At 38.1% G+C, this 142928-nt stretch overlaps 9 protein-coding genes across 12 annotated transcripts; 3 read left to right on the top strand and 6 right to left on the bottom strand.

The window, feature by feature from the left end:
- Nucleotides 1-982: 982 nt before the first annotated feature.
- Nucleotides 983-5252, bottom strand: LOC148063366 (dehydrogenase/reductase SDR family member 12-like). The gene is made up of 10 exons (XM_087811216.1): nucleotides 5076-5252; nucleotides 4040-4173; nucleotides 3897-3979; nucleotides 3741-3836; nucleotides 3582-3663; nucleotides 2964-3025; nucleotides 2726-2830; nucleotides 2508-2598; nucleotides 1255-1392; nucleotides 983-1182 (listed from the first exon to the last, which is right to left on the bottom strand). Exons 1-10 carry the CDS (start codon nucleotides 5129-5131, stop codon nucleotides 1016-1018), a joined length of 1014 nt encoding a protein of 337 aa, XP_087667342.1. The 5' UTR covers nucleotides 5132-5252; the 3' UTR covers nucleotides 983-1015.
- A 155-nt stretch (nucleotides 5253-5407) lies between these two features.
- Nucleotides 5408-11979, top strand: LOC148063365 (AP-1 complex subunit sigma-3-like). 2 transcript variants are annotated; one of them, XM_087810610.1, is made up of 6 exons: nucleotides 5408-5553; nucleotides 7862-8040; nucleotides 9501-9609; nucleotides 9686-9823; nucleotides 11485-11546; nucleotides 11677-11979. In XM_087810610.1, the coding sequence occupies exons 1-5, from the start codon at nucleotides 5551-5553 to the stop codon at nucleotides 11524-11526; spliced, it is 471 nt and encodes a 156-aa protein (XP_087666736.1). In that variant the 5' UTR covers nucleotides 5408-5550; the 3' UTR covers nucleotides 11527-11546; nucleotides 11677-11979. The 2 variants fall into 2 exon arrangements, with proteins under 2 accessions (XP_087666736.1, XP_087666737.1); XM_087810611.1 differs by lacking the exon at nucleotides 11485-11546.
- Nucleotides 11980-12007: 28 nt separating this feature from the next.
- scg2b (secretogranin II b) lies at nucleotides 12008-14687 on the bottom strand. The gene is made up of 2 exons (XM_087810609.1): nucleotides 14545-14687; nucleotides 12008-14372 (listed from the first exon to the last, which is right to left on the bottom strand). The coding sequence occupies exon 2, from the start codon at nucleotides 14353-14355 to the stop codon at nucleotides 12658-12660; it is 1698 nt and encodes a 565-aa protein (XP_087666735.1). The 5' UTR covers nucleotides 14356-14372; nucleotides 14545-14687; the 3' UTR covers nucleotides 12008-12657.
- A 14147-nt stretch (nucleotides 14688-28834) lies between these two features.
- Nucleotides 28835-38245, bottom strand: LOC148063363 (fatty acid CoA ligase Acsl3-like). Its single transcript, XM_087811972.1, has 15 exons — nucleotides 38077-38245; nucleotides 35496-35960; nucleotides 34832-35009; nucleotides 34654-34763; nucleotides 34172-34310; nucleotides 33438-33588; nucleotides 33247-33370; nucleotides 31902-31973; nucleotides 31684-31823; nucleotides 31422-31594; nucleotides 31274-31348; nucleotides 31015-31206; nucleotides 30835-30949; nucleotides 29568-29725; nucleotides 28835-29014 (listed from the first exon to the last, which is right to left on the bottom strand). The coding sequence occupies exons 2-15, from the start codon at nucleotides 35844-35846 to the stop codon at nucleotides 28857-28859; spliced, it is 2136 nt and encodes a 711-aa protein (XP_087668098.1). The 5' UTR covers nucleotides 35847-35960; nucleotides 38077-38245; the 3' UTR covers nucleotides 28835-28856.
- A 276-nt stretch (nucleotides 38246-38521) lies between these two features.
- On the bottom strand, nucleotides 38522-45507 carry LOC148063362 (cullin-3-like). 3 transcript variants are annotated; one of them, XM_087811971.1, is made up of 14 exons: nucleotides 45442-45502; nucleotides 44691-44889; nucleotides 44470-44577; nucleotides 43137-43297; nucleotides 42921-43035; nucleotides 41731-41956; nucleotides 41519-41664; nucleotides 41128-41304; nucleotides 40884-41054; nucleotides 40716-40811; nucleotides 40513-40643; nucleotides 40337-40433; nucleotides 40145-40267; nucleotides 38522-40078 (listed from the first exon to the last, which is right to left on the bottom strand). In XM_087811971.1, exons 2-14 carry the CDS (start codon nucleotides 44880-44882, stop codon nucleotides 39866-39868), a joined length of 1956 nt encoding a protein of 651 aa, XP_087668097.1. In that variant the 5' UTR covers nucleotides 44883-44889; nucleotides 45442-45502; the 3' UTR covers nucleotides 38522-39865. The 3 variants fall into 3 exon arrangements, with proteins under 3 accessions (XP_087668097.1, XP_087668095.1, XP_087668094.1); XM_087811969.1 differs by having other exon boundaries at nucleotides 40145-40433; nucleotides 45459-45507; XM_087811968.1 differs by having other exon boundaries at nucleotides 40145-40433.
- A 1517-nt stretch (nucleotides 45508-47024) lies between these two features.
- LOC148063361 (cullin-3-like) lies at nucleotides 47025-53260 on the top strand. Its single transcript, XM_087811967.1, has 16 exons — nucleotides 47025-47142; nucleotides 47467-47660; nucleotides 47770-47883; nucleotides 47975-48135; nucleotides 48532-48646; nucleotides 49226-49454; nucleotides 49632-49777; nucleotides 49852-50028; nucleotides 50102-50272; nucleotides 50950-51057; nucleotides 51156-51280; nucleotides 51355-51451; nucleotides 51528-51662; nucleotides 51759-51942; nucleotides 52282-52427; nucleotides 52495-53260. The coding sequence occupies exons 2-16, from the start codon at nucleotides 47469-47471 to the stop codon at nucleotides 52624-52626; spliced, it is 2232 nt and encodes a 743-aa protein (XP_087668093.1). The 5' UTR covers nucleotides 47025-47142; nucleotides 47467-47468; the 3' UTR covers nucleotides 52627-53260.
- A 17117-nt stretch (nucleotides 53261-70377) lies between these two features.
- On the top strand, nucleotides 70378-85899 carry LOC148063360 (paired box protein Pax-3-like). Its single transcript, XM_087810552.1, has 9 exons — nucleotides 70378-70608; nucleotides 70793-71028; nucleotides 71162-71291; nucleotides 71389-71532; nucleotides 79889-80088; nucleotides 80629-80794; nucleotides 80900-81111; nucleotides 83688-83942; nucleotides 84998-85899. The coding sequence occupies exons 1-9, from the start codon at nucleotides 70524-70526 to the stop codon at nucleotides 85013-85015; spliced, it is 1446 nt and encodes a 481-aa protein (XP_087666678.1). The 5' UTR covers nucleotides 70378-70523; the 3' UTR covers nucleotides 85016-85899.
- A 13171-nt stretch (nucleotides 85900-99070) lies between these two features.
- LOC148063359 (zonadhesin-like) lies at nucleotides 99071-101597 on the bottom strand. The gene is made up of 3 exons (XM_087811690.1): nucleotides 101069-101597; nucleotides 100862-100991; nucleotides 99071-100470 (listed from the first exon to the last, which is right to left on the bottom strand). Exons 1-3 carry the CDS (start codon nucleotides 101153-101155, stop codon nucleotides 100298-100300), a joined length of 390 nt encoding a protein of 129 aa, XP_087667816.1. The 5' UTR covers nucleotides 101156-101597; the 3' UTR covers nucleotides 99071-100297.
- Nucleotides 101598-103407: 1810 nt separating this feature from the next.
- On the bottom strand, nucleotides 103408-105617 carry LOC148063358 (uncharacterized). Its single transcript, XM_087811754.1, has 5 exons — nucleotides 105584-105617; nucleotides 104971-105178; nucleotides 104760-104901; nucleotides 103639-104688; nucleotides 103408-103529 (listed from the first exon to the last, which is right to left on the bottom strand). The coding sequence occupies exons 2-5, from the start codon at nucleotides 105142-105144 to the stop codon at nucleotides 103408-103410; spliced, it is 1488 nt and encodes a 495-aa protein (XP_087667880.1). The 5' UTR covers nucleotides 105145-105178; nucleotides 105584-105617.
- Nucleotides 105618-142928: the final 37311 nt, after the last annotated feature.

Below are 142928 nucleotides of genomic sequence, written 5' to 3'. Positions count from 1 at the left end.
TCTCCTCGTACATCCCACACTTGGCCAAGGCTTTGGAGAACTTGTACGATCTGGGACGATAGGTCGACGGTGCAGTTTCCGCTGTCGAAGGAAGTCGACCGTACTCGTTGGAACTGGTCCTGTAGAGGATGTTCTGGGGGTTGGCCCATCTCTGTGCGATCTTCTCTTTGGACGGAGGGACAAACATGCAGGAAAAGATAGGGTTCCCAGGGTGGGGACATGTTTTTCCATCCTTTGGCTGCTGTCCTTTCTTGGTGTTCGACATCGTCCCAGCACCCCCAAATGTTGATCAGAGACTTTAACAAACCCTTGTTTATATTCCTTCGGTGTATTTGGTTAAAAGACTGCACGTCTTCATATACCCTCTGGTCAAACTTTGATGTTGCACAAGTAGCACTTTGATGTTCTGGTCGACATTTAACGCCTCTCATGTTCACTGGATTCCTTTGAAGAACCTCTAAGTCGAGTCTTTTTATCCTTTCAGAGACATTAATGCGTGTTAAAGCCTGCATGGGCATATTTGCTTATTTAACAAATGTTTTGTCAATTTCAATTAGGTTTATAAACAAATCATATTTTAATTATTTGACAATGATGTAGATAAGTATTTCAGAATAATAATAAAAAAGTTTCTTTCTCTACTTTTTAAGCAGCAATCCTTCGCCATAGTATGGTGGCAAAACACATTTAAACATTTCGTTTCAGTACTTTTTTTAAGTTTTGCACTCAATGAAATAAAATTTAATATTATATACATATAAAGTACTTGTACACGATTTTGAATGGGAAAATAGTAAAATCTAATATCTAAAAATGTTCAATGAACATTACTTTTGAATTCCAGCCACCTAGAATTTAAGAAAAAACACTTAAAACCTTGTAGATATAAAACTTCTCCCTGTGATCAAAAACAACTTCAAATGATGTCAAACACTTCACCAAAAAAAACATGACCATTGAGAATCAGAAATTCATCCTAATATTGAATTTATTGTGAATACTCAGGACTTCAGCTCTAGACCAGCTGTGGTTTGTAAGGACTCAGAGGACCACTAAGTTCTATCTCAGCGCGTGACTGGACCGCCTTAGCTAGATTTTCCACCTGAACCATGAAAACTTCTATCTCCTCTGCAGAACTGTGAGTCCAGGCCAGTGGTAGGTGAGTGGGAACAGGATTACGATCTGAAGAAATGCAGGATTGTTGTCAGAAATAGTCGAGGGAAGTGAAAACATAAAAAAAGGAATGGCGCTCACCTTGAAAGAATTGTCCGGTGCAGGTTCTGGAAGCAGACCTGGACAGAGCCAGCCAGACTACTGTGTCAGCGCCTTGCTCTACGGTACGCAGCCTCTCACCCATCATCTGGTGGAACTGAGGCATTGATGTTGAAACAGCTGGAAAAAAAAAAAAAACTTTATCCATCGTTTTTATATTAAAACCAGGATCAGGAGTGGGGAGTACGATTTCATAAGAGGCAACATAATATACTGTGATACTTGTTAGGGGCCGTCAAGCCAAAATAGAAAAAATAATGCATTGAGAAAGAAAAAAAAAGCTTAAACGATGCGAATTAGGACATTGTTATTATGCATTGACAATATAAAACAACGTTGTATTTGTATATAATACACAAATAAACTATGGAGTAACCAAGTAATTGAAGACAAATAAAGGCAAAAACTATTTACATTTACTTCCATTTAATGTTGGGAAACAAGATATTTCACAAAGAAAAGTGAAAATAAGGAAATATATTTTTCTGATTGACCTGGAGCCAGATGTGAGGCTCAGGATAATGTCTCGGACAATCTGACCCTCAACACTGTGTACTTTCCCCTTGGTTCTTCTCCCTGTACTGCTATTGCTTTTGATTGTTCAAGCACCCTTGTGACCCTGGTCTAGAAAGGCGCTTACAACTATTACTTACTTACTAACTACACCAACTGCTGCACATCCAGTCATCAATCCGTTTAACCAAAATAAAGTTTGCAGATGACACCACCCTCATTGGACTCAGCAAAAACCTGGAGCTGAACGCCCAGAAAACAGTGAAGATGATCGTCGACTTCAGGAAAGTCTTGCCCCACCATCACCCTTCACCCTGGCTGACTCCCCCACCCCCTAAAATCCCTTCATGATCCGTATGTCTCCAGGACCCGTTGTTGTCTGCGAACTTGACCAAATCATTTTAATAGTGCTCATAAGTGCCGCATAAATAATGAAAATAATATCAAAAGAAAAATACTTTCCTATTTTAGGATTTATTTTATCCCTCCTTTTGTCTCTGAGTCACCGTGACCCTGAGACAAAACAAGGGATACCACAAACACATTTGTTGTTCTCACCTTGACCCAGAGATTAAGGTAAGGTAAGGTAAAACTTTATTGATCATAGTGGTTAAAGAAAAATATTAATAAAAATAAAAAAATCGAGTAATTGCAGGAGCTTCAGTTGCAATAGAATATGGGACTAGTAAATATTTACAATATTATATATAAAGAGTCATCACCTGGAGTATCTGCCCAGCCTGGATGCATCACAGAGAAATGGATAAGAGGGTGAGATTTGGCCAAATGCTCTGTTAGCACCACCTGCTGTCTCTGTAAGAAACAACAAAGAGCTCAGATGATTCTTTTTTTATATTATATGTAAGAGTTTCTCTCTCATCTAACCATGACTGATATGATTGAATACGCACATGACCTCATTGCGTGAAACAGTTCCCACCTTGTTCTGGGCGTAGACCATCAGTCCGTCGAAGGGTCCCGTCTCCGACTGCAAGTCATCGACTCGGAGCTTCTGGACCAGCATGCCTCCTGAGGACACAGTGATCTAACATGCAGGAAAGAATGGAGGCCCAGTTCTCAATCAAACAGCCGCATCACAACTTACACAAGTGGCCTTGTGTCACGAAATCAACAAGGCGATTGTTGGTCTGTGTGTGTGTTTGTGTGTGACTTCATACCACTCGTGGATCCCGGCTCTTCTGCAGAAGTGGGATGAGGCCCTGGGTGAGGAGGTACATCCCTGTGGATGTCACAGAGATCCTTGTTTTTTCATCTTTGTGATTAGTTCTTCTTTTTTCAAACATACTTATTGTAAAATAAATCCATATACAACTCAAGTTTATAACAAAGCCATTTTGGGGTCACTGATAAAAAGTCTACACCATACACAATACGTTTTTTAAGTTCTATATTAATTTTACTACGATTAAATATTCAATATATTTTGTATTATTTGTATTTGATCAATAAATATTTAAAAAAAACACTATCCAATTGGCTAAAATATGTTTTATTATACAATTTATTTCTTCCTTAAATCATTTTTTTTATATAAACTTCAATCGAAATTCAAATGTGTTAGTAAGTAAGTAATATTTTTAGAGCGCTTTTCCAGACCAGTGTCCCAAAGCCCTTAAATAATACTCAATAAAATATATACTTAAAAGGTCAAGATAACACCCAGAACAACATATTTTCTGGAGTTCCAGAAAATCAAGGAAAAGCCTGAACAAATAAAAAACAGTCATAACATTAAATAAATACATTTATGTGTCTCTCTATACAATAGATCTCACCCATTGTATTAATGGCAAAGTTCTTCTCCAGCCCCTCCTCGTTGACCTGTCTCTCGTGAATCATACATCCAGCATTGTTTATCTGCCACACAATAAGGCAAATAATAAAACCCTTGTTTGATTTTATTATTAAAAAGATGAGTTAAATAGCAAACCTACCAGCACATGCAAAGATGGATACTGATTCTTAAAGGCCTCGGCAAACAAAAAAACGTTTCGGGTCTCTGACAGATCCAGAATATGGACGTAGACCTCCTGTAAAGAACAAGAACAAGGTTTAAAACAAACAAACAAAAGCATTGCTTGATTTCTCACGGTGTTCCCAGTCGACTCAACGATCTCTGCTTGGACCTCCTCGGCCTTCACTTTATTCCGACACACCATATGAACTCTCCCACCTGTAGATGAATACATGTGAAGATTCAAAATCACTTTAAAAATCACTTTTAATCGTTTACCTTTTTTGGCGATGGCCAAAGAAGTGGCTCTGCCAATCCCGCTGTTTGCTCCGGTGACCATGAACGACCGTCCCACCACAGACACGTCCAGGTCGCGAGGCTCAAAGTCCCTGGAGGCTTTTTCATAGCCTTTCCTGAAGATTAATAAACAAAAATGGAAATTTAAACAATTTATTGTTGCCTAAAAGCAGCTCTATTTCTTTCTCAATAAACTCTATATACATGTTTCTTATATTGTCGACAACAGGGTGGTCATTGAATTCCTCAATAAATTCTTCAGGTCTTGATTATGAGCTTTATTCATTTGGAAGGTAAGGCTGCAACAGTGGATAAAGTTTTGAATATACGAGCCAGTCAAAAATACAACCTACATAGACCTGTACACTCTTGTTTTAGTGTATCGTGGGTACCATCCACAGCAGCATCTAGTGAGTCATTCTTACGATGACAAAGCAAAAATGTACTTTCATAAGAAAAACTTAGTTATGCTTCGATTTCCCCAACGAATCTGTAGTTAGTTTCATGTTTTATTTAAAAGAAAGTGATAATATTTTATTCACTCCTTCCCACGATGCAACACTAATAGACTCAGGGACTCATTCATTCCTAGTGCTATTGGGCTGTTTAATTCTGAGTTTGGGGGCAGGAGTGGAGCGAAAAGATGATGAAATTCTACGTTAATCTTTGTATCCTTTGTCTTTGTCATTTTTGTTTGATCTATGTTCTTTATCTTTAGACTTAGATTGTATCATCTTGTTCTTTCTTTTTTTTACCGATATAAACTTTGTTCTTGTTATTGTTCCTTTATGATCTATCGTTTGTGTTGCTGTGTGCCTCCTCTAGAGGGATCAATAAAGTTTTTTTTTTAATCTTTATCAATATGAGAAAATAAGTAGGAAACTACTAAAAAAAAAACATGTTTCCTAATATTTACCGACAGATTTATTGCGGAAATTATACTTTCACTCCCATGACTTAAACGTCAAATTTGCGGACAGTTTCAGAAATAAAGTATTGAGAAAATATTTAGACTGACCTCGTATATTGATGGAGTCCATTCAAAAACCACAATGCGTTCCGATACATCGACATGTTTCCGCATCAAAATGAAGTTTATTCTTTTTGTTTATATATTCGCAGCCGCACAAACATCCACCGAGTCTCGGATGATTCTCACCAGATGAGGTCCGGGCGGGCGAGCGACCTCTGGCGACGAGACGAGCAACTACAACAAGAACCAGTCCGTCCAGCTCGACGAGTTCCATTCATTGAAAAAAATAGCGTCACGTGACAGTTTGAACCTTCCAGTCGTCCCTCCAGGTGCGCTGAGCAGTAAGCACCGCCCGCTGCAGGGGGGGCGGAGTTTAAACAACTTTCACCCGAACTGACGAGACTGGACGACGGGAGAGATGCGTTCGATTGGACTTAGTGACCCTTTGTAAGGGTTAAAGTGCATATTTTTTTAATCTATTTTCCAGATCTTGTTTACAGTTTCTCAGCGAAGCGTCAATATGGTAAGTTTTTATTGCGCATGACCGCGTTATTAATACGTCATTTTCTCAGGTCGAGTCTACCTGGTGCACCTGCTGTCGCAGACAGGCGGTGAAACCGTCCATTTTCACCGTGAAATACGTCACTTTCAGAGCGTTATAACCAGTAATGATCGCTTATTATTAAGTTGCGGTAGTTTAACGAATTGTCAACAGTCGTATTTTATAGTAAAGTAACTTAAAGCGACAGGCGGAAGTAAAAGGTGTAGCTCGACCTCTCCGGAAACGGGTTCAGTCACTTTTGATGCTCACACTTTGTGTTTGTTTTTGGTCCTTCTCATCCCTTTAGCCTGAATTAAATCCCTATTTTTTGGATGTTTTTCCGAATATTATCTTATAGAATTAAAGTACTTTTTAAAGTACACATTGTAGTGTATTGATACAAAGCTCCCCCTAGCGGTGAATCTCGATCCTACTTCTCAGTTGGTGTTCAGTGTGTAATGTAACAACAAAAAAAAGGGTTCTCATAAAACTTGTATTACAGGTAATAATCCAATCGAAATAGTCACTCTTGTTAGAGCAAGTTCCTTCATAAATAAGCCCAAATATTCAACACGTCTTCATAAAGACACATCTACACAACGACACATCTACTAGGTTCACGTTCACGTTAATGCTCGGTGAATCATTGAGCACGTTGAAGTCAGGCAGGTAATGTGCTGACAAGGACACAGTTTAAAGTGTAACAAGAAAGAAATCTTCATTAAAAAAACAAATTAATTAATGTGAGGAAATTTGAGAGAGAAATGCCAAGAATTGGTTTGAAAGAAGCTCTTCTTACTTAAAAGTAAATGTAGGTAAAACATTTTTTTTTCCAGTTTTAGAGACTCAATAAGACTAAGATATTTAATTGTTAATCTAATGCTTCCTTAGGTCTACCCACATCTGCATCTTGTTTGCATCTTTCCAACCGTTTTGGAATTTGGTTTGTTTTTGCCTGTTTTCTTCCTAATTACTTAACAAAAAACTTCTTGGTCCTGCTTGATATAAATGACCTTTTGTTTTTAAATTTTAAATACAATAGTAACTTTCCTATGTTTTGGAATTTTGTATGATTTAAATTAAAGCTTGAGTATTGATGTTTTGAAAATTAAAATCTAAGGCCAAGATCCATAAACATTTCTTAAACGACTCTTAGTGGAGTATTTAAGTTTTGTCATTAGATGTGAGGTAACGGTGTGAAGCAAAGCCAAAAGTGAAACTAGTATATTACCTATGAAGGGAAGAGAAAGACGCATCTTTGGTAAATAATAGTTAGGTAGTTACCTGTACCTGTACTCTTAAATTCAAGGTTAAACAAGTTAATGATCCAATTAAACAATGGTGAAACTGTAATTATTTTCAAAGGAACAGAAAGAACAAAGAAACCTTAACCTGTTCATGAACATAATAGGATTTTCTACATTAATTCATGGTTGGATGATCATGTTTCAGATTCATCCGTTTATTTTAAGAGGCATATTTACATGTAATAAACTAGTGTACATGTTTTTCAGCCTCACCTTTCAATGAGTTACTAAACAGGTTAATTGTTGACTTAAATGTAAAGCTTCAACAGAAACCAGAGTTTACTAGTCACCTGTTCAAACCTGTTTTGTGTAAGCTCATTTTGCTTAAAGTCTTTAACAGGTTAAACTTTTGGATTTTAATACTATTATTATTATTATTTTAGTAGGAGTGCAATCAAAGGGGTCACAACTTCCAAACTTAATGCATTATTAAAATATATCATTATTATGTTGTTTTCCTCGTTTATCAAGCCATTTATGGCTATGTAGGTTTTTTCGCTTTTGACATTCCATCTATTTAAAAAAAAGACATTCTTATTAAATTTATTAACCAAAAATCCACATCTAATAATCAATGATAATCAAGTTATACAATGACATCTAATCATAAAGGATATACTATAAATAGACAATCATAATAATCAGGTAAAAGTCTGGCATGGATTTACTTTGTCGTTTTCATTGACATTTTCTTTTAAAAGTTAATATTTTTCTGAAGAAATCCACACTTTTTGTTCTATTTAAAAATAATGTTTTATGTTCGGTGAGTAACCTGCCTTTTCCACATTTAATATTGAACTTATTGTCAAAAGATATTAACCTACATACCATTCACTTCCACATGTGGCCCATCCTAAATGAATCATCGCCCGTCATTACGTGCCTCGTCAGCAAAACTTAATAAAGCACTGTCACTATTTCCATGAGAAAACAAATCATACATGTACTTGGTCTGACGTGACGGCGTTTGTGTCTCTGGCCAGATGCGCTTCCTGCTGCTCTTCAGTCGCCAGGGGAAGCTACGTCTCCAGAAATGGTTCACGCCACTGCAGGAGCGTGAGAAGAAGAAAATCATCAGGGACATGACCACTATGGTGTTGGCACGGCAACCACGCTCCTGTAACTTCCTGCACTGGAAAGACCTAAAGATTATTTATAAGCGGTGGGTTTTGACCTTTTTTTTTTTGCACACATCCAGAAACAGCTAGTCCATGTTTAAAGTTGTGGTGAATGGAATGGATAAGGGGTAGTGTGTGGAAAATTATGTCTCCATTTGTTAGATTCAAGAATTATTTCTCAAAGATAACACAAGTAAACACAAAATGAAGTTTTGCGGGGTGTTTATGAGAACCTGGAATGAGTCTTGTTGAGGAATTTAGGCCCTCTTAACTTTGCAGAACTTTAATAATTCAGTCACATTTGAGTGTTTAGGGCCAATTCAATTTATCAATTATCCTGCAATACACAATGTTGATCCTGAGTTGGGCTTCCACGATTAAACAATCCTGATAATCTGCGATCATTTCATTTAAAATAGTGCAATCTTACAAAGTCTTGGTTTAACCAGTGGTCAGCCAACCACTAGGGGGCCACCACACGCTACATACTTTGTAAAACTGCTTGAAATAACAAGTGAAGAGCGGTAACTTCAAGCCATATTTACGCAAAATGAAATGAGACTTGATACTAAAATCCTGATAAATAGTAATGATTCAAATGGCAATAAAAACAATTTTTTTTTGGCCATATCATGCATGTTCTTTTTCTTATCGTCTAGTCAAAAACTCTTACCTTAACTGCAGGAACTGACGCCTGCACTTCTCTGGACATTGGTCATCAGTTCACTCCTGGAAAAGTTCACCACTGTTCTTCTCCTTTTGTGATCCTCACTTTGGTTTTCTGGGGAATAAAAACTTCATAAACGGCTTCATAACCTTCTTTGATAGATTTTTCATTTTTCTTGATTCTTTCTGGAGCTCAGAGTGTTTTTTTCTTTTAGTCTACAAGCCTTTGTCACTCAGTTCTATCCGAGTGATCCTTAATTCGGAACAGGTGTGACAGTGACAGTGGGCGTGGCTAGATGTTGGAATCTTTTCCCACGATATTATAAAAACGTTAAAAATGGCATTTTGTGTTCGGCTGTGTTATCTTTGTCTTGTAAATACATTTTTTAATATAATTTAAACACCACTTTATCCATCAACCGTTTCAAACTTGCATCAAGTGCATCGGCCAATCAGATTTGCTTTTGCTTCGTAGTATAAATATTAGGATTCGTGGATTTATATGGAGGTAGATTTGTTTCTTTATTATTCAATCAAACTGAAGTTGATTCAATACAAAACTATTTTAATTGTAAAAATACTTTCATATAAAAGAAAAACTTTTTTTTTAATTGTTTCATGTCCGTAAAAAAACACAAAACGTTTTCAATTTCACAAAAAAATCATTTACTTTTACCTTTTTTTGGAATTAATCAACTTTCTTTCTTGATTGAAGCAACGTTTCTGTTATTGACTAGTAAAGAACCGAATCTACCTTCATAGATCTTTAGTTGGGATTTCTTTAAGAATATTTATCTGTTTTGTGCAAACAAATGACCTCAACTTTCCTCTCGCACAGATACGCGAGTTTATACTTCTGCTTGGCTATAGAGAACGACGAGAACGAGCTGCTCGGCCTGGAAGTCATTCACCGATACGTGGAGCTGCTGGATAAATACTTTGGCAATGTATTCATGCACCGTCTCAAAAAATATATACACAAGATAAACTTTTGTTTTGACTGGGGCGACTGTGACCCCGCAGGTGTGCGAGCTGGACATCATCTTTAACTTCGAGAAGGCCTATTTTATACTGGATGAGTTCCTCATCGGCGGGGAGATACAGGAGACGTCCAAACAGGTGGTGAACCGATCCATCGAAGCCTCGGACATGCTGCAGGAGGTGAGGCCGCGAGCGAGCGTCGCACACTTGAGCCACTGAGCAGCAGCTTGTGAGGAGCTTGATGTGGTGTGTGTGCATGTGGTGTCTGTTGCAAGACAATCATGGAGGGGGTAGGGTTGTTGCTCTGGTAGTAGAGTGTGATTCGTTGTGTGGCATATTTAAAGGTCCCTCCCTGAGTTGATCATCTTGGTCAATCACCTGGTTTTCACTAGTGATGGTCCCGATGAAGCTTCATGAAGCAGTGTCACTATTTTCAGAGTCCACTAGATGGCGGTCTCTGCACTATTTATCATGTTTTGAACAACCGATTCAATGAAACATCACGTCATTTTCAAACTGATGGCGCCACCTACTGACCTCTCAACAACATGACACTGTTTCATGAAGCTTCATCAGACCATCACTAGTTTTCATTTCTTCTTGTGAATGGTTTAAATCTATGTTTCACAAGAACGAAGTTAAGTAACTACAGACTGTGTGTTTCACGTTTCATCCAGAAATGTAGAGTTTTAAAACCAAGCGGTTTGAGCATTGTTTGTTAGCCGATGCTAGCTAGCACCGGTTTATAACTAAAATAATCTTGTCTGGGAACTACTGATAGTCCGATGAAGCTTCAGGAAACAGTTAGAGGTCAGTAGGTGGCGCCATCAGTTTGAAAATGATGTGATGTTTCAATAGAACAGTTGTTCAAAACAAAGGTAAATAGTGCAGAGACCGCCATCTAGTGGACTCTGGAAATAATAACACTGTTTCATGAAGCTTCATCTGACCATCACTACTGGTTAATGACTTTATTATTTAACTTAAATCTAGAAATGATTCAAGATTCGAGTTTGGGGAAAATGGCTAGCTAGCTAGCTAGCATCAGCCAATAAATGCAAGGCTAGCTCAAACTGTTAGGTTCACATTTCTACGTGAAACGTAACACATGAGTTTAAATAATTTCTGGGATTTGATTTGATCTTTAGAAACCAGTATTTAACCCTTTTACTGTTGCCTCTGAACAGGACAAGTGTAAATAAATATATTTGTCCTTTTAAAACCCAGTGGGTTTAAGACTTTTAGATCAAGTGTCATTAGTTTCATCTACTTTTCAAAGTTTCATTTAAATTATAATAATGTTAAACGCAAATATGAATTCACAGGCAAAATAATGATCACTTTTTAGTCGTGTTATAGAGATGTGCGATAGAGGCGATTCTGTTTTACGTATGTAACATAAATACTTCTAAAGCAGTTTTAAACCCATCAAAAAGGCTTCCGTAATCCAGGTGGGACCTGTTAAATCTGATAGTTTGCTGTGAACTTGGCAGCAGGAAGTCAGCGTCACAATCATCCAATCAAGTTGTGTCGCTGAATCCCTGGTGTGCGTTTCTCTTGTAGCTACTAGTCAAGATTTGGGGTTTGCTGCTGTGTTTCCCTCACCTTTGTGTGTTTGAGTCTCTCTCTCTCTCTCTTTGGAAGGGAGTGAGAGACAGATTTGCTGGAAAGTAGTGTCGTGGCTGATCCCCTTCCTGCTCTATGGTTGTGTGGTTGATAACCCGGGGCTGTGTCGCTCTGTGCTTCTCAGTCGGGCCGACTAACACTTTGATGATGGGCTGGACTTTTGTATTTTGAGGAGTTGTAGTCTTCTTTATTCATTTTGACCATTATCGCTTCAGGATGGCAACAGTGAGTGGTTTGAGGTGGAGCTGTTTGGATGACCTTGAATATGGACAGAAAGGTTAGATGCTCACGCTTGTGTTAGTTTGTGTGTGTCGCTGTTTTTTTTTCACAGGTTATCTTAACATTTCTGACGTGATGCCGAGGGAGTCGATAGAGAAGCTAAAAAGCCTTTTCTTCTTCGTTTGCAGACGATGGAGGAGTACATGGCCAAACCTGCGTTTTAACGTCACAAGTGGAGGTCAATGACACACTGGGAGTCAAGTCCATGGTGTGAAATGTTTTTCAAGCAAAAAGTGGCCTTCTTCATGTTATTTATGAGCCTTTAAGATATTTGTTTATAGCTGTTTGAATTGTGTGAGTCGAAATAAGACATTAGGAAAATGTTAATAAAAAGGGATTGTTCATTTATTAGTATTTTAGGACAGGTAACCATGGCGACTTTGAGTGATGATTACAGTTTTGTAAATTTTTATTAAACTTGTATTTTGGTACATGTTGTTTTGTTTTTTTTCGGGGGTGAAAAAGGCAACAACTCAGCAAAGAAGAAAAATAGTACCGCTGATGCTTTATTCATCTGTGATTGGTCACACATTGTTGAACATGTACAAAATGGTTTTAAAAATGAGCGTCACATGACACAACCACTGGTAGGCCGACAACACAGAGCTCTGCAGTATGAAAGGGTTCGGAAGGCAAGCGACAGTCCAATATTCAGACTGAGTAATAAGTATCCGGAATAACAACATCGTCACTAACCCTGAATATATCACGAGTCACCACAACACTCGCTCTTGGCCCCGGCGTGTGGCCCTAACATTAAAAAAAATCTTATACAATCCACACTTTTAGTAAATTGACATTTCCTTTTTTTTTTTTTTGGCAAATTGACTGGCAGCAAAATATTATCATACTAAAAATACCTCAGAGCCTCACTGAGTATTTTAACTGTCAATTTACAATTCGCGTCATAACACTTTATTTTTCCATACATTCTATGACATCACCGTTGCAGCAGAGTTACTTTCACCAGGTTATATCGGTTATGGTTCATATTATAGAAACTGGCAAACTAGATCACACCAAACTTTATAATTAAATAAATATATTTAGGGTTTTTTCGTGCGCCTTTTGCGGGAAATGGGTCCTGGTGGGGGGGGGGAGGTTTCGATCTACATCCCAGCTGCGTTTTTTTCGCGGTGATCCGTCTCAACTCCTTCCATCATGGTCTGTGGGGCTGAAGTCTTCTCGGCCTCCTCCTTCTCCTGCGTGTCGGTGGGGTTGACCTCCTCCTCCTCCGTGGCATCCTCGGCCTCCCTCTTCGCCAGCGGTCTCTTATCCGAGTCCGACTGGCCCAGATACTCCTTCATGGCCCGCTCGTACAGGTCGTAGGGGAACTGCCCCTTCATCTGGGCCTGGGTGTCCCTCTTGGCGATGGTGTTGGGGTACTCGGTGAGGATCTTCGCGGCCAGGTAAGTGGTCACCTCGTCTTCCACGTCGTCTCCATCGTCCCCGTCGTCGTCGGATTGACGTTTGAAGGGCATCTTGTTGAGCTCCGATAAGAAGAGGTTCTCTCTGCGCCCGGATGGACTTGCTATTTTTGCCACCCCGGAATTCACCGCTGGGTTGGCCGCTGCCACGGGTGGTGAAGTCTTCATGGGCCTCTGGATCACCGGATATTCATTGCTGATGGTCTCCACCCCGATGATGTCCAAGAAGTCCTCCCGGTCCATATCCTCGGGGGCGGTGGTCTTGCTCTTCAGGGGCAGTCTCCGGCTGTAGTACCTGACCTTGGGCGCCGGGCCGGTCACGTACCGGGTCGAGGAGGCTTGAGGGTTGCGATGGAGCTTCCTGAGCTCCTCTGTGAGCAGCATGTCGATGAGATCCTGCGGTGGGACGTGGAGCTTCAGGGAGAGCTCCAGCAGCTCCTTCAAAGCCCGGGGGTCAACGATGGAGGGTCGAATGAGCCTCTTCCTTTGCTCCCCGGTCTTTTCCCTCTTCTGGGTCTGATCGCTCATCTCCAGGACCTTCAGCAGGTAGTAGTCGACCATCTTGGTGTCATCGTCGGCTTCCTCCTGGTTCTCCCGCCTCTGCATCTCCTCCTCCTCCTCCCCGAGCGCCCTCGCCACCTCTTCATGACTCCCGTTGACAACCTCCTCCGTCTCCTCCCTCTCTTCCACGGGGACCCACTCTTCATCCCCGCCATCCCCCTCCTCCTCCTCCGCGTTCCTCTTCTGCCCGGGACCGATGGGCATCCGCTCCAGCTCTTCGAAGATGGAGCGCAGGTTGGCGAGGCTCTGAGGGGTGTACTGCTCGTCCAGGTCCTCCGTCGCCCGCTTGGCCGCCTCCGCGTTCTCCTCGTCCTCGAACATCAGCGGGTACTTCTTGTGCGCCCTCGGGAAGTTACCGTAATCGCCCGCGGGAGTCTCCGGGTCTTTGGCGCGGTGGCGGTGAGTTCGGCGGTCGTTCCTGGGCGCGGACGCCGCCTCCCGGGCGGCGGGGTCCTGGAGGGACCTCAGCAGCGCCTGCATCAGCTGCTCGGCGGTGACGTCTGGCTTCGGACGCGCGCCCGGATCCTGGTCCTGCTGCTGCTGCTGGGAGGCCGCGAGCTGGAGCAACACCCGAAACTTGTCCACCTCGTCGTAATCCGCCTGCTCGGGTCGAGCCCTGTTGCGCTGCTTCAGGTTCTCGATGTACTCCAGGGCTTTGACCATGTCGGGGCTGGGCGGGTAGGCGGGCTCGCTCTCCCCGCCTCGGAGCCTGTAATGTCGGGGAAGGGACGCGGACTGCACCGCGCACGCATGGAGGAGGAGAAGCGCGAGCAGCGGCAGAGCCAACCCGGCGGGCAACTTGTGGTGAAAATGCAGCATTATAGGCTATGTATTACCTGGAAGAAAGATCAGAAATGTCAATAAAAAAAAACAACCTTTGTTTTGATTCGGTGATGCTCGCACCCGCGGATGAGTCACCCGCTTGTTGTTATGGGCAACAGCGGATTTAAAAAAACATCCTAATACTAAAAAACATAAACACTATTATATTAATAACAGATCTCTTACCTTTGGTAATAACGCTCAGACAGCAGTGGAGGTGTGTCGCATCTCTCGGAGAGGCTCTGGTGTTTTCAGCACCAGGACAGCTCCCCTCGCTATATGACTCGACACCTGACCAGCGCGTCATCGCTCCACGCACGCAGCCGCCGCTCCTCGTCCTCCACCTATAAATGATTCAGGTTTTTTAGCATGAAAAAAAAAAAGAGACTCTTTTAAAAATAGCTCGTCTGTTGCACTGCGCCCGCCCAGTTCTCCACTGCCGATCGATGGGTTTTTATTGAGTTTATTTCAGATATTATATCAACACGCATTTATTTATATATATATATTCCGAGGGACAGTCTTTTTTCTTCCGTTATCAACAGTTTTCGATCACAAAATAAATCATAGGATGGTTGGAGTGGGAAGAGTTAACCCTCAGGGATGACTCACAGGCTGAGATGCAGCAAAGACGAAGCCACATTCCTTTAAAAAGTCCCCAATTATTGTGTATATTACATTGTGTGAGTAGATTAACAATCGCTTCCCCCTGATTCAGACAATGATCCACTGTTTATAAAAATGAAAAGATGGGGTAAAAAAGAAGAAGAAGAAGGACTAAGATAAAGAATAAAAAATAATAAGAATAGTAAAAGGAAAATTACAAAGTCTACAAAAAGGTTGAACAGGAAGATGATGAATAAGAAGTGAGGAAGAATGAGTAGGAAAAGAGAGAGAAGAGTTGGAAGAAGAAAATAAAGAAGGGATAAGGGACATATAATAAGGAACGAGTTGTAGTGGAAAAGAAGAAGCGAGAAGAGGAGAATAAATATTGGGAGATTGAAATGAAGTTGAGGAAGGATAATGTGATGAAAGAAGATGAAGGGAAAAAAGGGAAGAGGAGAAGAAGAAGAAGCTGCTGTAGAGGAAGAAGACAAATAATATAAGGGCGGGGGGACAAAAAAAGAAAAAGAGCACGACTACAATAAATAAGAAGGAGTGGAGGATGAAAAATACGACGACTAATAAAAGGAAAATCCCAAAGACAAACAAAAGGTTGAACAGGTCGGAGAAGGAAGAAAAGGAAGAAAATGTAGTCAAACAGTACTTTGAAGGAGAAAATAAAGAATTAGGAACAATGGAAATAGGAAAAGAAAACAAGGAACAAGTAAAAGGGGGAAAAAAAGAAGGGAAAGAGAAGGAGATGTATAGAACCATTGTATAGAATATGATGGAAGAAGATTAGATGGGGGGGAAAATGAAGAAAAAAAGGAAAAAGGAGAAGAAAATCTAATAAAAGTAGAGGAAATAATAATTAAATAAAATCACAAAGACAAAAAAGGTTGAACAGGAAGGAGAAGAATAAGATGGAGAGGAAGAACGTGTGGGAAAAGAAAGTGAAGAAGAAAGAGAAGACAGAGTAGTTGGAAGAAAAAAATGAAAAAAGGGGACAAGATAATGTAGATGATGGGGAATAAGAAACAAAAAAATAGGAAAAAGAAAACAAGGAACAAGTAAAAGGGGGAAGAAGAATGCAGAAGACGAGAAGAAATAGAGGAAGATATAAAGAGAAGTAGATTGAAGAAGATAAAGAGTGTCTTCAACACTAAGGACACAAGAAAACATGAAGCAAGAGGAGGAAGCAGAAAATGTTAAGACAATAATGGGAAGTAGAGGAGAATACGAATGGAGAAATAGATAAAAAAGAACAAAAGGAAGAAGACAATAAAATAATAGTCTCTAATTACGCACTTTCTACTGTTACATAGCAACGGTAAAACAAAATGATATACAGTATGTCTATATATAGTTAAGGTTGATCAGGGTATGAACATGAATTCAGACTTTATTTACCATCTTGCAAAAAACAAGCTTGAAGAAAACTCTTGAGAGTCGGTGTAGGAAGTGTTGCGTAATCCTCCAGCGTCACTTCTCTGACATCACGGCTCATTCAGAAAACATTCTTATACTCGGAGGGACTGCAGCACTTCCAGAAGGTCGACTCCTCCCCAGCGCCGTCATCAATCATTCAAACGGCAACATTAAAACACATTAAGAACCAGGCATGATTCTCATCTGGAGTCAAACGGCGAGCAGGAGAAATATCAGATCAGGTTTTCGAGCTGAAGTGTTTTTTATTTGTGGGCGACTCTATTGTTTAAGGTGAAAGAGATTCTGATTGATCTCACGTGATTTCCTGACGTCAGTTGTTTCCTGGTTGCACCGCTTACTAAAAATAACCCGTAGCTTGTGACGTGTGAAGCTGCTCGTGCATCACAACAACAAAGGAGGAAAGTGGTCAGCATATTTCCTCAGCTGCGTCTTCAACTGGATCAGACTCTGTCGGGGTCCAGAGGCAAACAAATGCTTTTGTTTTAACTGGTGCAATCGGCCTCTGAGACTTGCTGACGGCTTAGAGTTTGATTTTCTCTCCTGAGACTGTAGCGCTGTCAGTGCGCGTCGTTCCATACAAACCATGTTTTTCTCGCCCACGAAAATGAGGATTTTGTCAACTTGAACAGATGCTTAAACTGCCAAAAATATGTCCCAAAAGATTTGCACTCCTCTCTCTTCAAAATGATAGAAAATCACTGACAGAGTGCATACCCCTGCCAAGGATCCAATCTGATTTTCTTTTTTAAAAACTCTGTATATATTTAAAATATAATAATTCAAAACGAACAACAAATCTATTTGCTTTCATCGTAAAAGTTTCTTAAGAGAGAATCCAACCCGAGTTGCTAACCTGTTATCAAGCTAACCTAGCGATAGCAAAATTTGGCTAATACAATTGCATGATTTCTTTGTTATATCAAGTTCTTTTTTAAGCTAGTTCTGAACGTAGCAAGCGCGTTAGCAGCAGCAGTGAGAGGCCATACGAGTGGGTGACGATCAATAAACAATACGTAATCCAGATGAAACTTTTCTAGCATCGTCCAATCAATAATATTTCATTCAAACGTTCACAACTTTATCAGCTATTTTTGCTTGTTTATCCGAGATTCATCCAGAACTACATTTTATTTTATCTACTGTTTTTAATGGATTTCTAGAAAACTTTTAACTAGGATTGTTTGGAATTAACAGGTGTTTTAATACGATGACTTAGTTTTTTCTTCTTCTTCAAATCATCCTTTGTCTTCACCACAAACACAAGCTCAACATGAATCACAAACAATCACAGCATGTTTTTTTACTCTGTAATGAAACACTGGGGACGCTTCAATCGTGGGAGTTTGTATTCAAACAGGCGGTTAGTAAAGAAACCTGAAGAGACGAGGCTCGATTAATTGGTGATGGAATAATTAACAGCGTCTCATCGTTGCCACGGCAACACATTCATCCGCGGGTGAGTCATCCGTGTGACGCTCCGGAGTTTGATCGTTGTCTGTAACACGCCTGAGCGTTTACTCACCTGAGCTCATTCATTGGAAAGCATTGATCCGATCCTGATTCAATATTTACAGAAATATTGGGCTTCAGGCTCGGGGGGTCAGGGGGGGTTAATTCTTAAAATGTAAACACGCCTCTTTTTGATTAGAAGGCTGTAGACTGGAGCAAAACAAACACACACAAAAAAGAATCACTCAGAAAACGTGATTCACAAAAAACAACAGCAAAAAAAAACATCCACAATCCTACAACAGACGCACACATGTTTATGCTGCACAAGTCATGAGGAAATGTTCACTGGCTAGGAAAAGAATATCCCTGAATATAAGTCCACATAAACAAATAATTAAGCTTGAATATTTTCACACAAATGTAACACTGAAACACACAAAGACAAATAATCAAGGATGATGCCACTAACACAACTGGTATAAACACAAACACGTGGTATACGAAGAAATACTATTAAGAAAAAACCCAAAGAATTTTAAAAGCACAGATGGGGAAAGTGGGGGGAAAAGGGGAAGAAAAAAAGAGGAAGAAGATATATAAGAGGTGGAGTAATAAGACAAAGAAAACATAGGACTTAGATAAATAAAAAGGAGGAGAAAGATAAATAAGAAAACTAATAAGAAGAAAATTACAAAGATGAACAAAAGGTCGATGAATATATGATGAAGGATATGAATAAGAAGACAGAGGAAGAAAGTGGAGTGGAAAAAGAAGTAGAAAGAGAAGTCAAATAAGAATGGAAAGAAGAAAATAGAGAAGGGGGAGAAGATGAGCTAGATGAAGAAAAAAAATAAACACATTTCATTGAATTATCTAAAGAATCATAAACTATTTCAGACTACACCTTAGACCAGGGGCCCCAAACTGCAGCCAATGAAAGTAAAGATACTTTATAGAGCTTTGATTATATAGTTAGAATGGAGCCAATTTATAAACTAACACGTACAACTATGACAAAAATGACCCAAATTCACACTGAAAACATAAAACATTAAACAAGGAAATGAATTCCGTTGAAAAAATGCTGAAAGCTCCCCCCAGAACCTTCTACTAACAGTATATATTAATTAAACTATACACACTGAACATTTTTGTATGTGCAAAATCCATCGTACACACAATAAATCTTTGAGTACAATCTTAGTCATAACTAAAGTCTCATTTTGGGAGTGGCAGTATTGCATTGGCCCTGGTACTTCCGATACTTTTATACCCGATAAAAAAACTAACTAGAGGCTAACACCTGGATGCTATCAATACAAAGCCTACTCAATTAAAGCAGAACCCAGGCTTCCTTCAAGCCTCAAGGAGAAAAAGAAAACCTTGAAGTCTTTCATGGATGAAAAGCCATTTACACGCTGCATCACCGTCTCCTGGACGCTGAATAGATGAAGTCGAGGCCATCCCTTTATTTTCCTCCCTCACTACTTCAACGCATCATAAGGCGGCACATCCGTTGTCATGGCTCACCTTTTTTTTCGACCATGGTCTCCATGGCGACGCAGCCTCGCGGCGTTCTCCTCCAGCGTTATACATTCAAGCCTCCTATAACCAGATTATTAGCGGCTTCTTCCCCATCTGCGCCGCAAACACTCCCCTCACACAGGAGGGATTCAGATGATTAAAGCGGCCATGTTTTTGTGGCGGCCATTAGAAGTGAGAGGCAGTAATGAGGAGCGCTCGATCCCGACAGGAGCTTGAAGGATAATAAGGTAATGAAGGTCCAGCTTTATGTTAAATGTCAGAGAGAAGCCGTGGGAGCCATCTTTTAATGACTTCACCTCCACTGCCCAAACATTTTTATTCTTTCTTTTAATAGTTTTGAGAAGCGACAGGCGATTTTTTTTCGCTCCGATTTGGTCCCAAAACTAACAAAGGACTGGTTTTGTGTGCAGAATAGCAAGTTTTCAACTGCACACATAAAGATCAACTCACACTTGTTGAGACGTAACAAAGGGTGTCGACACACAACACACATATTAAAACGACAACAAAAAAAACTTTTATCTACACACAGTACACACATTTACTCAGGACATTACCAGTAAACAGAAGACAACACTTACGGCACAAAACAAACAAAATGCACTAAAAGTAATTAAACACAAGCAGTTACACATGCACACAAACTACAGAAAACGAACAAAATAGCAGAAAGTTTCAAAACCAGTACACAACAATAAAATACCAAAAGAGACAATTCAAAAACACCCAATTCTTGGGTCACAAACACAACGTAGAATACAATTTAAAATCCTTCTCCTAACCTATAAAGCCTTACATGGTCTAGCACCAACATACATTAAAGATTTAATCCAAACTTACCAACCCTCTAGGACCTTACGATCCTTAAACTCAGATCTTTAGTTATACCACAAATCTCTAAATGTAGATTTGGAGCCAGGGCCTTCAGTTTTCATGCCTCTCTGCTGTGGAACCAACTACCGGCTTCAGTCCGGAGGGCAGACACCCTCTCTATGTTTAAAAACAATCTTAAAACCTAACTTTTCTATAAAGCCTATAATAAGCCTTTCTGTTTATCTTAGCTGCTATAGGCTGAGAATGCTGCTGGACACCAAGCTCTGTGTATCCTTCTTTTCTGCATTACATTCATCACGTCATCAGATCCTGAGTTCTCTCCAGCACCTCCATGGACTCTCCTACACTCTCCTCTTTTCTCTCACTGCATCCTCCCTCACTTTTCTCCATATCCATCCGTCTACCCCCACATCCTTCCTCCCAGCCGGTCAAAGCAGGAGGCCGTCAACAATGAGTCAGGTTCCGCTCGAGGTTTCTGCCTTCTAAAAGGAAGTTTTTCCTCGCTATAGCTCACAGCACAGTGTTTTGAGTTGCTGGATCTGATTTTCCTTTCTCCACTATAGTCTTAATTCAACTGTAAAGTGTCTTGAGATAACTTTGTTATGATAAGACTTTAAATAAAATTGAATAGAAATAATAACGGTCTGTATAAGCTTCATGAAGCCGTATCATTATTTTCAGAGTCCACTAGATGGCGGTCTCTGCACTATTTTCCTTTGTTTTGAACAATTGTTCTAAAGAAACATCACATCATTCTTAAACTGATGGTGCCACCTACTGACCTCTTAACAACATGACACTGATCCATGAAGCTTCATCACTAGTTGGAAATGCTCTCATCCATATAATAGAAGCTGTCAAGTCGAAAATTGTCATATCATGAACTATTTTACACTTATTGTCAGTATTATGTTAGAGTAGAGTGTTTTTGTGAAATACAGTATATAATGGAATCATAGATATAAATAGAATTAGATACAAAGTGACTCGTACATTAAAGTTGTCATATAAAAATGAAAAAATATGAACCAAAATATGAACTAGTTCATCAACTATCATTCCATAAACTCATTCAGGGGACCTTTACAGTCCAGTGCTGTCTCTACAGCACTGGTACCCAGTTGTAGTTAACTTCATTTTTGTTTTTAAACTAATGAGACTAATTCAACTAAAATCACATCAAAGAATCCCCCACTTTGACGTCGGTATTATATTCTTTAGTCGAGGTTAAAACTTTAAAGTTTACAGGTTTTGTGAGTAAACTCGACTCAAATAAACGCTTTGACGTGTAAAGAATCAAATGTTACTTCGGAGAAAATATAACCTTTTTTTCAAAATAAAACATTGTGAGACAGTATTGGCTTGAAAGACCATATATTATATAACTCTCTTACTGTGTGGCCCTGAAACAAATGCAGCATGGGCAGGTAAAGGTCCCCTGACCATGGGTTTGGGACCACTGATATACGGAATATGAATCGAAAATGTGAAATCGAAGACTATTCTCCATCCAGCCCCTGGGGTCCAGGTCTAACAAGATCCGTTATGGATCCTCACCTGTGGATCCCACTCAGTATGATGGAAGTCTGACGCCCCTGAGCTTGGAACCATCGGCTGTGACTCACCTCTGTGAGTGGAAGGCCGAGCGTACATGTCAGCGTCTGCAGAGAGTCATTGACGTCAGCAGACGAGGGAGGATGTGGAGGATACAGAGCACCAGGACAACGTTCATCACCGAGGTGTGTTCACTGAACAGGAGTCTCATTCTGGAGGAGGAGGAATAATTGTTGTCATTCACTCCCCGGCATCATCTTTTGAAACCCTTTCGCTTGTCTCGCTAATTCGTCTTTTCCCCTCACGCCAATTAAGCTTCCACTCTCCACCATTTGTCTCATCTCAGCGGCGTCTGTCTCTCCCTCCACCACTCCCAGTTGACGGAGAGACGATAACATCCTGGCTTCCTCCCAAGCCGCTCGCTCCCTGAGCCCCCCGCCCTCCATCAGACCCCTCCCTTGGTGCTATAAATACCCCAGCATCGGTGAGTCATCGGCCAGACATATCACTTCTCCCTCCCTCACATCAACAGTTACCAGTTACATTCTTCCATCGCACAGGGTTTAGTCTACAGACGACCCCCTGAATATTTTTGAATAATTGTGGAGATTAATAAAAAGTTTTTCCAATACGACGCTCAAAACTATGGAGTATATAACGGTATTATTGTATTAGTATATTAAATGGTTGAATTTAACATTTTTATATTAAAATGTTTTTTTTTACAAGCATCTTAATGTTTTTTTAATTAAATAAATAGCTTTTATATCGATAAGTTGCATTTATTTTTCTTAATAATTAAAATAATATGTTAGTTTTTTTGCACAAAGAGTTGGATATACAGTAATTGAAATCTAAATTCAATATTACTTTTTAACTCAGAGCCTTTTAAATTAAATATAAAGATTATACCAACAATAGGCTGACACTAAAAAAAAAAAAATCATTTAGAATTATTATTTTTTAAATAAAAGGAATAGGAATATGAAACTATTTGTAAACAAATCCACTCATTTTGAAACATTTAATAAAAATGTTTCAAAATGTTTATTATACCAACAAAAGGCTTACAATTAAAAAAACTATTGAATTTAAAAAAATATTTAAAATAATTTATGGAATAGGGTTATTAGCCTATAAAAAGGTTGCCACTATTATAGCAACTTTATAATGTTACATTTAAAGGCTATGAAAACATATTTAATTCAGAACATTTACTTAAATATATCAAACTCAATGCATAGAAAATGCCTTCATTTTCTAAATATTCGATTTATTATTTCAATTATTAGAAATGCTTAAATATAAAATAAATTAAATTCAATATATAAATTAATAAATTCAATTATTTAACAAAATAATAATAAAAAAACATTTCATTAAAAAGATTCAACATTTTAACATTTGAAATGTTAAATTTAAACATTCAATAAACTGATATAATACAAAACAATACAACAATTGTGACGAAACGCTTTGAAGTGGTAAAGATGATTAAATCTGTTGTTTAAATATAATTTATAAATAAAATGAATTTGCTGGTCAAATAACTCTTATATTATGTGAATGTTAAAGAGAAAAGCTTTCATCCCCTTTTTAAATATCCTGTTCCGAGTGTGTTTCTCATGGGCCTCACCCTGTCTAGCTGGGACAGGCCACACAGCCCTAGTAAAAGGTGTCGACACCAACATCAGCCTGATAGAGATGCTAATGATACAAATTTGATCTGATTGTTTCCACGCGTCTCAGCTTCAGCACCAACATTCCTCCACTCATCGCTGGGTAAACTCCTGGCTCTCGGAGGAGTGAAGCACAAACACAGATAAGTTTTTTTGCGCACTTCTGACTCATAGAGACAGAAGGAGGACGCTGGCACAGCGAGCGAGGGAGGGAGAGAAAAGTTCTGAGGAAGAGCCGAAGAACGAGAGAAGCCATACGAGAACATGTCCTTGGCTATTCTCTGGCGACCGTGCATTCATAAAGCGCCAGTGACTCACTCAGGCGTCCGAGGCGGTGGCGAGGATGGAAGTGACAGCTCTTCACCGTCGTCCTTGTCCTTCTTAATTAACGGAGAGAAGGAGGCCAGTGGAAGAATCGTGTCGCTCACATCATCGAGCTCCTGATTATCGAGTTTGTCTTCAGACATTCAAAGGGAATTCAGATCAGAAGGCTGAGGATGATACGACACACCCATAAGAGGTAGTATGTTCAGCTACAATTCAAATCTGAAATAACATTATGACCACCCAAAGGAAAGAGTTAAGGGTAGATTTATGAAAGAAAAAGACAATATGAACGCTAGAATGTATATTCATTTGTGGCTCCATCTAAAAGGAAGAGGAGTCTCGTTACAAATGTGTCGTGAAAACTAAAGCGTCGCCGACTCCACCACCAGGATAAAGGTGCAATTTTTTAACTTTGCCCGGAAGCTTAAAAAACCTAGTATATTTCAGACTTAACTACAGCCTTATTTCATCTCTGGCCCAAAAAAAAAAATTTGTTTGTCATATCCTTTGTGTTGTTTTTGGGTCAAGTTCAACGACCTACATATGCAGTGTTGGAGGTTTTTTACCTTGACCTGGGGACAACACAAAGGATACCACAAACACATTTGTTTCCAGCCAGTAGGTTACTTTGACCCAGAGACAAGATGAATAGAAATATAATTTCTCCATAGACAGACCATTCCTGTCCATTAGCCACAGGCTATTCAACATGGAATATCAATGGAGAAATTGTGTTTTTTCCCCATATTTTTGCAATATCCCATTAATAACAGGGTTATTAGCGCAGTGCTAGCTACCTCTAAAAATAACTAGCCTACCAAAACAGTCATGTTGAACCTACAGTCTTCTGCTTAAATTTTCTCTGAAAGCTTTTGTCATCTTTTTAGTCAGTGTCAAGTCAGGTCAGTGGTTTTACGCTGCCGTCTCTAATGTCTCTGATGACCTATAACTTAAAAGCTACATCTAGCGCTTTTCAACGTGTTTTTTTATATTGAGGGTGTGAGAATGACGCATAAATTAGCTGTTAAAAACTAAATAACAACACTACCTTTTGTTTTGAAAATATCCTCTTCTTCTGCTCAATATCTCATCTTCCTGTCACGTAAGCACTTCCTTGTAGAGCCCCACCTGGAGGCTGGAGACCTGCAAAATCCCAAAATTTGCCCCATCTCTGTAGAAGTAAAGTTTTATATTTAAGTGTTGTTGCCCTCAGTACTTGAGCCATGATGTAAATGAATAAAACTACCGTCTCCGACAAACTACTGTTAAACAATTTATTAATCACGTCGTTATGGGGCTACGTCACCAAGTAAAGGTTGCAAAGCGAGAACGTTCAAGAAACAAACAGAGTTGTGTTGTTTTAATTCAAAATGGAACTAATTGTTTTTGAAAGAAAATACGATAATGAAAATCTTACCTGGTGTGGCTTTAATATAGTTCTATATGCAACTTACATTATGGAAGTTACTTACCGTATGGCTTGTTCTTGATGGCTTTAAATAAAGGAGTAAAAAAGTGGAAATCGCATGTGAATGACCGGCCTCAGATTTTCAATTGTTTCGATTTTTGTAATTTATCAAAGATTATGACGGCTTGAATAAATAAAATAAACAAAAACCATATGAAGTAAACACAGAGTAATTCAGGATGAATTACAAGTACATCATAATTATATCATATCATATCATGTCATAAAAGACCGGATATGAATCATGGCCAAGTAAAAAAAAACGACGAGGGCCAAATAACAAAATGTTCCACGAGCATTAATGCAAACACACACCTCCCTTCTTTCACTCACACACACACACACAAGGGGTTCTTCGTTGCCATAGCAACTGTGGTTTGAGGATGATTCTGATTAAACCACAGATAAGCCTCTGTCACAAGTCGCGAGCAGGTTCCGGAAAAGAGAAGCACAAGTCATGTTGTTCGACACAAACTGAATTTTTATTACATAAGTTTCAAGGCCAAATCACAAATAAATAAGGAAGGAAACACTTGCAGAGAGATGACCTCCCTCGACTCTAAGCTAAAATGAACAAAAAAAAATGCAGTAACAATATGTAAACACCTGTACAATAATGGTATATCTCATGAGCTTTGATCACTTATTTTCACTTGGTTATTTAGAGCCATGACTGATCTCTGTCTTGTGTATGTTAGGAGTGCGACAGCATCAACAAAAACACAGGGAGTGCTTGATCTTCTTCGGACCCCCCGGGGACCGCTCACTCTGTTGGAAGGCAACTAGCCGCCTAGAGTCAGGCAGAGGAAAAGCAGCAAGCAGCAAAGTAAGCTACTGAGTAATTTCACTGAAATGTTCGGAGGCTTACGTGTTGGTAGAAAAGAGGTCTTCGGGGCTTCTAAAGGTAGATCAGAGAAGACCTAAACAGGACCGCCGTGGGTTCTTCACGTCCAGCAAACCTTTTTCTTCACTCAAATAATCGATCGTGGACGTGGAATGTGATTGGTAGACTTGGCCAAAAGATTAGGACCACTGTTTCTAAATGATCCAATCACTGCTGAGCTAGGGATGTACGCTGAAATGATAATATACTCCTTATAAAGTCTTGTATATATATATATATATATATATATTTAAAAGAAGAGCAAGATAACTAAGAGCCGATTATGACACAAACATTTGCTGTTGTTTAAGCAACTACTTCAAAAATTTCACAGATTTGGGTTCAGAAATTATACATCCTAGTCTGAATGCATCTTAATACCAGCATCTTTAACTCTATCATGTTTTATAGTCATAATATAGTGTTCATTCTTTTTACCAACAGTAGAGATTTAAAAAAGATATTTTTTTGATTTTCACGAGGATGTTTACGCCTATTTAGTGTGTATATAAAGTATATGTATATGTACCTTAAATATGTATTATGGTAGTGAAGCATGATAATGAAACGGAGTGACGGTGCAAAGTCCTACTGTATAATTTCTACACATCAGAAATATTTCTTTTAAAATTTGACAGTGGACAAAACAACAACAAAACGGGGGTAATGGAGTGTGAAAAAATAACGATACAACAATATAATTGCAACATTTATCTAAAATAAAATATTGATATTTCATCTAGATTTCATCTTTTCTGTATAGAAACAAAATTTCACATGTTACCCTGAGTTAGAATTAACATGATTTCTGGCACTAACAATGTTTTGTTTTTTAAATAAAGATTTTTTTTTATCAAATCAAGTCAAGTAATAATTTATTTTTAGATAACTATGTAGAATATTGCAATCAATCGTTACACTTGTATCGTACCGTGAGGTTCTCCCTCTGTACCATGTTCGTTTTTAATGGCTCAAAAACCTTTGGCCAAGATGATGATAATGAGAATAGATCATGTCTAACAAGTCGAATGAATTGAAATATTTAGTTTCTATTTAATACTAGGTACTTACTCTACTATAAATGTGATGATTGATTAAAGTAAAACATTAGTGTTTTTGTCTAAAAGCCTTCTTTGACAGCAACTGACATATTTGCCACTTTAAATATTCAAGTGTTTTGACATGCAGCTTCAATCCGTAAATGTCAATGTACAGCCAGAAATGTTGACTTCAACCGCGGGTCAGAACGGGCTACATCTAGGTATCTTCAGTGTCTCTCTACCGCTTCGTGTGGTTTTCCTATGTTCATGTTATACTGAAAAGAATCCTCCACAGTTGACTGCTGCGCATTTTCCTTACTCCATACTTCACTTTTAAATGTGTGTAAATATTGCACATTCGTTTGTAGATCATTTAAACAAGTAAAAAAAAAGGGCAAAATATTCACCAGACGGCGTTATAAAACAGAAGTGTGCACGAATAAAAGAATATTGAGCTATTATGTAAACAGAGAACCAGAGGATACAGTGGCATGCAAAAGTGTTTTCTTGTATAATATGACCACTGGAATAACATCAAACTAACAAACTCGAAAAGACATCGTCTGTCAGTCAAAAGGAATCACTTAAACAGTATTGATTTGATTTCACCCCCAATTAATTGTGATAAATTAATAAATAATTAATTTAATTGCAAAAAGGCCAAGTTATTGCAAATTGCATTTTAGTTAAAATATTTTTAGGTGTGAAACTTCTTCTGCTTGAGTCGCTGAAGCGGAATAATGGATTAATTCGAAAATAATAATAAAAATAATCATCATTATATTTTCAGAAAAACACTTTTGCACGGCACTGTAAGCATCAGGATGTCACGTAAAACAAAAGCCCTGCAGGCTTTAAAATCTCCTCAGATATGGAAAGACAATACATTCGGTATAAAGAAGAAAAAACAAAAAATGTCACACAAAAAAACAGTTAATGTTGGGGGCACAGGAAGCTCAGCAGAGACAGTAAAAGCATGCGTATCCACATGCTTAAACTTCCCCTTAAAACTTACGAACGGAGGAGTTAAAAACAACAATTTCAAAAGCAAAACCGTTATGATTTCATTGGCCTAAATTGATGCTTACAATGACATCAAAATACACCAATACTTTGTTACATTAAACTCCTCTGTAGAGCGTTTCACTTTTTTAGTTATCCTTGTGTTTCATTCATAAATAAGAGAACCATCAGATTTCAAACACTCTTTGGATCCCACATATTTGGACACTTTACAGTTCAAGTAACGAACAACCCTTTTTCTTTTTTTAACGTAACAATGAGTTGCTTATAGGTTTCAAAAATGGTACTTAATAACGGATTTAAGTAACACGTTGTTCAGCTGGTGCATCGGAGACACCGGGTTGTTGATTTGAGTCCAGAGTCGGAGAGAGTGACGGTCAGCAGCAGCGGAAATAGATGAAAGAACATGTGTCAGTGGAGTTGATGTCCTTCCAAAACCTGTGCAGGCACGAGCAAAACATGCACACTTGATTCCCCGTCGGCCCGGCTCACCTTCAGGCTACAACCTGGAACTTTTATCTTTGAACCGAGTCTGTGTAGTGTGAGAAAGTCCTCGAAGTGGCTTCTGAGATCCTTTGAATATGTCGAATTTTGGCAATGCATGTTGTTGTTTAGTGTGTGTGTATGTGTGTGTGCGTGTGTTATTTCCCACCATACATCCTCTCAATGTCTTCTTGGTAGTGCGACTTCAGCTCCCGCCGTTTCAATTTAAAAGCATCGGTGACCAGGCCCGTCTCTGGAGTCCAGGCTTCAGCGCTTAGCCGGATCTTCTTTGGGATCTCAAATCGTTCCAGTTTTGCTAAAACAGAAAGAATATTTAAAGTTAACTAACTTGGTGATTCATAAGATTTAGGACACTTTTTTTTTCAACTTTTCAAGTTCATTTCAAACCACTGTTAATCCTCAAAGGGTTATCGTAGAAAAACCATCCTAGAGCAGATAACTGGGACTTTCGGTTCATATAACAAGACAGCACCTCGGAGTTAACAGTGAAAATCTACTTTTGAGTTTAGTTCACTAAGAGGGAGTGAGACAGCCAGAGATTTGCAGCGCAAGTTAAACAGTGTTCAAATAAAAAAAAAAATCAGCTAAAAAAAAAACAAAGGTTTGCTTTTGTATAGTTAGTACTTTCTATTTATCTTCACATGGTACATTGTCACATAATTTTAGATTTTGTATAATTTTATAAGGTTGAAAGACCCCAACCCAGTTGTTTCTTTTATCTTCTTTCCCTTTATTTTAAAACACTCATGAAACACATGCTTTAACATTTCCTCAGACACACTTTTTTATTTTGCAGCACCATGTGATAAATTCTGAACTTTGGAAAGGATCGATTGTGGATAACGTACCTGCCACAGCCGCTTCAGTGATGATGCGAAGGACCTCTTTCTCGATTTGTGGATGGTTGCACAGCTCCTCCCACGAGGTCTTTATCTTCATCTGCTGTGCAAGCGCCGTCAGCTGCTTCTGATTCGGTACCACAAAGCTGATGACGTAGGACTGGTCACTGCGAGAAGATTGAAAAATGATTAGGAGAATGGAAAAAAAAAAGGTATTATTTCTCAAATGTACAGCAGAGCCCGACATTCTCCCCACGCCATCAAATTTTGACTAAAAGATACTTTTATTCAACCACTAAGTTATTTTGACTGAGACAGTCATCTTTTGTTCAGAACGATTAATACCCTTCTCAATAATCAATATAATAATCCTTTCATTTCCCAGATTAGCTCCAACTCTTTCAGGTTGGAGGGTCTCCTGCCCATCACCCTGATCTTCAGCTCCCACCACAGATACTCCATTGGGTTAAAGTCAGAACTCTGTTTGGGCCACTACAAAACGTTAATGTTTTTATCGGCTAACCATTAATCCTCCATTTTTACAGTGTGCTTTCGGTCGTTGTTGTGCTGAAATGTCCAGCCTGATGTTGTTTTTGAGAATCTTGATGTACTGCTCTATTTTCGAGGTGCCCTTTACCATGTCTTCTTTAGTCTGCGTCTACAGAACTCAGCAGTGTTCAAGGTCCGTAGGGCTGTCTGCCTTGAGATCTTACCACCTGCAGAGTCCTAATTCTCCAGGATGGCCTTGGTGGTGATCCTTGGATTCTTTTTCAAGCTCTCACAATCCTCCTGGCCAGCACAGGTGTCACTTTTGGCTTCAGGCTCCCTCTGATATTTTCCACCGCTTGGAACTTGTTTTATTTTTTTATTATTATTACTATGCTCTGTAGCTACTGGAACTTCAAAAGATTGCAATATGGCCTTATGTCCCTTCCCTGGCTTGTGAGGAGCCATAATATGCAACCACAGGTCCTCCGAGAGCTTCTCTGTTTTTAGCCATGGTTCTCTCCAAACCAACCGCAGAGAGCTGCTGTTTTTCACCTTTAGAGTTAAAACAGCTGTTCCCAATGGATCTGGGTCATTAGGAAGCTTAAGAAAAGCTTGGACTGTTTGGGATGGTATTGAACTTTGAACTTTGGATTTTCTAATACAAAAAAAGGCTGAGAAATGTATTTTTTTCCATAAAGATGCCTCTTGCACAGAGATAAATGGCTGAATAAAAATCACTCTTAAAATAAGCTGTATGAATAATTGGGAAATGTCATCAATAGCTTACCTGTTGGCGTAGGCACAGATGTTGTCTATGAGTGGACAGTTTTTCAAAACGGCCTCCACTTTTCCGAGAGAGACGTATTCTCCCGCCTGCAGTTTCACCAGGTCTTTCTTACGATCTTTTGGAAGAGACATGGGTTTATACCTCTGCTCACGTTCGGTCCAGCCAAACCTCCAGTCTTACCGATGATCTTCAGGCAGCCGTCTGGATGGATCTCTCCAATGTCCCCCGTGCAGAACCACCTTTGGCCCTTTTCATCGACAAAGAAGTCTTCTCTGTTCTTGGTCTCATTCTTGTAGTAGCCCATGGCTACATTGGGCCCACCGAGTAAGATCTCCCCTCGTGGGTTGGGTTTATCTGTGCTATAGTAACCGCCTGAAGGACGCACGAAGACAGGTCAAGTTCAATCCAGCGCATGCTAAACTTAAACCATCAAAATTACCTTCTTCCCAGTTTTTAAGGGAGATTTCGGAGCATATTAACGGAGCACCGACTCGCCCTGTGCTGTAGTCCCACACTGGAGAAGAAAAAAAGAGCTATTAATATTTGTGCTGATCATTCATTTCTGAAGTTAAAACAACTCCACTTGCTTTCACTGATGGTGCCAGCCCCGCAGGTCTCGGTCAGACCGTAGCCTTGACCCACCGGGCAGCACATGCAGATGTTCATGAACCGCTGCGTGGCTGCAGAGAGAGGCGCGCCGCCCGACAGCAGTACCCGTGTTTCTCCACCCAGCAGAGCACGGACCCGTCTGAACACTAAGCTGAGAATCAGGACGAGACAAGAGGGCATGTTGAAAAACAACCATGCTGAGGCACCGACTGAGTCACCGAGACAGAAATGATGAGGCACCTGTCACAGAGCGGCGTGCTGTAACCCTTGGAGATTTGCTCCATCTTGTAGTTGTACGCCAGCACGAACAACGTCTTCTGGAATTTGCTCATCCCCTCCACTTTGGTCATCACGTTCTTATAGATACGATCCATAATTTCCTGGACACCAGACGCACAGTCCAGTGGTTAGTTAATCTCATCACATTAGCAAATTTATCAAAGCCGAGGAGATCTTACCGGTACAGCCGCCATTAGAGTAGGTTTGAGAACACTGGTGTCGCCTTTGCTGCCTTTTTTGATCTTGGTGGACTGAAACAAGCAGACAAAACTACCAGTTAGATCAAATATGAGCAGTGACAGTGAAGTGTTACGCAGAACTTCGATATAATAGTTTCAAACTTAAGGCCCGGGGGCCAAATCGAGCCCTCCAAGTCATTTGACGAGGCCTGCCGGATGGTTGTCTCAAAATCAAAAGTAGATTAATATTCATGTTGATTTGCATCTTCATAGGTCACGTACCTATGAAGATGCAAGTGTTTAAGATACATTAAGGGACAGAGATTATGAATGTCAAAAACACTGGAGGACAACTGGAATTTGTTTGACGCAGGTGAATAAAAAAAGATAATAAATATAAATTGAGCCTCAGACAATAAGAAACACTTTGCTAATGAGTTTGACACCCCCAGTCTATACGTTCATCCAATTCAACACAAAATTCAAATTCAAAGATAATGATTTTAATATATATTTAGGGACTCTAGAGACTTATCAGCCTGGTCTTGCCTTAAAAAGCTTATATGAAATCTAACCTGTTGCTAGGACTGTATGCCGCATAAAAATAAAATCAAGCAAAGGGCCACCAATGGCACCCTGGGGCCTGACTTTGGACATTTCTAATTCAGAGTTAGCAAAGTGCCGTTGGACGACAGTAAAAATATTTTAAACTCCACATTCGTCAGATATAACAATCATAATACTTCACAAATTGCAGCGAAAACACAAGGCAAATATAAAAAAACTAAATTTCCCCGATAAGTAATTCATCCAATTGACTTCGGACCCCCCCGTTGTGCGACATGCTAATCAAACACTCCCTTGGTGCCCTCGATGACTCTGACCTACGTCACCATCGGGATACTGCTTTTAATTTAGATGCAAGTCACACCACATAAAAATGAATACACACTGCCAAGATCAGGGGGTATGAACAAGTAGTAGTAGAACAATAGACAGTGATAATTAATTTACTTACAAAAAACAAATAAGCCTATACATCAAATATTGAATACTTCAAGCTCTTTCTCATAGCCACATAAAACAAAGATTTCAATGCAAAAAACGGGAACATAAAACACGATCAATTGGAATTAAAAACAGAAATCTGAGCCTTACTTGAAGGACTGTCAGTTTATATTGTAGAATAACTTAACTCCTTAATTACATCAAAGTTTCACAGGAAAACAGGCTATAAAAACCTTTCCAAAGTTTTGAAAGTATATGAAATACACAAGCCTGGGGTTGGACAAAAACGACATTGTAGGGAGAACATTGAAATAGTGTCAAACATGTATGGACTAACCTGGTCAGCTAGGGTGTGAGGGGAGGAGTAGCCGATGCGACAGCCATTGGAGACGCAAACCAGTTCAGCACTGAGCTCCAGAACATGAGCCAGAGGCAGGTAGCCGATGTAGGTGTCCGTTTCACTGCGAGGATAGAATAATGATAATAAGGATTTCTGTTCAGTTGTTGTCAAAATGTTTGTTGCCATACCTAATATTTGGAATTCTCTCTGCCATTCCAGTGATACCAGCCACGATGTTGCCGTGTGAGATCATGACACCTTTAGGATTCCCTGTGGAGCCGCTGGTGTACATGATGACGGCGATGTCCGAGGACTTAGGCTGACTGCGCCCGCGTGCTACTGCAGAGATAGATTAAACGCTGATTCATAAAAGAGGCAATAGGTAAAATAACAAATAACATTGTTTTTGTTTTTAATAAAGGGAGCATTTGGAAGAGCTGCCGTGTTTCATGGTCACCATCATTCATGACACCTCACCCTAGAGTGTTGGATTTTCACTAAGCTGCCATCAGTGAACTTTAATTTCCTGGGCGGAATTAGAAACCTTTTTAATCACATTGCCCTGGAGGGGTTTAGATAACAGTTTGATCCAACCAACCATGAGAAACAAAATTAGATAATATAACAGCATCAAACATCCGATACAGATGTAATAATGATTGTATTCACATTCAAGTAAGTTCTTGGATAACAATAAGTCACTGCATCCACACATCAATGGGTTCATTTTGAATATAAATGTATATAACTTGTTGACGCTAATCCTTCCATTGACCTACACTTGCACCATCACATCAATATTTATCGATTTTGCTGATTGAAGCAGATAATTCTTCTCAGTTACGTAACACAAATAAACCAGTTCCTTCCTGCAAAAGTGACTGAAGGATGTTGACATGAAGGGCAAAGGCAAGTCACTCACAGTTGTCCGACTGACACCCCATGTCCTTCACATTGTCCATGGTGTAGACAGTGATGCCTCTGGGAATGTCTGGCCAGCTTGAAGGCTTCCGATCGACTAATATGACATACTGCAGCCTCGGAATGTCACAAAGTATGGCCTTCGAGCAAAAGAGAGAAGCGTCTGATTGACGAAAACATTTTAACTAAAGTCTTACAGTTTAATACAGAATTACATACATTTAATATAGGATTTAAAGTCTCCTTCTAAATAAACAGATGTTTAATGCAACAGTTTGTACCAATTGATTTTTTTTATATAATTCAAATAAAACAAATCAAGTAATTCAACACAGTGCAGTAACAACAGAGTTTACAGTTATTTTAGGATGTTGTCAATCCATAATAATTGAATTTGAGGTTTCCAGCTAATAAACCCAAAGTATATGCAATCAGCGCTGTTTCAAAAATGTCATGAAAAGAAAATCAATGGAATATATTTACCTTCAGGCGGCTCTGAAGTAAGTCTTTGCTTGTGATGATGTGCGTGACCTCCGTCTCATTCAGTCCATGAGCTATTGCTTTTGGTCCAAGGGTGGAGTATAGTGTAACAACTAAAGTGGGGGGAACGTCATTAATAAAAAGGTATTTTTATTCATATTTTGAATTATCAGTTACTCACCGGGAAAATTGTACATAAAGCAGGCCTGTGCTGCCAATATCCACTCAGCTCTGGTTTCGCAGAAGAGGGCGATGTTACACTGCGGCTTCTGCCCGAGAGCAGCCAGCCCGCTACCAAAACATTTGGCTGCTTTGAACGTCTCATCGAATGAGAGCCAGTTGTAGTTCCCCAGAATCACCTTGAAAAGTAACACAAACCAGATTTGTGAGTTCAACGTGCAGAAACCTGTCAGAAACCTTCAAGGATCTCTGCCGGAACACAGTTATACACAGGTGTGCAGTACATATAGCCCTCCTCGGACGTGTGTAACTGATTTAACTGACATTATTAAATATGTTCAGATAAAATGCTTCAGCTTGAGATCTTTAATGAAGTCAATGAGCGCCATCTAAAGGGCATTTGAAGAACTGAAGAGAAAAATAAAAGGCTCAAAAAACTAATATTTTTTATCAACCAGGGAATTATTAATTTGTTATAATAATTGGACATTTTATATATTTTTGGGTAACTACTTCACTCATTGATGTATCAAAATATCAAACATTTGGACTGCATGTTCAAGAATTGAGCTAAATATACTTTAAACTCCTTCACAGTGATCACATATAGCAAAAGACAATGGTTGAATTTTTGTCTCGACAGAGAAAAAGTAAATGTCTTTCACCTTCTTAAAGACTTTGCCATTGGGTTGGATTTCATCCTCTTCACTGAGAACTTCTCGGGTGCCCAGACAGTCCCTTTTCGGAAACCTCTTGACAGCATACTCGAACACTTTATCCAGCGTATCCACGCCAGGGCGGAACCACGCCACCAGACTCTCTTGACTGTTGACAGCCCTGTAAGGCCCTGAAGGGTGTCCGCTCACCGAGAGCGCCTTGATGCGACTTGCACGCTCCTGGTTGGTGCCGGCTCCAGAGAGGAAGTACCATGGTATGTAGGTGATGACCGAGTAGACCCAGGCCACAGAGCGAAAAACCTGCAGCAGCAGAGGGTTTATATCCTCCTTTAACTTCATCTTGTGGGAAGAACTCGTGCTGGAGGTAAATCAGAGCACGGAGGCTTAAGACACGTGTCTTTGTTGGAGTTCTGCTTTTCCCTTACAGGCAGCGGCACTAAGAATCACCCGGACCTGCGAAACAGAACATGAAACTCAAGTAACGTGGCTTTATGTAACCCTGACTCAGCACACACAGAGGAATCAATCAGAACAAATCAAATCTGATCCAGCCTGGTTTGTAATCATATACTTGTACCAAAAGCGCACCCACTATTCTGGACAACCGCTGAGTCAGCGTTGTTTTTCTAATTAGTGGAACCGAGACAACCCCCTTCCCCCTCCTTCAAATGTCCTTTAGTCTCGTGCAGCTGGATATGCAACAGCATGAATCTGAGAGTGTAAACATGCTTCGATGCTCATCAGATGTGACCTTTATTTACTCTATTATTATATTATTTCTTCTGTACATCAATGTATTATTCTTCATGGAAGCTTAGTTTATCCTGCAAGTGAGAAGACTTGGTAGCTTTAAGGGATATAATACCATATAATATATATATAACTCCTGTTGTGTCATCAGTTTTATCTTGCCCTTTAAACTATATACTTTATTGAGTATTGTTTTGATTGTTTAAGAGCTTTGTGACCCTCTTCTGGAAAAGCGCTATACAAATAAAAATTACTTACTTACTATATATGAATGAAAGGGCTGAGCAAAACAAAGCCGAGGCTTCATTTAAAATATTAAATATTATTTTTTAAATTGTGTATAGTTTTTTTTTTTTTTTATCTTTATCAAAGGATCCGGATTGTAAACTATCACAGTTCAGTGCCCAGGTGTACATTTAATCATATTTTCTATGAGGTGTTAATAGAAGAAAATCAATAAAGGCATTTAAAAGATTTAATTATATTTAATGCATTTACATCTTAACTAGTCCATCTGATCTGGGAAAAGTGTTTTTAATAAAAGTGAGAAAAAAAAAACATTACCTTATTTGCATGAGGGAAAGATTTCCTTAACACTCAAAAAACACTACTAGCTCTTTCTGAAAAAATAAAAGTTGTTGTCACACCCAATTGTAAACATAGCTTTGATTCACAACCGCTGGTGAATTACCACACACGTGCCATCATAACAGAAATATGTAACAACCTTATGTGCACATTGCATAATTACATGTAGCTACAGAATTGTGTTGACAGCTAGGGACAAGTTTTATTTTTACAAAAAAACACTTACTATAATAACCTATGAATAAAACATGCAAAATATAACAGAAATGTTGTAAATCTTATCTAGTATTTTACTAAATATATAAATGAAACCTAAATAGCAACATGTATATAAAAGGTAAATATAAGTAAGTAAGTAATTTTTATTTGTATAACGCTTTTCCAGACGAGCGCTTAAAAAATCAAAACAATATTCAATAGTATATACTTTAAAGGGCAAGACAAAACTGATAACACAACAGGAGGAAATGTCCCATTAATATGTACGAAACCATTTGAGTTCAGAGTCAATTAGCCATGGGAATGAAAATGTTTTTGAACCAGAATCAAAAAATGTGGGATGAGCGTTATATTTCAAATGCCTCTGGTTCTTTTCTATTTAGCATTTCTATGCAAGGATATCAAAAACATAATTTATAATTGTCTGTTATTGTGGATGAGCCTGGTGGTAAATGTTAAACATGAAATAAACATGTCTTAAAATATGTCAATCAATTGGATATTTGTAAAACAAATATTGAAATAGCTAAGAAACCTGTAAATTGATGCCAACCATCCATGAATGTTCTGCATCAACAAACATCATCAGGAGTAAGTGGCAGATTAAAATGGTGAAATTGATGGATATCAAGTAGCTTCAAATAATGGATATTATAAAAAAAGATTTTTAGAATCGTTTAGGGTAAAAAAAAAAAGAAAGGATTTTGCTGCTGAACATGCACTGGGATGACACCATTACCAGATGAAGAGGATGTCTAGCTATGGACTGATGGAAAATACTGCGGTTTAAATCTCCACATGGAAATGAATGAGGTTTATGAAACATCCTCAAAAGGGACTATTGTATAGTTTAAGGTTTACGTTAAATCTAGCGCTACTGGAACGACGCGTTTAAAAAACATTTAAGAAGCTTTAACAAGAAGCTAATGTAGCTAGCATCCTAGGTTAGGCTAACAAGCCAGTTGCTAACAATCGCATCCTCACAGCAACATCTGCAACAATATACTCTCACCTTCCCCCCTCAGCCGCTCCGGCTCCCAGGCCGAGTCTGTACGCCAGACATGAACTCACGGAGCCCCGACACGTCGTCCGTTAGAAGACAGAACACTTTTGTAACACCATTTAATTGAAAGGTTGTATTTGAATAAAACAAATTGTGCCGTCACCCGGCCAACGCTAGCGAGCCCGGAAGTGCCCTCGCGTCGTCGCTAGCAACTCGGCCTCTGATTGGTCCATCGGAGGTGGCCTGCGGTGACGTCTGCTAGGGTTACTATCGGTCATATGTGCAGACATCCTTCTGTGAGAGTCGCTGCTGGAAGACGATTGCAAAACGTCCACCGGTTCAAAGTTCAAGAGATCTCTGGACTTCAAAAATAATAATAATAAGTGGAAAAATTCAGACGGAGTGGTAGAGAAAAAATGCTTACAGTTGGTATTATTTTAATACACATCTCACTTTATACAAAAACAAACAAGTTACAAATAAATAAAAACAACACTTTCATTCATAAATTCATTTAAAACAAATAATGTGTATTTTACAGTGAATCAAAAGTGCAAGTGATTTTAACACTTGTTTAAATATTTGTCAGTAAGTAAGTAATATTAGTAGAGCGCTTTTCTAGACCAAGATAAAATATGTGCTTAAAAGGTCAAGACACCACCGAGACAAACACAGGAGTCTCAGAGAATCAGGGAAAAGCCTGAACAAATAAAAATGATGTTTCTTGAAGGAGTCAGTAGATCCATCAAACACAGAGAGAGAGGAAGATCATTCCAAAGCTTAGGAGCAACAGCCTGGAAGGATTTCACTCTTCTGGTGTAAACAGCAATTGCAGTGACATTATTATTAACATAACATGTCAATCAATAACAGTGTCAGGTGAATGTGTTTAGCAGAACTGAACAAAAAAAGGTAACACTTGGACTTTGTTTTTATTTGGCTCTCGTGAGGTCAAAGATCATGTAGAAACTAACAATTTCACTTTGCATTTATTTGTATTTTTAATTACATAGTCTGACTCTATGGTTTTTGTTTTAGGACATAATTTGCTTCTTGTAAATTTACTATATTTTTATTTAATATATTAAGAGTTTATAATGCCTCTCAAATGCTAAGGAGAAAAAGTAAAACATATTAAATACAATAGAACAATAACTTTAGCATATTTAGCTTGACTTTATTGCTTGATTTATACTTTTGGCTCCTCGATCTTGTTTTATGGCTGTTCAGCCAATGTATAAAATTTGGCCTTGTGTTTTCAAAAGTTCATAACGTAATTTCAAATAGGAAGGATTAAAATAACAGACATTTTCAAAGGTTTCGAGATTCCTGGGGGAACTGCCTATGAGCATTACTATCGGAATCATTGGTAATAATAAAATGTATTAGAGGTTTTTATGACTCTACTTTATGTGGAGTAAGAGCACCTTCTAGTGGAGAATGATCGCCTACGCAACCGTTAAAGTGAAGGCAGTCTGATCAATGAAGTCTGGAACTCTATTCAGATTAGATTAGATAGACTTTATTAATCTCTCTGGAGATCCGGTGGGAAATTGAAGGTTTCTGCAATATTTTGAGAGTTTGTGAATTCAGTCAAGATAAATTCATCTTTTTGTCGGTCAGAAGACGATAAAATAGTCTAAAATCTAATGGTCTCTCGTTTAAAAATAAACAAGATTTATAACCAACCTTATTTGAAACACTGTTTACATAAGAAGCATGTGTTGGTCTCTCTAATGATGAATTTTCAAGATGATCTTTTTAGGAAGTGTAAATAAAATAATTGCCTCCCAGACATTTAGGGAAGCATTGGTAAAGCTCGGGCGTTAAAAAATGTGACTCTATCTCGCTTGGATCTAAACTGATCGTTCACAACAAACACATGGTTTTCCTGAATCTCCTTGGATTGAGGCTCTTTGCAGAGGACGTTGTGCATCTGCTTCCTGTTGGCCAGAGACTGCAGTGCCGAGACCAGCTGTGCCCTTGTAAAGGTCACCTTTTGCTCGATCTCCTGAGAGAGAATTTGAGCGCGGTCGGGTAAGGCGGTAAACATTAAATGAATCTCTCTGTCACCTACCTCAAATGTCCACCTTTCTTTTTCGTTAAAGAGCAAGAGGACGATCATCTGGAGGGTGGACAGTTGTAAAGTGTATGTACGAGTGCCATTGCTTGCTACTGCATCACCCTGCGAAGAATCTTGCTGTTGATCAACACAAAGAACCACATTTAGAATCAATACATCAGCTTTTCTAAAGTTCTTTTTTTTTACTTTGTCGTCAAAGCTTTGGAATGACGCGGTAACATCAGCCGTTCCTAATAGGGGTTGTAACATAAGCCTCCTGTCGTGGTACTTGCTACGATAAAAACTGTGGGAGGAATAGAACAAAAAAAAACAAATCAATGTAGGCCTTAAATTTCTTTAAAAATGTATTCTTTCAGCCTTACATCTTGAAAGTGTCAAAGATGTAGCTTAACGTGAACGGAATGATATATTTTTTTAAATCCAGAATCACCGGCCAGTTACCATTGGTGAGGATCTGGACTTTGAACTCAACAACCTCCTTAAAGCTCAGCTCCTTAAAGAAGAACTCATTTTTAATAAACTTGTTTAAACCATTACATGCAGTCTTTAATTGTATTGTTTTTACCGATAAAGGGGCTTGATTAAACTCTTCCATTGTGTAGACAGAGTCGCGGATATCTTCCAACATTTCTTCAAGACTTGAGGCAAAGTCAGAACCATCCTGAAGCCAAAAAAAAAAAGCCCAAAGAAATGAAAAAAATGTGGGGTTTCTTTAAATAGATGACTGGCTTACCAGTATCTTGGATGCAACGTCCTTCTCATACTCTTCTGAGAAGCGTTGGTTAAAGAGCAGTCTGTTGGCAAAGTGCTGCCTATAGTGACGTTTAAATGCTACTTTGTCCCGGGTTAACTTGAAGAGCACGGCGAAATTCACGAGGCAGGATTCCACTTCCTTTTCTGGCAGCTGGTAGATACAGACCAGAGAAGCTCATGACGCGGCGTGGTTTCGCTGCTATCTAAAACTGAAAGCCACTCACCCCACTGAACTCGCGCCTGAGCTGGTTGTCGATAAAGAGTGACAGATACTCGGGTGTTCGAGGATTAAGGCTGAGCAGATACTCAAAGTCTCTTTCGACGGTTTGTTTCAACTCTTTGTCGTTGTTGAATGATTTAAGAAGGAAATAGTCCAATCTTGATTTCTGATCCAACAACGCCTACGAGGATACAAAAAAAGGGGAGTCTTATTTACAGTGTTTGGGGTAAGGAAAGGAAACAAATGTGTTTCTGGTATCCCTTCTGTTCCCTTCTGGTCAAGGTGAAAAACCTCTACCACTGCATATGCCTTTCTAGAAGTCAGGGACGGGTCACCTTGACCCAGAAACCACACAAGGGTTAGACTAAAAGCATAATATAACTAGCTTGTTTTACCTGAATGATGGTGACCGAGTTCGTGCCTTTTATTTTTTTCGTCATAAGGAGGGTTCCCTGTTCTCTCAAGATTGTGCTCAAACATTCACACATCGTTTCTAAACCAGCCTGTGTGCGACTGAACAGTGTGTACATGCTTGCCAGCTCTAAAATAACGAAAAAAGGTCAATGTAAGTATTAGATCAGTCTTAGAAGTCAGCGTAGTTCTTTACCTTCCGTTTTGTCCTTCTGCAGCGAGTTGGTGTTTCCAAAGCTCTTCATTGTAACAATGTCCTCCATGTGTTTGTAAATAAAATCCTTTTCCATCAAATCGACGAAAGGCACTTCCCTCGGCTTTTCCGGAGAAGACTTGGCTCGTTCGGTCTGCTCTATAATTCTGGCCTTCTCTTCCACAGAGGAATTTGAGACTCTTTTCTTGAGTCTTTTTTCTTTTTCCCTCTAAATGATCAACAAAATGAAAAGTCTTACATTATAAACCTACATGTACTTTAAAGGACGGTTAGATATTTGTCTATTGCACAAGTAAATCGTTATTTGTGATTCACATTTCTATTACTTACCTCTCAATTCTTAAATATTGTATATCATAGTGGTTACTAGGGGGTGTTAGAAATAATGATATAGCGATATATCGAGATATTATTTTCCACGATACTGTATTTATATTCGAGAGCACTATTGCTTTTTAAAAATAATGATATATATATTCATTTTCTTAATTTTTGCCTCCCAAATCATATTTATGTGTTACAGTCATTTTTACGGTTGATGTTTAATGTGTGACTGCAGCAGTCATTACATCCACTGCGGCTAAATGAACATTCAAATACCGCGAGATCTCTGCGATATCTGAGGATGAGAGGATATAGTTGACTCCAGCAGCTTTTAAAGCTAATGTTTGAACTAGGCACTAGATCTGCCACTGATTAGAAATAAATCTGTAATTCCGTACCCCTGGTGGGGTGTGTAGGTATTGCGAGTGGACAGCCAATCATGGGATTTATGTATTTGTGTACATATAAAATCCTTTTAAACAACATAATGTATACTATAAACAAGTATACTTATTTAAATATTCTTCAATATGTCATTGTTTTTTAAGAATTTAAGAATAAGAATTTGAAGATGGATTGAAGGCAAGTAACAGGAGGAGTTAAAAGGAAAGATGAATACTATTAGGACAGTTATAGACGCTAAAGAGTAATAGCTGTTCCACACGTGTTTACATTGTCAATTGTAAATATGTAAACTGTGTCATCAACTCGTGACATAAAGAAAAAACAAGACGCTCAGGGAATATGAAAGTAAAAAGAAGGTAATCAATTGTATTTGCTGTATTTGTATTGGAATCTACATCGGTAGACACACGAAAAAAAAAAAAAATCAAAGACACTTGACATACCTGAAATAATAGGAGCGACTTGGTCAGAAAGGCTTCTTCACAGTTTTCTTCGTAAAGTAATTTGTTGTCCAGTTCGAGGGCCATCATCAGCTTGCAGATGTTTTTAAGGGGAATCCTTAAACAATTGAATCATGATTAATGTTGGATCTGACTTCCCCCTCTAACAGAATGTGATGACAGCGGCTCATTGATAATGTACTGCTTTGTCTCGCTGACCTGTCCACCACTTGTCCCTGCTTCTCAAGTGCAATCGTGTCCATCAGTGACTGGTGAAGGCGCTCTTGAATGATGGTGTGGTCCAAGATGCACTCTTTGAAGAGAGTGAGGCCGAGGTTGTACACACTTGGCAAATTATTGGGTAGAACATAGACTCTATCCTGGAGATATGAAGTAGATTAGAATCATGTTAGAAACAGCTTCAACAGCCTCATTTGGATTATCCAAGATTCAAATATTTATATCAACCATTTTCATCATATTGACCAGAAGGAGATTTTGAAAGTACATTTTTAACCCTTAACTTTAAGTGGATAAAAGCCACTATGCCCTCCATAGACTTTTGCATTGAAGAGCCGTCTGTACAGCACGATATTGATGATTTGTCACCCTCCTGGGTTTTTCTGAGCTGTGACTTTTCACTCACTTGGAGTTGCTGACCTGTATTTTTTACCTACTTCACTCATTTTGTTTGATCTGTAAATTATTTCTTTTTCAAATCATCTATATACACAATGAATTTGTATATAAGTTTCAGTGTTGTAGTTGCAGTTACAGTGGCACCAACTTTCTTTTTTTAATGTCACATACATTACATGGTAGTATTTGCCAAAAGGTAAGACCCATTCTATCTTATCATAACAAGCTTCCTTTTCACAAATATTGTGCTGAGTGGTTCATTCTTGTGGACTGAAAAAATGTCAATACTTGAATATGTCAAAACAAGAACGTTAAACGTACATTTACAAATACAACAAGCAGACTTCCCTGGGGATTCATGCAATCCACTTTTTTAAAAACCTTCTTTTTGGTCAGAGATTTCCAAAAGTACTGCTTCCAATGAACTTGTTTAAAGTTTTTTTTATGGATGAATGGCCAAATCATACGAAGATGTATTCGTTTTAAGCAGATACCTGGCTATGAGTAGACAAAGCAATAGGATCACTGATCATATGATAAAGTAAGTAAGTAAGTAATTTATATTTGTAGAGCGATTTTCCAGGCAAGGATCGTTGAAATGCAAGTGTGACCTGGTGCCTCGTTCACGTATGGACATCTGTTTGGTTATGGACTAGCTGTGACGAAGTCCAGTAATTAATGACTATTCTAGTTTAGATAAAATGGTTGTTTGTTCTTGGATTTCTTCTCACTTGTCTATCCAAATAGTCCAGTAGTCCCTCTGGAAAGTGTACTCAGAACTAATGAGTTGCGTTTGCACTAGGTGGGACCTTTTCACCCAACCATAAGACAGAGGGCAACTTTTCACCAACTGGGTGTTTACCCCAACAAAGTTATGAGCACATTTTCTTTCAAGACAACCACTTTTCCTTACCAAGTAAACAAGGATATCCTTGATCAACACCATGACACTCTGGTGATCAGTCCAGGCTTTTTCAAATGTTGTAAGAAATTCCCCAGCATACAGAACCTCTCCCAAAACCTGGCAGACAGAAGTTATTAATACGACCTTTGCCTACTACAAGAAATAAGACACGAAATAGTGCACAATCTACATTGATACAATGGCTGCAAAAAAAGGGGGAATTGATATACTTTGCTGATGAGGTGTTCTGTGATGATGTCCAATACACCTTTGTAGAGCTTCCCGCCATAATTGTGGAGCACCATGGCGTAAGCATTCCTGTACAGGTCCTCATAGCACAAGTCCTCCCTGTCATTCAACAGTATTTTCTGGAAGGCGTTTTTCATGATGATCCATAGGCTGTTTACATATATCATATCCATTGTCACCCTAAAAGAGACGATAAAAGATAAATGCCTTGTCTCAAATCACATACTTCTTTTAGTAAACTAGAAGTTAGTATGCATCAGGATGGTGTACGTACTAACTAGTACACAAATTCTCTACAGATAGAATGTCTCAAATCAAACACTGCTGCTATGCACTAACAGGAAATGACGCGACAGCTCCTTCTTCTACTACTTTTTAACGATCGTTGCAAACTGCTGTTGGAACGCTATCGGCGACACCTGCTGGCAACTCGTTTTGCAAGTTTGAAAGAAGAAATAAAGAAAAAATATGAGACACTAAATATTCGCAAGATATTTAGCACCAAAAACGTGTCATCCTCCTAATGTTGGCTGAAAATGCACCTATAAGTATATAAATATATATGCATATATATATATATGACATTACTTCAATTTACAACGTCACTAAGATGGAACTGTTTAAGGTAGATGGTGTTCCTCAAATCATACTCAGTTTTGTGGCGTTTTAGTATGCCGATTTAGTGTGTATGGCGCACTAAATTTCGCATACTAAGAATTGAGAAGCACTTACGCTTTAAAAATACTAACTTTGAGTATGCAAGTATGCGATTTTAGACACAGGAAAAGATGAAGTTACTTTTTTGCCCTGGTTATAGCACCACAAAATACACATTTTCTGGGCCAGTGGTTTGTTTATATAATACTGCATCCAAGCACTTCAGGAGATTCTAGCCATTCAAGTTACAAGACTTTGATACTTTCATTGAATCCTTAGATCAAAGCAGCTTCGACAGACAGCGGCATCATCATAGCATCTTTAAAAGTGCATCATTACTTGCTCAAAACATTCATTTGAGTAAAATACAGAATTAAAAATGTTCAAGACCAGCGTAGAAACAGTCACTCCAGTGTGTCCTGGGTGTTCCCTGTGGTCTACTATCGGTGAGACCTGCCCTGAAAACCTATTCAGCGAGGCGGTCAGTAGGCATTCTTATCAACTGACAACTCTCAACGAGGAGTGGCTCAACTCCGAGCCTCTCCGAGATGACTGTGCTTCTCACCTCTAATTTCGACGGCTTGTATCCATCATCTTGTTTTCTACTTCGCTACCCACCATTCAGGACCATAGGCGAGGGAACAGATGTAGATGAACTGTTATACCGAGACATTTGCCTTTTGGATTAGCTCTCTTTTTTGTCACTCGTAAACAAGACCCAAAGATACTTGGACTCCTCGACTTGGGGCAGGATCTTATCCCCAACTCGACCGAGGGATCTACAACTTAATTTCGACTAAGAACCACAGACTCTAATTGGACCCCTCAAGCAAAAGCTGAAGGTCACAATGCGATGAAGCCAACAGGTTCACGTCTTGTGCAAATAGCAGTGACCTAATCCTAAAACCAACAAAATGGAGCCCCTCGACGCCTTGGTTGCATCAAGAAATTCTGTCCATAGACGTAATGGACAGAATCGGTTGCGAAGAGCAAACCTCGCTCGGAAAAAGTCCTACTTATTCCCGGATCTGCGGACCAGGCTCAGAGATGGGTCTGTCCATTCCATTATGAAAACGGTTTTGTATGCAACCAAAAGGGATTTTATTCAGTAAAACATGAAATTCTTGACATTAAAACATGATATTCCAAGATAAATACTTCTCAGTGTCATTGTTCTTAACTTGGAAATAGAATGAATGAATACAAATTTCAAATCAATACTTGGAGATTAGGATGTTAATTAAGTAATCAAAGTCAAAAACGACAATTCAAAAGACGTAAAAAGAAACCTTTGATGATCAAAGGATTCATATTCAATCTCGATCTTACCACTATATATATAGTAGTTATAGAACAATTCTAACCCCCAAAAAATAAGAGGTAGGCATCCTTCAAACTTGTTCAGATATTTTCAAGTGCAGAAATATCATGGCCAGAATTATGGGTCTGCAGTTTTTCCAGACTGCTCAAAGGCTATTATTCTACTACTACATTTAAAATTTAAAAATTGCCAAACTTATAGTTATATATTTCAATAAATGACTGACAATCATATTTGCATTATAATTTGTTTTAAATTACTTTCAATCACCTCAGTAGTCACTCAAAACATTCATTGCCTGTTTATTTGCTTAATGTTACAGTCACAGGTGCTGGACCTTATCCAAGCAACTTGGGACGAGAGGTGGGTTCACACTCACACCAACACACAAGAGTCATCGACTTGTGTATGGTTTGGGACTGTGGTCGATCGACACCTTGGCTATATTGAACAAGGTCAGAGTAATACTTTAAAACTAATCATGTTGAAATGTCACTCACAGTGGCTCTTTATTTTTGATTACATTTAGAATATAACTTGTTAAGTTGTTCGAGGAAATAATAATCAATGACGTGATTTTATATCAAGTACACAGACTTATCACGTATATTAAATCATTGTATTGTATACAAGACTCTGTATAGTTGATCCCTTTATTAAACTCTTAAATGTCTTTATTAAACTCTTAAATGTGATAACGTTGTCATTATTAAAACAAGTTTAGTAAAACCTAGGTGGATTAAGATGTGCTTAAATTGAAGATTTTTTTTTTTTACCAGCTATGGATGAGAAGTTTGTGAATGCGTGGGACATTCTCAGGACTGCCATCCAGGAGATACAAACCCAGAAGAACAACAATGGGCTTGTTTTTGATGATTTGTACTGGAACACTTACACAATTGTCCGCTACAAACAAGGCGAAAAGCTCTTTATGGGGTTGGAGGAGGTGGTGGCGGAGCATCTCATTAACAAGGTAGCACAACATTTTACTTCTCTAGGCATGAATAAAAGAACACATAATGTTGTATTCAGACCTTATGTGAATTTGTGAGAGACCCTAACATCGCCTTCTATGGCTGCAGGTTCGGGAAGAAGTCCTCAACTCTATAAACAACAATTTTCTTCACACACTGATTCAAACATGGAATGATCATACAACTGCGATGATCCTCATCAAAGACATCCTCATGTACATGGTAAGAAAAACATCTCTTTTCACTTTGAAATTGGACCTCAAAAAACCCCCATCTTCGATGTTTTCTTCACCTTATTGTTTTAACTAAACAGGACAGAGTCTCTATGGAGCGAGGTAACAATAAAAATGCGTACAGCCTCGGCCTAACTATCTTCAAAGACCAGGTGGTCAACTACAGCATTATACAAGAACATTTAAAGGGGACGCTTCTCGACATGATCTTGAGAGAAAGAAGGGGAGAAATGGTGGACAGGTAGGCAACATCCAACTTTCACTGGAAGGTTTTAAGGTGGAAGTTGCAGCAATAGTAAACCTAAAACAAAACAGCAGGATTGCAATACACCAAGCAATGATAATACAATCTTGGCTTTCACAATATTTAGAAAAGCATTCAGAGAAAGCAGACCATTGCCAAGCAGCTCAATTATTGTTTTTATCTATAGTCAGATACCTTTTTAAAGCATTTGAAATATTGTTGATATCGTTAATAGCCAATTTAATAATGTAAGAAAAGAAACTCATGCAGAGATTGAACATCAGATTTTAACTATTGTGTTCAATACACAATAGTTAAAATCTGACGTTCATTGAAGGTGCTTGGAAATCAGTTAGAACTGAATTAATGTTTTTACTGAATACTTGTTTTCAGGGCATCGATCAGAAGCATCTGTCAGATGCTGAAGGATCTCGGCCTAGATAGCAGATCTGTTTATAAAGATTGTTTTGAGACACCCTTCTTAGAAAAATCGGAGGAATTCTATCAGGTAAGTTTCATTTTGTAGTTTTATCAATAAAAGTAGGTATGTGTGTATTTGCTGCTTCCTGCATAAAAATATAACGTAAATGTATTGTTCCGTTGCTGTATACTTAAACAACTTACAACGCGTTTGTTCAATCTGGGCTACGAATTCAATTTTTCTCTGCATATTTAAGGATAATTTTCCCGATTTAACGTTAATTAAAAGTTAATTTCATCGATTGATCAAAAAAGAATAACATTATTATTATTTTTGATTCTTTGTTGGACTTTTACCAATCCTTTTAAAATTGGGTAAATATTAAGCAAGTACTGACATTTTGAAAGTCGTATTTAACAAAAATGTCATAAAATATGGAACCCAATTGAATTCGTATTCGAGGTTGACCAGAAATTGGTTCATTTTCAATGGTTATAATAATCCACAACTTTCCTAATATTTATCACAGGAAAATTATACTTTTATCACTGGAATCATTTTGTCGAGACTTGTCAGATAATACTGGTATTCATTTAATCTTTTGAATTTCACACATACCGAGTTAGAGGTCCTTGTCAACATGATTTTCCCCCCTCCCCCATTTAGTTGGAAAGCCAATATCTTCTGCCAGAAAGCAGCGCCATCGTTTACATAAAGAAAGTAGAACTCAGGATCCAAGAGGAGATGGACAGAGTAAGGCACTGTTTGGATAAGATGACCGAGGAACCCATTGTTAAGGTCGTGGAGAACGAGATGATTAATAAGCATATGAACACCATCGTTGCAATGGAGGACTCGGGACTCATCCACATGATGAAGAATGGACTAGTGGATGGTAAGGATTTATAACGAACAAGGCAATTGCTTATGCTTATAAATCGCTTATTGCTTCATTTTTAATCACTAACTTTACTGTTTGCAAGTTGTCCTTTTTCGTGAGAGCTTTTGGGTGGAATTAAAAAACAAATTATTAGATCAATTTAGAGTTTTAAAGTTGTTGGTTCATTTTCAGAAATGCAAGACATGTTCAATATGTTCAGTCGTGTTCCCGGCGGCCGGAAAACCATGTGTGAATTTCTGAGTCCGTACCTGAGGGAGCTAGGGAAGGTCATAATGTCGGATGAGGGCAAGAGCAAGAATCCCGTGGATCTAATTCAGGTCTATTCATTTTTATTCATTTCTTAATTGCGAATATCAACATATTCTCACTTATATTTTCCTGTTTCTTCCAGGGATTGCTAGAACTGAAGTCCAAATTTGACGGTTTCCTTTCAGAGTCTTTCAACAACGATAAACTTTTTAAACAAACCATCGTTGGTGACTTTGAGTATTTCCTTAACCTCAACTCACGCTCCCCGGAGTACCTTTCTCTTTTCATCGATGATAAGCTCAAAAAGGGGGTCAAGGCGGTTTGTGAAAATCCATATATTCTACATTCATGACTTGATGATTTAATTTAAAAAAAAATATTTTTTTGTGCAGGCTGGAGAACAGGATCTGGAGTCTATTTTTGACAAGTCAGTGATGTTGTTCAGGTTCCTGCAGGAGAAGGACATGTTTGAACGATGCTATCGTCAGCATCTGGCCCGCAGACTCCTCAGCAACAAGAGTGTATCAGATGAACCTGAGAAAAGCATGTTGTTCCGACTCAAGGTAAAACATCAGAGAGCTCAGACTTCTGCCAAGCAGCTTCCCCTTGACCATGTTTACATTTTTACCCAGTTATTATCCAACATTTATCGTCATAACTAGATTCTCTTGAAGTATAAATAATAACAAGTCATTAAGCTATCATATGTCAATAACATCAACTAAACAGCAGGGGGCAGTAGTGTTCTTGCAAATCCTAATAGAAACCCCTGATAGAAAGTATGGATTAAAATACCAGTAGAACAGTTTGGAGTTTTATTTAGATAAATAACAAACTAATAAAAATCGTCATTCATCTATTAAAAAATAAATACAGACACGCACACATTTGCCTTACAGGCAAAGTATGCTATGTAGAACCTGAAGTTCACGTCCTTGGTTTCATCTGGGTCCAAAAATGCTTAAAAACATCCAAATACCTCCATACTGCTGGTCTGTAAAGTCCTTCCTGTAATGAAGCCTCGACATGAGGAATTGTTAAGCCTATACAAACAAAAAAAAAAAAAAATAGATAGATATTTTAAGTGTGTTTGTAGTGGAGTATCCCAGTCTTTTCAGCTCTTTTTTATTATGACCCTTGATAGTGTCGGTACAAATACAAAATAGATGCCTACTTGTGCAAACGAGTTTCTAATACCTCTTTTAACAATCTAAACTGCCGTATACAAACTTCTCTGCAGACAGAATGTGGCTGTCAGTTTACCTCCAAACTGGAGGGGATGTTTCGAGACATGTGTGTCTCTGCGACGACCATGGACGAGTTCAGGCAACACATTCAGGCCACCTCCGTAAGTCGAACACAAGAACAAATGGTGACATTTTCACATTGTCACATAGGTCGATTCAAAAGTCTAACCTAACAAAAAAAAAAAAACGTATTTCACAGACGTCTCTCAGTGGCGTGGACCTCACCGTCAGAGTTCTCACCACAGGATACTGGCCCATCAATTTGACGCCGCCGCAGTGCAACATCCACTCTTCTCCCAGACACGCGTTTGAAGTCTTCAGAATGTAAGCCCTGTTAAACAAAAGTTTTTACATTAAAAGAAGGGATCATTGCGATCATATTATGTTATCCCTTGCAGGTTTTATCTCTCGAAACACAGTGGTCGGCGGCTAACCCTGCAGCATCACATGGGTAGCGCAGATCTGAACGCGACGTTCTACGGAACTATTAAGAAGGTGTGAGGTGGTTCCTGACCAGTAGGAGGGCTTCTTAACCAATCTCTTCAACCATTTAATATGTCTTTGTCTAAAGGAGGACGGCTCTGATCCGGGTTTGGGCGGCGCCCAGGTAATAGGCAACAACATCCGCAAGCACATACTGCAGGTGTCCACGTTCCACATGACCATCCTCATGCTCTTCAACAACAGAGAAAAATGGACGTTTGAGGTGCACATGTCTTCATTTTAAGAATCAACAATCAAGAGTGGCCCATTCACCTCTTTTAAGTCAATCAGCTTGGTTTTCCAAATCTTATGTCTGCAGGAGATCAAGATGGAGACGGACATCCCCGAGCGGGAGTTGGTCCGATCCCTTCAGTCTTTGGCCTGTGGGAAGACACAGAGAGTCCTGTCCAAGGAGCCAAGGTCCAAGGAGGTCGAGAAGGATCACGAGTTCACGGTCAACGACCAGTTCGCCTCTAAACTGCACAGGGTCAAGATACTCACAGGTTTGTCAATGACAAAATAAGAATGATTCCGAAATTAATCTTGAAGATTCAGTTGCCAGTGAGCAATGCAATGGTAGGGGGTTGTCCATACCAAGGGGCAACATCTGCTATAAAACAGTGAAGACGATACAGAGGCGCAAAAAGCCGCAGTTTATAGTGTCTACTTAAAACTGGCTGCAAAAAACGAAACAAAAGGTTTATGAGTCATACCTCTCCGTGCCTTTTTATAACAAATTGCCAAAGAAAAACAAGGAAATAATCTTCCATCACATTAGAACAAAGGTAAAATGAGGTTGAAAAACCTGGCTTTTATTTTTTTTTCTCCATCCTTTGTCCCAGTCGCCTCTAAACAAGGAGACACCGACATGGAATTTAGAGAGACTCGTCATAGAGTGGACGACGATAGGAAAAACGAGATCGAGGCTGCGATCGTGCGAATAATGAAGTCGAGGAAGACGTTGCATCACAGTCTCCTGGTAACCGAGGTGAGGAAGCGACGGGGAAAAAAAAAAGTTGTGTTCGCGAAACTCACCGAGTTGTGTTTGTCTATAGATCACTCAGCAGCTGAAGCCACGTTTCATACCCAGTCCTGTCCTTATCAAATCACGAATTGAAGGGCTGATAGAAAGGGACTACATGATGAGGACTGCTGAGGATAATAAAGTATACAATTATGTATGTTAAGGGCGGGCAGAGGAAAAGGACGGCAACTCAGCTTTTTTTCCTGGTATGGTGAACCAGCCATTTTTGTCTTGCACGCAACAACAAAGAAACATGAAAAGCCATCATTTTTAAGATGAGGCAGCATAAGCCGTTTTTGAGGTGACCACACAGATTCTGCATGGGTTTCCTCCGGGTACTCCGGTTTTCCCCCGCCCAGACCAAAAACATGCAGGTCAACCAGAGACTGTGAAGTACACACAAGTGTCTGTCCTACTTCAACCGATCCTGTCTATTGCAGGGAAGGACGATGCCAGACTTTTTTTTAACTCTTCAACTCTTCACACACTCTTTTGCTGGTAAAAACTGAAGAAAACAGAAGAAGATACCAGAACATACACAAATAAACTTTGGGGGAACATAATCCATGTACAATTCTGGGTTTAACTGGTGGAGGTGGGCTTTATTTTTTAACATAAAGAAGGATCTTGGCCAGTGGGTTTTCTCCGGGATCTCCGGTTTTTCCTCTCCCACAGATAAGGAAACCAACCAGCAAGTAAATATGTGGTTTGACTCCCGGTGCTTGGAGTGAACCCCCAACTGCTGTTTCAATTTTGCCCATGAATTTTACCATGCTCTAATAAAGTGTGCTAAACTGTGTTGTTAGCCTTCCTGTTGAGATACAAATGTATGACGTTGGGCGATGACCAATGGTCTGGTGGTAAGTCTGATTGTTATTGGTTAGTGAGTTATTTTGGGAAAATGTATCTCTTATTGAAGATGATTTCTAGTTAGTCAAAAGCTTATTTGCTCTCCAATGAAAAATGTGGCCATTCGGAAGAAAAGAAAAGAAATTCGTATAGGAAATTTAAAAAAAAATGTGTGTAGGTGTAGTAATAGAAGTAGTAGTAGAACTCGTAGTCGGCGATAGTAGTACAATTTTCAGCAGAAGTTGTAGTAGAAGTACAGGCAGCAGTAGAAGGAGTAGAATTAGTTGTAATAGAATTACAACTAGTCGTAGCAGTTTATATGTTAACTATGTCGTTTTAATTCATAGATAATTTGCTGCATTCTTCTCTCTGATAAACAGAGGGCGCTAGTACAACAGCCGCCTCAAACGATTTAAAATGCCAACAACATGTATTATTCGCAATGTTTTGGAAGTAGAAGTAGTATTAGAAGTAATAATATTAACAGTAGTAAAAGTAGAAGTGATAGTAGTTGTAGAATAAGTAGTAGTAACAGTAGAAGTATTAGTAGAGATGGAAGAACGTGTATTAGTAGTTGAAGTAGTACTAGTAGAAGTTGTAGTATAAGTAGTAGCTTAAGTGGAAATATAGTAATAATATAGGCAGAAGTAGTAGATGTAGTAGTAGTAGAAGTAGTAGTATTAGTGGAAGTTGTAGTAGAAGTATTAGAAGTTCTAGTAGTAGTAGTAGTAGTTGAAGTAGAAGTTTAAGTAGAAGTAAACGTAGCACTAATAGTAGAAGTAGTAGTTGTAGAAGTAGAAGTGTTAGAAGTAGTAGTATCAGAAGTGGAAATAAGTAGTAATATAAGTATAAGTAGCAGTAGTAGAAGAAGTAGAAAAATAAGTAGAAGTAGGCGAAGTAGAAGCATTCACTCAATTAAACAATCACACTTCCATGTCGTTTTAGATGATTTGCTGCATTCTTCTCTCTGATAGACAGAGGGCGCTAGTACAACACAGCCGCCTCATTAAACTCCTTCAAATAAACACGCAGATGCCATGAATTATTCGCAATATTACTTAAAAGTTTGATCATATATTCATCAGTTATCATAGTTATCACAGTATATCATATAAGATATTCATTTGGCAATTACTAGGTAAGGTACTAACCAAACTGATCATTTGAACTGTTTGGCTGCATGTGCACTTCACACACAATTCACATTTTAAATAATTTAAATACAGTTAATCTAATACACTTCAAGTTATTGTTCGCTGTCCTGAATGTCTCTCTGGAGATCAATATGGTTTGTCCTTGTGCTTAATAGCCAGATATCCTGAGAGGTAAATCCATAATTGTAATGACAATAATACACATTAATAATATTAGTTTCTTTATGTAGTGTTACCTGCTCATGTATTCCATTGTGACTCCAGCTGTCACTCACGTGTGGATGTAATATACAGGTCACCTATCATGGCAATAACATGTCACACAAATGAACACGTATCAGCTCCTGCCCGACACACACAATCACATGACATTCCAGGGTGTCCGTCCAGATAATCGCTTTCCCCGGGCGACGAGTTGGAGGTCGTCGCGATGGGACAGATGTTGCGAGCGAGAGGAACACTTTCATCTGCCCCGTCAAATATGTGTGTCCAATCTGATAATGACTCAGAGACACACTTTGCACACACTCGGGCGACAAACGTAAGAACCGAAACAGGAAGAGAGGAAATGTATCCCTGCAACTGTCTGTCTCCCTGTGACCCCGCTCTTCCTGGACGGTGAGCTTAATAGCCAAAGGTTGTTCTCAAGGAAAACACCTCTGCTGACCTTTGACCCGGCGCACATGATTTCCTGGCTTCACACTTATTTCAATTATCTCGCACTTATTGTGTATTACCTTATTGAGCTGTCTTTTTTTTTGATGATAATGAAATTATGATGAATTAATAATTCACTTTTTGTGTGAGTTATAAAGTTGATTTATTCAGTCTATTAGTTTAAGCTTTTATTGAATTATGTATTATTATTTATCTTAATAAAATACTATTTAATGGTAATGAAAAATATTATAACATTTGTCTCTAATGGAACGATATAAGTAACACTATTGTTGGTTAATATTTTAATTATAATTTTATTTAAAAAAAAGGGGTGTGTAACCACCAAAACTACTTCACAGCAGTGAGTCTTAAGCTTGTTTTTAGAAGAAGATACCAGGCCATCGGCGTAAATGCAATAAAATGAACAAACATTTTTACCTATAACTCTAAATAGAAATAGTTTACTCGGATAATAATCCCAACCCTTAGTCAACAAGAGGGTGAGTAGAATGATAAATTATCGAAGAAAAATTATAACTTTTGGTGAAATTTAACTTTAAGAGACTTTTTCTCGTCGTGTCATGAGGTGTCTGGCAACAGCGCAACGAAACTTCCACGACATTGCAGTGTACATTTCTCTGACGCTCAATGAACGATATATTCCAATTGTATCAATTGTATCACTTCTTTACTAACTTTGAGCAAGTGATGACTCCTCAATGCCTGTGCGAACATATAATTGGAACATGCCATAAACGTACAAGTTCTGATGTAATAGTAAGATAATAAGAAGGCTGGTGGTTAATATATTTCTATAAGTGGGGAGAATGCGCTATTTGAAAGCTAAGAAAAACATACGAAATCCAACAGGAATTATCCATAGAAAAATGACTACAAACCAGTGCAGGATAATCTCTGATGTGACACACAGGTCTGGACTCAGGAAGGTGTGTTGATAGTGGATGAGGTTCAGATGTGCGCCATCAGTAGACTGGGGGGAAAGGAGACAACAGGAAGTGAGAGAACACAATAAATAAAATAAAAGTAAAAAAATGCAATACTTTCGGTATTGTTTTTAGTTTGACAATTACTACAACTATTACTAGTTCTACTATTGATTTTAGTTTGAAAATTACTATAACTATCGCTACTTCTACTATTGTTTTTACTTTGATAATTACTAAAACCATCTTTACTTCTACGATCGTTTTTACTTTGACAATTACTATAACTATTTCTTCTTCTACTATTGTTTTTACGTTGACAATTACTACAACTATCGCTACTTCTACTATGGTTTTTACTTTGACAATTACTATAACTATTTCTTCTTCTACTATTGTTTTAACTTTGACAATCACTACAACTATTACTAGTTCTATTGATTTTAGTTTGACAATTACTACAACCATCGTTTCTTCTACTATTGTTTTTACCTTGATGATTACTACATCCATCGCTACTTCTACTATAGTTATTACTTTGACAATTACTACAACTATCGCTGCTTCTACTAATGTTTTTACTTTGACAATTACTACAACTATCGCAACTTCTACAATTGTTTTTACCTTGATGAGGACTATATCTATAGCTACTTCTACTATTGTTTTTACTTTTATAATTACTACAACTATCACTACTTCTACAATTGTTTTTACCTTGATGAGGACTATATCTATAGCTACTTCTACTATTGTTTTTACTTTTATAATTACTACAACTATCACTACTTCTACAATTGTTTTTACCTTGATGAGGACTATATCTATAGCTACTTCTACTATTGTTTTTACTTTTATAATTACTACAACTATCGCAACTTCTACAATTGTTTTTACCTTGATGAGGACTATATCTATCGCTACTTCTACTATTGTTTTTACTTTTATAATTACTACAACTATCACTACTTCTACCAAAACCATTTCTGCCATTACTACTTCAGCAATGAATATACCGTTACTGGTACTAAAATCATCAATACTAACATGACTATTACTGCATAGGCTAATGCTTTATCTAAAAACGTATATTTTTGTTTGGATAAATAATAAAATGTTAAGTTTACAGTTATTTGTAAAATTTTTTAATTAGTTTAGCCGTCCTACAATCCTTATCCCTTAATATCTATAATTTATTATATTTATTGGCCATTTGATTCTTGACACCTACTTTACCAATTACTTTTAAATTGTTATTTGTGTATTTTAATAAAAATACTTACTTTAATAAGTGAATAAAAATTCACGAGCCTGGAGCATAAACTACTACTAACTAAACAGGTAAACTAATAACTGTTGAGCTGCTGACCGATAATGAAGCGCCTCGACGTCCACTTGGATTTGGGACGGGAGGAGGAGGAGGAGGGTGGATGCTTGTGCTGGGATTAGAGAACAAAAGGATCTTTCTCTGTCATCAAAGAGGATCTAGTCCCGACTCATCCCCTGCTCTTTGGCAACATCTTTTTATTTCTCTGGGAGCAGGAGTGACGGCTGCAGGGAGAGCCCAAGTTTGGTGGAGGGGAAGCACATTTCAAAGTAATCTTCGGCTCTAAGCCTCACACTCCCTCTGAAATGAAGCTCCTCGGTCCAGACTGGGTGTTTGCCTGTGGCTCCCAGTGGAAGTCCGCGCCCCCCCTTCCCCTCCCACCCCCTCCAGCTTTTGTCACGGTGGTACATGAGTGGCATTACTCACTGACTGGATGACCCAGTGAAAGAGCTCCTTTGAGAGACTAGAAAGAGATGGATTTTGACTCGGGAGACAAGTGTCGCCTCTTAAAACAACACTAAGTCCAGATAAATGCCTGCTGGGCTTTTTCCTCTTATAAAAAAAGTCACTATGTTATCAAAGGTGAAGCCCTTTTGGTCACATTAAGACAAAAATGTCTGCCTTCAATACTAGTGCCACTATAGAAGTTATGGATTTAAAATGTAAAAGGCTCTATATTTTTTTTGGCTCTATAACTTGGTGTTAATATATAAACACATATATTTATGTGTCAGGACACTGGTGTTACAGATGTAAACGTTGTAATAAAATAAATGTTTTGCATTTAAACACAAAGTAAAAATATATGCTAGTCACATTAAACGTTTTGTAAGGCCTGCAGGAAACAGTAGGGAAAAGTAGAAACTGAAGTCTGCAAACGTAAGAGAATTTAAAAAAGAACAAAAAGAGAACCACAGCTGGTGCTTGAGGGAGATCCCATTTTTAAAGGTCAACTAATGTGTTGATTCAATTGTCTCTAAATAGATGTTGGACCTCTGTTGTACTCATCAGTATGTGTCTGTTTGTTCAAAACTCTCTTTTTATTTAAATATTTACATTAGAAACTATGTTTAAGCCAACGTTTGTCACCGAGCGATATCAATCCCGGAAGGGTTCACGTTCAAGGGACTTGTTGTATAAACAAAGTGGGGCGTGATTAGGATCGAGGGAAGCCATTAATACGGCATAATGGACTCTGCTCTCGTAACCTCTCCTTTGCTGAGATTTCAGTCGGGCGAGAACTTTATAAAGTAATAACTTCAAAACATTATCATCATGAGGGACTTACTGCATCTTAAAGAGGAAGACTTCCAGATTTGAAACATGGTCAGGAAATTTGGGTTTTCACATTAGATGCCCTATAAAGAAGAGCCAGATTGTTCAAATCCTACTATCTTAACACAATAATAAACATTCTTTTTTTTTTTTTAAAAAAGGCTTTTTTCACTTTTCTTACTTTTTTTCTTTAAATGGGTATTGTTTTTGGATTTACATGGCATAATATCACTTTTTTTTGCATTTGATGTATATTATTTTAAATTGTAAATAATGAAATATGCAATGGTGAAAAAATGTAAGACTAAAGCTCATTTAGAATATTTTTTATTTATTTAATAATTTCTCAGCTTTGTCATTGTATTAAACTATTTATTTGTCCCTTGCTTATTATGGTTTGACTACCCCTGAGTCAATTTAATTGCCCAACACTGCTCTCAACTCAACTCAACTTTACTAGCACTTTAAAAACAACAACCGTCGTTACAAAGTGCTGTACAGTGACATGAAAGTGCTAAGAAAGCACATTTAAAACACACAGAGATAAAACAATATCAAATAAAACAAGTAAAAAGCACTAAAGACAGGTCTGAGTCCCACGCTGTGTTAAAAGCCAGAGAATAAAAGTGTGTTTTAAGTCCCTGCTTGCTCTATGTAGCACTAGCTTTATTCCCGTATAGCATGAAAAAACACGGAACAAGAAACCAAAAAACGAGAATCAGTTATTCAGACAAAAATGAATTGATCTGAGCAGGAAAGAGTTTAACCAATCAGAGGAAACATTCTGGGATTTGTCTGACAAACCTAAACACTGGCATTATTTGTATACTGTAAGTTAAATAATGTTAAAATAAAATCACATGCCTCCAAAAAAGTTCCTTTTTGGTATTTTACACATTCAAAAGCGATAAAAAAAATATGCAACACAAATTAAAACATTGGTCATCATCCTCACCTCTCCGACCAACATTGTGTTAATTCGTTCAAGCCCTTATCTCACGAGTTTTCACAATTTTAAGGCTTAAATGACAGAAAAACAAGTGTATCTCATGTTTTAACACTGCCACAGGTGATCTGCTGCTCCATTGTCTCGTTGCTTATTTAAACCCCCTGCTCTATAGTTATTTCTCTCATCTAGTCAAGGGTCCTGTTCCCTTGGGGGTTCCGGTGTGGGGTCCCCTGCTGGTCAGAGCCACCATGGGGGAGTTCAGGTAATTACAACAGAGGCGGATGTGACGTTGGCAGGTGCTGTCATCGGTACCTTTTATGGCCGCTGTATGAATGAGGTCATAAATCAAATTGACAAGAAGCCAGCATAGATGGGTAAACCCATTAAACCCACGCAGGGAGAATTCTCTGATCTTATATTTACGACGGCGGCTATGTCAGGATTAGACCAATATTCTCTTCAAATATTCCTCCCTTTTCTATGATAATATTAAATATATTTTAAAATATATGTATTTGAATAAAAGTCGACTGTAACATTTTAATAATAATGAGGAAATCACGATTTATTATAAGTAATAATGTCTAAAAACATACAGATAAAGTACCATGAAACAACAAGTAAAAAAAATACAAATTTAATAGAATGTATGTTTGGGTAATACATTAAATAAATTAAATGAAATCATGTGATTTACTGAAGTGAATCTAAACAAACTGGAGGACAGTATTAGGCTCACACTTCTAGTGGTTGATCTACATGGTTAAGACAGGAGTCCAACTCTTGCTGAAGATTCTCAAGACACGTGTCGAACTCAAGGTCCTGCCGAGTCTATTTATGTGGCCCTCTGGATTAATGGCTCAAGAACAAAGTAGATAAATGTGAATAATAATATAGTGACCCTTTGAGATGCCAGTGATTAAGATCAATTAAGAAATGGAATTATCAAGAACTGTACGGAGACTCTCAATATCAGTTAGATGAATGGAAAGGACATTGATGGGAATACGATACTGTTAAAAATGATAATTCACCAAAAATTCACTCATTTTCTACTCACTCTCATGGTGACCAAGGGTTGGGATTATTTTCAGAGTAATCTGTTCCTTTTTATTGTTAAAGGGAAAAATGTATGTTCATTTTAATGTAGCTTTATTTAAAAAAACATTTAAATTTCATCTTGTTGCTCTAATGTCATTAAATTGTTATTAAATCAATAAAAACCATTTGTTTTCCAAATTTTACATATGTATTTTCTCTGTATTTTTTTTAATTTTATTTTGAGCCAAAATGAGAGAAACATTTAATTCAAATAATATGATGATAATAATGGTGAGAAACTCGTCGACTTTGGAACATGAGCCACAAATATATATTTTTAATTTCTTTAAGGTGCTACCATTGGCTTTTCACAGTGAGAAAGATAACATTGTTGAATCAGAAAGACAAATTGCTACATGCTGAAGTAGCGCGCTACTCAGAGAACTTGTAGAAAAAAAATGACTCCACACATAAATAACAATGAGTGCCTGGGGCTCAAGTCCTGTGAACCGGAAACCATCCAGATCTCAGCAGACTCGCGTTAGCAGAGCCCGACAACATTCACACATCTAAATCTTCCTCTTTCTGGTCTTGTTTCAAATTGATTTTCACATTTGGTCCCTGTCACCTGGTGGTGTGGGTCATGTGTAAATGCTGGATTTGATAAGCTCATGTAAGCGTGTAATCGGGATTTAGCGCCCGCGGCCACAGTGGGGAGCTCTGTGTCTGGACGCACTGTTGATTTCAGCACCACTAAAGTGGACAGCAACTGGTGTCATCATCCGTGTGTGAGAGAATATTCACTTAAGTGTTCGTTATTTTAACTGGTGGAATATTATAGATACATTATCATAACAGATTTGTTTATAGTTTGTATGGTTTTGTTTCTCAAAAGTCCCAAAGTGGACATGAAAACCTCAGATTGACGTCTCGAATAATTAATTCACAGAAAATAATCTGCAGAAAAAGGATTTTTTTCACACGTCAAATTAACCATTAAACCCAAGTTTAAGTTCAATGTTTGTCTACACGTGAATGCTTATCTTGGAAAGATGTGATGCGGTCGTCTGGATTGAGAGAATGACAACAAATGAATAATCTGGAGACGTCACCACTCATCCTACAAATGACCTGAAGAGAATGCATGTGGTTATACGGGGGCAGATTTTCTAAAAATAAAGATGGAAAGTCATTGATTATAAATGTTCGAGTCTTTAAAGCTTTAATTTTGAAATGTATGCATAGTGGGAAAGAAGATTCTGATCTTGGCTTAGTAGGGCAGCGGGTTGCAGTTTGGAACGTGTGCATTTCTGTCTCTAGTTGAGAACAATTTAGCACAGTGACAAATGTTAAATTGAAGATGGATGTCTGATGACCAGTTTCTTGAATCAGAATCAGAAAACTTCTATTGCTATTGTTTTTAACACAACACAGGATTTTTTTTGTGGTGGCAACCTAATATTACATATACAATATATATAATATATATATCATATGATCTACCCTAGCGTCCTTGATCTGTACGTACAACAATTCTAGTGATAGTCAAATGTTGAAGTCTTCCTCTTCAAGATGTTTGTTCCTCAACATGACTATTTTGAAGTTATTACTTTATAAAGTTCTCCCCCGTCTGAAATCTCAGCGAACGAGAGTGGACTCCATTATGATGTAATAATGGCTTCACTCCTCCTCCAGCCAGCTGTAATCATGCCCCGCTTTGATTATAAAACGAGTCCCTTGAAGGTGGAGACCTCTAGGATTTCGCGCAGTGACACACATTGATGCTTGACCAATCACAGCAGAGTGGATGTGTTATGGTAAACAAGATTCCATCTCCAGAAAAACTGGAAAAAGTGTTTTCAGTGGTTTAAGTACATTTTCTAGTGTAAATATTTCAATGAAAAGAGAGTTTTTTACAAACAGACACATGCTGATGAGTACAATAGAGGTCCAACATCTATTTAAGACAAAACATATTAGCCGTCCTTTCAACTCGCCATCTACAACATTTAAACACAACAACAAAAAGTATATTTTTTCAGATGCTGAGTGAGGTTTTAGTGAAACTGTTACAAGCTGGGCTTCATTTAATATAAATCCACTTGTGGCTTAATGACAGAGGAACGTATTTTTTTTACTAACATTTCCCACAAATATAATTATCAATTTTGACAAGTGAAATTATTGTGTTCTCAGATCTTAAAATTTCTGGAGAAAACAGTTCTGATCGCAATCCTACCAACCATCAAAAAATATATGAAAAAAGTTGTGGAAGAGAAGTCGAGAGTAAGTAGACTTAAGTGGAGTCTTTAAGCAAATATTATAAGCATCACAGGCTCTTTAAACTATGTGAGATGGTTAAGAAATAAAGATCATCAAATCTAATATCATACATATAGCGTTATTACAAAGTTAAGAGGAGAAAAAAAAAACATAAATCCACTGCATAACCACACAGATTTTGAAAAAGATAAACCCACTTAAACTATTCCAGGAGTCAATAAAATACAGCTATTTCCCACTGGACGTGTGTGTTGAAGTCATCAGGGCTCGTAGAGACGACCACTTCCACTCATGAGTTTGTCAAAACAGATCTAAAGGAAATAATGCTTTGTAATTGTCTTTCATCTAAATGCCTTGAGTTCCTGCGAGGGAGAGGGTCAGTGTTGTGGCAACACCCGATAACACAAGTGATAACACGCACACACACACACACACACACACACACACACACACACACACACACACACACTCGGGTCATGTTCCATCACCTGAGGTAAAGGCACATTAGAAGATAAAGATCTGGAGGAAACTTGGCCTCATGGGACTCTCGAGGAGCACAGAACACACGAACTCTTCACCTTAAATTCCAATCATTCACAAAAAATGTTTGATATCATATTTGGATCAATTGATCTGGTGTCAAACTTAATCAATATGCAGATGATGATCCGTTCTATATTTAGAATTGAGAATAACAACATTGACAATAACAACATCATGTGAATCAGTGACACCATTAAGAGTGTGACAAATGATAAAGGGCTCGTACAGTCCGTCTCAAAGGGTCACTCAGAAAAACGGGACTTTCCTAGCAGCACATGAACACACCATTATGGTGCCGTTACTTAACGTCTGTTTATATATACATTTAGAAAGTGAGAAAAATAAATCAGGATCATAATCATCTTTATTAATTGACTTCATTTCAGCTGTGATTCTAACAAACGCTCCACTTGTTTTTCTCTCTCCACCTTATCTTACCTGAGCTAACTGTGGGGCTTTTTGTTATTTCAAGTCTTTTGTGGGTCACGTGAGGGAGATAACATCATACGCATCGGAACTTAGTAGCGGTCAGAGCGAGGATGTCCTTTTTTTGTAGATCTTATCTGTGGTCAACTTACAGGTGGAAGGTTGAAGTCTGGGGGGCGGAGCTTCTGCTCTGGACCACTTCTGTCTTCGCTTCTTAGCTTTGCATCTTGTTAGCTATTACTGGTGACTCTATGTTTATTTTTTGAGCATAAAATGAAGATTAAAACATATATATTGTCATGCTATTGATCAAACCAACCTGAAGGTTTCAAATTGTTTTTTTTTGTACATTCGAGTGAGATTTTTCTTGTAGATCAGAACAAAAATATAACTTAAATTAATAATAATACTAATAATTCATTTGATTTCTAAGGCCACTTTCAAGACACACGTGGACATCATGCAAACAGATTATAAAAAAGACAGTGGAAAAGAAAACAGTAATGTTATCAAAGATACAAGTTACAACTTTTTTTTAAGGGAAACATATATGTTTGAATACTTATCATTTAAAAAATAAACACTATAGAATAATATCAATTATAAAAAGCAATAACAAACCCTATTGGCTCCTATAAGGGAATTTGCTGTAGAAAATGAATGAATTATAATAATATTAAGCTATTTGTTATTTAATAATATAGTTTATCCATCCACCCATCTATCCCAATGTGTCAATCATATTTGCTAAATTGTTTTAAATTGTATTAATTATTTTTTTAACTGGATTTTTGGCTGGAAATTCAGTTTAGTTGCATTTAATTTAATTTTTATTTTTTGCTTCTGAAAGATTGTATTTAATTTTGAAGAAAAAAAAAATCCTAAACTAAACATAATATGGACATCAAACCATACAATTTCAATTTTAAAATATCCAGCTTGATCCGTACAATTTTCTTGACTTTTCAACCCTTAACACTCACAGTTGACTGACAGTTGTGTTGAACCCAGTGAAATAAAAACATATCAGCAACATTGGTGGAAGTAATTGAGCTTGATTTCAAAGCTCCATGAGTTCAACAGATATTGAAATCCTCTCACAGCAGGTATTTTGTTCCTTCCTAAACACATGCTGGCTTTATAGCTCAATGTTGTTCCAACACTCAATGAATTGAATAAATAATGCAAATCACTGCTATTTTGACTTTTGGCTTTTTGATGTCTCAGATACTCTTTGTTTTATAGTTAGTTAAGTTAACTGTTTCATGATTAATATAGAGCCTCAAAACAAACTGTTTTTTTTTCAATCATTCAAAAACAATCAGCATGTTTTCTCTGTTTTTGGATCTTAACATTTTCTATGTAAACAACTGAGAGACGATTACAAAAGGAAGTCGCAGTCTCAGTGGAAAATGTAGGTCTTATTTAACTAGCACCAATTTTGTCACATAAAATATGAGAATAAAATGTATAAAAGTATTTATTAAAAATGTATAAAATAGTTTCTTAAAATAATAAAAAATAAAAATAAAAAACGAATTTACATTTTAATTCCTAAAAAGCCAACTTGAATTTTTATCTCTCCATTACCACCAAACTCAACCTAATAACATGACCATTTTTTTTTTCCCATTTTTTTTTTCCCATTTTTTTTCTCCCATTTCCATTATTGTAATTTAAATTTTAAAACACCAACAGCTGTATTGGTCAAACAAAATAAAAAATAAATCCACCTTCGCTGAGGAGTTTTATTTTGTATTTATTTGAGCATTTTCTTTCCTTTAGTGTCAAAATAAAAAAAAAAACTCAACATTATTTTTAACATCATCATCAAAGTAATAAAAACCTTTAATCACTTTTCATGTGTCACTTGTGGTGTGATTCTAACAAACGCTCCACTTGTTTTTCTCTCTCCACCTTATCTTACCTGAGCTAACTGTGGGGCTCTTTGTTATTTTAAGTCTGTTGTGGGTCACGTGAGGGAGATAACATCATACGCATCCCAAAAACAGGGAAGAACTTTGTAGCATGCAAAGACTGACAGGCAGAGCGAGGATGTCCTTATTTTGTAGATCTTATCTGTGGTCAACTTACAGGTGAAAAGGGTCAAGTTTGTGGGCGGGGCTTCTGCTCTGGTTCACTTCTGTCCGGGAGCTGGTGACTCCATGTTTGATTGTTCTGCATAAACAGAGGAATAGAAATTACATATTTATTAAACCAGCCTAAATATTACAGTTTATACGCTGATAATTAAAATTGTAATATACCATAGAACAAGAAAATATTTAACAACAATAATTAAAAATATATATATTTTATAAATATTTTTTTTTCAATAAATGACCTCTTAAGGTTGTCGCCTGCCTCTCGCCCTAAGTAGCTGGGATCGGTTCCAACAGAAGAAACAACAATAATATAAAAGAGAATAAATAGAATAAAAGTATTCAAAACAAAATACAGATAAAAAACTGACAATATAAAAGGAATGGCACTAAAACAATTGAACAAAAATACAAAAAATAGAGAAAAAAAATACAGGCCAAGTGTTTTAAAGAATTAAATATTATTAACATTTAAAAAATGAATGTATTATAAATTCTAGCTGTATCTAGAATGCCGCTTTAAAAAAACAAAACATTATTATACTTCATAATTTGATCCTTTTTAATGGCAATTTAGTTGCATTCATTTTTTTCAATTTCATTTTAAAATTTAAAAATAAAAAAACAAAAAAAAAACAGAGTTAGCCTCAAACATATATTTTTTTATATTCCAATTCCCTCCCACTCACAGTTGTGACAGTTGAACCCAGTGAAATAAAAACATATCAGCAACATTGGTGGAAGTAATTGAGCTTGATTTCAAAGCTCCATGAGTTCAACAGATATTGAAATCCTCTCACAGCAGGACTTTTGTTCCTTCCTAAACACATGCTGACTTTATAGCTCAATGTTGTTCCAACACTCAATGAATTGAATAAATAATGCAAATCACTGCTATTTTGGCTTTTGGCTTTTTGATGTCTCAGATACTACTTGTTTTTTAACTAATAAATAACTATTTTACGATTCCTTCTAAGTGTCAATTCTTTTTATGAAAATATTTATTTCATATACCCCTCCATCGTTCGTTTTGACCCAGTGAGTTCACTCTTCAGTTTTCAACCACTCTATTTCTTTTCGGAGACGTTTTCTTCTTATTTCTGATGCATTTTTCCTGCCAGCTCAGCACATTTCGGACTCAGCTTACCTCTCCAATTGATTTGACACGCTGGATCAAATGTCCTTTTCATGATCGTCAAACTTTAGTAGGACTTTTATGGTCGTATAAAGTTTCTGCATGTTCGGTGCACACCGAATCAGTTCCTACATGAACGTCTCACTAAATGATAAAAAAAAATATTAGGCCATGCTTTGTTACAGTGTAACGACGGCTGATCTCCAGTTTCACTAATGCACCTTTGACAACATAATTTAAAACATATTTCTTCTTTTTTTTTGGCGTGTGTTTGTTGTTGGGTTTGACCATTTTCGAAAAGCATTCCGTCATCTTTAAGGATCTTCTAGGATTACTCGTGCGATTAAGAAGAAACAATTGAAAGAAAAGTTAGCTAGGTAAGCTAGTTAGCTTTAGCTAGTTAGCTTAAGTTATGCTAAGAGAGAAACTTCTCATTTACTACTAGATATGATAAAAGCGAAACGTGTTTAGATTTGAGCAAATCAAAACTCAAATTTATGCTGCTGTGAACAAAATCATATCTAAATAAAAGTAGCATTACATTAATATCGAATTCTTAGACAATTATTATCACCGATATCTACTGAAATTTATATTAATTTAGTAATATTTTGTATAAATGTAATGTGTTCTAACTTTTTTAGTTTTTTTGCAAAATATGGCAAATAAATATAATATAATAATTAATGATTTAAGGATGAATGTAACAGAAATCTTTAAAATATTTTTTTTAATTAAAAAGTGTTTAACTTTATTATTTACTATAGTTGTTTTCTGTAAATGTTATTCATTTTTTCATAAATCTGGTTTATAGAATTCATATGATTAAAAAGCAAAAAAGGAAACAAAAAAAACACAAAATATTCTTAAAATAGAATCTTAAAAAAATAATATATATATATAAATAACACTGATTTCATAAAAAAATATATATGTATAAAATGTTTACCTTCTTTTTCTATACTAGTCGATATTTTCCCCATTTTTATTTTTATGTCACAGAGAGAAACTTAATCGCACAAGCTTAAACTTGTAGGTCGAATAAATACAAATATTTTTGTTACATTAAATATAAGAATAAAATGAAATATCCATTATATATACAATTTAAGTTAAATTTCCTTCACCACCAAACCTCATTAAATCGCTGTTATTTAATGACCTAGTAATTTTATTATGGTTTTCTTTATGGAAAGTTGTTGACATTTATGGGTCACTATCTTGTGGGCAAGTTTGACTCATACTTTACAGGGTCAGTGGCCTCTGTGTAGCTTCTCTGGGCAGGGGGTGGGGGGACACTCTGGAAAGGTAGTGAAGTCATAACAATGATTCACTCACATGAACTGTGTATGTGTTTTTTTTTTGTGCAAAATACGTTAAATATTCACAACATTTCAGACGTTTGTTCAACACGAGTCAGTTTAGTAAACACGTGTCACGGAGGATGTCTGCTCTTGGCAGTATTTGACAAACACATTTTAAAAACGTGCACAGAGAAGAGTTGTGAGGAAAAACGTCCCGGTGGGTGACGCGGAGCAGTGCGTGGGTCTATTAAACACGCCCAATTATCATCATTATCACAACTCTACACGAACGCACTGGAGTCAAATGATCCCTCATGTGCTTCTTTGGATCTATAATCGTCCATTTGCACGGATGTGTTACACCGAGGCACGGGGGCCGCGCTGCCTCTTTGTTCCGCAGGCGCAACAGTTTTGCACAAACTTGCTGCTTGCATGGACCCAGAGGAAGCAGAAGAAAAAAAAAACCTGCGCAGAGAGTCTGACTTATGGTCAATTTAAGCGGGTTATTTTATTTTAATTCGATTATTAAGGAACACAAACGTCATCAATATGACTTATGGCTTTTTGGGTGAATATGATGATAAATAGCATCCAAATGGAATGAAACAAGATAACGCAAAAAATAAGCAATATAAAAATAAGAATCAAGTATTTAGGCAGCCATTAATGGCAAAGAAAAATTTTTAAATACATATCAACCCAACGCGAGAAGATGATACAATGTAATCTTTTGTGAACTTTACAATTAATAAAAATATTATATATGTCAAGATGAGGTTAGTGTCCCTGCAGTACTACTGAAAAAAAAACTGATGTTATGATATATATATATATGTATACATCATTGCAGTGTTGCTATGTTTTGTTAAGATATTTATTTATATTTATTTGTTCTTATAATATATATAGATATAGATATAACTTTATTGATCCCTCAGGAGGTCCTCTTTCGGGAAATTGTTTTATTGTTAGTTATTTTTATTAAATGTGTTATACATCATAACATCAGTCATACCATATCGTTTTATTATTAGCTTAAAGTATCTCAATCAGTGTTGTTAAAGTTACGGTTTAAAATAAGTTGTTATGAGTCTTTGTTATTATTAAACATAATTTAAACTGATGAGTTATGAGTTAATAAAACTGTCTTAGTTTTCCCCGACATAAAGATTTGTTCGCTCATCATTCACGGAAAAAAGTTCAACATTATTTACTATTGCGTTTTATAAAGTGCACAAATACATTTAACTCAGATGCATCCGAGGGGTTAAATTAATTTTAAGAACGATGACAACGTTGTTTTGTCATCCAAACTCACACGAATATATCAGTGTAGCAACAACGAGGCCCTAACAAAAGCGACATTTTAAAATAGCTCACTAATTCACCATTATTATAATTTATTAATGATGATAATAACATTTATACAATATAAAACGTCGTGATTTAATTTTAAAAATTGTTTTAGGTAATTTAAAATAAAATACATGAATAATACTAGTTTTTATAATTGATTAAATAGGGTTAAACACTTATAAAAAGTTTTATCAAATGCGGCTACAATCGAGTGTGTATCTGGATCATGTGACGTGATCATGTCATCAGGTCAGCAGCTCACCTGTCGATTGTTTTAGAGAACAGATAGCGATCAACTCCTTTTAATTGTTGCTTCTTTTTTTTTTAAAGCTGTGAAACGTTTCATGTGTTGCTTGTGACACAACAGGTTGACCCCCGTGAGGTCAGGGCCGACCCGCTGCCCGGCCAATCAGGAGTCCCCGTGGCCCGCCGGCTCGACCAATCAGAGAGCGCGGCACGGAGTCAGCGGGGACAGCGAGCGCAGATAAAATGTTTGACTCTCATCCATCCTCTCAGACATCCTCTCAATCCTCGTAGGAACTAAAACGCATCGCAAATTGTTTTTTTTTCGCCTACACCTGGGAGGACTGATCCGAGAACTCGGCGATCGATTAAGATTTAGACGCCGAAGGAAAAGGAGCAGACAAAAAAGAAGCAAAAAAAAAAGTGTTTGGCGGATTAAACCCTCGACTTCTTTGAGAGGTCAGGAGTTATGACGGCGATCGCTGGAGGTTTTACCAGAATGATGAGACCCACTCCACACCAGAACTACCCCAGAGGAGGATACTCTTTGGAAGGTATGGAAAACTTCGTTAAAAGTTGTCAAAGTTGACGTTAAACGATGATTAAATTTCAGTTAAAAGTTAGTGTGAAAATACTGTATATTTTAATTATATTTAATTTATATATTGCAAAGATTTTAACTTTAAATGTAAATATTTTAAAAGTTATTTAACTTTTGTTTTTTTTCTTCTCTTGCAGTGTCCACCCCGTTGGGACAAGGCCGTGTCAACCAGCTCGGTGGGGTCTTCATAAACGGAAGACCTCTCCCGAACCACATCAGACATAAGATCGTGGAAATGGCTCACCACGGTGTACGTCCGTGTGTCATCTCCCGGCAGCTCAGAGTCTCCCACGGGTGCGTGTCGAAAATCCTGTGCAGGTACCAGGAGACCGGGTCCATAAGGCCCGGAGCCATCGGAGGCAGCAAACCAAAAGTAGGTCCTTGCACTTTAAAAACGTTAAAAATACACTTTTAAAATAGTAAAAAATACATTTTTTAAAACGGGATATTTTTTTATAAAAATGTAAAATATTATAGTAAAATGTATTTTCTTAACTCTATTGAAGCAAAACGCATCTCCCGAGTTGGACAAGAAAATCGAGGAGTACAAACGAGAACACCCGGGAATGTTCAGCTGGGAGATCCGAGACAAGCTGCTGAAGGATGGAGTTTGCGACAGGAACACCGTCCCCTCAGGTAAACAAACAAAAACAAGGATTTAGTCACACGACTCTTGAATACAGTCGATTAATTTTTGCGCCTTTTCTCCTTCCCTTTTTCTTCGGATGTCAAGTGAGCGCCATCAGTCGTATTTTGCGGTTCAAGTTCGGAGGAGTTGGAGATGATGACGAGGATGATGATGAAGTGGTGAAAAGAGAGATGGAGGAAAACGAGTCCCGGACAAAACACAGCATCGACGGAATCCTAGGAGACAGATGTGAGTCTTGCTTTTCTATTTTTTTTTTGTGACATCTAACGTGGCAAAGATGAAATGTTATGTGGAGTAAACAGAGGGAAAGAACTGTGGTACTTTCACGTATTCAATGCTTTTATTTAACTGTTACATCAATACAAACGTTTTAACGTTTATTTGCGTTTAATACTTATGTACAGTCCTTTAATCGACTATTATAATTGTTAATATAGTTATTTTAAAGCCTCCTTTGTGTCAGCCAACGTTTTCTTTTTCCACTGAATAAACTATTGACTTCATTATTAATAACAAAATTCCACTATCTAAAAATAAATATAACTTTAATTTTTGTGTCATGTTATTATAATTATCGATTTGCCAGTTTTATATTAAACTGTAAAATTGATGCCATTACCTCTAATTTGTAAACAATATACACTGCCAATATATTATTATATTATGATGCAATTGTTGCATTTTATTTATAAATCAAATATTAGTTAAGATGCTAAATTAATGTAAAACATGCTTGTGAGACTGTATTACACACACTTTTTGCCTTGCATATTAAATATTATATTTCCAGCTATATTTATTATAATTTCTCAGAAATATAAATCTAGATTTCTTTTTGGTAAATTGCAAAAAACGTTAATTATTTTTTATTAACCATAGTAATTTGAATTGCATGGATTTTTTCAAACAACTTTAACAACTAGTATACAACAATTTAGTTTTTTATTTAAAGAAAAAATCTGTTACTTCAAGTAAAATGTTTACCACATGATAACAAGATTATTGCTGTATTAAATATAATTACAACTTTTATTGATCACCTAAACTTTATTAGTATAACAACTCCCATTTGTCTGCAAGTCTAATGATTATATAAAACAACACATTATTATGTATTATTACGCAAACTTATGGTCCATGTCGTGAGAGGATTAAAAACAATTCACCTAAGTGATAATTCAAATATTTGCCTAACTCTGAAGTCTCAGAATTAGTCTTTTTTTCTTCCTTCAAAAAATCCAATTGGACACTTGAGGATGAACTTCAGGGACAAAGCGCGGAGAGTCCATTGAAACTCACACCTCAGTTTGAGGCGCACAAAAGCCAAAGTGCAGTGAGCGGCTCAGTGGTGTACAAAAAGACGCCAGTGCCTTTCAGAGCAGGGGGAAGAAAAGAGAGAGAGAAAGCTGGGCTGACAAAAGATTGCTATAGAAGACATTATGAACTGGCAATGAGCGATGAATTATTCAGGGAACACACGGCCAAACTTTCTTTTACCGTTTATGAACCGGAATACCTGTTGATCTAGATGAGTTAGACGATGAACAAACTGATTAAGCAGCTTTTTTTTTTTTTATTTAAAAAAAAGTTTTTGTTGTTGCTTCTGTCGCACTGGTGAGTGTAACACACTGTGAGCTCAGGGAAACCCTTCTCGCCACTAGATTAAATCCAAACCTATTATTCCTTTCCACTTTCATCTCTGACAAAGTCCGCCCCTTTCCTTTCCGCCTTGGGGCGCACACATTCAGAGCAGATCTATGGCCACTTAGCTGTGTCTTCAGGCCCAAAACACTGACCACGAAGTTGTTGACTCTGATTCTTTGACCGCTCCGACTTAAGCATGTTCTTATTATTTCAGCCTAAACTCACCAAGTATGTTAGTTTGAATGTAAATACTTGTTATATTATCTCCGTCCGCCACAGTCAGCTACTATCCTCTATTCATATACACAGCGGCAGTATTTCTTTATTGCATGTCTTTGTGGAAGTGGTTGTTGTTTTTCCCTTTTATGGCGCCTCATTAGAATGTGAAAAGGGAGGTTTTGGGTACCAAGAGAGTGTCTTCTGGCCAAATATTGATTAAGTAGGTGTTTGTTGAGGCTATTGTTGTGCTGGAGAGAGGCCTGTTGCTCTCTGCCCCTTTCTCCTCTGACGCCATTGTCAGCTTTCCATAAGTGCTGAGATCAAAGCTGGCTCATTTAGATTTATTTGTCTGGGAAACGTGGAGTTTTTTTGGCGGAGTTTGGCGTAAACTGGGCAAGTCTTGGGTTTGCATAGCATTAGGGAGTCCTTGCTTTTTTTTTTTGGAGTAGACAGTTGATGAGAAATATCTAAATATCTTAATTAAAATTTGGAATTAGGTAAAAAAAGGAATACCATTTGGAGCAAAAGTATCACAATTATAGAAAGTTTGGAAGCATATATACATTTAATGTCTACATAAACATGATGATTTTATAAAAACTGAATAACAAATGAAAATGCCAAAATTTCAAGTACAAAGTTCTGCAACACACCTTAAATATCCCCAGGGGCCACATTATACACTGTGGCCGTTGTGAGGGGTCGTCATGGCTGAAAGAATAAAGACGTACAAGAAGAAAAAAAAAAGTGTTATTATATTATTATAAAATAAAGCCAAATAAGCTAAAAACTTTATAATAATTAATTAAATTTTCATTTGGAAATTTGCTAAAAAAAGAAAGAAAAGATAAACACTAAATACTTCAAAGAAGTAAAAATGTTTAAATTAATTTGATAAAAATGTATATACATATCAAATAAAAAATAAATAAAAAGTAAGCCGACAAAAACATTTCGACGAGAGCTTCAAAATACAGTCAAAGGGCCACAACTTTGACCGGGTCTACATTTGAAAGTCATCTAACCATCTAGGAATCAGCATTTTTACGACTGAAAATGTTTGTCCTCTTGACCCTTCCATTGAAATTATTACTGTTATTTGACTAATGAAATTCATAAAAGGCGAGTTAGCCACTCTTGCGTTAGCCGTTTATGGCAGCGGGGGTGAAAGGCAAAGGGAAAGAAGCAAGGGGGAAGAAAGCTCAGAAATGCAAACAGTCAAAGGGATAACTTTTCTTTAAAGGGGATCCTGCGGTGCCAAATTGAATGAAGCCAGTTCTTTCAAATGTGCCATGGTGAACGCAGTCAACATGTAATAATTGGTTTCATTGAGGTGCATTCCAACAATCTGCTGCCATTCTCCGGCTTCCTTTGTGCCGCGGCAGGCAAATAGCCCGGGGGACAGGAGGAATCAAGTGCTGACAAAACATGAAAGATTTAGCTGCTTTTGTCGCCGGGGCTGAGTAGGACTTTGTTTGTGTAAATAAACTGAGCTAGTGGCTCCCTGTGACTTTGGGTTTTTGAGGGTGACACAGTTGCAAGGTGTATTCCCAATGTGCGTACCCACTAAACTAATCCAATTTTTGTTGACTTTAAGGGGGGAAATTAAACAGTTGAGTGAAGGGGGTGGGGGACACGCCACGATACAAAGAGACTAATCAAAAACATATCCAAAGCTCACTTTCCATTTCCCTGATTGTGATTTTAATGATAACTTAAGTGGGCATGTATCTGTTTCTAATTCCCGGACTCATTCAGTCGACTCTCTACTTCAAAAAGTAAATTGAAAGTCCACACATGCTGATCTGCAACTGAATGCCGAGTCTATGCTTCATTAAAGCCTCTTTCTCCACTGGGGCTCGCATTGTGATCCCACCAATATCAATTCAAAGGACAATTAATGAATTCAGACCAACTTTGAAGTAATGAGCCGGGGTCCTGCCCCGAGCCGGCCCCTCGACGCTGATGTACTCTCCGCATTCTCCCCACTAACCCCATAGATACTGCCGAGTGACTACAAGAGGACGAGGAGCAATAGAAGGTCAAGGGGAGCAGCCCCGTTGGAAAAAAAGAGTTTTCTTCTCCTTTGCGAGTATTAGCTGAGCTAAACTCTGTGATGGGGAGGATAAAGGCGAGGGAAGAAAAAAAGAGTCAGGGGCGATGGACTCTGTAAAGACGAGCACAATAGGACAGATAATTGAGTAAAGCCAGACAGTGTTGTCAATCACTTAACTTTGTTTAGCCTCCGTTTTATGGAGCCCTTCCCTTATAGCATGGTAATTCTCAAACTTCCCGAGCAAAGCACCTTATGAAAATTTGTTTTTTAAAAAACATACATCACTATTTACAAAACAATAATATGCATCTCTCCATGGGAACTACTGTGAGAAGCTAAAGTGACTGTATCCTATTAATACGCTCACATCAGGGAATAGTAAGACAGACAATCGATTTTCTTCCCCAATCACCACCGACTGGTTCTGTTTCATATAAACAAGCTTTTTTTTTTATTTCCTCAATGATCTGAGAGCAGTCATGTCTTATAAAGCCTGATCTAGCTGCAGAACCACAAGAAATAACAAACATCTTGAGCTGCCTTGAAAAAGATCCGTCCTTTTTTTCTTTTTTTTGTACCGGTTCCCAAGTTTCAGAATCAAGTGTTTATGGAAATATTTAGACTTAAAAATTCCAAATATTATTGTTCAACTATATGACTGTCCATCACTGCGAGAACATACCAAGGTAATCCTAAAACAATGTGTGAAAGCCTCTTCAGGCGCGCAAAGGTTGTGAATTCTGTCTAAAACGACCCAAGACACTTGTGGTAAAGGTGCACAGATGAGGGGGGTAGAAGGAATGTAATGATTTCTTTCCTCTCTGTGGACCGCCTGTGAAGTTTGGTCAGTAGGGTCAGCGGTGAGGTTGTGTTAGCAGCATAGCGGTGTAAAAGTTGCGAGAAGGTCAGGGGCCAACCTCGGGTCACTTGACTGTTAAAACTATCAGGCCCCGTGAAGGAGGTTACGATAATGTTTGGCCTCCTAAATCCCCGAGCTCGCTTGGAGCGCATCTTCCGTCGCTAGCATAGCAAGGTAGTCCGGTGTTTCGCTAGCTTGTTTGGTTACACTTTTGCCGCTAAGTGTCCATTTGAGTGGAACGTGTGGCAGACTGGCGTGTTGCTGCCGCCCCGCGAGGGTCCCATACAGATGCTTTGTGTCTGCCCCGAGGGTGGAAATGCCACCGTGAAACTGTCACCTAACTGAACCACGGTGGAACTAAATAATAACCACCTCATGCTGGGCCTGCATAATGGCCACACAGAGCTGTTTGCGGCCTTTTGTCTTACATCACCAGCATAATCGAGGGATACATCGTTCAACGTCATATCACCCGTTATTTCTTTGTGCCGACCTCCTCTGGTTATTGACATCATTTTTTTTCCCTTCACATCATCATCTTCCCTCTTATTTCCCAGGCAGCTGCAGGTTCCCGGGGGCTCTTTAGCAAGTCAAGTGAGCGGCCCACTCACCGCCATTCTAACTATTAACCCCAGCTGAGTCCATAAGCTGTCAGTTAACCATTCTTTTCCTCCATCTGCTCTGGCCCTACAAGGCCCGCCAATATTTTATTCAGTGGCCTCCTCTCACTATGAGCTCTCGGCTGAAAAGGTCTGATCTACTTCCCTGGTCAAATAACTAGTTCATTTGTCTTTTCTGCTCTTTGTTTTGGGTTGAGAACACATGTCACCAGCTCAATTACCTTCTCTATTAACAACCCTTGGAGGAAGGGCTCGTCAGTTCCTACCAGACACTACCATAACTCTTGCCTTTTGCCCTGGCTCTCTTGAACGCAACTGCTTAATCATCCCCTTTTCACTTTCCAACGTTATTTTATTTGTTCGATATCTTCACGTTTCCTTGCCAAAGCCTGTCAAAGAGAAGATACATAATGATCACAAACAAAAAAGCCAAAAGATAAAAGACTTTTGTCCCTCATAAAAGGACACATTTTTTTGCCTTTCAACGGCATAAGAGTATGTTTTAACTTTAAGCACATTTAGGGAGAGAACGTTTTTGTGATCTCACAACATTAAGCAATGGCAGAGAGAGGTAACTAAAGCAGCTGCTAAAAATCTAACTGAAAACCAGATGTACAAAAGTCTAGTTTTATATGACATCAAAATATAATTTGAGTATCTATTGATGAAGATAAAACTAGTCGTATTAGTAGTAACAAAACAAATGTTGATACGAAAAGATAAATTCTTGACTTAAAAAAAATCCTTTTAAGTTATGCCTACTAGCTTCTTATCGCAAACAATAGAGAGATAAAAAAAACCACACCAGACAAAAGCTTATGTCTCAAGGTATTCATCCAGAACCTGTTGAGCCCACTTGTTGAACACTGCAGCAGAAATACATCTTATAAACAATCTAAATTATGTTACCGTTTTCTAATCTGAATATTATTATACCATTTCTTAATTACTGTTTACTCGTGTCTCCGCTTTGAAATGTCGGTTTGAGGGATAATACCGCAGCCCTAATCTCCGCTTCAGGGATGATAATATATCTTTCAATTAAGATTCTTGTCCGAGCTGCAGCTAGACTGTGAGCGACTGTGGAGTAATTTCAGCTCCAGCGCGGCTTTAGCTCCAGCGTAAAATTTGATTTGGGTGTTTAAGTAAGAAGGTCGAGGCCTCCTTTTGTGCGTTTTGGTATCCTCCTTTGGTGCTTGTTGTGGGGAAAAAGTGTGGGAACGGCCTGCTCCGAGAGGGATGTGTCCAAAGTTGTCGAGGGAGCGAGTGTCCACTTTTCAGGATGACCTTCAGTCAGACTCCTTTTGCCTGGCACTCACGACAGCATCCTCTTCAGGTGCCCCCGGCCTCGCATCCCCTTCTTCATGTCAACTCCTCAACTGACCCATCCCCCTACTCAATGTCCCTCAGGCTGTTGAGGGAGGGGATGAAGGAGTGCACCCCTGCTGTGCCCCTCCAAAGCCCCCAGTGGCCCTTCTCTGGACCCCATTGTGCCCTCCCTTCTTTCCACCCATCATTCCCCCACTCAGTCTCTTGGCCCTACAGCCCCCCATCTCATCCTACCACCCCCTCCCCTGCTGGGCAGGTGACAAGCTCCTGAATGCCGGCTCTGGCGTCCCTGATGGCTCCTACAGATGGAGCGTGGTAATCGGACCAATAGAGGCCTGCCACAGGCTTTCCCCACTATGATACAAAGACTTGGCCACATCACTTCCATAAAAAAAGACAGAGAGAGTGAGAGAGGAAGAGTGCAGAGGAGAAAACTCAAGGCAAAGGATGACAAAAGCAACTCTGTCATGTGCCATTAAGGGAGAGTCTGTGACTGTGAGTGTTTTCTCTCTCCTTACTAAATATACAGTGGAGGATAGAAAAGGAGGGACGGACAGAGATCCACCCCGATCACAACATGAGGGGCCAATGGAACGCAAATTATCTTTTGAATTTATCCTTTTGAATCTCCGGAGATTTGGTAGAGAAAACATTTGTTAACGGCGTTCAATAAACCCCGCTTTCCTTTAGATGGTATAAACTTTGCTGGCTGGTGCCGGGCTCACGCCAGCATGGCGCCCTGACATAATGAAGAGCTGAAGAGACTGGCAGTCTGAGGGCACTACCAGCATTCCTCAAGACCAAATCCGTGTGAAATGCCTGGTCAGACTGGCCACCAGCATTTCCGGATAGGCTCTAGGCTGGGATAGATTCCTCCCACCCCCCCCAGTTAGTCTGACTTTGCGCTTTTTAATTAAAGCTTTAAATCTGGATGGCGACGTGGGCTGTGTGCAAGATTCTGGCTGAAATCGTATTGTAGCTCGTCTCCGTTTCGAGATATTCCTTTTCAACATAAGCAAAGGCGCTTTTTTTTTTCTAAAAAGGTGCAGTGAACCCTCCTCGCGGGCAACTTGTGGATTTGTGACTAGAATCTTTCACTAAGGAGCCCATCTGCGTTCCCCACATTGATAAAGAGCAGACGTAACAGATGCATGTTTGTGAGTCGTTGTTTGACGGAGAAAGAAATGGGGGGGATCGCAGACATGAAATTGGGGACAATGAGTGGCTGTCACGGTAGTTTGTGATGCCTAATCATTATTTAATAGACGAGTCACCTCCCCCCTGGATGAAGCAATAGTCCTTCAGTCTCAACTCTCAGGCCTTTATTGATTTCGGCCTTCTGCTGAATTAGTCTCCAAAAGTGGTCTCCAAGTTACGCACTCGCTCTCTCCTACCATCAACTGAACAAATAGATTAAGAACCACCTGCAAAGGGGCTGTCTGTCTTTTACCATTGAGCCCCATTGGAAGTGCACAGCAAAGCAAAGAATCGGGGAGACACAGTGCCCCCAGGCGATAGATGCCCTGGAGGGATCTGGTACTCTTTAATCCATGTTCAAGCAACCTCTAGCTTTTGATCCCTTCAGGAACGTCTAAGGATTTATACTCTACCAGTGGAGGTCTAAAGTGCTACGTGTTGCATTCCCTTCGGTTCCTGATCTTTCATTAGTATCACAGCTACATTAAGTTTAAAGATATGACACTATCTCTGGCAGCTAACAATGGTTTGGGTTTTTTCTTCAAAAAACTGAATTATAAAAGGGATTACCAACATTTTGTGTACATTTTAAAGAAAAATAAGCTGATGTTCACATCCTGGGTTATATATTAATGTTTTTTCTTGTTTTTTTTTTTCCAGCAAGTCACTCGGACGAAGGTTCAGACGTAGACTCGGAGCCTGGTCTGCCCCTGAAGAGGAAGCAGCGACGCAGTCGTACCACGTTCACCGCCGAGCAGCTGGAGGAGCTGGAGCGAGCCTTCGAGCGCACACACTACCCCGATATCTACACACGAGAGGAGCTGGCTCAGAGGGCCAAACTAACAGAGGCTCGGGTGCAGGTCAGTAACTTAACAGGGGAGCCTTCAAAACTATCTGTGACCTTACATATACGTGTCATGTGGGTGTTAAATTGCCATGAGATGTTGCCACGCATTCCATACATCGATTAGACACATTAGACCCCCTCTTCCCGACGTCCCTCGACCTCATGTCAGACACTCTTCTACACGTCCAGACAAACACCGCTCTACACACTGAGCCCACTGTGTACGGGCACACTCTTATTTTTGTAAGGGCTATCTGTTTAGGAGGGTTTGTAAAGATCCTCAAATACACGCCTCTTTCACATAATGTGCTAATGTGGGCTATAATAACTGTAACGGCCCTCTGGCGTTATCTGAACCCAGTGACATGTCGTATCAACAAAGATGTGATGTCTGCAGTTTGACTTTCACGTGATAAGATCCATATCAGTTCTTCTGTGTGAGGCACTGGGGCCTCACACACATAAGCACACATAAGCATAAGTGCAGGGGGAAGGAGTTGTTCCCTTTGTGATCTAGGAATAAAAAGAGTAACCTTGTTTTCTCTCCTTTCAGGTCTGGTTTAGCAACAGGCGAGCTCGCTGGAGAAAACAAGCAGGAGCCAATCAGCTCATGGCTTTCAACCACCTCATTCCTGGTGGTTTCCCTCCATCTACAATGTCAGGCCTTCAACCGTATCAGCTGTCGGAGAGCCCCTACCCTCCCACTTCCATATCCCAAGGTAGGAAAACGTCGCTGCTTAGCCATAGTTCTGAAAACTCAAGTAATGTTTGACGTGTTCAAATGACGCTCAACGATATTCTCACTTCTTTGTTATGATTTGCAGCATCGGAGCCAGGAACAGTTCATCGACCGCAGCCTCTGCCCCCCACCTCCGTTCACCAGACCGGACTGAGTTCGCCTCCGAGTTCCCAGGACTCCGCTTACTGCTTGTCTTCGGGACGCCACAGCTTCTCTGGATATTCAGACAGCTTCGTCACATCGACAGGACACAACAACACTGTAAACCCGGCCATCAGCAACGGCCTCTCGCCACAGGTACGTGATCGGATTCTCTCTTAGCATCAGAATATGCCTTGCATTGTAGCCTTAGATATCGGTAGCTTTCTCTGGTACTTATGTAGACGAAACATGAGTATCATTGAAACTAAGGTGCTTCGGGTATTCAGTTAAATAAGCCAAATATTTTCCACGATAGATTATTGTGCTACACAAGTAAATTATAATGTTGTACCTTGTATTTTGTTAGCATGCAGAAAGCCAAGACAAAGACATTTAGTTGTTTACGAACACCATATGAACTGATAATGAAAATACACAAACACAAAACCTCGTCTCTGACCCTCGACGGTCTCGACAAAGAACTTGTTAGCCCGAAACATCTTGGCCGGTCATATTTGTTTAGCCTGATTGGTAACTTGATGATTTCAAGAGGTTCTCAATGTCAATCTCGGCGTCTCTGCGGAGGCAGACGGCCGTGGACATCACTGATGAGATATGAACGTCAGACGATGACACAGATCAGAAGTGAAAAGACAATTATGGCCGATTACACACTCATCACCGTCCATCAGCGGCTCCCGACCAGCGCTGAAGATGGACTAACAGGCGGAAAACGAGCTTTTAACAGCCACAAAGGGTGGCTAGCTCGCACGCAATGCATGCTGGGTATTAATTCCCATGAGAGGGCATATCAGACTTCTGTCAAGCACTGATAAAAAAAAGTCCTCGGGCAGTCGTGTTTGTCTGAATGTCAAAGTGTGTGGCGGCAATCGGCTAAGAACTTGAAGAGCAAGTTTTATACGCATCTAAGAGATGCTCACTTTATAACAGCGGGGCATGTGTCGGCCAAAGGTGCCGCGGCCGCACGTATGTTTTCAACATTAACCTCCGTGTGAAGCCGAGACGGACAGCTCATCTTGCACTGGCTGGAATGTTGTGTCGGTCTGGAATTCCAATCACCAAGTGTTTAGAGCCGTTAATTGATTGGAATGAAGAAATATGTCCGCTTGTAATATACTGTGTAATTTATGCAGATGACTCACTGTTGGCTAATTTATTTTAATTTGTGCGTTCAGTGCAGCTGTTTGACTGGAGATTGTGAGTTGGTTTTAATAGCTCCGGCGGAGATGTAATTATTTTAAGTTAATCACGAGGGGAAAGTGAGGTATATACATGTTTTAATAGCATCAAGACAAAGGTACTAAATATTGTATTTATTCTAAAAAGCAAGTTTAGTGGTTTTAAGGTGCCTACTAGCAAATGGGTTAGTATGTTTTGCATCTTTCACCTGCAAATTCAGCATCACATCCATTGACAGTACCGTAGTTTCATATTTTTATTGGCTAAAAAATATTATTAGAGGAGTTGGATGTTGATTTAGTGTTTCCCCTGTGGTTCGGGGTCCAGGCTCCTCGGAGCTGATCTGGTCGCATACCTAAAGAATCCTTTCTCACCAAGGAAGCGAGCGGCTGGGATTTGCACCCCCCTGAGACCTAATCTGCGGAACAACCTCAAAACAGACACACGGCTGCTGTTTCATTTGAGGAGACAAACATAGGAAAAAAAAAAAAAGTTGAACATGAGTTTTTAGTAATGGTGTTGCAAAATAAGGGCCTTAAGTAGAAGTCATAGCTTCACTTACTACCTAGTTAAAGTGTTTGTCATCAAGTTGTTTTTCTCATTTCTCTTGTTTTTCCTTGCCTTAAAAAGTTCATTTTATGTCACTATCAAGCAAGCAAAAAAACGGAAAAGGAGAAAAAAAAAGTTGAAAGATTTCTTTCCCTTCACTTTAACACTCTATAGTTAAACAGGTTAATTTTCAACTTAAGGTCACAGGCCGTAACTCTTTCACCGAGACTCTCTCAAATCGTATATTTTAAATATATTTTCATGACTCTCTTTCTCACGCAAACCTGCTGCAGCTGTTCACGATGTATCACTGATACCCTGCACCCCTGACATCAGAGCGAAAAAAAAAAGAAGCTTACTACACATGTGCCTGCGTCTACACACTCTTGTGCGCAAGGGAGAGACACGGACTGTTGTGAACACCGATCCAGAGACAAAGCTCCCACTCACACTCCCACACCTATTGTTCCCACATACCCTTTGGCCTCTTTACCCCTGGCCTCAAAGGACACAGTGGTTTTAAGACATCAGGAGAAAGTGAGGGACCTCATTTTTATTGCTTTCACACACACACACACACACACACAAACACAGTCACAGTCACACACGCACACACATCCACACAAATATTTAGTTTTCTATAGTGAATACATTTGATTTGTTATTAACTTTGATTTATTTAATGCGTCATCATTTTGGGAAAGCAGCCAAGCAATGAATCAGCATGAGGAGATCTTAAGTTGTTGTCCATCAGGGGTGTGGCTGGATGGTGCATTCGAGGAAGTGGTATCTGTGTGTTCTGGGAAAGAAAGAGCTGAGCCAAAGGGCAAATCTTTTAGCTTATTTTTCTAGCCAAGTTACTACACTTTTTGGAAGGTGCGGGAAAGTTTACTAGGGAGTAAATGCTCGTCCTTGATCTGGATGAGGGTCTCTCGATACAGATATTGTGGACTAACAATCTTCATCTCTATTCCTGCCTACAGGTGATGGGCCTCTTGAACCCAGGCGGCGTACCACATCAGCCCCAAACTGACTTTGCCTTGTCCCCGCTGACCGGAGCACTGGAACCCAACGCCAGCATGGCCGCCAGCTGTCAGCGACTGGAGGCCTTACCGGGCCTGACCAGCATGCCCACGCTTCCCAGCACCCAGTCTTACTGCCCTCCCTCCTACGCCTCGCCAGCCTACGCGGTGGACCACCACCCGTCGTACCAGTACGGCCAGTACAGTCAGAGCAAGGTAAGCTTCGTAATCGCCGCAATTTAAAACCAAAATATATATATAAGTAGCAGTGGAATATAGAAACTAAGGGTCCTGATCAAGCGGTTTATTTGTCGTAACTTAAACTCCACCAACCTAAAAGAAACCCCTTCTGATGAGCAAGAGTCTCAAATCACCCTCACTCCGCCTCCACGCTCTTGAGGTTTCTTCTGTTTACCGAACCATCCACTTAACCTGACGGAGGCTCTTAAACCAACACACACATATATTTTGCGCTCTCCTTCCATGACCCCGTGGTGATGAGCTCGCCCACTTGGCCCAGCCATGTGATGAAACCCCCCCCCCCCCCCCCGTGTAACAAAGATAGCGACCTAAATGTAAGGAGCCACTTCCTAAAGCGTGTTTGACAGCGGGGAGGGGTCTGCGTGGGTCAGAGCTGTGTTTTGTTAGCGCTGATCTGAGGTACACTACTGCATTTTGACTCTCCCATCAGTGGCAACATCTTGATGTCATTAATTTGGACCGTCCTGGGAGAGAGAGAGACCACTTGTAGCTTTTTTTTTTTTTTTGATTTGCCAAATGTGTGTATATTAAAGCTCAAGAGTGTATGTGTGTGTGTGTGAGGCTCTTTAGCAGGGGGCTAGTATGGCCCTCGGCAGGCTGAGATTAGAACCATGTGTCCCACTGGAGGTCAGATCCAAAGTTGTTATTGATCAGTGGAGCAGAACCAGGATCAGGCTTGGCACTAGCCTTTTCAGATTTGGTCAAGTTGTTATTTGGGTTGTAATGAAAATCTTTATCTGAAAGAGGGAGATTTCCACGTGTATTTTAAGATTAAATAAGTGTTTTGCAGCATCTGAACTTGCATGGTAAAGCCCCTCACTCACACAAAAATACGGCCCAAAATGATAGCTTTAGAACTGAAACCTCCCTGTTTGGGTTCAACAAGATTTGAAAATAACAAAAAAAATATCTTCATTGACTCGCCTCAAATCCATCCCTGTTGTGCCCTTATACAGTATGTCTCCTAACAATATTCCGCACCCGTCTAATCCAATTTTGTTCTTCCTCAGGTGCCTTTCATCATTTAACTCTCGGAACACAACAAACTTTCCCACCAGCATCCTTAAGAAGATAAAGTCAAGAAGCTGATCGTTCGAGCGGTCCGAGCTGTTCCCCACACGACCGGCACAGACGGACACATCGTTCTTGTGATGAGAACAACCGGAACGTTTGATACATCTTGTTAAAACGACGGGACGTCGCTTTAAAAAAAAGGAAACAAAAACAAAAGAAAGGATGTTTCTGTACTTCGTAAGCTGGATCAGACTTTTTAAACAAGGTTGTTTAAGTTCCACTCCTGTTGAGGGTACGACACGTCCTCGTGAAGATTAAACTGGATTAGAAATAATTGCTCCTTATTACATTCATTTGGTATCGACGTGGAAGAAATTGAAATATCATGGCGTGAAATAACCACAATAACCCAAAGAAGTGCAATACATTCATACCTCAGTAGATGGAACAAAGGATCAAATGACTGCGATCTTTCGTTTATATTTTTTGGTTGTACGCACTGACCAATCAGGGGAAATGGTTGACTTGTATTCTGGATGTTAATAAGCCAAAAAGGAAAAGAAAAACTCTGCCAGTTACACGATCTTCTATTCTTTTTTTCTTGTCTTAAATTGCCTTCCATGAGAAACTTCTCGATTCTTATTTATTTAGTCTTGTTTGTATCTTTTTGTTTATTTTTTTTATTATTATAATGGATACTCTTAAGAGCCTCAACATGTCTTATTCATTTGTCATGATTCATATTTTCCTTTTTGTTTCTTTCTATTATTTTTCATTCTTCATAAAATGATTTTGTTGTAAATGTTCTGTGTATGATACAGCACTATTGACTATTTATAATAAACTATATGAAAACTTACACACAGGTGATTTTTGCAGTGTTTTTCTTTCATAGAAAAGTGGTCAACAGAGCACATTTTTACATCCTCATTCACTGAGAAGACAAGGCAAGGACGGAATAAGGCCAAAGAAGTTGTATGTTTCTGCTGTAATATTAAGGTAAAGCAGTGGCAGGATAATACATTTTCAGTATTTTTTTTAAACCGTATTTAAAGTCATGTTAATTACTCAACAAAACAATTCAAAATATAGAAACTTAAGTTGCATGTTTCAATGTTTAAATGCATTAGATACATTCTATCTATAAAATTGACGTTAACTGCTAGGACCACATTACTAGTACCTTTGTACACTTTTATTGAATAAAAAAAAAGAAAGGTTTTGCCATTTCTTTAAGCAAGATATATATATATATATATATATCTACTATCTTTTAATGTTAATACAAGAATTAGATGAGAAAATATGACTTTACATAGCATTAAATATACAAGTATTATACATAGTTTTAACTTTAACAGACAATATTTGATAAACATTAACATCAGCTGTTATCATGATGTGTGATCTGTATGTTTAACAACCTTTCTATTACATTAAAATGAAATCAGACTATTGATGTATAATAACACTCGTCTCTTTATAGCTTAACATGTTTTCAGTACATTTAAAAAAACACCAATTAATACCACAGCCAAGTCCCCTAGGAAAATACACTTTTCACAACAGATAGTAGACTATATTTAGATAGATTTAAAACTTGCTGGGAACTTTTATAGATGTATTCGCCATTGATTAATAACACAATTTTCTCAACAAAACATCTAAGCGTAACATTCAGCCCTTCCCGACTACATATACATAGATTTAACTTGTTAAATACTTTTTACAATCGTTAATTTAATTTAACCTTTTTGGGAGTATTTCTGGTTCCTCAAAATAATTGGATAAAACTACTGAATTATATCTCATTACATTATCAAACTGGATATTTTATTTCACTGTATTTACTATTCTAATTTAAATTAATTATTTTTTTTACTTTTCTACTTTAATAAAACTTATTTTCTTCATCTCATCTTTCGGCCTTGCCAGCCCCTTATAGCCGTCACAGAGAATAGTGTGGCCCCTGTACTGAAAAGTCAATTAAAGTGAATATGTTTCGGATATGGAATTCAAATAAATGTATTTACCACACATGAGAGCATTCTCATGGGTAGAAATTGTAACTTTTTTGCATGTTTAGAATTATTTTTTTTAACCTGGGTTCCTATGGAATGGATACAATTACTTGTTTATAAGGCTAATAAATTAGTAGTTCAAATTGTAAGTTGTTATCGAACATTTTTAAGGATGGATTCTTTTAGAGATGTCAAACTATCTCAAGCTGTTGCAGTGCATGACAGAACGAGTGATTCCATCCAATAAACAGCCATTGATATAATAAATATTAACGATGATTCTCGTTGTTTTTCTTCTATTTCAACACTGCTCTTCTGTTGGACACAACCTTGACTAGCATGAGCACTAAATCATGCATATATGAGCGCTCCTTTTGGACAAATTCCTTCTCTCTGGGGGCTCCTTCACACCCACTAATGACCAAAGCAGACGTGCTGTAAATTATATAAGCACAGTGGCCCACAGACACACTTGGGCATCAGTCACTGACACGGCTGTGCAAAGTTCACAAGCTTTCAACTTCAGTGCCGAACACAAATGAAAACACTGTTCCAGCAGTTGGCAGATTCCGCAAAAGGTTACAGACAACAACAATGAATTTTAGCCCCTTCCCCCCCACCTTCTGGGAGTTTGTAGGATCCCGAGTCCAGCTGTTCGAGTCATTCATGTTTCTGCAGTTTGAAGTATAAAAAAGTGAGATTTATTTAAGTCAAAATTACAGAAACACACCAAAGTAAAAATTAAAAAATGAAACTAACATTTTTTTTAAACAGTTTGTTTGTATTCCACTTTTTTTTTTTTTGATGACGATTGGTTCAACTATTTATTCTCACAAGTGATGACATTGTCTTGGAGGACTGTGATAAAAGTTAAAAGGTTTGGAGTGCCAGTCAAGCAGCAACACACTGGAGACAACTTAACCTTTGACCTCACCACGCTTTGAAATGAGCAGACTACTTGACCAGGCTGACAACGATCTGCGAGTTGCAGCAGCTTTCAAAAGAGCCCAAATTGATAGTGAAAGGAAAGAAAGGATTTTTTTTCTTCTTTCCCTTTTCAAAGGCCTGCGAGCATACAGGACCAAAAAAACGGCAAAATAAAAGTACGATTGCTTTAAGTAGAATCAACTTTTATTTCTAAGTTAAATCTAGTTAAAGATTATACAATAGTTACTCCAACAACTGTGTTTCAGGGGCATCATTAGGCAACCCCCCCCAGATTAAATAGTTTATTATTATTTATTTATTTTATATTATAAATTATTATTAAATATAAAGTAATGGATATTCTCCACTCTGAATTTTACCTAAACGAAAACTCAACTGAATCTTTTAATTGTATTTTGTGTTGGTTAAAATTATATTTTCTTCTTAAAATAAAAATAAAAAATCTGAATTATTATTTTTTATTTCTAAGTGGATCGTGGGATGTTGATTTGAGATGCTGTCGTTTTTAGTGGTAGGGTCAGGACTGCAGACTGCCTGCATATATTTCACTACATTCTTTCTTGATTTGATCAATGAATGTTAATTCTGATTCGTCAGTGTACGCACATTTACTTTACATCCTGCCTCTTGTTTATGTGTTAGTCTATTAAAGTATGTCATTTTTTTATTCTTTTTTTAATCGTAAGTCCATTAATATTTGTTGACAATTATATATATATTAAAATGCTTAGGTTAAACATTAGCATCATTATATATGTCAACAGGAACCTGGTTTCAGATCAAGTAAACCATCAGGCCACAAAGAATGTAGAGTCTCTGGTGTTTTACAAGTTCTGTGTACAGAACCTTCCAGAATAAAATGGAAAATAAATAAACCAAAGCACTCTATATGAAAACTATAGGAAACTAAATATGAAATACGTTTTCTTTGGTCTGGCTTTAACCTAAACTAAATCACAATATAAAAACCTTAATGTTTTAATTTTAATGTTTTTTGTGTGGCAAAAAAAAAAGTTTTTTCTAAATAAAAAATATTCTTAATAATCTTTATAGAGAACAGCAACAGCAAGTGGAGGGCTTGACGCTGTTCTGCTGTTTTTAGTGTGGCCTAGCGGTAGGGTCAGGACTGTAGACTGTCTGCATAGATTGCTCTGCGTTCTCTACGTTGATCAACAAATCTTATCTCTTTGGAAGTGCACCGTACCTCCACTGCACCTCCTGCCTTGTATTCATGCGTTTATCTGTACAAGTGCTTTGTTTTTGTTTTTCTCATCTTAAGTCTGTGAAAAATCATTGACTTCTTTATTACGTAGCTTAGCTTAAACATTAGCATCTTTATAGATGTCAACACGAACCTACTTTAATATTGAGCCAACATTCATTGGGCCACAGTAAATAACTTGGCGAGCCAGATTTAACCCCTTATTCTCTGGTAGTTTCACAAGTTTCTGTGCACTCTTGTTTGGCTCATGGTTGTTTCAAGTATTTTATATGCAAATTTATCTCTGTTGTTTCCTTATTTTCTTTGAAAAAATACTTGAAATTGGAGTTTGCAAAGCTGCTTCACTCCCTCCATTTAGAATAAAAGAAAGTAAATCAAAAACCTTTTTAATAGTGACATGTTGTCCCTCCCATTGTGCCTCTTGAACTGATAGAATGCCAAACTAAAAATAGAATTTTTCATCATGTGGTGGTCGGGGCTCTATCATGTAAGTGCTTCCTTATCAAGCATTTCCTAAAACGCAGAAGGTCTCCTCGGGTTCTCCATCATTCTTTTTTTCTTCTCCCCCTTCCCGTTTGTCCTCTGCACGTAAAATGGAAACCATAAACGGAACAGACTTGCTTTCACTCGTCTCCAGATGTCAGCAGGTTTTCGAGGATGCTGGCACAAGCGGACCACGGGGCAATCTTTCCAGCCTCGAGGAAAACCTTCGCAACTCCAGCGGCGTCTCCGGAGGCAGGCAGAGTTACGACGGCGCTTATTTATACATTCTGTTTGTCATGCTGTTCTACGGCTTCCTCGCGCTGACGCTCTTCTGCAGCGGCGATGAAAGAAAAGGCGATCTGGAAGAGGAGAATGCGAGCGGCACCGGGAGGTTCGCGCGAGAACTCAACGCGGGCCACATGGCCGAGCTGGCCTTTGAAGACGAGAGCGCCCTGAGAGTGGATTTCTCTAAATACTAGTAGGAAGCATATTAACACACGAAGATGTTTTGACAGTCACGAAGCCAGGAAAATGTCAGAGCACACTACTCAAACCGAGACCTGCTTGTGATTTCAGAAAAAAAAAAAGTTCATCCCACTACCTCACCCCCCACCCTTTACTTCTCCCTCGAGCCGACAATCAGAAATGTCACGCATGCAGGTCTGCTGGACTGCCTCTGATGATCTGAGCGAGGGGTGGAAACATGGAGAAGTGTGGGTCAATGGCAGGCAGGAATCTCCTCCTGTGAGGCCCAATCAGGATCAATAACACCGGGGGTTTTCGGACATGCAAACGCCACGGGGAGCCAGACATACATTTGGAGAATTGATGGCTTGGACACCTTACTACTACACATGTCCCATTCTTAACCACGTATTTTCCTTTGTCTCTCGCCACGGCTAATAAAAAAAAACATTGCAAAGGAACACCTTTTATTGCCTCACCGCATCACAATGTTAGATCCACTCGGAACATTAACCGGGAATTAAAAAATAAGAATGACACAGAGTTGGTTTTGATTAGCACGAGCTCCGCCGCAGCCACTCGGACCAAAAGCGACATTCCTTTGCCATTACAATGTAACTGATCTTTGAGAGAGTCGACGCGCAGCCCCAAACTTTCGGTGACCCCACATGATCTAAGTTTACAAAGCTGTGACGAAACGTGAACCCCCTGGCACCGGCCCGCCGAATTAACTCCAATTGCGCGTTTTTTGGGGCTCGGCGAGCAGATCTTGACGCAAACACACGCTTCTAATTTGCACCAACCGACCTACGAAATTAGGAGGAGGAGCAGCTGGTGGTGGACGCAGGCTCTGAGATGATGATGATTTCGAATGATTGACCGACCAAATAGGAGCATTAGGTATACAAACGCAATCCAGGGTCAGGATTTGTCAGAGCTGATGGGTCTTCTCTAATTGAAACTATCCTACCCCTGAGGTACAGCGTGACCCGGGGGGGCAACACCGAGATCCCTCTTCTTCCCCAGATAATTAAGAACTTGTCCTCTTTTCCCTTGAAGTGCCATATCGGAGTCAAGGGGGTCACCTAATGAAGACCTAAAACGTGCGCTCGAGTAGACGAATGGTCAATGTCCCTAGAATAAACATGTCAGGTTTACAATTAAAGATTGTCGTTTGAACCCAGGAGTATCAATGTCTGTATTCCATTTTAAGACATTTTGTTTAATCAGAAACCTTGAAAATCTGCATTTTTACGTACGAGTGTTTGATATTTGGTGGTGTCCTCAATTACCACCTGGATCCAAAAATGATTTGAAGGTAAACATGCTTTCCAATTGTGCACATAGCTATCAATATATGTTTGAAAAAATAGGGATCGATTTATATGGATCAAAACAGGGTAATATTATTGGTTTAGAAAATTGGTGCAAACAAACCTGGTGGCGGTATGCATTATTTTAACTTCATATGGTTGAGAGTAAATATATATTTGTATGATTAAAAAAAAAGAAGGGGATTTTAATCTTTTTTTCTTTTTATTATTTAAACCAAAAACAAACAGCATTGTTATTTTCCTTCATATACCCACAAACCATTGCCACATTAACGCTAGCTACTCCATTAATGCTAGCTACTGTTTGTCAAATTCCTTTTAAAATATTACAACCAGCTGGAGGATATTTGTAAAATATAACACTTGCATTTTATTTAGATTACCTTCATTAATATATTATTTTAACTGGGAAAAGTTTGTTTAAAGAATGTGACTATCAGTTCTGCAATTTTATTGCAAAGCTAAAAAAAAAGCTAATTCGCTAAAATGGCTAATAGCGCAGTAAAGAATCTAAATTATAAACGTTAAAATACATGTTTAAGTGACGAAATTAATTTTTAATATATAAACTGGCAAAATTATGAAAATTATGAAATATACTTCAGGATTTACAGATAGCAATTCAAGCCTTATCCTATATTAGCAAATATTAAAAGACATTTGTGGATTTATGCTTTCATTTCGCCTCCCATTAAATAGCAACATCTCATACCTCATTCTGGTGATAGAATAACTTGTCAGGAAGATACATTCGTGAGAAGCATCGATTCAATCCTGTCAACAAAATAAAAGCTTCAATGTCGCCTGATGTGCTGGACGGTCAAGCTGCATCTGTCACAGTCCTGTAGGCTCAGAGCTTTCACCAGGTACTGAGAAACAAAGACATCGATCACTCAAAACACTACACAACAATGTCATTAAAAATATATATTTTAGCTTCTCATTACAATAACATTGACTTACATCCGTTAAAATCTGCGCGATCACGTCTTCATTTTCTTCACTGGAAACAACAGAGGCATGAAACACGAGCCTCGATAGAGACACATCTAAGAGGAAAAAAAAAAAAAAATAAACACGAAACTTCTTCATAAATATGTGTAGCAATAAAGAATAAGTCATAACAAACCTGTTGCAGGCGGAACATTTGAAGATGTGACGCTTCTTTTAGACACATCTAGTGTAGATTCACTGCTGACCTCTGCTGGTCGTGAGGCGTCACTACTTCTTCCTGCTGTCCATGTAACGGACGGTGATGGGGTTTGAACTGTTTGTGTTATACTGCCACCTCCTGGTGAAACGTTATCACCACTCTTATCTGGTTGTGTAGTGGTTGGAGGAAACGTTGATGGACGGGTTGACGTTTTAGGAATTTGAGTCGTCATATTTTGTTGTGTTGTATAAGATGTCATTGCTGAGGTACTTTTTGTTGTTGCAGTGGTTGTTTTCGAGTACGTGGGTGACATTTCATTCGTCATCCGTGTCGACGTCGTGGTCGATGAAGTCGTGCTTGAATCATCAAGTGTGCGACTGTTAAATGTTAATGGATACGGTGTAGTAGTGCCTTCTTGTTTCAGAGGTGCAGTTGATGTTGTACTTCTAGTTTGTGTAGTTGTCTCTACCAAGTCTAGGGTTGTGGTATCTTGCAGAGGATATGAAGTAGTGTGTCCGGGTTTGGTCAGTGAGACATCTGGTGACGTATATGTAGGTGTAGAAGGTAGTTTACTTTCACTATAGTCTACGGTAGAAACATCTTCGGTGTCATCCGTCTGAATGTAGCTAGAAAGACTTTCGATCCTGGCCGTTGTGATTTGAAAAGTGGTACTTGTGGGGTCTGAGGTTCTGAGGGTAGATGACATACCTTCCGTTGTCTTCGGTGTATCCATCAAGTCAGAGGTTGAAAAATCTTCGGTAATGTCTGTCCAAGTGTTTCCAGTGCTGCTATCTTGGTTTGGAGTTGTTTGGGAAACACTGTACGATGCATCTGGTGACATCTCTGAGAACATCGTAGGTGTTGTACCATCTCTTGTCACCAAGGTTGTACTATCGCCAATATTTGGAGTATATGCAGTATTGCTTGTTGGCGTAAGGGTTGTGGTTTGAGCAAGAATGTATGGTTGATCTGTGGAAAATTCTGTAGGTGCAACTTCTTCTGTTGTTGGGGTTTCAAACAGTTCAACCGTAGTTTCACCCTGAGAAGTCGAGAGTGTCGTTTGAGTTCCGCTCACGGGTTGCGTTTTAGAGAAAATGGTTGGAGTAACACTTCCTCCAAGTGTAGGTAGTTTTGTTTCAACATTTTCAACTTTGCTGGATGTTTGCGTAAAATCCGTGACACTCGTCGGCCCAACAGATGGTCGTGTAGAATCTGTGGTGGTTGAAGTTGTGGTGATGTTCACCGCTGGTTTTGTGGGCGACGTTTCCGTAGGGCTCGTTGTGGAACTATTTCCAATTGTAACGTTAGTCAGGACGTCGTTTGGAGCTGTTATTCGAATAAAAGCAAGTCATGAAATTCATCATATTCATTTAAAAGTAGGAGGTGAAAGAATAATTTATGTGTCAGTGTTGAGGGACAATTACCTTGCAAGCAGACAGATTCGTAGTCAGGACAACAGTCGGCGAAGATCAGACAGATTTCATCGCAATAACAACCTCTGTGGCAACTGGAGTCTCTCCCCGGGCAGCACAGTTGTGGCGGCCCCCCACAGCCTGGATGGCAAGTATATGGTCAAGTGTCGCCGAAGCATCAGAGTATTTAAAGTAAAGTGTAACAAGTTCATCTTGGATTTAATTCAGAACTGAAAAAAGGTTAATTTTTGGTATTTAAAAGTAATAAATAACAACAACGTTTCTGATACTAAGAGAAAAGATCACTATGTTTCGACTACACATAAACAAATCAAGGGCCTTTACAGTTTTTATCACCTCAGTGACTCACACATTATTTATTTAATACCGTTTAACTCATAAATATGAACTCAGTTACAGCCTAGCTGAAATAGATATGTTACTTATCTTATCTTGTGTTACCCGAGAGCCAAAGTGACCTGGATGAAAACAAATGTGTTTTTGGTATCCCTTGTGTTGCCTCTGGGTCAAGGTGATTGACCTCCCTGGCTTACATCAAACATACGCAGTGGTGGAGGTTGTTCATCTTGACCCAGAGAAAACACAAAGGATACCACAAACACATTTGTTTTGGGGCATCTGGGTAACCTGACCCTGAGATAAAACAAGGGTTGAAAAAGAAAAGATTATTCGTAGTAGTGCAGAAATATTGTAATCCATATTACCTATTCCAGTACTGGTCAGAGTCACACTTTGGGCTTGAAGAAAGAAGGAAAAACAACAATTAAATTCAACTTAGTTTGTTCTGAACAGTGTCATTGTCTAGACATTTGAATCAAGAGCTTTTAAAAAGCACTTTCCAGTTGATTAATTAAGTGTTTATGTATAATAGATTACCTTTTTTCGTTGCCATTAACCGATCGTTTATTACACATTGTTATGTTTGATTAATGTTAAAATCAAGCCAAGAGTAAAAGAGGCCATTATTATTTTCCACTTGATATATTCAGATTTCTCTTTTTGTTGATTCGATTTTAAAAGATAGATCTTAACTCGTGACTCACAATTAAAACAAGACATTGATTTTATGAAAAAGCATGCGCTTCCTTAAGTATTGATAAAAGATAAAGTCTTTTAACTCACCGTCAAACAGAGGAAACCACAGCAAGACTAAGAAACACACCCCATGCCAATCCATGATGATATCCTCTGATGTGTCTGCCGCTCCAGATTCTCATGCTGATATAATCGTTGGACACATGCACGCGCATTCACGAGACAAGAATGTGACTATTGTCTGAAACCTAATTCAGTCTATCCTGCGCTGTATCACATTACAGAAGTTCATGCATTTTCATCTCACGGTTTGTGTCGCACACATGCTCAGACACTCAGATGTGCATGGAATGTCGTCACGCAAAAGGTGCAGTGTCATTAATTTCATCAAAATATTTTCCGGAAAATACTTATTTCAATGACGCCAAGTTAGTGCAACTTGATGACGTTTTAAACACTTTGAAAAAGAGTGTGTGATGTACAAACAAGCTTCACGACACAAATGATGTATCTTGAAATAATGGTATTTTGTCACTCGAAATATGAGAATCAAGGAAATAAATATTCTACCTTTATTAGATTACAGTTACAGATGCTGACTCAAAATAGTTCTGATAGTGTCTCTATGAAAACAAATGTATTATTCAGGGTACAAGATTAAACACAACACATTTTTTTTTATCACCTCAGTGACTCACACATTATTGATTTAATACCGTGTAACTTATAATTATGAAGTCAGTTACAGCCTAGCTGAAATAGATATGTTACTTATCTCTTGTATTACCTCAGAGCCAAATTGACCAGGATTCCCAAAAACAAATGTGTTTTTGTTATCCCTTGTGTTGCCTCTGGGTCAAGGCGATTGACCTCCCAGGCTTACATCAAATATATGCAGTGGTGGAATTTTTTCATCTTGATCCAGAGATAACACAAAGGATACGACAAACACATTTGTTTTGGGGCATCTGGGTAACCTGACCCTGAGATAAAACAAGGGTTGAAAAAAAAAGTGTAGTAGTTTTTTTTAAGTAGTAAAAAGTAGCAGTAGTAGAAGTAGTAGTGCTGAAATATTGTAGTCCATATTACCTATTCCAGTACTGGTCAGAGTCACACTTTGGGCTTGAAGAAAGAAGGAAAAACAAGAATTAAATTCAACTTAGTTTGTTCTGAACAGTGTCGTTGTCTAGACATTTGAATCAAGAGCTTTTAAACAGCACTTTCCAGTTGATTTAAATTTGTTTTTTTCCTGGTCATTAACCTGGTCGAAAACGCAAGCCTCGATAAAGACACATCTAAGATGAAAAATAAAGAAAAATCATAAATAAACACAAAACGTTTTCATAAATATGTGTAGAAATAAAGTACAAGTCATAACAAACCTGTTGCAGGCGGAACATTTGAAGATGTGACGCTTCTTTGAGAAACATCTAGTGTAGATTCACTGCTGACCTCTGCTGGCCGTGGGGCGTCACTACTTCTTCCTGCTGTCTATGTAATGGACGGTGATGGGGTTGAAACTGTTTGTCTTATACTGCCACCTCCTGGTGAAACGTTATCACCACTCTTATCTGGTTGTGTAGTGGTTGGGGGAAGCGTTGATGGACGGGTTGACTTTTTAGTAATTTGAATCGTCACATTTCTCTGTGTTGTATAAGATCTCATTGCTGAGGTACTTTTTGTTGTTGCAGTGGTTGTTTTCGAGTACGTGGGTGACATTTCATTCGTCATCCGTGTCGACGTCGTGGTCGATGAAGTCGTGCTTGAATCATCAAGTGTGCGACTGTTAAATGTTAATTCATACAGTGTAGTAGTGCCTTCTTGTTTCAGAGGTGCAGTTGATGTTGTACTTCTAGTTTGTGTAGTTGTCTCTACCAAGTCTAGGGTTGTGGTATCTTGCTGAGGAAATGAAGTAGTGTGTCCAGGTTTGGTCAGTGAGACATCTGGTGACGTATATGTAGGTGTAGAAGGTAGTTTACTTTCACTATAGTCTACGGTAGAAACATCTTCGGTGTCATCCGTCTGACTGTAGCTAGAAAGACTTTCGATCCTGGCCGTTGTGATTTGAAAAGTGGTACTTGTGGGGTCTGAGGTTCTGAGGGTAGATGACATACCTTCCGTTGTCTTCGGTGTATCCATCAAGTCAGAGGTTGAAAAATCTTCGGTAATGTCTGTCCAAGTGTTTCCAGTGCTGCTATCTTGGTTTGGAGTTGTTTGGGAAACACTGTACGATGCATCTGGTGACATCTCTGAGAACATCGTAGGTGTTGTACCATCTCTTGTCACCAAGGTTTTACTTGTATCACTTGTGCCAATATTTGGAGTATATGCAGTATTGCTTGTTGGCGTAAGGGTTGTGGTTTGAGCAAGAATGTATGGTTGATCTGTGGAAAATTCTGTAGGTGCAACTTCTTCTGTTGTTGGGGTTTCAAACAGTTCAACCGTAGTTTCACCCTGAGAAGTCGTGAGTGTCGTTTGATTTCCGCTCACGGGTTGCGTTTTAGAGAAAATGGTTGGAGTAACACTTCTTCCAAGTGTAGCTTCTTTTGTTTCACCATTTTCAACTTTGCTGGATGTTTGCGTAAAATCTGTGACACTCGTCGGCCCAACAGATGGTCGTGTAGAATCTGTGGTGGTTGAAGTTGTGGTGATGTTCACCGCTGGTTTTGTGGGCGACATTTCCGTAGGGCTCGTTGTGGAACTATTTCCAATTGTAACGTTAGTCAGGACATCGTTTGGAGCTGTTATTCGAAAAAAAAAAGCAAGTCATAAAATTCATTATATTCATTTAAAAGTAGGAGGTGTAAAACTAATCTATGTGTCAGTGTTGAGGGACAATTACCTTGCAAGCAGACAGATTCGTAGTCAGGACAACAGTCAGCCAAGATCAGACAGATTTCATCGCAAAAACAACCTCTGTAACAACTGGAGTTTCATCCCGGGCAGCACAGCTGTGGCGGCCCCCCACAGCCTGGATGGCAAGTATATGGTCAAGTGTCGCCGAAGTAAAGCATAACTTTTTTTTTTGTGATGTTCATCTTGGATTTAATTCAGAACTGGAAAACGGTTAATTTTTGGTTGTTAAAAGTAACAATCAACGCTTCAGCTACTAAGAGAAAAAGTCACTATGGTTTGACTACAAATAAACATATCAACGACCGTAACATTATTTTTATCACCTCAGTGACTCACAAATTATTTATTTAATACCGTGAATATGAACTCAGTTACAGCCTAGCTGAAATAGATATGTTACTTATCTCTTGTATTACCTCAGAGCCAAATTATTAACTTAGTTTGTTCTGAACAGTGTCGTTGTCTAGACATTTGAATCAAGAGCTTTTAAAAAGCACTTTCCAGTTGATTAAGTGTTTATGTAATAGATTACCTTTTTTCGTTGCCATTAACCGATCGTTTATTACACATGTTATGTTTGATTAATGTTAAAATCAAGCCAAGAGTAAAAGAGGCCATTATTATTTTCCACTTGATATATTCAGATTTCTCTTTTAGTTGATTCGATTTTAAAAGATAGATCTTAACTCGTGACTCACAATTAAAACAAGACATTATCTTTTATCAATACTTAAGGAAGAGCATGCTTTTTCATAAAATCAAAGTCTTTTAACTCACCGTCAAACAGAGGAAACCACAGCAAGACTAAGAAACACACCCCATGCCAATCCATGATGATATCCTCTGATGTGTCTGCCGCTCCAGATTCTCATGCTGATATAATCGATGGACACATGCACGCGCATTCACGCTATCCTGTGCTGTATCACTTTACAGAAGTTCATGCATTTTCATCTCACGGTTTGTGTCGCACACATGCTCAGACACTCAGATGTGCATGGAATGTCGTCACGCAAAATATTTGCCAGAAAATACTTATTTCAATGACGCCAAGTTAGTGCAACTTGATGACGTTTTAAACAATAATGGTATTTTCTCACTCGAAATATGAGAATCAAGGACGTAAATATTCTACCTTTATTAGATTACAGTTACAGATGCTGACTCAAGATACTTCCGTTAGTATGAAAACAAATGTATTATTCAGGGTACAACATTAAACACAACACTGCTTAATACTCAAAGTTTCTTAAATAAATCTGATGCTTTATTCTTTGCATCAGTTGGTAATAATGTAGGTTTCTGTTGTTTTTTTGTACAATAAAATGTGTAAGTTTTCTTACTTATACAAAACAAAAAAGGATTTAAATTATGTTATTAAATATGTTTCAGACTGTAATGTTTTTGACAACCCATTTTCACTTTCACTGTGCGGATAATTGTTATTACTAGTTATTAGTCCTATATCATAGGACCCAAAACACAGGTTTGGGGGACCAGTACTAACCGCATTTGTTGCCTGGTCACAGAATCTTGTTTATGAATAATCTCTGTGGCAATTATTATTACTAAAAAAACAAACACTCCTTTCCTCTGAGCTAATATAAGCCTGTGGCTGTTTACATGTTAAAAATCTTGTTTCAGTAAAGTATGTCTAAAGAAAGCCTGTCAACTAACAAAAGACAAACACAAATTCTATGTGTGGGCATATTGTTGCAGAGGGCCTGGCTTCTGCTGATTCGGCATTTTTAATTTTACATTTTTAGCTATTTTATTCTGTGTCCTTGAAAACAATGTCAGCTATAACACACCATTGACAGGTTTTACTAAATGGAAGGTTGAAAGACTTTTAAATATATCAAACAGGAAGTTAATTCGTAGTTTTTCACTCTGCTTCAAGGCCAACACAAATTTGGAACATATAAAGTGAACAAAATTACAAATTTACTCTTAGCTCACATATGATACGTTGACTTTTCGTGAGTCATTGACAATGTTTTCATCAAAAATACAAAACTTGCTTAACAATTAGTTCTTGAACACAGTGGAGAAATACAAAGTTGTGTACTAGTGATTTAAGGATGACGGCATAGTTTTGTTTCCAGATACTATTTTGAAATGATGCTCTCTTGTATAGGTTTTTCTAAATACCTGTTATGTTCACTTTAATACATTCAGTACATTCTTTCATGTGTCATATTAAATTCTGATGCACATCATAATCTACAGTGCAAGCCAATTGTTTAAATTAAACACATGGCCGCTATAAACTTTTGCATGACCCTGAATTGCAAAATATATATTTTATATAAAAGCTATTGCAATCGTATGTCCTAATTAATCATCTCAGTTGTTTTCTTCATCCACGTCTCTATAGCTCACTCTCCAGCTTTCTCCGAACTCTTGGACATCCCTCACGACTTTGCCATTTGGCTTCATCCGGTCGTTGTGCCTTTTGCAGTCAAAGTTCCCGCAGAGACCTTCCACTTTTTCCATATACATGCTGGCTAGAGTTATTTCTGCAAAAATAATTTCTCGTTAGTTTAAAGACATTCTAAAAGGATTTTTGAATCTTTACAGGCTTTTGAGAGGTACAAAGTTTTCATCTCAATTTTGTTGTTGCAGTTAATTTTTATTTGATTTGAAGAATTAATTAATCATTAAACTTGCTTTAAAGACAAAATCTGTTTGATTTCAATTTGCGTTTCTGGCTCCCCCTAGTGTTGGATTTAGATTAAGAGTATCATGCCCATCGTAATGAAAAAAAACAACCAAGTAAGTTATTTTTATTTGTTGGAAAAAAGAAAATCTAAAAAGTGTTTCTAATTGTGTCTTAAATTAAAATTTACCAGCTACTTTCTTTTCCAGTCAGACATGAATTGTCCGTTGAAGGATGAGAGGATTAATTACCTGTTGTACGTTCTGCGATGAATTTAACTGACAGACCAAAGTCAGTTTCCAGATAGAATATAGCACAGTGGCGTCTGATTCGTACACCAGGACATGGTGAGATGGGTGTTTCAGTGATCTTTCCATCCACCTAAGTATGTACACAAGATTGTTAGCCTAGAGAACCATTGGATATTCTTATGTTGATAAAAATAGTATTTCACTCACCATCACGACTTGCTTCCTTTTGAGCTCCAACGTGTGGTTGCACAGTCGTATCTTCAACTCTTGTAGTTTGAAATTTTTCTTGTCCATTTCACCAAATTCAAATTCCACGTTACACACTTGATGATGTTTCCTATTTTCTTCAGCACCTTTGTTTTTACTTTTCTCCCTTGAGTCCTCACCTCCCTCTTTCTTACCCTTTTTACCATCTTTAGATCCTTTTTTGTCTTTTCCACTTTCATGAGAGTCATCACCTCCCTCTTTCTCACCCTTTTTACCATCTTTAGATCCTTTTTTGTCTTTTCCACTTTCATGAGAGTCATCACCTCCCTCTTTCTCACCCTTTTTACCATCTTTAGATCCTTTTTTGTCTTTTCCACTTTCATGAGAGTCATCACCTCCCTCTTTCTCACCCTTTTTACCATCTTTAGATCCTTTTTTGTCTTTTCCACTTTCATGAGAGTCATCACCTCCCTCTTTCTCACCCTTTTTACCATCTTTAGATCCTTTTTTGTCTTTTCCACTTTCATGAGAGTCATCACCTCCCTCTTTCTTACCCTTTTTACCATCTTTAGATCCTTTTTTGTCTTTTCCACTTTCATGAGAGTCATCACCTCCCTCTTTCTCACCCTTTTTACCATCTTTAGATCCTTTTTTGTCTTTTCCACTTTCATGAGAGTCATCACCTCCCTCTTTCTCACCCTTTTTACCATCTTTAGATCCTTTTTTGTCTTTTCCACTTTCATGAGAGTCATCACCTCCCTCTTTCTCACCCTTTTTACCATCTTTAGATCCTTTTTTGTCTTTTCCACTTTCATGAGAGTCATCACCTCCCTCTTTCTCACCCTTTTTACCATCTTTAGATCCTTTTTTGTCTTTTCCACTTTCATGAGAGTCATCACCTAGATCTTTCTCACCCTTTTTACCATCTTTAGATTCTTCTTTGTCTTTTCTATTTTCATGAGAGTCATCACCTCCCTCTTTCTCACCCCTTTTACCATCTTTAGATCCTTCTTTGTCTTTTCTATTTTCATGAGAGTCATCACCTCCCTCTTTCTCACCCCTTTTACCATCTTTAGATCCTTCTTTGTCTTTTCTATTTTCATGAGAGTCCTCACCTCCCTCTTTCTCACCCTTTTTACCATCTTTAGATCCTTTTTTGTCTTTTCCACTTTCATGAGAGTCATCACCTCCCTCTTTCTCACCCTTTTTACCATCTTTAGATCCTTCTTTGTCTTTTCTATTTTCATGAGAGTCATCACCTCCCTCTTTCTCACCCCTTTTACCATCTTTAGATCCTTCTTTGTCTTTTCTATTTTCATGAGAGTCCTCACCTCCATCTTTCTCACCCTTTTTACCATCTTTAGATCCTTCTTTGTCTTTTCTATTTTCATGAGAGTCATCACCTCCCTCTTTCTCACCCTTTTTACCATGTTTAGATCCTTCTTTGTCTTTTCTATTTTCATGAGAGTCATCACCTAGATCTTTTTTACCCTTTTTACCATCTTTAGATCCTTCTTTGTCTTTTCTATTTTCATGAGAGTCATCACCTCCATCTTTCTCACCCCTTTTACCATCTTTAGATCCTTCTTTGTCTTTTCTATTTTCATGAGAGTCCTCACCTCCATCTTTCTCACCCTTTTTACCATCTTTAGATCCTTCTTTGTCTTTTCTATTTTCATGAGAGTCATCACCTCCCTCTTTCTCACCCTTTTTACCATGTTTAGATCCTTCTTTGTCTTTTCTATTTTCATGAGAGTCATCACCTAGATCTTTCTTACCCTTTTTACCATCTTTAGATCCTTCTTTGTCTTTTCTATTTTCATGAGAGTCATCACCTCCATCTTTCTCACCCTTTTTACCATCTTTAGATCCTTTTTTGTCTTTTCCACTTTCATGAGAGTCATCACCTCCATCTTTCTCACCCTTTTTACCATCTTTAGATCCTTTTTTGTCTTTTCCACTTTCATGAGAGTCATCACCTCCCTCTTTCTCACCCTTTTTACCATCTTTAGATCCTTTTTTGTCTTTTCCACTTTCATGAGAGTCATCACCTCCCTCTTTCTCACCCTTTTTACCATCTTTAGATCCTTTTTTGTCTTTTCCACTTTCATAAGAGTCATCACCTCCCTCTTTCTCACCCTTTTTACCATCTTTAGATCCTTTTTTGTCTTTTCCACTTTCATGAGAGTCATCACCTAGATCTTTCTCACCCCTTTTACCATCTTTAGATCCTTCTTTGTCTTTTCTATTTTCATGAGAGTCATCACCTCCCTCTTTCTCACCCCTTTTACCATGTTTAGATCCTTCTTTGTCTTTTCTATTTTCATGAGAGTCATCACCTAGATCTTTCTCACCCTTTTTACCATCTTTAGATCCTTCTTTGTCTTTTCTATTTTCATGAGAGTCATCACCTCCCTCTTTCTCACCCCTTTTACCATCTTTAGATCCTTCTTTGTCTTTTCTATTTTCACGAGAGTCATCACCTAGATCTTTCTCACCCCTTTTACCATCTTTAGATCCTTCTTTGTCTTTTCTATTTTCATGAGAGTCATCACCTCCCTCTTTCTCACCCTTTTTACCATCTTTAGATCCTTCTTTGTCTTTTCTATTTTCATGAGAGTCCTCACCTCCCTCTTTCTCACCCTTTTTACCATCTTTAGATCCTTCTTTGTCTTTTCTATTTTCATGAGAGTCATCACCTCCCTCTTTCTCACCCTTTTCACCATCTTTAGATCCTTCTTTGTCTTTTCTATTTTCATGAGAGTCATCACCTCCCTCTTTCTCACCCTTTTCACCATCTTTAGATCCTTCTTTGTCTTTTCTATTTTCATGAGAGTCATCACCTAGATCTTTCTTACACTTTTTACCATCTTTAGATCCTTTTTTGTCTTTTCTATTTTCATGAGAGTCATCACCTCCATCTTTCTCACCCTTTTTACCATCTTTAGATCCTTCTTTGTCTTTGCCACTTTCATGAGAGTCACCATCTCCCTCTTTCTCACCCTTTTCACCATCTTTAGATCCTTCTTTGTCTTTTCTATTTTCATGAGAGTCATCACCTAGATCTTTCTTACACTTTTTACCATCTTTAGATCCTTCTTTGTCTTTTCTATTTTCATGAGAGTCATCACCTCCCTCTTTCTCACCCTTTTTACCATCTTTAGATCCTTCTTTGTCTTTTCTAGTTTCGTGAGAGTCATCACCTCCCTCTTTCTCACCCTTTTTACCATCTTTAGATTCTACTTTGTCTTTTCCACTTTCATGAGAGTCACCATCTCCCTCTTTCTCACCCTTTTCATCATCTTTAGATACATCTTTTTCTCTTCCACTTTCATGAGAGTCATCATTGGCCTGTTTCTCACCTGTTTTAACTTCTTCTGATACATTTATTTTGACACTACTTTCATAAAAGCTGCCATTGTATTCCTCATCGTCGTCATAATATTCCTCATAATCACCGTCTATGTCATAATTAATTCCTTCAATGTAAATCTGACGAATATCATCAGAGAGACCTTTTGTTTGAAGCAGCACGTAGGACTGATTGCCCTTAAAATAATTCCTCCTTTTATCAAAGGTTTTATAGAAGACTCCTCTGAAAATGTGGCACTCTTGAAAATCTGATAGTTAAACAAGATCATTATTGATGGCCTTCGAAGAAAAACAGAAATTAGGTCAAAGGTTTGATTACCTGTTTTTTGGCATTGATACTGATTGCCACTTAAAAGGCAGATCGAATTTGCTGGACACTTGGTCTCATCACAGGAAATCCTTCCGTGCCTCTGGCACTCACATTTGTGTGAGCAGTGAGGACTAAACCACTTTTCATTGATCTAAAGGCAAAAGGAGTGATTAATGTGTTAAAATCACAGAGTTCTTACAAATGCCAAAAAATACCTTACCTGAAATGTTCTGCCATCCTTGCTCGTGCATCCACAGCGTTGATAGGGCACACAAATGCCCCCTTTTTTAACAAAGCCTTCATCACATACACAACCCGCCACACAGCCGGTGTAGGTGCTAGTGCAGTTTGGCAGGCCATTCAACTGCCTGCAGGTGGGAATGCAGCCAGGCATACAGGTGGAATAATGACTGTCCTTTGGACACAATCTAGCTGAGAAGAGAGGCTCATCCATTATGGGAGTATTTTGATTTGAAAAATGGTTTATGCATGCAGATAACAACCTTAGTTATAACACATTGACATTTTATCTATATAATATATATATCTATATAATGCTTGTGTTTTAAAAATGGTTTCAGATTTTAGTATTTTGAACAGGTGGCATTATTTTCCTGGTATTGAGTATTGAGTATGTGTTGTTCACCAACCAGCTTATTTGACGTGAGACTGTAAACAAGATCTCAAACACATCAACTTAGCTCATTGCAGTGCAAATAGGGGAGGAAGTAGAACACAAACATGGTCTAGTTAACAATGTGATTGGATCAAGTTGCTCAATGAACTCTCAAGTTAAAGGCAAGTATATGTGCATAAGTACAATTCTTACTTACTTGTCGTTGATGTAGTTTGTTGTCCGGCTGTCATGTTAGGGTGGATTGACAGCGTCGCCTCTTGGATTGTTGTTGGATGCAGCCCCACTGGAGGCCTTGATAGATGTGGTCTTGTTGTGATTGGACGATCGGTCAGAAATGAGCTTCCTGACGTTCTGTGCTGGTGAGTGGCCATTGTAGAAGTGGTGAGGCGTTTCCCTCCAGCTGAAATGGAATGGAACGACTCTGGTGTTGAATGAGTTTGAAGTCTTGTTTCTAGAGTTGCCTGGTGTTCAGTTAAAACCAGGGGTTGGGTTTGGGATTCTTTTGTTGAATTTGACATATGTGCTTCTGTTGTTTCTGGATGTTCGGTTTTAGAAGCAAGTTGGGTTTCGGAGTCAGATCTTGACGCAGTTGTTAAAATCTGAGATTGCGTTGTCGGTGGGTTCTGTGGTTGTGAACTATATGTGGTTTGGAACCCTTGATCAGAAGGGCTTTCTGTGAATGCAGCATCATATCCTGTGGTTGTTGGAAGTTTTGTGGATTCCAGTAGTTCAGTTGGGGAATCAGTTATTGATAATGTTGGTTCTTGTTGTGCTATAGTTGTCCGTTTTAGGGCATGTGTAGAAATGTATGAAGGATCGTGCTGTTGAACTGTTTGAGGTGTTGTTTGTTCATTTGGTTTGATTGTTGTTCCAGATTCATTTGCTTGGTCTGGTTTAGCAGACATTTTGGTTTGTGACTTCATTCGTGTTTGTGTGTGCTGGGATTCAGTTTGATGTTGTAGAATATATGTAGACGTATCAGTTAAGAGCTTTTCGGTTGCAGGAATCTCTTTAGTTAAATGTACAGTTGTAGTCAAATATTTTGGGGTTTTAGCTGTTCTAAATATAATTGGTGGTTTTTCTGTAGCTGAAGGTGCTAATTCTGTATTTGATATCTGCCACGATGTTGTTTGGGGTGTTAGGTTGGAGAAATCTGAATTGTAACTGATGTGTTCTGAGTTAGTTTCTCCGAATGTGGTTGCGGATGCAGACATTGTAGTTTTCAGTGTTGCTACTAGTTCCTGTGTAACCGTTGCTTGTGGCAGATGTTTAACTGATGCTAGTTGCTCTGTGACCATTTGAGGTGAAGACTGAGGGCTTTTCGGATTTGAAGCAAATTTGTTTCGTGTCGTTTTTGCTACGACTGTTTTTCTGTCGACAAACGCAGTGGTCGTCAGGTGCACCGACTGATATACAGTTGTATACTTATAGCCATTTTCTGTTGTTTGTTGTGTCTGTATGTAGGGATGTAGCTTGCTAACACTTTGTGTTGATTGATCCACTGCAGTAGAATTTTTTTGTTGGGTTCTGGATGTAGGTTTTTGGAAAGCGGTTGATGATCTTGAGTTTGGTATACTTGTATCAAATGATTGGGTAATATCATTTGGAGTAGAAATTGGATATATTCTATCTGCAGTATGTTTTTTCAAGAACTGTGTTGATGCTGGTGGCTGAGGAGACATTTTTGTTGCAATAATGTCCCAAACAATTGTTGATTGAGCTCGAATTAGCGGCTTTTTCGAAGGCAAAGTTCTCGATATGTTTACTGAAGTTAAAGGTCCTTGAAATGAGGTGGTTTTATTTGTAGCGCGATCTCTAGAGTAATAACCTGGTGTATCACTGACCGTCACTTTAGTTTGACGTTGTGGCCTAGTTTTAGCTGATGAGGTTAAAAGCTCCGCGACAATAGTTTCTGTGTTGATATTTAACAATTGTTCCACTGTTGTCTTTACTGAGTTTTCTATTGTTGATGTATGTCTTGTTTGTGAAATGTAATTTGGAGTGTAATCTGATGTTTTTCGACTCTTGTCTTTATATATTGAGTCAGGAGGACCTAGAATATTTGTTTGCATGTTTGGTGTTGAAATATGTTGTTTAGCAGTAGTTGGAGAACCAGTGTGCAGTCGTGGTGCTGCAGTAGTTGATGATTCCACTTGAGCCGCCTCCGATGATTGCGATGGAAGTGGTGTTTGAGTCTTATTTGGGGGCTGAGGTTTAATACTTGATTGTTCTGTTTCAGAATAATTTTGGAAAAATGGACTAATTGTTAAAGGTCCAATGTTTTGGGGGGATTCAGTTGTAAGATTTGACACAGCCGATGTTGTAGTCTGAGACATATGTGCTACATGAGTCGGAATTACTGATGGGAATTTTATTTTTGTGGAAAAAGTAGCTTGTCGCCCTCGAGTATTTCCAGAAGCTAGTGTTCGGGCCTGTGTTCCAATTTTGTTTGAGGTAAATGTGACATCACTTAAATTAATTGTATGCGATGTAATGTTAGCTTTCAACCCTGAAATAAAGGTTGTTGGTGGTTTATCTGGTTGTCGAGATCTACCCGTTGTTTGTAACGTTGTTTTAACTGTTGTTAGCCATTGTGGGTAAGTTTGATAAGAGGGTTCTGGTTTAGTGCTAGGTGGTTCAATAGATATTGAGACATCTGGTCGGAATTTGTTTAAAGTAATATGCCTGATGGTTTTTGGCGATATGGTAGCAAATCCTTGTGGTTTTGTTGTTGTATTTAAATAGGCATTATTTTCTGTTGAGTGTGATAATTGAGTCTCGGCTGTGTGTGAGGTTTTACTGTAAAGTGTACTTAACAGAAGGGATGGTGAGGTTGACTGAAATGTAGGTGATTGCTGTGCTCTCACTGATGTTGCTAAATCTCTGGAAACTTCTTTAGTTTGTCCAGTAAAAGGTTTCTCTCCACTTATAATGTCATGAATAGTTGCTAGGTTTTCTTCTGTAGCTGAGGCTAATGTTCCTGAAGTAGGCGTTTGTTGTCCAATTGAAACTGGGTTCTGTGTAGGATATTGTGTTGTAGCTTTTTCTAGTGAATTCGAAGATTGGCCCAATGTTGCTATAATGGTGTGAGCTGAATGTAGCATAGATTCTGTTTGTGCTACTTCGCTAGATATGTATGTAGTATGTTTGTAGGTATTTGGACTTCCAGTGGTTGATAGTAGCGTTGGCGCGGTCAGAGTAGTTGGTTGTCTAACTTCTTTTGTGAAGGTCGTTTGGGTAAACAAGTGATTTGATGAGTCTATTGTAGCCGTTTTTCTGGTGGTTGTGTCAATCAAAGTTGTATGTTGTTGATTTGAGGTCTGTTCCGGCAAAATAGCAGTGCTTCCTTTTACAGAGGTCTGTGATTCTGCAATCGTAGCTGTTTTATTCTGTCGTGTTGACCTGGTGCTTTGTTGAGTTGCTGCTAGTAATTGTTCAGTAGATATTGTTTTCGGAACTGTTCTATGTGGTCCAGTTGGCGATAGTTGTTTTGTAGCTAAAGGTTTTTTGGATATTGTTTTTGGCTGGGAAATATAAGTTGTATATGTTGTTTTAGAGAAAATCTTGGTTCTTCCTGTAACTTTATCATCAACATTAGCTGAAGAATGCCCAACTGAAGTTGAGGAATATGGTTTTGTTCTAGAGCTAAAAAGGATATCATTAGAATCCAACGAATGTGTCCTGTCGTTTGTGCCATGTTGGGGCAAAAATGTTGTTTCAAGGTCAACAGGTAGCTGGGTTCTAGTTGTCGATTGTTGTTGAGTTTTAACCTCTGTTTTCCATGATGGGTGTAGAAAAGCTGTAGTAGCTTTGGTAGAAGTTAGAGGCTGGTCACTGGATGGGGTTTGATGTTCTGATCTTGATGTCATTAAAGGTTGTGTTGGCGATTGAGTAAAAGTTGAAGGCTTTGTCATTTGTGACTCTGAATCACCGGTTGAGAAATTATTGGGTGTTGTTGATTTTTTCTTTGCAGTATGTCTGTCTTGTCCAGTATCATGAGTTTGTGATCCAAGTGCTGAATTGGTTTTCTCCCCAATTTCTGACAAGGTAAATTGTGTTTGAGTAACACGCTGTTGTGGTGTAGTTGTTGGGTTGTGTGTCTGACTGACGGAAGTTAATTGTTCGTCAGCTTTAGTTACAAGTTGAGGTTGCAACCGAGTGATCGGATTAACAATTTGAGTTTGGTTAGGTGTTGCTTCAGCCTTAAAAGTTGTCTCTGGCCTACTTGATGCAGTTACACTTGTGATTGCTGGATCAGTCGGATCTGTAACAGAACCAAGTGATGTGTGGCCCACATTGGTAAAAAGCAACGACTTGGTTCCTACTGTGGCTTTATCATCAAAATTAGCTGAAGATTGCATACCTGAAGTTGAGGAATATGGTTGAACTTTAGAGCTAAAAGGGACGTCATTAGTATCTGATGAATGTGTCCTGTCGTTAGTGCCATGTTGAGGCAAAAATGTTGTATGAAGATCAACAGGTAGCTGGGTTCTAGTTGTTGGTTGTTGTTGGGTTTTAACTTCTGTCTTCCATGATGGGTGTAGATAAGCTGTAGAAGCTTTGGTAGAAGTTAGAGGCTGGTCACTGGATGGGGTTTGATGTTCTGATCTTGATGTCATTAAAGGTTGCGTTGGCGACGGAGTTGAAGTCAAAGGCTTTGTCAATGGTGACTGTGAATCACCTGTTGAGAAATTATTGGGTGTTGTTGATTTTTTCTTTACAGTATGTCTGTCTTGTCCAGTATCATGAGTTTGTGATCCAAGTGCTGAATTGGTTTTCTCCCCAATTTCTGACAAGGTAAATTGTGTTTGAGTAACACGCTGTTGTGGTGTAGTTGTTGGGTTGTGTGTCTGACTGACGGAAGTTAATTGTTCGTTAGCTTTAGTTACAAGTTGAGGTTGCAAACGAGTGATCGGATTAACAATTTGAGTTTGGTTAGGTGTTGCTTCAGCCTTAAAAGTTGTCTCTGGCCTACTTGATGCAGTTACACTTGTGATAGCTGGATCAGTCGGATCTGTAACAGAACCAAGTGACGTGCGGCCCACATTGGTAAACAGCAACGACTTGGTTCCTACTGTGGCTTTATCATCAAAATTAGCTGAAGATTGCATACCTGAAGTTGAGGAATATGGTTGAGCTTTAGATCTAAAAGGGACGTCATTAGAATCTGATGAATGTGTCCTGTCGTTAGTGCCATGTTGGGGCAAAAATGTTGTATGAAGATCAACAGGTAGCTGGGTTCTAGTTGTTGGTTGTTGTTGGGTTTTAACTTCTGTCTTCCATGATGGGTGTAGATAAGCTGTAGTAGCTTTGGTAGAAGCTAGAGGCTGGTCACTGGATGGGGTTTGATGTTCTGATCTTGATGTCATTAAAGGTTGCGTTGGCGACGGAGTTGAAGTCAAAGGCTTTGTCAATGGTGACTGTGAATCACCTGTTGAGAAATTATTGGGTGTTGTTGATGTTTTCTTTGCAGTATGTCTGTCTTGTCCAGTATCATGAGTTTGTGATCCAGCAGTTAGTGCCGAGTTGGTTTTCTCTCCACTTTCTGAAATGGTAAATTGTGTTTTAGTAACACGCTGTTGTGGTGTAGTTGTTGGGTTTTGTGTCTGACTGACAGAAGTTAATTGTTCGTCAGCTTTAGTTACAAGTTGAGGTTGCAACCGTGTGATCGCATTAACAATTTGAGTTTGGTTAGGTGTTGCTTCAGCCTTAAAAGTTGTCTCTGGCCTACTTGATGCAGTTACACTTGTGATTGCTGGATCAGTCGAATCTGTAACAGAACCAAGTGATGTGCGGTCCACATTGGTAAACGGCAACGACTTGGTTCTTCCTGTGGCTTTATCATCAACATTAGCTGAAGATTGCTCAACTGAAGTTGAGAAATATGGTTCACCTTTAGAGCTAAAAAGGATGTCATTAGAATCTGATGAATGTGTCCTGTCGTTAGTGCCATGTTGGGGCAAAAATGTTGTATGAAGTTCAACAGGTAGCTGGGTTCTAGTTGTTGATTGTTGTTGGGTTTTAACCCCTGTTTTCCATGATGGGTATAGATAAGCTGTAGTAGCTTTGGTCGAAGTTAGAAGCTGGTCCTTGGAAGGGGTTTGATGTTCTGATCTTGATGTCATTAAAGGTTGCGTTGGCGACTGAGTTAATGTCGAAGGCTTTGTCAATGGTGACTGTGAATCACCTATTGAGAAAGTATTGGGTGTTGCAGAATGTCTGTCTTTTTGTGATCCAGCAGTTAGTGCTGAGTAAGTTGTTTCTCCACTTTCTGAAATGGTAAATTGTGTTTTAGTAACATGCTGTTGTGGTGTAGTTGTTGGGTTTTGTGTCCGACTGACAGCTGTTGGTTGTTCTCCAGCTTTAGTTACAAGTTGAGGTTGCAACCGAGTGATCGGATTAACAATTTGAGTTTGGTTAGGTGTTGCTTCAGCCTTCAAAGTTGTCTCTGGCCTACTTGATGCAGTTACACTTGTGATAGCTGGTTCAGTTGGATCTGTAACAGAACCAAATGTCGTGTGGTACACGTAAGAAAAAATGTCCAATTTGTTATCAATAATGTTGATGGATTAGCTCACCTGTACAGTATCCAGCATGGGTTGAAATATCATCAATAGCCACATGAGAAAGATGGACTGAGTTTCGTATTCCCTCAAAAATAACCTGATAAATCAGTGCAGGTGTTAGAACCTCCTATGGGTAACTTAATTAATTTTGGAAATTTAGGCCTCCAGTTTTACGTCCACATTTTCGGTCTTACCTGAAAAGGTGCCATTGCTACAAAGTCCACCTGAGCCAAGGTCAAGCCACTTCCCTGCTCAGTAACCCTGGACCAAATGGCAGTGATTTGGTTGTCCTGAAGCAAATGCACGTTAAGTTCCATATTATTGCCTTCACACATGTGGTGTCGGAACTGAAGACACTGAGGTCCAGACACGGTACAATGTGAGCTTATCACGCGAGCCACATTTCCTTGCATGAGACTGTTGGCTTCAACGTAAAGACAGTAACCATCTAGAAAAAGAAGAAACAACGTAAAACTTAAATTCACAAAAAAGTAATTGTAGAAGTAATTTAATTATACATCAATTACCGCTACTGTAGTCTTCTGAAGGCACAGGGATCAAATTGCGCTTAGCACCTATCTGCCACGCCCAATCAAAAAGGTACACCCTCATCTGTCTCCAGCTACAGAAAGTGCCGTCAAAACTGCAGTCGAAATTGCAGACTAAAAATTGTATAAAGAACAATTTAAAGAAGTGAATGTTGCGCCTCAATGACTAACTGGATCACAAAGTATCAAATCGGCTCCTACCAGTTTCTGGGAGCTGCTCTGCTGTTGATGCCATAGGAATTGTTTCATCAACCTCTTGATCTAAAAGTAGAAATGGGTTTAAAATGTCTATCTTATGTATCATTTTGCATGTTATGATGTGAATAACATATTTATTTACATCCTATAAATGAATTTAACTACAATTGCTTTTTTTTTTTACACTGTCAGTGTTATATAAAGGTCTGTCTGCTGGGAACATTAGGATTTTTTTCACAGTTAAATCAAAGAGATTGTTTTAGGACAAAGAGCTATTGATTTTGTGGTAATCAGTAGTTTTCCCTTTACCATTATTTATAGTATATATATTTATACTTTATTATATATTAAAGGAATTTCCCATTACACGTATGGCTTTTAAACCCTTTTTTTTTGGTTTAGAGCCAACAAAACTAAACAAAAAAATTGACATGGTAATTATTATCAATGTATTTGGGCATCTAATTCTATAGAGTTGCTAAAACAAGGCAACCATGTAACCAAAAGCTTCTCCCTAAATGATTCCATAGCTTGAAATAAAAATTGTGCAAAAAAAGGGGTGACAAAAATCCATACTAACTTTTCAGAAAAATAAAGTTTTGGGAGAATCAAATAGCAATAACTACTTTAGAAATAACTGATTTAGAATCATGACACCTTTGGACACTATATTTCACTTTAGGCACACACACTGTACAGGGGTCCCTTTAGTTCTATTATAATACCAATAAGGGCATGGTTAAATCACTAGACTCACTAAACTAAACTAAAAGAGTGCAACAGTATTATCACACAATAATAATTTATCCTGCCCAATCTCCACCTCTTGATCGGGGTCTGCCTAAAACCTGGAAGACAGTCTTTCCAGGATGGCTGCGATTGGTTTTAAAATTTGGGTTGAGCAACAGAAGGGTAGCATCACAGCTACTATGTCCATATTTAAAACAGTCAGTGGTGAGATCTTGTGAATTATTTTAGCTTGCTTTACATGGCTATGTAAAGAGTTCTGTAATTGGTTTGAGATATAATGATAAATGGTTGATTTTGTCGCCATATAAACCACAGCAATATACATTTTAAGGTAATAATAACATCAAAAAGTGGACATGAGAAAGTAGCAACATAGCTTGAGTAGCTTCAATTGATATAAACTTTATGTATAAATTAAGACAAACTTACAGCAGAATGTTGAGGTTCTCCATGGCGACACAGGGATTCCTGCTTCCAGACATATATCAGCGAAGGATTGAAACGTCTCACAAACCACACTGGGATCTCCATCTGTTGCGCACATTTGTGCCACGCAGCCCTGAAAGTAACCTTCTACTGGTAGAATCGGGAGACATGCTGTGAAAGGCCCATTTTCAGACAGAAGTCCTCCACAGTTCAAGTCACTGGCATATAGACTTTCTGCTGCTAGTTCGCACTGGTACCGTACTGGGCGGCTTTTGCAGATGGGATGAAAATTCCAGACTGGTTCAAATGAATCCTCAGAGTTAAAGACATCTACCCCGTCTACGGCTGCGTTGTCGTCCTCCCTGATGTTGTTGAAGTCGCCACATAAGCCGCACACTTTGTTTGAGTAGTGCGATGGTAATGTGATGTGCACTGAACCAGACATGTCATACGTCACAGAGAGGCCAAAATCGCTTCTCAATTGAAAGGCCGCGTTATTGGACATGAGCATGATAGCGCCGCCCTCCAGGCTGAGAGGCAGTTTCCTCGATATTCCATTGACCTAAAGTGGAAGACGCTCCAATCAGAATAAGACATAAGAAATGTCGCCAGACAAATGCAACCGTATGCCACTCACCACAGCCTGGTTAGTCCTGCTTCTCAGCAGAGAAATGCTGTCGCGCCCTGCGGACACGATGACCTTCTGAACGGTAGTCACTGAGGTCTTCTTGTGAACAACACCGACAGCCTTCACGCTGAACACAGGCACCTCGGGTGAGCAGCTTCTGGCCAGGACATAGGTGCAAGGTTGCATGAAACGCAAGAACTCCCCGTCGAAAGTGTTGCAGTGCTCGCCACGGTGGACGGTGCAAGTCCCAGGCTTTGGAAATCTGTTGAGACTTAATCCTTCTGTGACTACGATTTCTCCTTCTGGTATCTTGTAGGGAAAGCAGTAGAGCTGGCCAACAGAGCAGAGGCAGCGGGTGGACGAGTTGGTCCAAAATTCTGCGTCGGTTTCACACTGGTGCCCTGTGACAGATGAAGCTTGTCACATGCCAAGCAACTGTATCATCTTCTCTTTTGTAAATTATAATTCTGGGATTTAATTAATTTTAAAATGATGAATGTAACCATTGTTTTTGAGTTTGAATATTATTCCGATTTAGTATTACCAATCTGTGAACTGATTATTATGCTATTATCTATTATTTTATTTTTTTTATTATTGTTTTATTATGTATATTGTATGTTCTTCCTTGTATCGTTGTACTGTGTACTGCCCAACATTGTTATTTCCACCCACCTCTGTCCTATCCATCCTTCTATCACTATTCACCTAGAAAGGCCAATTTAAATAAAATGTATTATTTGATTATAACTATTATTATTATTATTCATCCTTCATTACTTCCATCCATATACCTCTGTCCATCCAACTCCATTCATCAACCCACACATTTTTCCATCCAACATGTAGCCTCATATTGAGTATCATTAATGGCACATAGGTAAGAAATACAGTACCACGTGTCCCATTATGTACTAAAACAGTTTAACATTGGATTCTTTTAAGTAACAAAGTCCATGCGGACAGCTTGGCTGACTGCATTTTTTGTATTATGTTCCCCACGGTACTAAGACCTGACATTAGCTTCTGAAAGATTTAAACATAAAACAAATAAATGAATGTAGTTAATGTAATACTAATACATGTAATAATAATGTTATTGTGTTTGACAAGAACGTACCACAGGAACCACTTCTTATGCCAATCTGATTAACCATGACCTGGTTAGAGAGTAACTTAACCATATCTGCTTCAAGTACAACCTGTCGTTTAAAAAGAAGATCAATTATTTTTCCAATAACATTTTGACAGAGCACTTGACTCAACAGTGGTACCTTGGTGCCCTCTTCTACGATATTGATGGGCACAAAGACAAGTCTCCATGCTTTCAAGGGCACGGCAGGTGAAGTCCATATCACATGTTCACGTCTCTGGGTCTGAAGCAGAACCCGAAGTCCGAATGAATCTGTAGTTTCCGAGTTCAAGTACCAAAACTCCAGACAGGCATGGGTCTTAATCAACGGGCCACTGATGAACATAGTGGTGACACCATCATCTGCAGATTAAATATATAAACACAGAAATTAACAGGAAGGTATCTTGTTATTTGTTGCAGAACCTCTGAAACCAACACAGCATGAGGTAAGCAAAGCTTGAGTACAGTGGGTTGAAAAGATTCATACTAGCTCGAGGTTGGATGATCCATGATCCAATCTGTAACCAGGAATTTTTTTCACTGTTATTCACTGTTTGAGGAATATCTGTTCCGTCTCTTCTAGACCCCACTGTTGTGTTGTGCTTAGGAAACTCCCAAGCTGTTTACAAGTCATTTCCTGCACATACAGATCTTGTCTTAGGAACTCTAGAGCTAGTATTTCTTAGGAATAGTGTTATATTTATGAGGATCTACTCTTTTTGGAAATCCGATGAAAACCTCATGATTCTACGAATCTTTTTAGAATTTGGACACTAAGAATTTTGGAATTTCGGCCCATCTGACAGTCTTAGCCTAAATATCTTGTCTTAATTCATGTTTTTGTTTAAGCTTTTGTTGTAGTACGAACATATATTATTCATTACTGACAGCCTGAAACTATGTTTATTTCATGCAAATAATTTTTTTTTAATAAAACCTACCACATATTCATTTTCTTTAACGGATTGTACCGTATATCACGGCTGGGAAAGAAGCATGAAGGAACAGAGGCTGTACCTGGATAACGTCATGCAAGATGTTTTAACTAACATATTGCCTCCATAAGTATCCACCATTACATTTCCAATATAAAATGGGAACAAAAACGTTTCGGTCCTGCAATGCATATTGGATTATTAATTGGTTAATGATTGCTACTCTTCTTAGGAAATTTAAGAAACTTTTACTGTTTTTCTGTTCGACATAAAATATCTTGTTAACTTGAAACACCTTCAAAAAAAATTAAACGTATACCCCCATGACTGATCAGAATCTACTTATGGTTCCTCGCACACGGTTCAGGACCAGAGGAGATAAATCTTTTCAGGCTGTTGCTCCTAAGCTTTGGAACAATCTTCCCCCTTCTTTGCGCTTGATGGAGTCTACTGACTCCTTCAAGAAATATCTTAAGACGTTTCTATTTGTTCAGGCTTTTCCTTGATTTTCTGGAACTCCAGTTGTATCAGTTTTATCTTGATCTTTAAAATATATACTTTATTGAATATTGTTTTGATTGTTTAAGCGCTTTGTGACCCTGGTCTGGAAAAGCGCTATACAAATAAAAATTACTTACTTACTTACTTACATTATTTCCCCGTATTTCTTCATGTAGTTATTCATATTTCATGGCGTAGCCAGTAACACCGCCCAAAAATAGCTGCCCCTGAACCAGAACATCTTCAATACAGAGTAAACAGAGGTTCCCTTCTGTCTGGCAAAATAATTAAAAGTTGCTTCGTTTTTAATCTTCAATTTTAGTCAGTTTCCCTTTTTTCTGGATTCAAGCAGATAATATTAATTAATGAATATTCAGATTTAACATCTAAATCACAATTTAATTAATGATTTGTATATGGAATAATTTTACAAATCAAAGCTGTATCTGTTTTGATTTCACAATAAGTGTACCCTCATTAAAGATAAGATCATAAATGTAATAGTTAAATAGTTGTGCTGATTAAGTATTAAGTATTTTTTTCTGTTTGAGGTATCGTTTAGTACATCTTGAATTTACTTTAAATAAATGTTTAAGTCAATTTACAGCACTTTTCATGACTCCTAACATCCTAGCATTTATTGATTTTCTAAAAAATTCTCATTCATTAACGAAGAACTGGCTGAGCTGTGAGTATTATGGTTTGTACCTGTGCTGTGATAACTCGTTGTCCAGTCCTGTAGGTTCTCGTTGTTCCCAGGAGAACACTGTGTAATGTACTCTGGCAGAGAGAGGGGAAAAAAAATTGGCTACAACAAAATGTTTGAATTTGAAAATAGTTTGGGGTTTGATAGAACCCACCTGACGGTCTCCGTTCTGGCAGTTTGACTCCCGACATGCCATAATCCGTCCTGTTTGATGAGCCCAATTTAATTATAAATATAATGAAAGATTATGAGCAAAAGTTTTCTTCTCACCAGCAATGAATCGTTCCCTGAATGATAAACAGTGGAGCCAGAATGAGCCACCAGTCGCTGAACCTGCCTGCAGGCATGACTGATAGGAAGTCAGTTTCTCTCTCTTACCTCTACTCCATTCAATAAACAATGAGCAGTTACAAACTGCATAAAAACAAAACAAATTGATAAATAATTACCTGTCACTCCAAAGCCACTGGCACCGAGGTGACATTCTGGAAATAAATCCCGACCAGCTGGTATTTATAACCCTGAGAGGAGGAGACAGAGGAGGTGTCAGGATCCCTTCAAAACCACTGAGGAAACTCATGAATACAGATCAGATTATTGAGGAATTTAGAGGATCAAACGATGGATGATTTATGATGAACAAAAAATGTTTTAAAAAGCAAGTCACCTGTGGAACATCAATGAGTCAATCAATCAGCTATTGAGTCATAGTTTAGAGAGGAGTCTGAAGAGAGGGGATTGAAGTTTTTTAGACTTTTTTAATCCCTTTGAAGTCCAAACGATCCTTGGAGATCTTCTTTGGAAATTGGGTAAAAAATATAATAATTATATATATAATAATATATATAAGTTTTCTTTGATCTATGTTCTTTATCTTTAGACTTAGGTTGTATCATATTGTTCTTTCTCTTTGTTCTTGTTCTTATTTTATTTTAATTTTTATGAATAATCGTCTGTATTGCTTTGTCTAATTGGAAAAAAAACAAAACAATTTTTCAATCAATAAAGTTTTACCTAACCTAGTCTGTTGGAGTCTGTGACCCACGAGTAGCACTCAGATTATGGTCTACAGTTATCCTAGCCTCTCATGCAAACTGCAAAGGGTCCAAAAAAAAAAAAAAAAAAAAATTTTACCATGTAGACTTCCCTTAATCTAGGGCGAATGCCACAAGAAAGAAAGAAAATGTAATGAAAGTTTTCGTATCAAATGTATTATTTTATTTTCCCTTTATGTTGTCTCTGGGTCAAGGGGACCCGAAAACATGTGTTTGAGGTATTCCTTGTGTTGTCTCAGGGTCAAGGTGACCCGAAAACATGTGTGTTTGACGCATCTCTTGTGTTGTCTCTGGGTCAATGTGACCCGAAAACATATGATTTTTAGGTATCCCTTGTGTTATCTCTGGGTCAAGGTGACCTGAAAAACACATGTGTTAAAGGTATCCCTTGTTTTATCTCTGGGACAAGGTCGTTCACCTCTACCCAGGGACAACACAAGGGATATCATATACACATATGTTTTCGGGCCTCAGGGTCTCTTTGACCCAGAGATACGCAAGGATTAAAGTCGTCTCCACCCTGTCTACCCTAACTGCACTCTCTTCATTACCTCCTCCTAGTTCTGTCTATGGTGCTAAGTTAGGCCAACAGGACCCGAGTATAGCTAGTGTTGAAAAAACCCCAACATGTATAATATATGATTATGAAAACATTCTCATTGAGATAGAGTAAAAATGTGAATTTTGAGTGATGTCAACATTAAAACAATGGCTGCCTGGGTACGCCTTCAGGTGGTATATGTAAGCCAACATTATAAAACAGCAGCAAACCACAGCAGCAAGTGGAAAGACAGATAAGGACGGCTCGACCAATTATGACATTCCTGAAACCTTGCCGGTGTGTGTCGACGAGGGAGCACGGCCCAAAAACAAATATTAAAACAGTCAGACCTGAAAGAAAAACTGGCGGTTGGAATTCTGTAGCAAACACATTTGATTTCAACACACTCCCCCCACACGAGAGTCACCCGAGAAGAATGTGTTTGGAGCAGGAAAAATGCTTTGGACCTTGAAAATGTGAATTCCAAAACAGAAGCAGTTAATGATTTGTCATGTTTGGTCATGAATTTCTTTTTTAATTGCTACCTACAAAAGCAGCTGTGGAATGCTAGGATGAAAATAAATGGACAAAAATGTTACATGGATAGTAATAATTCCATTTCAGTTATAATTTACACTTTTATTTAACTTTGTAAACAACACAAATGTTTAATAACAAGCTGATTAAATTCTCGAAAGACATTTCTTATGCTCTTCCTGACTTTGGGAAATTAATTTTTTTGGGTAGCACCATGCTAAGCTAGCTTGCTAACTCGCACATCTTGACAACAATCTTAACAGAACCTGCTTCAAACAAATGACATTATCTATGACGACAAAATCAACAACAACTTCCCTGTACTCACTCATTAAACTTGTTAGCAAAATTTGGCAACTTTAAAATGGACTGTTTTTCGATGTTAATGTAATCTGATAAAAGGGCAGCTAATGTGAAAACCCAACGCTCCTGACTTACTCAAATGTTGAAGTTGTTACTTAATAAAGTTCTCCGCCGTCTTAAATCTCAGCAAAAGAGCAGAGTCCATTATTACGTAATAATGGGGTTCACTCTTCCAGCCAGCTGTAATCACACCAGCTTTGTTTATGCAACGAGTCACTGGCAGGTGGTGACTTTCGGGATTAATGTGGTGACACACCTCGATGTTTGACCAATCACAGAAGAGTGGTTATGGTTATCATAAACAAATATCCAGAGAGTACTAAGTTGTCGGGGCTTAAGCACTTTTTCTATTGTAAATATTTAAATGAAAAGAGAGTTTTGTCAAACAGACACATACTGATGAGTACAATAGAGGTCCAACATCTATTTAAGATACACTTAAATCAACACATTAGTTGCTCTTTAAGTGGTTAGCAGTGGTTATTTTGTAATTATATTTTGTTCCAAGTATAAGAAGATTATCTCCAATCAAACCAAAATGAGTTTGTTGAACAAAATCTGCACACGTATGAGTCTCTAGTAAGACACACTGTTATAGTTGAACGTTGTGCAAGCCATCGGCCCGTCGACTCACTCTCAAGTGGTTCTGACAAACATTGACAAACTCCACCTGAAAAACAAAGCTCTGCTCCTGGTTTGTTCTGTCCAGGGATGGTGGTGTTCTTTTATGATTCACCGAGTCAACAGATCCCACCACGAAAAAGAACACAACAATCAGCCCCACCGGAGTAAAATAAAAAGTTTCCTGGTAAACACAAGGTCTAAAATACAGTCTATAGTCTCTCTCTCTCTATCTATATATATCTATATATATATCTATCTATATATATCACTCACACGCACGCCCGCACGCACACACACCTATATAGTTTTAAATCATTACAAAGAAATCATTTTCTTCAGTAAATAATCTTCACTTAATATTGTTGGTTCTCTGATAACAAAACATATTAATGTTAGGATTTGTTAGTTTACAAAAAATGTTCAAATTCAAAAAGGAATTCATTAATTTTAGAATTAACTAGATTAAACAAGTAACAACAGTTACAAATACATTGGTAAAACTTTGTTTTATAATCTGTTTATATGTCCTTGTGTGTCCTCAAAGGTGCCTTATAAATAAAATAATAATGATTATTATTATAAATAACTAAATTGATCATGTTCCCCTGTACATGTAAATGAGTAAAACATACGTTTTTATTTGTTCATGCAAACTCTGTCAAGCAGTTAATAGTTTTTTAACTTGTGAATGCTTAATGCTGTAAAATAAAAATAAAGATTTAATTTTAGTTATTTGCCATCCTCTTTTAATTTGTCTGTAATGCTTGATTTGTATACATTATTTTGTTTATAGTATTGATGTAAAAATGTTTTAAAAATGTCCCTTGTCGCCAGAAGTATGAACAATAATACATATTTGTGGTAACCAACACTGATTCTGGATGACCGTTAAAAATCGTGGGACAATTGGAAACAGGATGTAGCTTCATGAATCTTAAAACCTCATCATATTTCCTTCCATCTCCTTTCTTTCCTTCTCCTGCAGTAAGGGCGTCCGATGCCCTTCAAGGCGTCACACTCCATTGAAACATTTGACGCAAAACAAGCAAGCGTTTCTTGGCCCAGGGGCGTTTCGCTTTCTCGAGCAGATACCGACTTTTTCTTCAATCGAGTGATTCCTAGAACAGGTTGTTTAATGAGTTTCAGTTTTTTCCCTGTGAAGGTTGAGCCACACAACCTATTTCAAGTATAAGGGTAAAGTTTACATCATTTATAAAACACAATTCTTGCACAAACCACGTTAAAGTGATTTAAAAAATGTAAAAATTAATTATTATTATTATATAGAATTGGTCTTCAAAAATGTATTTATTACTCAGTAGATCAGTACACTTCCTTACCAAGGGGTGGCGCCATGCCTCCTTCTAAAAACAGTCCACACGCCTGATTGAAAAGACTAAAGAAACAATTTCATGCTGTGATGAGAAACATAAAGTAAAATGTTTTGTTTTCTCTTAAACGTATTCAAACCATGAGGCCAATCCCCGAGTGAATCCCCCTTGATGGTATAAATTGTTGTTACTTGATTTTTAAAGCTAATAACATTGGATTTATTTGTTTCCATCGATTGTCTTGTAGACTAAACCATACCCCGGCGACACAGCTCGCCCACTGTTCCATCTCCCCTCAATTAACTTCAAACTGCTCTCCATTACACGCTACAATGAGATACGCCATTTCATTACCTCACACAGCCCCCTTCACTTCTGTTAATTGTTTTTTTTCTTTTTTTCTGTTCATATCCAGAGATATACCGCGATCAGAGAGTCGTGGGCGCGAGAGGTCGGACGGTGTTTGTGTCGACGTGAGTGAAGGAGCTCGTCCGTCCAACCGTCAAAAGACAGAAGCCGCAGGTGCTCGCGGACCTTAATTTTCAATCAGAGGAAGGTCAACGCAGACCAGACAGTTAGACGATGTCGAGTTGTAATTCGTGGAGCTGGCACGTCAACAACATTCACCCTCGACATCTGTCAGCTGCGGTTTAGGTAAATAAAGGGAGAGGAAGACATTAGCAAAACATGCTAAAAACAAGGTTCAACTCATTTTTTAGATGTAAAGATAAAACGGTGATAGAAGGTAGTCACTCCATTTCACCTTTTATTTAAGATGGAACTGTATTGTTTAGTGTTTTCACAAATATTTCAGTTTCACTTAAAGATGTTTGGTTCAACATAATACTATATACGCCAATTATAATCCATTAATCTGATTGACACACACATTCTTGTATATGCAAACACACAGAATTCGTAAATCATTGAAATTGTTGAAGAGTCAGAACCTCATATACGATTTAATAAAAAGTACTTTTATTTTAGGAAAAAACACTCTATGATACAAGTTTTGAAGTGGAAATACTTGAAAATAAGTATGTCATTTATATTTGTAAAGCGCCTTTCTCAGACCAGGGTGACAAAACGCTTTAAAAACAGAACAATATACAGTTAACAATTCATAGAAATTTCAAAACTATAAAAGGACAAGAGAACACAGTGACACACATAGTAGCCCCAAGATAATTAAGTAAGAGCCTGCACAAATAAATCTGGTGGAGCCGGACCATGATTAGCTATGAAAGTTAAAATCAGAATTTTTAAGGAATCTGGAGATGCGAGTCCTCCTATAAGAGCTATAAAAGCAGGTTAGAATTGAGTGCAAGTCAGACAGCATCTTCATCATTTATATTTTTGAGACCAAATACCCAAAATTACAACCCAAATAAATAGCAGTCAAAGCCAAAAGTAGCACGGGCATTGGGAGTTATATTTCAACATAAAAATATCAGTATTGAAAGAGTAATTGTCTCTTAATTGTAGAAATCTATCTGATGACGTAGGAATGTTTGTTTTCACTTTACTAACCTTCATCACAAGAGTTCTGATTAATGTACAAATGTTAATGTATCATTAACATTCGTACATTTTAAGCATAACATCAAGTCAGAGAACTTGGAAATGTAGGCTGAGGTCCGATAAATGTGTCCCACTAATACTGGTTCAAAATTTTGAGCTGCAGGATCACATAAAGTTCTACTGTCCATCACATCTGTCCAGTTTTAGATCTTTCACCTTTCCATCTGCAAAAATAAAATAAAATTCTCTTTGGTTTCCTTTTCCTTTATGTATGTATGTTTTTTTTTTAAATCAGGTTTTGGTTGATCCTTCACTTTGGACCGCTTGTCAAGGGGGTCTTATTGGAGGCTTACTACCAACCACAGTAAACTTGGGATTTAACGAACCAGAAGAATAACATTTGAATTTTTTACCCTTAGGATATCTGGAGTCTCTCAGAGTGACGGGTACAACTGCTGCTTGTCCACATCTACAGAAGCCAATTGAGGAGATAACATTTTAGGACTCCTCAATCGTAGATACTGTATGTCCAACTAGGATAAGACCTTATACATTAGACCCATGTTAAACAACTATGTCCCATGGTCAGCGAGGGAAAATCTCCGGTATTCCCCTAGAAAAACGAATTTATTTGGAGAAATTGAGTCTTAAATGGCGCCTTTCGTTGGAAGAGCAGTTACAATCTAAAGAACATACATCCTGCCCCATTTGTGTTTAGGCAATCACTGCAACCTTAGATATTTCTATCACATAACATGGCTTACTGCTTCCTTAAATTGTTTTGTCTGAATAACCAACTGTGGCCCAGTTCAGCTCTGTTCCTCCTTATATTGTTTCTAAAAAAAACCTGGTGATTTATTAACGTTTAAGTAGTCAAAATATGTTCTGTATCCATCTATAAAGTGTAGAGAGTTCACCCATCCGAATAAATAAGCACTTTCCAGTAACATTGCAACAAAGAAAACTACATTTCAGGCTATTAAAAATTCTCATTTTGTTCCAAAAATCCAATAAAAGCTATCTGTGCATCAACACCAGGAAATGTCCCTCCATATGGATTAATTGTTACCTGACATTTCCGTGTTCAGTGCCCTGAAAGAGAAAACTGAAAAGAGCATTCTGATTATAAACAGTTACTCGCCGCTATTGGAATTGAAAACAAAGGGTTATACAGTTTCCACTGATGGAAGCCATGAAGAAATGTGAGATTTTTAATGAGAAATAAACCATGAAAGTGTCTCAGCATGGCCTTCGTTGTGGTAATAGTGTTGGTAATGACAGGTGCAAACTATACTGCTAAAAATGCCACTTATCATGGAAGGTCTTGGAATATATTAACATGCGTCTCTCTTTAAGTCATCGTCAATTACTTTTACCATATAACAAGTCCTTCACGTCTTTTTCTATTGTTTTCCAGTCTGGATATTGATAACATCACTAATGATATTTCCAATGTCAATTTTCTTATTGACTTGCATATAGTTAAGCTGTCATAGATTTCCCTGTTGTAAAATGTCTTTTAAAAATTCACAACATTGTATTAATGAGCCGTTAATGATTGTCAATGAGCTTGTCATCAATCTGTAGTTGAAGTCTCGACAGTGCTTTTCTTTCCAGTGTTAAAGTGGCTCAGAGTGGCTGTTTGAGAGCGAAAGTGTCTTTAAGCATTTAGCATAATCGTTATCTTTTTGTTTATTCTAACAGTGTCTTTTAATAGGAATTCCTCATTATCTTAAGTATCCCTACACATGACTGGTAAGTCCTGTAGGTTATTGTCACCACTTATATTCTGCAGCTTGTCCAGGGTCACGTCATGGGGGCAGCAGTTTCACAAGGAAGGCAGAGACTTCTCTCCCCACAACTGAATTGTAAACCTCATTTTGGGGGGACCCAAAGGTGTTCCCAGGCCAGTTAAGAGACGTATAGTCTGTCCAGGGCAGTTGTAATTAAACCTTCCATTTGTTTGCCAAGAGTGTAGCATCGTCGGTTTTGCAAATCGTTTCGCTTTTAGGTCAGATCTGACAGTTTAATTTACAGTTAATTTTACAGTGTTCAGCTGCAAGTGGTTCCTCTCACGCCAGTCCACAAAGTCACGTATCAGACTCATGTACTCGTCCTCGCTGTTGTCCCTGATGCATCCAACAATGGCAGTGTCGTCAAACTTCTGGACGAGACTCAGCTCAGAGTTGTAGCAGATGTCTAAGGTATATAAGGTGAAGAGGAGAGGGGCCAGTACTGTTCCCTGAGGTGCTCCTGTACTGCACACCACAGTGTCAGACGTGATATCCTTCAGCCTGACATACTGTGGTCAATTATTGAGATAGTCCGAGATCCAGGAGACCAGACCGGGGTCCACGTGCATCTGTGTCAGTTTGTCCTGGAGCAGAGTGGGCTGGATGGTGTTGAAGGCACTAGAAAAGTCCAGGAACAGGATCTTCACTGAGCCGCTTCCTTTATCCAGGTGGGAGTAGGTCTGATGCAGGAGGTGAAGGATGGCATCTTCTACACCAACTGCTGGCCGGTAGGCAAACTGCAGGGGGTCTTGTGTGTGCTGGACTTGTGGCCTGAGATGTTTGAGAACCAGCCGGTCCAGTGTCTTCATCAGCTGTGAAGTCAGTGCCACCGGTCTGTAATCTATCCATCCATCCGTTCTTCTAGATCTAATCATATCCATCTATCCATCCACCCATATCTGTCCATCCATCCTTCTAGCTCTAATATCTATCCATCCATCCACCCATATCTATCAATCCATCCTTCTAGATCTAATCATATCCATCCATCCATCCCGTCCATATCTATCGATCTAAATCTATTCATATGCATCCATATACAACTTTCTATAACTATCCCTATCCATCCATCTTTCTATATCCATTCATTCATATATTATTATCGATCAATATCTATCCAACTATCCGTGTATATCTACCCATCCATCTATATGAACCTATCCACCTATCCATCCATCCTTATCTAGCCATCCATGTACTGTATATATACCGTAGATATATGCATCCATATCTACCCATTGATGGATAGCTATTCATCCATATTTGTTTATACATCTATATCTATATCTATATCTTTCTATTCATCCATCTATATTTATCCATTTATATCCATCTTTACTTATATTTTCAAGTTGTCCTTTACCGTGTTTTTTTTCTGTGTTCTTCTTGTGCATGAGTTGTCATGGTAAAAAATAAGGTCACGCTGAAGAGGACTTTGATTGGTCTGTTGAGTCATAATACTAATATAGACCTGAGGTTTTATTTGTATTTACTAATGATGATATGAAGTATTACAGCAATATTTAGCCATGCTGGTGGAAACTAAAGATTGAAGTAAGACTTGGGAGTAATCTTCAGGTGTGTTCAAAACCATATAATACATTATGAAGACACTTATCTTCTTATATTTATCGTTTCATCTCCCACAATAATTTGTTTAAATGGAAACAACAATATGGCATTTTTTGGATGAAAAAAATAAGATCATAATTAAACCTGACAGTTGTAGCATGATGAAACTTATTTATATATTTAATCCGTGGGAAAACTTGTAAAAATAAAATACCTCTTCTTTTTAAATGCTGTTGTTCATTTAAAAATGATACATAAGCAAAACTTTATTTCTACATTTCTATACTTTATGTTTAGTTTCATTTTACAGCCCCTCACAACAAGCTCAATATATTCAAATTCACAGCCTTGTTTTATTCCTCCATCTCTCCCTGCAACACCCTCTAACATATACGACCTGAATTAATTCAAATCTATCCAAATGAATATACACGGATGATGGTATATGTGGCCTGGACACTTCTTCTCAAAATGCAATCGTTTCAGTCATGCCGTCCACAATTTGATTCACTAACTCAACCAGCCGAGACCGGTTCCTGATGAGGTGCCGGTCTCCTGCCGAGATATAGAAATCACATCCATGCTGCTTCAACGAAGGCATCACGCTACGACGGTGAAAGGAGAAATAAAATAACACAATAGAGGCATTAAAAAAAAAGAGGTTTTAAAGAAATAATAGTCCTTAAACCTTGTGCAGCGAACAAAGCTAGTGCAATAGAAACACCATATAATTACGGACTAAATTGCATTTCTTTAAGCAGCATATTAGCCCAGGGTAAAAGATGTGACATCTGACACAAAAGAAAAGCACTTTCCCTCCACTCTGTCAAGGAACCAAGCAACAGGACATACTCAGGAACACATTCTGTTTTTTTTCCGAAGACTCGCCTGCAGAAACCAGACCTGCGCTAGTGTTTAGTTCAATTAAGCGAAATCAGATGAGATGGTGAAGCTAACTCGGACTGATAAGCATCGCAGCAGAAGATACCAACGGAACGGTCAGTTTGTCAGAGCATGTTAACACGGAGCTGCTATGATCAGCAGAAATGAGCCAAATGAATCATGGGATTGTCAGAAATGAATCACGGCAGAAGAGTCTGGCGTTCAACTGCGAAAGTTTGTAGTTTCGGTGATGTTCTTGTAAATAAAGTAGGCAATTATGATCTGTGTAAATCTTATTCAAAGTGATAGACATCTAAGAAGACAGTCAATTGATATTATCAACTATGGAATGGTTGAATCACCTCTAAAGATCACATAAGAGGTAAAAAGTGTGCACAACAATCAAAGAAAACATCTTTATTTGTGGTCCTTGATTATGCCGTGATTCCTACCTAGGCTGAGATAACAACTTTCCTCTTTATTTAGTTAAAAACATGCAAGGACCAAGTCAAGACTGCAAATGCTGTATTTCTCTAGTGTGTAATTAATTTCCACTACTGTAAAAGTTATCTTCTATCCAAAGACGACTTAAAGTTGTGCAAATATTAGCAGTACACAAGAGATTATGTGTGTGGACTTGGGTCAAAGACAAGTGGTCCTACTTACTGGGTGTTAAAAATGTAAATATAGTGTTTTAACTTTAACAATTGGCATAAAAAGAGGAGTATAGTTCATGGAAGCTCACTTACCTCTGTGGATGTTTTTGACAATTGGCAAACAATCTAGTATAAATTGGTCAACATTAAGGATTTTGTACTTTTTTTTTCTTTTCCCGTTTTCTTTAGTCCTTAAATTAATTACATAAATAAAAATAAAGATTTAACGTCCATGGCTATTTTATATTTTATAAACAGCTTCTTTTGATTAAAAAAAAAAGCAAAATAAATAATGTACAGTTATGAATCTACACAATTTGTATGCCTTTTTACGATTACACAATTGGATATCATATTCTATTATAGCTCAATCACATTTAAAGTGTTTATGTTGGCTCTTGTAGGGTTGGCTTTCAAAGTTGTGACGAGTTGTGTTTAAAGAGCACATGGACCGTTACAAATGAAACAAATTATGAAAAGAAAATAATAAAATCTTAAGCATATACAACTTTTACATAATTCTGCATTGACAGTACATTTATGACCGGAACAAAAAAATTAATAAAATGCATAAATTCGTAATAATATTGACATTACTTTTGAAAAAATGAATTTAAATGAAATGAAAATAGATACAAATATCTATCCATCCACTGCTGTATGTAAGGGTTCAGTCCTGCCTAAAACTAGAAAGAATACGTGAGAAAAAACAACAATCACAAGCCTTTGAAGTTTCACATCCTTAAGTAGCGCAAGATTAAAGAAAAAGAGAATGTTTGTGTGTGGTAGCATGTCTAAATGTAAACACCCCTGTCTGTACTAGACCCGTCAATAAATTATGTTTTATTTCACAGGTTTTCGCTACCATTGCATCAGATAAACCTTGGAACTCTTGTAGATGTAACATCATCACCTCGCTGTTCCTGATTCAATGTGAAGTGGGAGATGTTTGCAACCTCGGAAAAAATGTTGTTTCGCCTTTACTTTCCAGACGCAAGCGATATTGACACACAAGTGTAGACTATGTACAGGCGTCTCTGGAGGACGAGCGGATCCACTGGAGGACGATGAATGCGCCTCCATCGAGTCAATAAACAATCTCAGCATCACAAAAGAACAACGGCTTTCGTTCTATTGCTCACCCTAATGTGTCCTTTTCCGAATGTCAAATAAAAAAAAAAAATACAGGAGTTCCATTGATTCACAACGGACTCATTACTTGACAGCTTTGGCCAATTTACACGCTCCGTCCAACTCTTTGGTTAAAAATGAGATGCAGTTATTTAGAAAAATGACAAAAAAGACATTCAAAACCTTCCTGATTGCGGTCCAGAGATCTAAAAACACACACAAATATGCACTTGGAAGTGGAAGTGTTGCATGAGCTGAAGCTCCAGAAGAAATGATACAAATGACTCAATATTAAATTCAGTTTTGGGCTCAGATGTCATTAAAATGAAAGTCGGTTCATAGCAGATGGCAGAATAATGGGCGCTTGTGTAATGACTTTACACTCTGGCTAGCCAATTAATTTGCACTTTTTATTTCAACCCATTCTTTTTTTTTACTTTGAAAGGACACAACACTGGACAGTGTGGATCATTAAAGTAACCAATGTTGTTGGGAAGGAAAAAAGTCAACATTATGTGTACATTTTAGTAAACAACATGCTTTAACATTAAGATGATTTTGGTCTTAAAAGAATATGAACTGAATTATTCTCATCCTATGCCAAGCTGTGATTACACTTTCCTATCACTAGTTGAAGGTAAAACACTCCTCGCGAGGGTAGAAATTAATCAGTTAAATCAAAGGAAAGACGTCAAGAATATGATTTACTAGTTTTATAGCTTAGTCGAAGCCCAGAGACCACCAAGAGAGGAAAATGTAAATTGAAAGTTTATAACGATAAAGATCAATACAAGAGTTAATCTAAAAACAAATGGATAATGCTATGGAGCACAACTGTAAGTACTTTAAACATATTGAATTATTCCTAGCTAAATATATATAAAATATGTTTAAATACATAATTTTATTATGTCTTCTAAGGGTCAGATAAGTATCTGGTGATTCCTTTGGTGGGATTTGTGAATTCAATTAAATGGTATTTTCAATTAAATAAAATATGTTAAATATCTAATTTAAAGGGAATATACTTTAAGAACTTAGAGCTCTATGTGATAGATAATACTGTATATACAGAGAGCCAAAGAGAACTTAAAATAAATCAAAATATTCATACAAAACATGGTTGTAAATGTTTTAAAAAAAAGTTAAAAACCTGAGGTTTTTTTTTTTATCTTGTCAGAGTAGCTATACAACTGATCACGCATCCCACACCAAAGTAGTTGAGATAGTTTTAATCCCCTTGCGATGGAGTAGAAAGTAGATGAATATAATAAATAAGAAAATAAATCTGAATTCATTATGATTACAATTATTAAAGTTTTTTTCCTTGCTACTTACATACTTTTATAAATCTGATTCATTCAATTCAATCTACTTTTTTTCTTTCTTTTTTTTTAACTTATAGGAAGGAAATCCATATTGACTTTACAAAAGTTCTCCAGATTGAAACTTAAATAAATGAATGGATAATCCAGGAAAACCTTCAAAGAAAGGTGTTAAATTGTATTATCAAGCTCACCAACTACGTCACAAAATAGCAGCTCTTGTTTGAGTTGGAGATTGAAATCCAACTATGAAGGTTTTGCTGTTGCATTTTCCTGCCACATCCGCAAATCATGTGTCCTAGCCTGTCCTATCCAACACATTACAGTAGACTTTATATTATCTAAACAGCAACAGGTCCGAGGTAAAGGAACTCGCTTCCAAAACCATTAAAAGAAAATCTCAGATTTACAAGACTTTTTCATCTAGACAGCATAGTTTCCAGCCAACTTTTCTCACAGTATCAACATGTCAGGGATCATCTTTGGAACGTTCTTCAGGCCTCAACGGGTCTGTGATGAATCCTCATGAACCAGCCGGCATCTGCCTGTGCTACAGCTGGGCCAGACTAATGAACTGGGCCCCGAACACGCTCATAATCAGACAAATGGATTCATCCAGATATGAACCAAGAAAATAAAATGTATGAGAATCTGGAACATAAAGCGGGGGAATCATCTGTCCAAGGTTGAAGAGCGAATGGTATTCAGGAGTGGGTACAAAACCAAGGTCAGTGGAAGACTTTTGCCATCAAACGACATTAATATGAAGCAAATAAATACAGAAGTGACCACGTAGTTGAAGAACAGTAATATTCCGTCTGCCTGCTGTTGCTGCCATATGGAGAACAACACCTATTGAATTCAGATGAATGTTGCAAACGCACTCTCTTCCAACTTCCAAGGACATTTATCCAGGTAGACAGGTACAAATCCATCTTTATATCTCTTTAGCGCTTATTTTTCTCTTTATCCGACACCAATTATCTCAAGATAATTGTTTGAAACAATGTGCCTCAAAAATGACATGAATCTATGACAAGAAGCGACCTTAGTCACGATGGTTCCATTATAAAAGCTGGATAGTGATTAAAAAATATGGAGCAATGTCTTCTCGCAGGCTGAAGGTGGCGTCCAGGACCTTCATACCAGTCATACAAGGTCAACCTAATTGTTCTACAAAAAGTAAAACAGGTTTATTTCTGAACTGATTTCTCAAAGATTTTTGGTCACAGAATGGCTGAAATAAACACCTTATGTTTTCCGCAAATGAATATGGCTTTGATGAAGATTTAAAATTGTATTCGTTGTTCAAGAAGAGAAGCTAAAAATGATGAGTCATTTATGAAAAATTTGCACCTAAAAAAAGAAAATCAAGTGTTAAATTACAATATTACCCTGGTCTGCGAAAGGCACATTACAAATATAAATTACTTACTTAGTTTAAATTTGTGTAGCTCATCACCGTCACTTAAATAGGGTCGCAAAGTTGCAACTCACGCAATTAGCCTTTCTTTAATATGCTCTTTTTAGATTTTATAATGTGCTCTTTTTAGATTTTAACGTCCTAATTTGAAAAGATTGTTTCTGGAGTCAGAAACTGTTATTACAATGTGAAAAAGTGAAAAATATGTTGCGCATTTGCCAAATACTGCATGTACATTCAATTTTTTCTTTCAACCCAGTATCCCTGAACAGTGTAACTGCAATGTTTTTGTTTACAAAGCAGGACAGAAAAAAAATTAAAATGGATACGTCAGTTTGTAGTTTTATCTTCTCTCAGTACTTCTTAAACACTGTATCTGATCTACTGATGTAAAGTTGTTTGGTAGTAGTAACGTAGTGACAAACGTTAATCACAACAGTTACAGAAAACATAAATAATAAATTCATGAAAATCTTACATACTATTGCTTTAAGGATTTTGTTTGCACCTCTTTGTAAAAATCTGAAAGAAACGTAACACTTTTCTTGTTTTGTTGGTTCATGAAATATATTCTACATTAAAGGACTCTATTCTCTGTGCAGGATGACATCCCCAGATGCGTCTTCAAGTTCACATGGTGGTATTCTTATTCAACCAAGTTAGCATTAGCATTCGATAGCATCCACTTTGCTTTACACTTGAACGCCAAAAGCAAAGAGTTTAATTAAGAATTTTATGTTGCTTGTCCTAACAACATCCCTTGTAAGTAAATAAGTAATTTTTATTTGTATAGCGCTTTTCCAGACCAGGGTCACAAAGCGCTTAAACAATCAAAACAATATTCAATAAAGTATATATTTTAAAGATCAAGATAAAACTGATAACACAACAGGAGTTCCAGAAACTCAAGGAAAACGTTTTAGCCATTTTATATAGAAGTTTTTAGCAACAAATGAAATATGAACTTGCCTAAAATCCATTAAAAATAAAGATATATTCAGGACTCGCACAAACCCCTACAATACAATCGCCTCACTAACATACACATTTCCAGCTCATCTAACAGCAAGCAGGCATCTTAGCAGGAAGTCAGACCAGAACCCACATGGGAGTTTGTCTGCAACCGGAAAAACGCTGCATGAGAAAACGCTTCTCATTCTGGTGTATCAGCCCGTAGCAGATGCCTCCCTGGGAGAGTTGAAAGTGGAGACATTTTAAAGCAATAAACAAACATGTTTACCCACCAGATTGACTTAGCCATGTCGTTTCTAGATACGGTGCCTGAATTCCATACGATGATGCAGAAAATAACTGGGTTGGTAATTCCAGGATACCTGCTTTGAATCAATAGTGATTTCTCAGTAGCTGGAACTTTTAACCTTTTGACTAAGAATTGTGACTGAGAATCAGAATTGAACATTTAATTGTAAAAATTAAGTCTTTTTTTCTTTTCAAGAAAAAAAAAAATACATTTGAATATCTGCCAATCTTCTCATTAAATAAAAATTTTGATTCATTTTATTTTTTATTTTGTAGCCCAAATACAAGTCCCCTGTAATTATTTTGTACGTATCATTTCTACATTTACTGACAGCAATGAGCTCTATTGGACAGTGGGTGGCACTAGTGTCATGGATTTCTCTTACATCAAAATAACGTGGGTGAAGAGTCTCGTGAGGCAGCTCATCACGAAATAGAGTCAGCAGAGGTATTAATACTAAAAATGAACACATGTTAGTTTTGTTAACTGTTATTTATCAAAATTTCAAGTATTTGATGTGTTTTTCCAATTTTGCCATGCAAGCCTGATGTGGGATAAACTTTTTTTTTTTTCTTTTAGCAAAATAACTCAATGTTTCGAACCAACTTCAAAACAATTTTAATGAAATACTGATATTGCTGAGAAAACTAATAATTTCCGGTAAAATGTATATTATATATATATATATGTATAGACTCATTTAAGTTCCTCTTTTTGAAGCTTCTTTAAAGGAGGAACATTACAAACGTGTGCCACAGAGATATTTGGATGTTTTTAAGAGTATCTTTTTGGACGAAGATGAAGACAAAGCGCCTGAGTGCCAGTAGCTAGATAAGAATAGACATTCATTTTTACCTTTAACTTTAAAAGAACATTAGTGGAATTTGAAATTTGGGTGAACTATCACTTTAAGAGAGAACAGAAGCGTTTAGAACTGATTATATATATTAACCATTTATTAAGGAAGAAGACATACAGTAACTGTCGATCTAAGGGGTTCCAACACTACAACAATATTCCATTAAAAAACGCCTTAGATGTACCTTGATAATACTGGATTAAAATCAAAATACGGTGTTAGAGTAAGCTACTCAGCTGAGGTCAGAACTTCAGCCATTTTTCTATTTTGCATTATTTAAAACAATGACTTGAATGTTCCGATGTTTCAAGGTTAACTACTGTACTATCATAATAATTACTGAGTGATTGTTTACGAAGATAGCTCATTTATTTTGTGAAATGCTTACTAGTGGCTTTTTTTTTGTTTTCCTTACAGAGCAAACAACCTCTCTGAAGATGCAGTTCACCAGCAGATTAGAAAAGATGAAGGTAAATTCAACCATTCTTGGTCCCTGTATTCCATTAGGAACTCAAATCGGGTTTTAAGAAAACAACAACATACAGTAGATACAGTGTCTGAAGTTGAAAGAAGCAACACATCAAGTAGAGATGCAGCCTCACTAGAAGCTCAGTTATATAAGAAGAGAAGAGCGAGACCAGTCCCGGTGATAAGGGCCAATTTCAGGTGTGAAAACACACCGCAGCAGAAGAATCTGAACACTTCACTGTCACACTGGAACCAAGCAGAGAACGACTTTTCGTGCGGTTTAACACAACATTTAAAGATAATTCTGATGTTATCATGTTATCAAGCAAAATGCAATTAAAAAAAAAGAAAAGAACAAACTGGTCATCAGTTAATGCATCATTCTAACATATTATAAATACATCTATATAGACAAGATAACAAGATAGCATGTGTTGTGTGGAGAAAGCATTCACCATGAAAGTATCCTGTGGGGGGTAATCCAGGAGTAGGTGGTATTGATCTCTATAACAGTGGCTGTTTGGTTCATATCGAATCTGTGTCAGACCAGAGAAAGTATCCTTCCCTGTGTATAGTTTGGCATTGTTTGGTGGCTGAGCCAGAACTATTTATGGCCATAAACATTGGGTAATGGAAAAGACCAGGATCAAAATGGATGAAATGAGCCTAGAGATAAGGCAGGGAGTCATCTGGGAAGTATAGCCAACATACCCCTCAACCTGATCTTGGGTTAGCAACAGAAGATGGATGGATGTATAGAGGTATGGACAGTCGAGACTGGCATCATGAAAACATCTTGAAAGTACAGTTAGGCAAGAAAACAAACAAGTGAACTTCTTAAACAAAGATAGATCAGAGGGCCATGGTTCAATTCCTCTCTGAAAGGCATTGTCAAGTGGTTTGCTCAGCACGATCCATTTCAGCCTGATTAGGATCAAATAAGTGCAGATGGATGAATCTTGTTTATGAAGAGACAAAATCCAATCCTTTCTGTTGTTGTCGTATCGAAACAATCGGTGCTTTGTCACTTATCAGGATCATTCATAGAACTGATAAGACGGTGCATTAATATCTGGTGCATCCGAGGGCAAGAGTGGGAGATAGGAACATCATTGTGGGATTGTGAAAGCACTTAAACAGTAAGTTTCATGTTACAACTAGAAAACTTTGCTGCATATTTTTCTCTATTAAATAATTAAGAGAATAATATGCTGCAGTGGTATGTCAACTGTACTCTTTAGCAAATATTCTGTTGGTTATTATCTAGAGAAAAGAAAGAAAAGAAGATTTAACTTGTTAAACGTAGATGTAATTGTAAATTTGCCATCACATTACGTTATTTAAGGGTTATTTACGTCTACTTTTGTGCAATTATTGTGGAACTAAATGAAGTATAAGATGTTTGGAAATATTACTTCCTTAATTAAGTAGAAATCAAATGACTGAAAATCTGTCATTTCCAAAAAAAACAAAATAATAATTACATAACTAAATTATGTTGCATATGATATACATAAGCACAAATGTTTAAGGGTTACTTTATCACAAAATAGTATGACATGTATCATGAAATAACGTGATAATATCTTGAAATAACATCTGTAGACTTTTTTTCTTTTGCTATATTTTGTTCAAGGAAGTAATGGAATGTGATTTTCATTAAAGCCTCTAGTGGCCATGCTGTAGAATACAGCACCAACTGGCAACATTTCTAGTAGTTGATTTTACATCCATCTTCATCCTAAAATAATATATTGACTGATGCTACAAAGTCCATAATCTTTGCCAAAATGGAACTGAAGATTAGCTTTTTTCCTATATATATTATACTACTATACGTTTTTAGAACAGGTCATCGTTAGCATTTCTGGTAGTTTCATAAATGTCATAAGGTTTGCATTTTTACAACAAACACTTGATAATTCAGTGATCATAATCCACGCCCACTTATAATGCGCAAAATCATCACCTGATGTGCTTAAACCCATTTAAAAAAAATAATAATAATAATCAAACGGCCTTCTATACAAATCATGGTCAAACGACATTTTTCTCCTTGTTCTTGATGGACACTTGCTATCACTGACGGGACCCTGCGTGCACTGATCCAGACCCTGCTGGCGACCAAAGATAATATTACAATCAGCCTCGCAACTGACCCGACCTCTTGAATGATTGGCTGGAAAATTATTCAATTCATCAAACATTTGTCACTTTTATGAACAGAGAATATAATCCCCCCATCCATAAACGAACCCTTATATTTTCCTTTTCTGAACGTGGCCCCAAAGAAATCTCCCAAATTCTGAGTGCACATTTATATGCAAATAGCCGACAATTGCACCACAAAAATACTTACCGTCTAGAACAGTGGAGTGGTTCTGACTGTGTTGAAGAGCAGTGAAGCTATGGGCCAATTCTCTGTCTTTTTCCCTGACAGGCCTGTGATGTGTACAAAGTTCCCATTCCTCAGCTGGGAAATCAGCCGCACTCCAGCCCGTCACAAACAATCAGCGCTCATTACGCTCTACACGGCACTGCATTTTACCCCATTTACCTGAGATGACTATGATTCTGAGTCTGTGTGTGTGTGTTCATGTGCAGAGCTTGTAATGACTGCGTTGAATTTGCAGGACTATTAGGTCGCGCACGTTGGTTTCAGCCTTTGTTTATTAGCTGCACGGTCAATTAGAATTCGCTGGCCAGATCATTTCACCTTGAATTGAAAACTGCGACTGTGAAAGACAAAGGGCCATATCTTCAGGCGGAGATGATCTACAACGTAAACACAAACTCCGCCGTGTTGTACGACGCGATCACAATTGAACCTGCTGACGGGGGAAAAGGGCCTTTCCATGAATCCCGTGTAATTGCCGAGGAGCCCGGTCTGTTGGTGACTTTCTGTATAAGCAGATTACAGGCTGGCGGAGTTGAAATCCCCTCAGGGAGGAACCACGTAGCTGTTGGTCCTCCGTGTGTAAAATGAGTGTGTCGCTAATGAATTAAACATGATGTGATGCTCTGGCATGAAATTGAAAAGTGATGAATACAGAGAAAATAGAAAAGAGACACTGATAAATTGTCACTCATTACTGACAGTTAAAAGAAAAGCACAACGGAAATTCCTTTTTACCGAGATTCTGCTTTCGTTCAATCGTACTAACACATGAAATACATAAGAAAAGCTTCAATCATGACTATGTTTTGATATCAATACCAAGATATCTTGAGATTATAAAGGTAACAGTCTCCTCCACACTTTTTTTTTTTGACTCAAATCCAGTTTCATTCGACCAAAAGACTTAAACAACTGAAAGGAGAGTAAATTGTTATCAGTGACCATTTAGTCTTGTTTCGTAAAAATAGATTTTTAGTCTAGTGCAGATACAGCCATGTGTTCATGTCTTCTAAGAAATACAAGTAACCAACATTTTCACTCGACAAACTCATTTCACAAAAACACTCATTCATGAAAAGTGAGTAAATTTACAATCAAAATTGCACATAGAGGTCTGCGCTACTTATAACGTACCCCGGATTCAAAAGTGTGTATGTGATGAATGTCATGAATTTACATTTGTAAAGTGCATTTGGCAGACTATGGTCAGAAAGCACGTAAACAACAAAACAATACACAGTTAAAAGTACATACACATTTTATAACTTTAAAAAGTCAAAACAAAATAGAGACAAGCATAGCAGCTCAAAGAAAAAATAAGAAAAAGCCTGCACAAATAAAAATGTATTAAGATGTTTCTTGAAGGAGTCAGTAGATCCATCAAACACAGAGAGAGAGGAAGATCGTTCCAAAGCTTAGGAGCAACAGCCTGGAAGGATTTCTCTCCTCTGGTCCTGAACCGTGTGCGAGGAACCATCAGTAGATTCTGATCCAAAGACCTCAGAGCCCGAGCTGGGGTGTAAGGCTGGATCAGATCACTGAAGTAAGGAGGAGCCTGACCATGAATAGCTCTGAAAGTTCAAATCTGAATTTTAAAATTGATCCTGAAAGAAACTTGCAGCAAGTGCAGAGTTTTAAGGATCAGGGAAATGCAAGTTCTCCTACTAGAGCAAGTCAGAACTGTTTAGACTTGAAAATAAACTGTTACAATAGTCTAAATGATAAGACACATGCATGGATTACAAACTCCAGATTGTGTTGTGACACTATTTTCCTGAGTTTAGAGATTTTCCTCAGTTGAAGGAAACAGTTTTTGGTCAGTTTTTTTTTGCAGTGTTGCACTAGTGACAGCCGTCTAATGAGTTATTAGCATAAATGACTGCCCATTGACAGACAATGATGACCATACAAGGAGGTAAGGTTCTGTCCATCTGTCAGACACGCCATACTTTGAGAAATAGACATTTTTATAAAGAAAAGATCGAAATAATTATGGGTGAGGTGGAGTTCAGAAAATATATTTTATTTTGTTAGTTGTGGAGTTTAACATGGAAAGAGTAGGTTTAGATTTTGTGAGTAGCTATGAATGAATCAGAGCCAAAATCATGTAAAATGTTTTACACACAAACTTGTTCTGCTCCTGCTTCATGAATGAGACCCACTCTGTGTAATAACTATGTAAGGTTGTTAGTTTATTACAGGAATAAGATAAAGAAAGAAAACCAGAGACCTCAAATGAACACTAAAGAAGTAGTATACCATAATTCTGATTCTTATTTAAGATGCTTTTGTTAAACACATTAAAACAATCCTCCTGACAAAGCTTAAAACAATCACCACTATGTATTATTGAAGAAGAAAAAAAAGAAAACAAGTCCGAATATGGAAGAGCAATTTAATTAAAATACAAATCACAAAAAATAACTTATAAGATACAGGGGCAACTATACTATATATTGCTATACAGTGGAACAAGGATCTATTTTTAGTATTGTCCGAGTACCGAGTATGGTGTTGCAGAATTTATAGACCTTGTGACTCTTGACGAAGTCGTAACTGCTTTCATTCGTTTGAAATATGTCCAAAAATCAGCTTTAAAAGCTGCTGGAGTCTACTGTATCCTCTCGTCCTCAGTCAATGCCGGGATCTCGTTGGATTTCTTTGTTCCATTAGGTGTATAATGTAATGTCTGCTGCCATCTAGCTGCCTGAAGTTTAATTGCAACACGATACGGTGCTGTCAAATATCGATACAGTGTCCTTAAAAAGAATATTGAGATTTATCGCCATATCAATATTTCTAACACCCCTAATTACATTATAATATTTTCTATGTTAACACATACAATAAAGCAACAACTCACATCTTGGCAAGGAGGTTCTTACAACTTTAAATTATTGTTAATTCTAACTATGTCTTCCAACTTCCTCAAATCGTTTGTCAAAACAGAACTTGTTTGCCATGGTTTGCTCAGGCTTTTGTTCCCTTCTGAAAATGTTTTTTTTTTCTGTCGGATTAGTGTCTTTTATGCTTCTAAATAGATCCCTATTGCACCATTAGGATTTCTTTAGCATGCCATGCTTCACCGCTTATTAAAAGAGAATAGTGCACTTTGAAAAGCCTAATCCAAAATTAGTCAGAAACTTCGGCTGCCAGTCAACGATAGAAAACAACCAAGTCCATGTGATACAGAGTCGAACTTTTATGACCAAAAAAATCTATTTTTTAATGCTTTATTAAGAGAATGCGTTCATTGTCCTTTGACTGACATTTTCCCAGAACTCGAAAATTAGTTTTACATTCATCTCTTTAGTAGTGTCAACAAAAACGAAAGCAGGGTGACTTAACGTTCAGTTTAACTTCAAACTTCTTGTTAAACAGGGTTATAAATATACTATAAATGTTAGATTTATTGAGGGCTGCCTTAAGATCATCTAGCTGTGTTTTTTCATTTTTGTGCGCGTTAAAATAATCACTGATGCTTTATGTTCGTAGAACTCTTCACATTGATAAACTATAATTGCATTAATGCATTCATGTTCCGATGTACGATGGCAAATGTAACTTTGGGCCAATCAGCATCGTCTTAGATGACGATTTTTGGGCGCTGGAAATATCGATTCTGTAGTTGCAAGGGGCACCGATAGCACCCGATCAATCCCTGTTTATTAACATTTTAGTTTTTTGCATTATATTTGTGTGTATTTGTGATGAGTGGTTATAGTGTATGTCATAGTATAATTAAAACGTGTCTGCACCTTCTATCAAAACAAGGAGCTAAATAAACGTACATTTTTACTTATCATTAGCTGTTAGCAAGTGTATATTTCTACTTAAAATAAATATTGTCTAAGTTTAGACCACTGGCTTTGACTGTTTCCAGATAAATGTACTTTGGAATGTACACAAAAATTCCTTAAAGAGAAAATAGAGAAGATTGAACTCAAGAAGATGACAAGTAGAGGGCGACTAAGAGGACAACAAAGATAACGTCGTTGAAGGACAAGAAAAACATGGAGTAGAACACGAAGATGACAAAGAGGGTGAAAAAAAAAGGGGAGGACGTAAAACAGTATTACACAGTGAACAGTGTCCGATATTTTTTGCAACATTATTATCGTGGAATGTTGGAGGTGCATGAAATTCTCCGACATTATTTCACCTCACAAATAATACGACCACGAGCCACTGTGGAATCTCAAATCGTGCAACAATCCCCCTATTGGGTATCACAGCGGATAATGATCGTCATTTCGAGAAACATAAAATAAAATCAGCAGGTCTGAATCCTCACTGGGGGTTGAGATTGTCCAGCACCAATCGCCGAATGTCGCTGTCATTTTTTTTAGAAATTCAAATCACCTCGCGCCTCCGATTTGCATTCTGATGCAGCGAAGAAGAAAAGCTTTGATAATGGTTTTCATTTACCCCCCAGTAGGACTAATCACACCAGAATTGGTTCCACTCGCTGCTCCGGCTGACACAGTGGAAATACCGCAGCCCGGCACTGTAGGTGGCAGTCATGCGGGCCAGCGCTCCTGCAGCACAAAAGTCAGTGCCAGGGCCTTTTTTTTATTTTTTATGGACGCTTGCAATAATTATGGCAGAGCCTTACAGGACGTTGGCAACGTATCAGAAAGCCAAACACAATCCTACTTCCTTCTACTCATCCTGAGGTCATGGTACAAGCAGCAAAAGTAAGACACAGATAAACATCCCCTGATCCCTAATCTTACTCAGGATATCCCTACATACTGTAGCTTTCGTTAACACAGCGATGACTTTGACACCATAACACTTTTCGAAAACAGGGTCTTTTGGCATCAAATTGCTGGCACCGAAAAGTTTGAATATGTCACCTAGATGCCCAACACCACTGAAACTTCTCTACATTCTGCATTGTGTGCATCTCACACTAATAGAAAACAAAGTTGGTTAAAAACATAAATACACTTTGGTTCCTCCCTCAACAACCCCGTGCGATTCATTTGCAGTTTAAACACTTTTACATTTGAATGAAATAATTTTTGTTTTATAGACACAGGTAACAATTCTGTTCAAAAGTGAGAGCCAAACGACTGTTGAGTTCCAACAGACCTTGCAAATTGAGAACAAATAAAGGCACATCATGGCATTTACATCGAAAAAATGGAGAAGAAATGTATTATTCTAAAGGACGTGTCTTTGCTGTGTTCAGCTAGCTGTGTTAAATGTCAATCGGAACAGTTCAATTATAAAGGGAGAACAAGTGTTACCTAGATACACAAACAGCTGAACAGCCCTAAAATGTGTTTATGTTCATATTAAAATACTTTGATCTCCCAGCCGTGAGTCTGGTTATGTTCGAGCTTTCTGCCTTCTTAAAGGTTTCGCTCACCATTGTCACACTCGTTTTTTCGCAGGGATTG

The sequence above is a fragment of the Callionymus lyra genome, chromosome 16 (genome assembly GCF_982586985.1).
Source record: "Callionymus lyra chromosome 16, fCalLyr1.hap1.1, whole genome shotgun sequence".
NCBI lineage: Eukaryota > Metazoa > Chordata > Actinopteri > Syngnathiformes > Callionymidae > Callionymus > Callionymus lyra.
The sequence above is the reverse complement of the archived record's forward strand: the minus strand, read 5'-3'. Positions and strand labels throughout refer to the sequence as shown.

What these genes read in the sequence shown, in the direction of transcription:
- LOC148063366 (XM_087811216.1), bottom strand. Translation starts at nt 5,131, where the DNA reads ATGTCGATGTATCGGAACGCATTGTGGTTTTTGAATGGACTCCATCAA. An exon ending in CTTTGCCATTAATACAATGG is followed by an intron (nt 3,026 to 3,581) that starts GTGAGATCTATT and finishes TGACATCCACAG; the next exon opens with GGATGTACCTCCTCACCCAG. An exon ending in TGGTCTACGCCCAGAACAAG is followed by an intron (nt 2,599 to 2,725) that starts GTGGGAACTGTT and finishes TGTTTCTTACAG; the next exon opens with AGACAGCAGGTGGTGCTAAC.
- LOC148063365 (XM_087810610.1), top strand. An exon ending in CTAAAGATTATTTATAAGCG is followed by an intron (nt 8,041 to 9,500) that starts GTGGGTTTTGAC and finishes CCTCTCGCACAG; the next exon opens with ATACGCGAGTTTATACTTCT. An exon ending in CCTCGGACATGCTGCAGGAG is followed by an intron (nt 9,824 to 11,484) that starts GTGAGGCCGCGA and finishes TTATCGCTTCAG; the next exon opens with GATGGCAACAGTGAGTGGTT.
- scg2b (XM_087810609.1), bottom strand. Translation starts at nt 14,355, where the DNA reads ATGCTGCATTTTCACCACAAGTTGCCCGCCGGGTTGGCTCTGCCGCTG.
- LOC148063363 (XM_087811972.1), bottom strand. Translation starts at nt 35,846, where the DNA reads ATGAAGTTAAAGGAGGATATAAACCCTCTGCTGCTGCAGGTTTTTCGC. An exon ending in GAGAGAATTCCAAATATTAG is followed by an intron (nt 33,371 to 33,437) that starts GTATGGCAACAA and finishes CTATCCTCGCAG; the next exon opens with TGAAACGGACACCTACATCG. An exon ending in CCTTAAAAACTGGGAAGAAG is followed by an intron (nt 31,207 to 31,273) that starts GTAATTTTGATG and finishes TGCGTCCTTCAG; the next exon opens with GCGGTTACTATAGCACAGAT.
- LOC148063362 (XM_087811969.1), bottom strand. Translation starts at nt 44,882, where the DNA reads ATGGATATGATATATGTAAACAGCCTATGGATCATCATGAAAAACGCC. An exon ending in ACGTTGCATCCAAGATACTG is followed by an intron (nt 40,812 to 40,883) that starts GTAAGCCAGTCA and finishes TTTTGGCTTCAG; the next exon opens with GATGGTTCTGACTTTGCCTC. An exon ending in AAGAAAGGTGGACATTTGAG is followed by an intron (nt 40,079 to 40,144) that starts GTAGGTGACAGA and finishes ATTCTCTCTCAG; the next exon opens with GAGATCGAGCAAAAGGTGAC.
- LOC148063361 (XM_087811967.1), top strand. Translation starts at nt 47,469, where the DNA reads ATGGATGAGAAGTTTGTGAATGCGTGGGACATTCTCAGGACTGCCATC. An exon ending in GAAGAATGGACTAGTGGATG is followed by an intron (nt 49,455 to 49,631) that starts GTAAGGATTTAT and finishes GTTCATTTTCAG; the next exon opens with AAATGCAAGACATGTTCAAT. An exon ending in ATCCCGTGGATCTAATTCAG is followed by an intron (nt 49,778 to 49,851) that starts GTCTATTCATTT and finishes TGTTTCTTCCAG; the next exon opens with GGATTGCTAGAACTGAAGTC.
- LOC148063360 (XM_087810552.1), top strand. Translation starts at nt 70,524, where the DNA reads ATGACGGCGATCGCTGGAGGTTTTACCAGAATGATGAGACCCACTCCA. An exon ending in TAACAGAGGCTCGGGTGCAG is followed by an intron (nt 80,089 to 80,628) that starts GTCAGTAACTTA and finishes CTCTCCTTTCAG; the next exon opens with GTCTGGTTTAGCAACAGGCG. An exon ending in GCAACGGCCTCTCGCCACAG is followed by an intron (nt 81,112 to 83,687) that starts GTACGTGATCGG and finishes TCCTGCCTACAG; the next exon opens with GTGATGGGCCTCTTGAACCC.
- LOC148063359 (XM_087811690.1), bottom strand. Translation starts at nt 101,155, where the DNA reads ATGGACAAGAAAAATTTCAAACTACAAGAGTTGAAGATACGACTGTGC. An exon ending in AAAGGAAGCAAGTCGTGATG is followed by an intron (nt 100,992 to 101,068) that starts GTGAGTGAAATA and finishes GTACATACTTAG; the next exon opens with GTGGATGGAAAGATCACTGA. An exon ending in CATCGCAGAACGTACAACAG is followed by an intron (nt 100,471 to 100,861) that starts GTAATTAATCCT and finishes TTATTTTTGCAG; the next exon opens with AAATAACTCTAGCCAGCATG.
- LOC148063358 (XM_087811754.1), bottom strand. Translation starts at nt 105,144, where the DNA reads ATGCCTGGCTGCATTCCCACCTGCAGGCAGTTGAATGGCCTGCCAAAC. An exon ending in AGGATGGCAGAACATTTCAG is followed by an intron (nt 104,902 to 104,970) that starts GTAAGGTATTTT and finishes TTTTGCCTTTAG; the next exon opens with ATCAATGAAAAGTGGTTTAG. An exon ending in GTATCAATGCCAAAAAACAG is followed by an intron (nt 104,689 to 104,759) that starts GTAATCAAACCT and finishes TTTAACTATCAG; the next exon opens with ATTTTCAAGAGTGCCACATT.